Source organism: Tamandua tetradactyla, chromosome 13 (genome assembly GCF_023851605.1).
Source record: "Tamandua tetradactyla isolate mTamTet1 chromosome 13, mTamTet1.pri, whole genome shotgun sequence".
NCBI classification, from domain to species: domain Eukaryota; kingdom Metazoa; phylum Chordata; class Mammalia; order Pilosa; family Myrmecophagidae; genus Tamandua; species Tamandua tetradactyla.
The window spans coordinates 71024126-71168304 of record NC_135339.1 but is presented as its reverse complement, the minus strand read 5'-3'; the positions used below and the strand labels follow the sequence as shown (position 1 = coordinate 71168304).

Here is a 144179-nt window from a genome sequence, read left to right as displayed (position 1 = left end):
AAAAAAAATTCAGAAAACAACAACAACAACAACAACAAAGAATGTGTTGTTTAACTTCCATGTATTTTTGAATGTTCCAGTTCACAAATTTGTGATTGATTTCCAGCCTCATTTCATTATAGCCAGAGAAGGTGCTTTGTATACACTAAATCTTTTTAAAATTTTTGAGACTTGTTTTTTGACCCAGCATGTGGTCTGCTCTGGAGTATGATCCATGAGCATTTGAGAAGACTGTAAGTCCTGCTGTTTGGGGGTACAATGTTCTGTATGTGTTAGGTCTAGATCGTTTATTACATTATTCCAGTTCTCTGTTGCCTTATCGATCCTCTGTCTAGATGATCTTTCTATTGATGAGAGTGGCATATTAAAGTCTTCAGCTATCAGTGTAGGGATGTATATTTCTACCTTCAGTTTTGCCAATGTTTGCTTCACATTTTTGGGGGCACCCTGGTTAAGTGCATAAATATTTAATATTGTTATTTCTTGGTGGATTGCCTCTTTTATTAATATAGAGCGTCCTTCTTTATCTCTTATAACAGCTTTGACTTAAAGTCTATTGTGTCCAGTGTTAGTATAGCTTCCCCAGCTGTTTTTGGTTACAGTTTATGGGGAATATCTTTTTCCTGTCTTTCACTTTCAACCTATTCATGTCTTTGGCTTTAATAGGAGTCTCTTGTAGACAGCAAACAGTTGGATCATACTTTCTAAATATGTTCTAAAAATCTTTGTGTTTTGATGTGGGAGTTTAATCCATTAATATTCAATGTTATTACTATAGAGGCAGTACTTACTTCAACCATTTTATCCTGTGGTTTTTATCAGTCATGTGTTATTTTTGCCTCTTTTTTTTACCCTTACTGATAATCTTAATTTCTACCCTCTACTCCATGTCTCTGTCTCTCCTATCTTTTCCTTTCAGCCTGCAGAACTTTCTTTAGCATTTCTTGTAGGTTTCTTATTTATGAACTCTCTTAGTTTCTTCTTAATCTGTGAATATTTTAAACCCTCCCTCATTTTTGAAGGACGGTTTTGCCAGATAAAGAATTCTTGGCAGGCAGTTTTTCTCTTTCAGTACCTTAAATATATCATACTGTTGCTTTCTCACCTCCATTGTTTCTGATGAGAAATCAGCACTTAGTCTTACGAATGTCCTTTCTATGTGGCAAGCTGCTTTTCTCTTCCTGCTATCACAATGCTCTCTTTGTCTTTGTCTTTTGATATTCTGATTAGTTGCAGAGTAGGTCTATTAGGATCTATTCTGTTAGGAGTATGCGTGCATCTTGGACATGTATATTTAGTCTTTCCTAAGAGTTGCGTAATTTTCAGTCATTATTTCTCAAATATTCTTTCTCCCCCTTTTCCCTTCTCTGCTCCTTCTGGGACACCCATAATGTGTATATTTGTACACTTTGTGTTGTCATTCAAATCCCTAAGATCCTGCTTGATTTTTTTCCATTCTTTCCATTATCTGTTCTTCTGTCTGTAAGATTTTGGTTGTCCTGTCTTCTAGTTTGCTGATTCTTTCTTCTGCTTCTTCAAATTTGCTCTTATGTACCTCAGTTTATTTTCATCTCTACTATTGTATCTTTCATTCTTATAATTTCTGTTATATTTCTTTATATACTTTCAAAGTCTTATGCTCACCTAGTATCCTCTTAATATACTTTATCTCTTTAGACATATTTTCCTTCATTTTCTTGAATTGATTTAGGAGAACTGTTTGGACATATTTGTGTAGTTTTCCAAATTCTGTGTCTCCTCCAAAGTTTTAATTTGTTCCTTTGACTGGGCCATGTCTTTCTGTTTCTTAGTATGGCTTGTAATTTTTTTTTTTTTACTTATGTTTAAGCATCTGATTATCTTAATGAACTTACTCTTCTTGCCTGTGGTTTTATTGTTGACTGGCTTTGTGTTAAGGGTCTTCTTTGACACTTGATTCAACTTATCCTAGACCTTTAGAATTGCTGGTGTTTGATAAGATTTTTCAGCTCTTCTTCATCTTATTCTTGTTCTTGGTGTGTGGTACAGGTTTTAAGATTGTGCTATTTCTGAAATTGTTTCACCCCCAAGAGAAAGCTCCCTTTACTTAGTTCCTTCTCTGGGAATCTTGATCTCTTCTGTTTGTTTTTGCCTATAGGTTTTTATTTTTTTATTAATTTTTTAAATACTTCTTTTGTTGCCTCTAGCTGTTTTTTCCTGGAGGGAAATTCTGGGAAGAGCGTGATCCTGAAGAGGGTTTTCCCAAGTTGGTATTTCCCAGCCAAAACAGGGCCAGGGATCCATGAGAGGGACACAGACCATCTCCAAAGAGCCCTCCAAAGAGGGTCAGGAAAGATGCCAGAGGCCTTTTTGATTAGTCCCTAAACTGTGCTTTCATGGCCTGCCAAGTAGATGGTACCCTTCAGCAAAGTATTCCTCATAGCCACTGCTTATGTCCCTGTTAGGGGCAGGGTTAAAATAATGGTTATAACCATCCCTGTCCAGAGTGAAACAGCAGCCTCAGAGTTGGGATGCTGCAATCTGAACTGACCAGGCAAAGCTGGGACCAGCGCTTGGGTGTGTTCCCTGCCCTTTATCGGAGAAGAGGACTTCCATGTCACTTCCTATCAGCAGCAGCCAGCCAGGGACTGGACTTTAGGGCAGCCTGCCTTGAGAGTAGGGGATGGGCACCAGCAGCCTCCATGGAGTGAGCTGCTCATAGTTCTTTACTGAAGTTTCTCAGCTTCTTCTTCCCCCTCTTTACTGGATGCTGTGCAGTGCTCCCCTGGCCTCCAGAGCCCCAGAACAGTTGTTTCAGACAGTTTCTGCCTGCCCATTACCTGTTTTGGAGAAGGAGTGAGTCCTGGACCTCTCTACTCTGCCATCTTCCCTAGAAGTTCCAGCATCACTGAATTTTATTGGTTTTCAGTAACAGTATTTTTTTGGTTGCAGATGAGAAAAAGAGGGAAGGAGAGAGCAAAATTGGGAAGGAAAAGAGAGAGGTTGGGAGTAAGAAAAGAAAGAAGAGATCTCACATAACTTAATCTGTAGGGAGAAATAAATGATATCAATTTCAATAACTGAAAAATGATGTAAGATGGGCTTCAGGAGAGGTCCCAAGAGGACATCAAGATTTCAGTTCCGTTTGTCCTTTTTTCCCAGGTGAACTCCTCTCTATGTGTTCACTTGCTCTCAGACTGATTTTTCTCCTGTTTGCAAAATCGTTGTTGGCAGAAATTGGGGCTATATTCTTCCTGTCACATAAAAGGGAGGAAAAGTATTCCTTTTAACCATTGTAAGGAAATAAAAGTAACCTCGAGATTTTAATGAATTAAAACAACCAAAACCCATTTTTGCATTAGAGTAATACAATTGTGATTAACTGAACTCTGGGTTACTATCCATCCCTGAATTTACTGTTTTGATAATATGGATGAGATTATGCTTGTTGACTTTAAAGCCAACTCCATAAATGGAAATCTGTCACCACTCCTACAAATGAAGTTTCCACACAATGCTGGACGGATTGCTCTTCAATAGAAAGTCAGAACTGTTAAGCTGAAGATAGAAAATCGATGCCGAATACTGGGTAGCAAAAAATGAATTTTTGCTATTTTCCCTTTCTTTCTTTCTTTTTTTTGTGCTTTCTATCATGTTCTCCCTCCTTTCCATTTATTTCCCTTTGCATCTCTTCTTTCTCTTTCCCTTTTCTCTATCTCTCCTCTTCACTCCTTCTTCTGATCTCCCCCTTCATAAAGTCAGCATTTATTATTTATCCACTATTATTTCCCCATGTAGTTTGGGACAGGGCTTAGCCCCAGTCATTTTCCCCTGACTGTCAGTTCTTGGTCCATCACAGGTGATTCTCTCCATTCCAGGCTAACACAACACATATGAGATTTGAGGAAGATGGATGCTCTCTGCCACTCTCTATATAGCTTCTTCCCAAGATTCATGTGCATTCAAAGATCTGAATGTAAGAGAATGGCTGGTCACAAAGGCCAAACCACAATTAAATTTTGTCCTTGCTCTACTTGAGTCTAATTGGGCCTTGTTTTTAACTTCTTTTTTGAAGATAGGCAATGAATTCCCACATATCTGAAATGTGAATCTTACTATTTATGAACTTGGTTATTTCTGCCTTAGCAAATTAAGTAAGAAGAGGAGAGGATGCTCTGTCTTTTGCCATGGGATATGATCATAATCTCCACCTGGAGGAAAGAGACATTAGAATCAATTTCTTTTAAACAGATTTATTGTAGACTTTCTGGAGAATTAGATAATTTCATTTTTTGCTGTCATGAACAGATAGGGGTAAAATTCTTCTCACCTCTTCTGAGAAACTGAATGTGAATTTATCTTTCTGATGTGATAAGAATATGTCTTCATTTACTCAGACCCTGCGTGACATAATTGAATGCACTATGGTGCGTGTGGCTGCATGCACTTGATCTGTCCTCTCATTCACCAGGATATGTTCTGTCCATGGCCTGGGGGAAACTCTGGGATAAGCAAAGAGATCTGGTTTCCTACTGTTCAGTAGGCCACACTCTTTCCTTGCTCTGAAACAGCTCCTGGGTATTGTCCTTGGCGTGGGCCCAGAGCAGTGACTTGTAAAATTGAAGCAGCTCAGTTTTCTGCGGATGTCCAATGATCACTTCTTCCTCGACATCTTTTCCTCAGGGAGGCAGCCACAGCCATGGCCAAGCATCCAGATCAGATACCAGCCAGCGGGCCTGGGGTGGGGGGACATAAGCATTTCTGCATGTAACAGCTGGGTTTTTTTTTGTTGTTGTTGTTGTTTGTTTTTTGTTTTCTTTTTATGAGCACTTGCTTTTATTGCACAGAAGCAATTGAAAGTGAACTCCAGTGGGAAAGTGCACCCTGTTGTGATTTGTTGGCCAGTACCCAGTGCCCAGCCCTATCTGCTGTAGCTCTGCCAGGATAGAGCACTCTGGAAAGGGCCTGACCACACCTTTGGAAAACAAAAGTCATTCAGGAATAGGTTAAGACATCTCATTTCTTGTGTTGTGTTTTTTTTTTTTTTTTTTCCTTTCTTGTGTTGCCTTTCCCAGGGTTGGGGGGGAAACTGTCTCACAGTCCTAGAGGTAGCCTTCCTCGGGGTTTTGAGGTGTTCACAGACAGGGAGACCCTGCAGGTGTTGACATGGTGACATCTGGTGTAGTTCACATTAGCATCCAATTCCTGGACCTTTTTTTTTTCATAATGCTCTTGACCTCCTCTATCTGCTTTACCTAGTACATTTTCCTCCATATCTGGCTGCTGGATTAGATACACTTTTTTGATGGGCTGTTTAGGAGGATCTCCCCTAACTCCCCTGCCTTTTTTGTTTATCCCCTTGTACAGGCACTGCACTTTGTCTTTCAATTCTCAAAAATGTGTAGCGCATCTGTGCCTCCATTGTAGTGGTTCATGGCTTAGTGGTGAGTCTTTCTGAGGACCATTTGTTTGTTCTCTTGCTTTTTTTTCCCCCATTAAATTAGGCTTTTCATTTAAATGATGTTGTCTTTCTGTGCGGATTTTCTTCCTTTAAGGTCTACAGATAGTGATGATCCTTTAGTCAGACGTGGAAGTATTAGTTTTGCTTGGTTCTCAGTGTGCTCTAAGGGGAATGCAAAATTAATGTCCAAGTAGACTTAATTCTCATACACTCATTTGATCCCTCTCAGCTATTGAAAATTACAGTTATAGCACTAAGATATTTATTTTTCACAAGAATTCTTTCACTACATATGTAATCTTAGAAAAAAAATCTCAAAAATATCATATCTGTTGCCTCCATAAACTCTTCTCCCTTCGTCACTACCTTTTGCATGATCATGGACAGATTTTGCCTTCCTGAGCTTTGGTTTTGCTGCCCATCACAGGGGCTAATAATGTCTCTTTTAACATGTGAGTCTAAAATACTTAGAAATCATAACATGATCTTCATTAGACATGTAGCATATGATGATGAGGAGGAGGAGGAGGATGAGTGTTTAACATTTTTCAAAGCCTTCTATGCACCAGGCAGTACAAGGGAACTTAACCATGTTATCTCAGTTGCCATGTCTTGTAAGTTTTAGAGAAGTTCAATAACTCACCCAAGGCAGATGAAAGCCATTTTAGATCTGTTTCTGTTTGGCTCAGAACTCAGTCTCCTAATCCCTATGCTCGTTGAGTACCTACTACCTGCCAAACACTGTTCCAAGTATTGGGAAGAGTTCATCCTGCTTTCATAGAATTCGCTTTCTAGAAAAGAGAAAGAAATAAAGGTGCCTATGACTTTGGAGGGTGACCTTACTCTCTTAATTGTATAATTCAGACTGAGAAATATCAAGCAGGCTGACAGATTTCCCCAGGAAAATCAAACAAGCAAACAAAATACAAAAAGCCCAGACAGATGCAGACAGATGATTAATTAAGTAGATAGCAAAATCAAGACCAGCAATTCATGTCAGTTCGCCATTGTCCTTTGCCCCATATGCTGGAGCAGAGTCTAGGCAACTTGAGTGGTTGGTCACCCTTTTGCTGAGGAAACCTTCCACCCTGCAGCCAAGCAGCTGTATAGCCTACCCTAAGGGGGAGGGGCGAGTAGCGAGCCCTGTATTTCACCAGAAAGAGGGAGGCTTTGAGAAACTGCTTCATGACAGCCTCCATCAAGAAAGAGAGGCAAGTAAGAAATGGTGTTGTAATAGCTCCTCAGAAGAGGAATTGTCTTGTCTTTCCCTGAACTGCAAGGCTCATAGGGTACTCCACCAAGGTCACTAGCAATCCAGCTTTGTTTCTGTGGCCTAAGAGGAAATATGCACGGTCATTAGGTTTGGCCCAGAGCAGTACTATGAGAAATGGACAGATATCAGCCCATATCTGCTAACGCTTTCTTCAAAAAAGAAGCAAGAGTTTGTACTCTGTTACTTTCAAAGCTCCAACTTTCTTTATCCAGGAAACTCCAGCATTCTTTATGTCTTTTCTCAGTTTCTGATCTCAACTGAACAACTTGATGTCTTTTGCTTATTTACCTTTATCTCCTGCCATCGAGTGGTTTTTCTTTCCCAGTTTATATTAGTCCCTGACTGTTAATAGCCATAAATGGAAGGAAGGAGGTGTGGGATCGACAGGGTCAGATACCAATATGGAATAACTTGGCCTGGCAGCCTTTAGCAGCAGATTCTGCCAGCTTTGCTCCTGTATCCCTTCTCTTCCTGCCTGTGAAAATTACTGATGATCTTTCCATCTTGCTTGTGGGCTCCTTGCCATTTTCACAGATGGGCCCAATATGCTGGAGTGAGAAAATCATGTATGAGAATTAAATGTGGTCATTGGAAATTATTGCAGTTGTTGCCATGAAATAAATTGGTCCATCTATCTGGGTCCGAGGAGACTATGTGGAACAATTTATATGAGTCTTTATGCAGCATGCTATAATTTAGGCAATTTATATCTAGATTTTCCTTGCTATTTAAAAGGAACATGGATTGAACTAAGACTAAAATGAGAGGAATCAGTTGGCTCTTGCTATGTGATATTCTTGCAGAAAACATGTGGCAGTTCAAGTCTCTTTCAATTTGCTAGTGCCACTCTTAATCATTAATTCATTAATCCCTGCAATAATAATGCATGTAGATTGTTTTTCAATGGTGACTCACCTTGCTAGGTGCTGGGAATATAGATTATGTAGATGATATAATGAAAATCTTGACCTTAAGGACCTCACATTCATTTTAGACAAACAGGATTATGGAACTTGATGGTGCTAACCATTTCAGATCATATTTGACATGGATATGTCATACTGGGAATTATAGTATTTCTGGAAATGCACACAACAAGGTAAATGCCACTAATGGGATGAACTATATGCATGTGTTGGTTAATAAAATTTAAATCATATAAAAGAAGTACGTGGCTTGGAGGAAAAGGACATAATCTTCCCCACACATAGGCAGGTGGTGGTAGGGAAGGAGGATGTGAGTGTGTTTTATATTTAGAAAATGACTTTAAACCTTGACAGTTGAGAAGAGGTAATAAGTGGAGAAAATATTTTACCATCTATGTAGGTTTTAAAGAACTTATGTCATCTGCAGTAGACATTTATTTTTCTATTCAAATAATACACAGTCTCCTGGGGTCGATTTTGTTCCAAATTTAAAGCTAAGCATCATCTTCTTTTGAGCAAACCAGTGTTTCCCTGGGCTGCAAATAAATCTTGCCCAGGAGAGATCTAAAACTTTTCATCTGGCCGAAAACTCTTCATCCATCTTTGGAAGTGAGCTGAAAAATAACCAGCGTGACCACAATTTCCGACGTACCCAGGAAATTCTCAGTTTTGCCTTTTTGCCTTGACATTCCATTCAGTTGGAACCCCCTTTCTCTCTCGGAAGGGTTCCGGTTAGAATTAATTACCCCACACATAACCAAAAGGCCTTCTTTTCACTTTCTCCAACAATTTAAAAAAGCCCTAAACCATTATGATTCTCCAACACATTCTAGGAAGAGATTTGGCATCATAAAAGGAAGTATCTCTTTGCCTGCTCACTGTGGTTAGATTCTCCTGCCAACACAGACATTTTCATATACTCTGAAGCCTACTCAATATGATATTTGCCTCTGTTCTTTAGAATGATGGGTGTGTGAATGGGCTAGACAGAAATAAAACAAAAATAAAGCTCATTGCATGTTTAAATGGATTCCCTCTTCTGGCACAGAAAGACTTTAATAGGCCATGATGGCTAAATATTATGTGACTGAAAGCGGCAAAGTGGCTGAAAAGAACAGACTGGACCATCCATTGCTTTCCAAGTTCTCCCTGGAATGGGAGCCCACATTTCTCCTCATGAAAGCAGAGGGATTGAATAGTAATTGCAGCAAGAAAGCTGGGGTTGCCAAGGTTTTCTTAAGAGGACTACAAGGTGGTTAGGAGAAAGAACTTTGAAATTATTGTAGATTGGGGTTTGAATCTTGTGGCTAGAAATAATTTCTAGGTAATCGTTTAATCCTTTATTTCCTAACCTCCATTAAATGGATACATAATTCCTCTCTATTTCTAAGATTGTTTTGAGATAATGAACACAGTATGTCTGACAGTACCTGATACCAGTAAGAGCTTGAGCTTAGTGAATTGTGGTTTTAAGGCCATTCTTTGGTTTGAGACTGCAACCCTCTGTCACCCCTTGTCCTTCCTCTTCATTCTTCCCTTTTGTAATTGTTTTTGTTTGTTTGTTTGTTTTTGCATGGACAGGCACCAGGAACCGAACCTGCATCTCTGACATGGCAGGTGAGAACTCTGCCTGCTGAGCCACCATGGCCCACCCTTGGTTTTGGTTTTAACAGAGTCTGAGTTCTATGTAGAAGAATTTCTTTGCACTGTGGAGCTTCAGAGACTATACAGACTCCCTTGAAAAGCTTGTGTTTATACTGTATACCAGAGTAACTGCTCTGCTTTCTTCCTTATCTAGTATCTCGTTTTGCTGCTCAGCAGAATTTCTTGTGTAGTTTCAACTTTTTAAAATTTATGTGCATATGTGCACACACATGTGGATGTGTATACTTTTCCATCCAGGAATCGTTATTCAAATATTTGCCCTGTGCAGACCAGCAGAACAGTATTTTTTCAGTTATCTGTGACTTTCTTGGTTTGTGTGTTCTTTTGCTTCTTATCTGAAAAATGCCTCAGGCCCTCTCTTTATCCACCTTTGGGATACATGCAAGTCTACATCTGTTTAAACACCAAACTGAGTTTTAAAAACATTTTGTTTTGACTGTGCGATGGTGGCTCAGTGGCAGAATTCTCACCTGCCATGCTGGAGACCCAGGTTCAATTCCTGGTGCCTGCCCATGCAAAACAAACAAACAAACATTTTGTTTGTTGTTTTTGGGAGTATAAGGTGGCTGAAATTAGAAATAAGAAGGGTCACTCCTCTTTGGAATTGAAGGCTCTGGAGCCTCTTCAGAACACTGCCTTATGTCAGAGCAGTTCTTTACCTGGAAATTGGGGGAGTATCTGGGGAAGGAGGAAGCAAAATGATGAAATAGACTAGAGGAGTGATCTTCTTGGGTAAAATAGGTAAATATCAATGACTTAGGAAAAGGACAATAAAAGAAAATTGAGGAGAGACAGTCTTTTCTGAGTATTAAAAAGTATATTAATTAAAAAGAATTACTATGAGATGGAGAGGAATGTTTAGAGAAAATAATCAAGAGAAAACTGAAAATGTTGGGGCAGGTTGGGGGATGGGAAGTGTATTGGAGCCTTTCTATAGGGCAGTCTATTTTAGAGCAGAATTGAAGACTGTAAAGTTTTTCTTGGATCTAAGGGAGAGGGAATAGCAGTATGTGGTACACGATATAGGATTTTGGTTACATTTTCTCCTTCTAGGGTCAGGAAGTCTACAGCTCATATTCCCTTTATGACCTGTGGGCAAGTTACTTAATCCCAGTTGGGATGGTTCGAAGCTGTATGAACCCCAGAAAAGTAGGTTCTTAAAGTTAATCCATTCTGTGGATGTGGACCCATTTTAGGTAGGATCTTTTGGTGAGTAGGATCTTAAGTTAAAATGTGAGCCACCTGATTCAGCGTGGGTCATAATCCTTTTACTGGAGTCCCTTATATACTGAATGAATTCAGACAAAGAGAGAGAAACCCACAGATGGAAGAAGCAGAAAGTAACGAAACTCGGAAGAGAATGGCGAGACCAGCGTATGCTGCCATGTACCTTGTGATGTGACAGAGGAGTCCAAGGTCACTGGCAGCTGGTCTTTAGGGGGAAAACATTGTCTGATGATGCCTTAATTTGGACATTTTTCTCAGCCTAGAAACTCTAAACTCATAAACGAATGCATTCCCATTGTTAAAAGTAAACACAGTTCATGGTGTCTGCTTTCGGCAGCAAAGCAGACCAAAACATGAGTGAGACCTGATTTCCTTACCTGTGAAATGGCGCTCACAGTGGTTTTCATCTCACGGATTGTGGTAGGAGATAATGTGGGGAGGGTACACTGCACTCACCTGCTTGGACTATGGAGAATCCTAGTTGTCTTTAGTGTCATTGATATTTGAATGGCATTCTGTCCCAAATACTTGGACAATGCTTTACTCGCATTAATTTACTTAATTCCCACAACACAAGAGTAGTTGTTATTACCCACCTCCCTCCATTGTATAGAAAGAGAAACAGAAGAGTCAGAAAAGTTCCCTTGTTTGCTCAGGGTTGGTACCCAGAAAAGAGCAGAGCTGAAGCTGCTTTCTATCACTTATCTGCTTGCCTCAAAAATATGGGTTATTTTGTTTTTCACCTTATGTCATGTTGTCCTTAATGTAAAATAAGTAAGCTTTTATTATACTGATAACATCAACCATGTCTGTTTTTAAACATAGAAATAGTTCATTAATATAGGTAGAGAATTTAAATAATACAAGCGAAATATATCACTTGAGGTTTGGGTACATTTAAATGGGACAATCTCTAATGGCATCCCTTTACATAATGCCTTACTACTGCAGGAAGATGCCCTATTCCCCAGGTGTGGTCACTGAAGCACCCAGTGGCTCATTCTTTTCTAATTGTTCTTCCTCTTAAGGCATGGGAGAAATGAAAAGATTCTATGAAATTCTCTTGTTCTGTGTTTACCTTTAGACAGATGGTTTTCTACACCATTCAGAGCAGTGCGTTTTCTTTTCTCTCTGAAGATTTTTAAAGGAAGAAGAAACTCTTTAAAATAGTATTTACTTGGTGTAGAAGCCTATAATTGTTTTATTAACATGAGACACGCTGTTTTAGTTTGCCATACCTCACAGTAGGTGACATACCTCACAGTAGGTGCCATACCTCACAGTAGGTGCCATACCTCACAGTAGGTGACATACCTCACAGTAGGTTGGTTGAGAATGGGGATTTACTGGCTCATAGTTTTGGAAGACAGAAATCCAAAATCAAGGCATTGGCAAGGACTTGCTTTTTCTCCCAAGTCTACAGCAATCTGAGGCTGGCTTGCTGAAATCCTTGGGGCTCTTTGGCTTGCACCTCTGCCTCTCGTCACATGATGATTTCTCCCTCCTCATGTCTGCTCTTCTCATTTCCATGGTCTTTTGGCTTCTTCTTGTGGCCTCCTTAGACTGACCACATCTGAATTTCTTGTATTTATAAAGGACTCCAGTAATACCAATTAGTAGCCACCCTCATTCTGTTGGGCCTAAATAGATCTTAGAAGATCCTATGTGCAAATGGGAAGACCTCTTAACTAACTGATAATTCATCTTCAAAGGAGCCTATTTACAAATGGGTTCAAATCCACAGGAATATGGGTTAAGATTAAAAACATGTCCTTTATGATGTATGTAGTTTAATCTATCCCACACCCCAAAAGCAGTGTTCATACATATCTATTCCTTTAAAATTAATTCATTATTTCAACAAATTATTAAATGCTGAACCTGGTCCAGCATCTCTTTTAAGAGTGGCAGATAGAGCAGTGCACAGGAAACAAAACAAAACAAAAATCTCTGCTCTCATGTGGCTAACCTTCCGGTGACAGGAGACAGATAATGGAGAGTCAGAACACAATAGAATGTGCACAAGGTGATATGTTAGAATATACATGGAATAAGCAAGAAGATTAGGAGGGATCAGAAATGCTGGGCTGCACTTACAGTGGGCTTGCCAGGAAATGACATGTGGGCATGTAGCATTTAAACCAAGCAGAGCCTGGGCCATCTAGCATGGCTGTGGCTGAACGAGCAAGGTGGGGTGGGGGTGGGGGTGGGGTGGGGCAGTTGGAGCTGCTTCGGAGAGATAGGAGGGTCGGACTGTGTAGACCCTTGCTGCCTGTTTTAAGGACTTTAAGGACACTTTACTCCAAGAGCAATGGAGAGCCTGTGGGGATTTTGGAGCAGGGAAGTGATTTGGCTTATTGGTTGGTCAAGAGCTGGGAAGGAGAGAGAGTTGCCTGGTTTCAGAGTAGTCAATTAAGTCAAGAAGCGAAAATGAAAGCAACAATTAAGACTTTATTTGTTGTGATCATATAAATGAAAGGCCAGAAAGAGGGTGTTGGCTCCCCCAATGCTCATCTTGCCCCACAGAATGGGACCAGGCACGGGTCAGATGTGTTATTGCAGACAGGGTGGGGTGGGGGGTGGTGTTTTCTCACTGCCATGATAGCTGTTATCTGGCTCTGGTGGCAGGTTAGGAGTGGAAAAGTACTAAGAACTAGGAGTGGAGAAACATGTTTTCAAGTTCTCTCCCCTCCCCCAAAAAGGAGGTTTCACTGAGGCACCTGGGAAAGTGCTCCCTGACCAGGTGACCTCTGAATGCAGAACCTGGACTGGGATTGTAGCTATAGTAAGAGCCTGGTCAGCCAGAGTCCCCATGTCCTTGATTGCACTCCCTTCAGAGACTGCAGGGTGCTGGCTGTGCACCAAATCCAGTGACGGGGAGGGCAGCTTTCCCCAGTGGGCCCTTCCAAACTGAGCCTTTTTTGCTCCTGCTGGGGCTTGGAAAATCACATAGAGGACTTGGGCCTGGAGCCAGACTCCTCACCCTCTGCAGAATCTGTCTGGCGACTTCCTCAAATTGGACTCCATTTTGTAGTATTTTCCTCATCCCCTTGTCTCCCTATGTATTTTCCGTATTTGGCAGAGTTTTCTAGAAACAGGTGTTACTTTTCCTGAATCACATGACTTGGAATTTGGCCCAGAAGCTGTTGATAGCAGGGACTGTGCATTTCATTCTTTGAGTGTCCATGCCTTTCACAGTGCCTGTCACATAGAAAGTCTTCACTAATTACAAATGAATGTCTGGGCATTTCTGCTCTTCCTGGAGCCTTGATGCTGAAGAAGATGATTCCTTCTTGCTTTTCTCCTTAATTTTCAAGAGGCTCATCAAATACTAGGTGATATCAAATCTTTCCCACTCTCTCTTTTTCCCTAAGGTTTGCTAATTAACTCAGAGAACTGTAAAGTATCTCTAGGGTGTTATTTCCAACACTTGTTCCCTCTTGATGTCATGGAGTTCTCCCTCATCTCGGGTTTATCTAACCTCTCTGCCTGACCCTCTCTTGCTTTCATTCTAACATACTTTCATTTAATTAATGTGTATTTTATGAAAATATAATTTATTTTAAAACTTTGGGTCTTCCTTTTTTGATGACATCTTAAGACTGGGGGCTTATAGTGTCTGTTCTAGTTTGCTAGCTGCCAGAATGCAGTATATCAGAAAGGGAATGGCTTTTATAAAAGGGAATTTAATAAGTTGCTAGTTCACAGTTCTAAGGCCAAGAAAATGTCCCAATTAAAACAAGTCTATAAAAATGTCCAGTCTAAGGCATCCAGGAAAAGATACCTTGGTTCAAGAAGGCCCATGAAGTTCAGGGTTTCTCTTTCAAGTGAGAAGGCATGTGATGAACATGGCGTCATCTGCTAGCTCTCTCTCATGGCTTCCTTTCATGAAGCTCCCCGGGAGGCATTTTTCTTCTTCATTTCCAGAGGTCACTGGCTGGTGGACTCTGCTTCTCGTGGCTATGTCATTCTCTGCTTTCTCAGAATCTCCTTTTCTCCAAAAATTTCCTCTTTTATAGGATTCCAGTAAACTAATCAAGACCCACCTAGAATGGGTGGAGGCACATCTCCACCTAGTCCAGTTTAACAACCATTCCTGATTGAGCCACATTTCTAGGAAGATGATCTAATTAAAGTTTCATACATACAGTACTGAATAGAGATTAGAAGAAACCATTGCTCCCACAGGCTGATTAGGATGAAAACATGGGTACATAACCTTTTCACACCAGCACAGTGCCCTCTCTCCTCCCCTTCTCTCCCTCCCTCCATTACTCCCTTCTTTCCTTCCATAGAATAGATCTGATTATTATTGGGGTTACATCAGTGAGGTGTGAAACTCCAAACCCTGACAACACAATCTGAATCATTCATTATATTATATGTGGTTTCTTTGGCTTTTGTCAGACTAATGAAATAACTTGCTATGCAAAGTGCCTACTCTTTCCTTCAAAATGAGGTCCTCTCTTACTTCCCACTCTGGAGAAGTATTTCATATGGGTGAAATAATATTAGAGAAATAAAAGAAAAGTCATGGTTACTTTGCAATCATTCTTCCCTTTCCTTGTGCTAAGTTCTCTATAATTTTATCTTAAAATGTGACTTTCAACATAACGCTATCCTCCCTCCGCATTCATTTCCATCTCCACTGCAATGCTCTAACAAAAATTATTTTCCAAATGTTTTCTGACTCTGCCCTCCAAGATGCATATGGTATGAATGATAAGATTTACATGTTATGGAAATGACTTTGAGACAATGTTTTGGCACAAAGAGTATTTTACTATTTCATCTCAAATAAACAGATTTACTAAAGGTCTTCAGAGACTCTGCTATGGTTTCTAGTATAATAAAAATTGTTATAGAATAGAATAAGCTGAATAAAATGCTATATATTTTATAATGATCTTGGAAGGCCATTAAGGTGAACAGTTTTTAAGGAAAAACAACAAAGTTGTTTAAATTATTTTGAAGCTTTGGGATCAGGGCCAAAAGTTTCAATACTGTCTATGTGTAAAGATAATTCTTAATTGGGGTAGAATGCAAAAAATTTAGGCCACCATTATAATGAATGTTCATTGATAGGAAGATCAGAATTAATAGGTATGCTGGTTTGAAATGATGTATGGACCCTAGAAAAGCCATATTTTAATCCTAATCCTATTTTGTAAAAGTAGCCGTTTCTTCTAATCCCTATTCAGCATTGTATGTTTGAAACTGTAATTAGATCCTCTCCCTGGAGATGTGATGTAATCAAGAGTGGTTGTTAAATTGGATTAGGTGATGATATGTCTCCACCCATTCGAGTGGGTCTTGACTAGTTTCTGAAGTCCTACAAAAGAGGAAACATTTTGGAGAAGGAGAAATTCAGAGTGAGCAGAACAGAACAACATAACCACGAAGCAGAGATTCCACCAGCAGTGGCCTTTGGAGATAAAGAAGGAAATGCCTCCCAGGGAGCGTCATGAAACAGGAAGCCAGGAGAAGAAGCTAGCAGATGATACCGTGTTCACCATGTGCCCTTCCAGATGAGAGAGGAACCCTGACTGTGTTCACCATGTGTCTTCTCAGCTGAGAGGGAAGCCCTGAACGTCATTGGCCTTCTTGAAGCAAGGTATCTTTCCCTGGATGCCTTTGATTGGACATTTCTATAGACTTATTGTAATTGGGACATTTCCTTGGCCTTAGAACTGTAAACTAGCAACTTATTAAATTCCCCTTTTTAAAAGCCATTCTGTTTCTAGTATATTGCATTCTAGTAGCCAGCAAACTGGAACAATAGGTTATTGAACTATTTGATGATTAGAGGAAATGTAATGCTCTTTCATTAGCTCTGCTCTTGAGCATCTATCTGTTTTGGTAAATGCAAACAGTTATTTGACATTAAGTTTTGTGTATCCTTAACATATACTTTAGTTGGACTGAACCCTGACTATTGCTGCACCCTCTGTAGGGCACTGATATCCGAGCTGTTGTAAGCATTCTCTTTCCTGAGACTTTTTTCTTTGTCCCTTCTGAGACTGGGAAATCCTTTCCAGCATAAAATGGCTGTGTTGGCAGGCACTGATGGAATGGGAGAATCTGATTTTGCCATCACTGTTTAATACCTACTTAAGCAGTGCTTGGCTAAGTATCCAATTACATGACTCCATTCAATATTGTGATGAGAGACTTGAACATTGTGTTGGTGGCCTTATCTGCTTTTAAGAAGAAGATAGGAGTTTTGAATGAAAAAATAAAGATATCTTCTGGTTAGCACTTCAGTGCCTCAGAATTTCAGAGAATTATCGTGGAGTTTTAGAAGAACAGACGCCAATATCCCAATATTATGTGTTGACTCATTAAAGCCTACTGTCCTTTTTTGTGGTTTAGTCTTCAAGCTTTTGGTAGAAATGAGACCATGAATTTGCTTCTGATCAGTTCTGATTTTGCTAGAAGTGCAAAATCAAGGTATTGGCAAGCCTTACCTCTCTGGAGTCTCCAGTGTTCTGGGGCTAGCTTGCTGGCATCAGTCTCTGTCACCGTCACATGGCCATCTGTCTCTTTCTCTCGTCTTCTGTGGCTTATACTTCCTGCCCATATTTCCTGTGTTTATTAGGACTATTGGATTAAGGCCAAACCTTATTCTGCTTGACCTTGTCTTAATAACATCTTCAAAAATCTTATTTACAATGAGTTCACACCCCTAGGACCAAGGGTTAGGACTTAATGTCAGGTGACCTGGGTTCAAATTCCAGCTCCATTCTTTGCTCTTTAACCTTGAGTGAGACATTTACTTCTCTGAGCCTTCTTTTATTTAGCTGCAAAAGATCAATAGCAGTATTATCTCCTTCATAATGTTTCTTTGAAGGTTGTGTGAGTTAATATATGAAAACTGCCTAGATGTGTCTGGTCCAGAATGAGCACTCTATAAATATTAGCTCTCATTAAAGCGATGTTAGCCATTATAACTATAACACCATAACCATTTACAGTTTATGTCTTTCAAGTATTGCTTTCTCTTTGCTTTGAAATGATGTCTCGAATTTCCCTTGGAGAATAATGTCACCTAAATAGTGTCTGGTCTTGTTTCAAACAGCATTTGTATAAGCCTTAGACTCGGGCATATGAGAACTCAGAGCCAGGGCATGTGTCTCAGGAATGCCCATGCTTTGGAGTGACTTCCTTAACACTTCCTAAATCCCCTGAGACCTGGGGCCAGCCAAGCTAATAGTGTCATTCAGGCACAGTGTCCAGCCTGGACAGAGATCCATGTGGGCTCTGGTTCTTCTGTGCTGTGGGTACTCTCCAACCCTCTATTCCACATGTGCCTCAAGAAGCTGTGGGACTGATGATTATGGAATTGTCCCAGGACTCTGAAGTCAGGCTCTGATTCCAGGAAAGCAACCTAACAAGTGGAATACTCCTGAGGGCCAGCGCAATATATATATATTTTTACACCATCATAGGAGATTGGACATTGTTCTAGTTTGCTAGCTTCTGGAATGCAATATACCAGAAATGGAATGGCTTTTAAAAAGAAGGATTTGTGGTTTACACTTCTAAGACCATGGAAATTTCCAAATTAAAGCAAGTCTATAAAAGTGTCCAAATTAAGGCACCAAAAGAGGTTACCTTTGCTCAAGAAAGGCCGATGATGTTCAGGGTTTCTGTCTTGACTGGAAAGGCACATGGCAATGTCTGATGTCTATCAGCTTTCTCTCGTGGCTTTTTGTTTCATGAAACTCCCCTGGGGGTGTTTTCCTTCTTCATCTCCAAAGGTCTCTGGCTGCATGGGCTCTCATATTCCATCTCATGGCTCTCTTTCCAAAATGTTTCCTCTTTTACAGGAGTCCAGTAAATTAATCAAGACCCACCTGGAATGGGTGGAGTCATATTTCCCTCTATTCCAAAGTTCATATCCACAATTGGAGGAGTCACATCTCTGTGGAGATAACCTAATCAAGTTCCTAACCTACAGTACTGAATAGGGTTTAAAAGAAATGGTTGCTTCCACAAGATTGGATTAGAATTAACTTGTGGCTTTTGAAGCTGGCACAGGACTCCAGAATGGTGCAAGAACACTGACTTTGGTGATACTCACTCCAACCACAAGAAGAGTTTATGAATCTGGGCTACAGATAATTTACCACTGACTTCTGGGTTTGAGCTAGTTGTGTTGGCTCATACATCTTCTTTTGCTTGTCTATGTTTTGAATATAGTGCCATCTCTGTCCAGCAGTATTAGAGAGTGGTAGTGGTGACAACAGGACTCCTTTACCCTGAGTGCCTCCATCATTGGCATCCAGTGGAAAGATCCCATAATACTCGCTTCTGCTTCCATAGCATATATCATGCCATTCTCTGGGGGTAGCCACACTATGGTTTCTGAGTGCTGAATAAAAGAAGCTAGTCACAATATGTTATGTATACTATGATACAGCTTATGTAAAATGCATTAGTCTATACCCTAAGGAATTAGGCATTTTCTGTATGTATATGCTATACGTCAATAAAAAGTTAAAATAATTTAAAAAAATAAATAGCATAAAAATAATGCTATTTTAAACAGGGTAATAAATATAAATCGCTATGTAAATGACCACAGATTTCAGTTTTTATAGTTTAATATAATAAAGTTTTATTTTTACTCATACACATTAAGTGAGAGTGTTACTGGTCAGGGAGTATTCCTGGGTGGCTGTTTCCATTTTGGGACACAGCTTTTCTCAACGTATAGTTTTCTGTGGAAAAGGGAGGATGAATGGACAACTTTACAGGGATCAGCCTTGAGGGTACGGAACATCAATTTCTCTCACATTCTGTTGTACAAAAGTAGTCAAATGACTTCACCTGAATGCAAGAAAATGTAGTATTCCCTTTTCCCCATTATTATATGGTTTGACAAACGTAATATTATTTTGTCTTGCGTTGATTCTGCTTTGCAAAGTAATGCAATCCAATTGGAGGTGGCCAAATTGGTATTTTAAAGATTAATGAACTAGAAAGACTGAATTGCTTGAGAAAGCTTCATAAAGGAAGCAGAACTTAAATGGCTCCCTGAAGGAAGGAGGTGATTTGGACAGGTGGAGGGACAAAGGGAAGAATGGATCCTGGTGACCCGTGACTCATAAAAATAGACTGAACAGAAAGATCAGCACATGGTTATCACTGCCATATAGCACTTGGTGCATGTATCCGCCATTTTCCAGATGACCCTTTGGAATTAAAATTAAATTAAAAATTGGGTGTTGAATGTTGGGGTTGCTTCTACTATGCCTAGGTTCCAGCTTAATCAAATTTTTTCCATCAAGGATGTAATCATCTTTTACATGACATCACTCTAGATGAAAGGGTTTACTAATGTGGCTTACAGGCAGTGAGATATTTTCTGACCATTTCAGCATTTTCTGCCTTCTTTCAATGTATTTTTAATTCTTTTTCGTTTTGTTTTTCTTGTGGAATAGTCTGGTCTCTATATGAACTATAGTCTTTGAAAACAGATTATTGTATTCCTCAATGTTGACTACAGTGTGGGAGGCTTAATAATTGTGAAAAATAAGGCATTTTGGTTCTTTGATGCATTGGGCCTTGGAAATATCTTGCTTTTTCCCCCTAGTTCTTAGACTTTTACGCAAAGTAGCAGAACACCAGAACCATGAATTCATATCCCTTATCCTTTTCATCTTTGCTACTAGTCAGTGAAGGAGAGAGGGGATAGGTTGCAATGTTTAGCATGATGTATCTACTCTGGTTCCTGAATCCCATCTTGTGAGGTGAGATGCAGACCTGAATGTTGTGAAATGATACCTACTCCCCACACTGCCTTTTTCATTCTGCCATCGGCAATCCACAGTGTGCTGAATACTTTTTTCTCATTAATACATTATTCATTCACTGGTCTTCCACATTTGCAGGTTGGGGCCAATGTATGCATTCAAGATTGGATTCAAGTTCTAGTGCTATCTCTCTTTTAAGACTTGAGATATTTTTGGAAAAATGTGATTCTTTCCTGGATTCTTCTTTGACAAGTTGGAATCTTACATGAGGAAAAAGAAATAGTAATAACATATCATGTAAAGCCAATATATATCCAATTGGTGTGCCTCCAAGAAGTATCTTTCAGCAAAGAATTTTTCATTTATGTTGAATTGATATCTTAATAAAATGATGATCAGGTTAAATAGATCAACTGAATAAGGGAAAATAGACTAAACTAAATTTTACTTTCTGATATGAGGTATGATATAAGGATATGCAAAATTTTGTTGGCTTTCCCCTCATCTTCAAATAATTGCATCCTTAGGCACTGTGGCAAAAACAGCAAATGCCAAAGGACAATGTTATCCCTGCTGAGTTACCAAGGTGCCTCATTGGAGACTTTTCCTTGAGTGCAGGGACTCAGTTCTGTGAATCTGTTGTACCTGGAGGTCAGTTCCTTCCTTAATTAAGGGCAAAGACAGAATACTCAAGGAGGGGGTTAAATACTTAAATGGGAAACATTTTTGACTTTCCAAACAACAAAAAACATGAGTGCAACCCAAGTAAGTGGGACTAATGGCAAGCCTATGGAGGCAGGTCTTGTGGGAGCCTTAAAAGTTCAAGCTCTCTCAGTTTATGTTTTGTTCAGTCTTGGAAATGCTCAAGGCAAGGTTGCCCTGGAAACACACTGCTTATTCTCTCATTATTTCTTATAATGATCAGATATTAATTTACCAGCAAAGTCACTTGAAATAATACCTCCAAAGGTTCTGCAGCTACCCAAAGCCATTTCCTCTGTTACCCAAACCTCAACACTTCTGCTTTGCAGTCTCTCCATTGTTTCCCTTTAACAAAAGCCTGGTCACCCCAACACTGTTGCTGCCAAAGTCTTGCCACCGTTTCTTCTTGCCCGGCTGTGCTGGAAGCTGATAATGGTCCCATGAATTTCAGAATGCATATAAAATAGATTTTGACAAAATCTACCTGTTTTGGATTGACACCCCTTTTTTGGATCTGTTCAATATTGCTGAGCAATGAATTGGCTGCCTCTAACATCAAAGTCAGGAGGAACATGGACATATGGAGATTAGAGAGATATAGAAGGGGGAGTCGGAAGAGAAGGAAAACTAGAATATTTCTTGAAGTTGAAAAAAATGGGTTGGAGAGTTGAACATTTTAGGACCATAGAAAATCCTGACACCTTGGAAACAAGCATAAAGAAATGATGAATATAGAAGTTCACCATAAAATATTAGGTCTTAGAGAATGGTGATGAGGATGACAGCGATGATGATGATAAAAATAATGCCAATTAACATTTATTGAGTGGTTATTACAGAGAAGGCACAGTTTTCCATTGCTTTGTTTATATTTGTTTATTCACTCCTCATAACAAATGTATGGGGTAGGTCTTATTACCGTATTCATTTTACATATGAGGAAACCGAGCATGAGGGATACATGGTCACTCACCCAAGGTGCACATAGGTAATAAGTTCACAGATAAGACTTAAACTTAGTTCCATATTATAATATAGTAAGTGATTTCATTTTTTCCCAATTATTTTTAATACGTTTAATAGCAAATGTTGTTGTTATCCTCCAGATCTCCTTTATCAGTTCTGTGGGTAGATCTGCATTTCTATATGCTTTCCCATATGATTTACCTCCTCCAATCTGTTTAGCGGACTATCCATGGGCTACTGGAACTATTTTTCGTGTGTGTGGCTTGATATATACATATATTGCTGTTGTTGTTAAAGCAGTTGTAGCTTTACAGAAAAATCATGATGAAAGCACAATTTTCATATGCTTTCCCCATACCTGCCCTGATACATTTTGTATCAGCATGGTCATTTTGTTACAGTTAATGAAACAATATTATTATAATTATACTATGAACTATATTCCATACTTTACATTAGGGTTCACTCTTTTGTGTTGTGCAGTTTTATGGGTCTTTAAAAATTATTCTGGTAATATATATAAACCTTAAATTTCCCATAATCACTACAATTCACTGGTATTAGTTACCTTCATGATGTGGTACCATCAGCACCATCCACTACCATAACTTTTCCATCACCCCAAATTGAACCTCTGTACCAATTAAGCATTAACACTCCCCACCACTACCCCAGCTTCTGGTAACCTTACTTTAGTTTCTGACTCTGTGAGCTTTCATATTCTAATTATTTCATACAAATGATATCATTCAATATTTGTCCTTTTCTGTCTGGCTTATTTCACTCAGCATGATACCTTCAAGGTTTATCCATATTGTAGCATTTATCAATTTCATTGCTTTTTATGGTTGTGTAATATTCCATTATATGTGTATGCATGTGTGCGCATCACATTTGTTTATCCATTTATCAGTCAATGAACATTTGGTTACTTCTACCTTTTGGCAATTGTGAATAATGCCACCATGAACATTTGATGTGCATTCTTGATTAATTGATTGTAGAAACCATGGAGCCATTTTGACGCACACCAGGAACTGGACATGCCTGGAAGTGTAATTCCCACTGGGAGAGTATTGACCAAGGATTGACTTGGCTATGAAAGTCCAGTTCACTTTCCCCAAGATGGAACAAATTGTACTGTAACTTGTACTCCAGAACCCCATACAGCATCTGGTTGAATGCTAGTATGATGCAAGGGTACTTTTCCCCTTCCTTTTCCTGCTTCTCCAACTCTCTGTCTGGTTTCTCTTGGGAGAGCCTCCCTAATAAATCACAACAAATCCTTGTCTTTATGCCTGCTTCCAGGAAAATCTGAACTAAGACAATTAATTATGCTTTGGTCTCATTTTACCTTTACCGTAGGTAAGTCTACATTAATGAAAAGCATCATGAAATAATAACTGAACACACCTAATAAGGAGGCATTAAAGATAGTCTCTGCATGCTGATATGGCCTCCAAGCTACCCTAATTTCATTTATAAAGTCATTAATTCAGCAAAAATACACTTTTTATGAAATTCTTAGGTTCAATCTTGATGTATACGTACACTGCTTCATGTGGATGGGAAAACAATAAAACTTTCAGTGCATACTCTCAGGGTCCACTGAAGGAATAGAGAACAAAGTCTCAGTAAAATTTAATCTTTTAAGACCTTATGCATAATTTCAATTTTCACAATCTGATTTTTTCTATGGGTTAGATGTACTTTTTTATTTATTTTATTTTTTACACCTGAGTGGTATATAGAGCAGAGAAGCCTAGAAGGGGCTTGGCTTCAGGCTAGAAAGCTTCATTCCTAATAGAATAAATATCTTACATGCAATGATAAACCATCTAGTGGCTCCTGAAGTTTTGGAGATTGGTCTTGGGGAAAAAAGGAGCGTCATAGAAGCAAAAGGGTTCATCAGTGCACATGCAGTTATTGATGCAATTAGTGACAGACAGAAGATATTGCCCAAGTTATCCCCCAGCTCCAAATTAATTTTGTGTCTTGATGTGGGAGGTGGAAATTAGATTAAAATTCTAGAAGGGAGGTGGATAAGCTCAGGATTTTGAACCTAGGTTCCTCCATCTTAGAAGTTGCTCTGATTTGGTGGTCTATGGATGTTGCTCCCAAGTAGTTCTGTCTCTCACTTACTATCTTCTATTTCCCTCATTTTATTTATATGTGAGAGCTCATGCAATTTACAGATCATTCCATGAGTAGTGCTTTCTCTTGTTTGCTGACAAAGTTCAAAGTTATAACTGTCATCCCCACTAGCCCCTATTTTAGCTGCTTTCCCCCTTATTTCTTAGAGAGTTTATTCTTTCTATCTTAGTCACACATTTCTATGTATTTATCCTTTCAGAAATTAACACTGCCATATCAGGTTGCATTACCCTTAGTCAGAGGATATTGCAGAATATACAAGGAAAATATTGAGGGTGGGGAGTTGGGGAGGAGAGGGGAGGAGAAAGAATAAGTATAGGGTCATTTCCAGACTAAGTATCAAAGAGGGTGTTCTTTTGTCTGAATATATGTTTTGATACCAAAAAATCAAGGAAGGAATCCCGCAATCAGCACTAGCTCATTTAAATGTAGCATTCTTTAAAAGAACCAATAACATATATCCTGGGGCAAGAGGGAAGCATGGGAAGGTGTGGGATTTAGTTTATCCTCTAGGACAGCTAGTAAACAGCCCAGAATTGTCTGGAATAACTGTTTGGGGGTCTCCCATGACCAGAGACATTGTACATCAGCTTGGAACCAGTGGAAGAGATGAGATCACAGACAGAACTGTAAGTAAATTCTGTTATGTTGTAGAGGCTGGTGCCCCTCCTCCACTGGCATAGCAGGCTGTCTTATAGTCTCCCCCTGGTGGGACACAGAAGTTATCTCTATTAGGAACAAGGAAAGGAGAGCTCAACCAAGCTCCAATTGTGGATTTAATGAACAAATTTGGACTTCTGAACACAAGATCTTTGCACAGATAAAACTATAAGGCAAAAATGAAAGAAACTAAGAGGTCTCTCCCCAGCAGTGAGGAGGCAGGGCTGACAAAAACAAGAAGCAAAAACAAAAAAAAACAGAGGCTTTTGGGGTTGGCTGAGCTCAGAATACTGGACAAAGAGCTGTGCTCCAAGAAAATTGGCACATAGAGCCAGGTACCAACACTGGCATTTGTTTGGCAAACCCTTGAGATCTGGAAACTAGCTCTGAAAAAGATTTCTTTTCTTTTATTTCCATTTTTTCTTTTAATTAAAGAAAGCAACAGGCATTCTCAATTTCCAGCACTGCCCTAGGCAAGGTTGGAACTGAAGAGTGACTGAGAGATGAAGAAGCTAATCAGGTAAAGCAGATAGTTCCCTAAAGTGTGTATCTTCCTCCAAGAAAAGGGAGAGGACAAGGCCCCAGACAAGTGGTAGCTCTCATTCAAAGAATTTATACCCCTGGGTGACAATACAGAGCAACTCAAAAGCTTACAGTAACAAATGGCAGTACTTATGGAATGAAAGGCACAACAGAAGAGCTGATAAACACGATGGAGACATAGACCAGCAGATTTGAAGAGACAGCAGAAAGGATTAGTGAACTAGAATACAGGACATCTTAAATTCTACATGCAAAAGTTCAGATAGGAAAAAGAATGGAAAAATATGAGCAGGGTCTCAGGGAATTGAATGACAATATGAAGTGCATGACTATATGGATGTCACAGAAAAGGAACAGGGGCAGAAATAATAACAGAAAAAATAATCACTGAAGATTTCCCAACTTTTACAAAAAATATAAAATTATAGGTCTAAGAAGTACAGGGCACATCAAACAGAATGGATCCAAATATACCTACTCCAAGACACTTACTAATCAGATTGTCAAGTGTCAAAGAGAGAGAGAATTCTGAAAGCAGCAAGAGAAAAGTGATCCTTCATATACTAGGGAAGCTCAATAAGACTGTGGATTTTGTAGCAGAACCACAGAGATGAGGAGGCAGTGGTATGATATATTTAAGATTCTGAAAGAGAAAAACGGCCAACCAAGAATTCTACATCCAGCAAAACTGTCCTTCAAAACTGAGGGAGACTTTAAAATATGTACAGATAAACAGACACTGAGAGAGTTTGTGAACAAGAGACATGTTCCACAAGAAATACTAAAGGGAGTGCTGCAGGCAGGTAGGAAAAGATAGGAGACAGAGATTTGAAGAAGAGTATAGAAATGAAGATTATCAGTATGGTAACTGATAAGGAATAGAAAAATATATAATGTATGACATATAAAATCCAAAAGACAGAATGGATGAAGAAAATATTGGCTTAACAGTAATAATATTAAATGTTAATGGATTAAACTCCCCAGTCAAAAGACATAGACTGGAAGAATGGATAAAGAAAAAGGATCCATCTATATGTTGTCTACAAGAAATTCACCTTAGACCCAAAGACAAACACAGGTTGATGATGAAAGGTTAGGGAAAGATATTTCACACAAATGATAACCAAAAAAAAAAAGCAGGGAAAGCATAAAGCATACTAATATCCAACATATTAGAGTTCAAATGTGAAACAATTAAAGGAGACAAAGAAGGATACTATGTATTAATAAAAATGACAATTCATCAAGACATAACAATCATAAATGTGTATGCCCCCAAATACATGAGGCAAACACTGACAACACTGAAGGGAGAAATAAAGAACTCTACAATATGATTGGAGACTTTAATATACCACTCTCATCAATGGGTAGAACAACTAGGCTGAGGATCAGTAAGGAACAGAGACCTTGAATAATATGATAAATGAACTGAATTTAACATACATTTACAGAATATTGCACACAGAACGATATACATGTTTCTCAAGTGCTCATGGATCATGCTCCAGAATAGAGCACATGGTGGGTCACAAAGAGGTCTCAATAAATTTTAAAAGATCAAAATTATACAAAACACTTTCTTGGATCATAATGGAATGAAGTTGGAAATCAATAATGATTAGAAGCCTGGAAAATTCACAAGTATATGGAGGTTAAGCAATACACTCTTAAACAACCAGTGGGTCAAGGAAGAAATTACAAGAGAAATCAGTAAATATATCAAGGCAAATGAAAATGAGAATACAATATATCAAAATTTATGGAATGCAGAAAAGGCAGTGCTGAGAGGGAATTTTGTTGCCCTAAATGCCCATATTAAAAAAAGAAGAAAGCAAAAATTGAGATATTAACTGTTCACTTGGAGGAACTAGAGAAAGAACTACAAACTAACACCAAAGCAAAAAGAAGAAAGGAAATAAAGATTAGAGCATAAATAAATAAAATTGAGAACATGAAAACAATAGAGAGAATCAGCAAAACCAAAAGTTGGTTCTTTGAGAAAATCAATAAAATCAATGAACCTTTAGCTAGACTGACAAAAGACAAGAGAGGATGCAAATGAATAAAATCAGAAATGGGAGCAGGGACATAACTACTGATCCTGCAGAAATAAGGGAGCTAATGAGAGAGTACTTTGAGCAACTATATACTAACAAACCAGAAAAGTTACACAAAATGGACACTTCTTAGAAAAGTGCAAACAACCAACACAACATTGATGCTAGAAGAAATAAAATACCTCAACCAACCAATCACAAGTAAAGAGATTGAACCAATCATCCAAAAACTCCCCAAAAAGAAAAGTCCAGGACCAGATGGCTTCACATGTTAATTCTGCTATGTCTTCAGGAAAGTATTAGTACCAAATCTGCAAAACATTGATGAGATAAACTCATTCTGTGAAGTCAACATCACCCTAATACCAAAGCCAGACAAAAATACTATAAGAAAATTACCAACCAATCTCTTTAATGAATATAAATATAAAAATCCTCAACAAAATACTTGCAAATTGAATCCAGCAGCACATTAGAAGCATTATACACCATACAAAGTAGGTCTTATTCCAAGTATGCAAGGCTGATTTTCTTGAAAATCAATTAATGTAATATATCACATCAATAAAAGGAAAAAACCACATGATTATCTCAATTGATACAGAAAAGTCATTTGACAAAATATGGCATCATTAATTGATGAAACATTTTCAAAGGATAGGAATAGAAGGAAAATCCCTCAACATGATAAAGGGCATATATAAAAAACCCATAGCTAGCATCATACTCAATGGGGAAAGACTGAAAGCTTTCCCTCTAAGATCAGGAGCAAGACAAGGATGCCCACTGTCACTATTGTTATCAACATTGTGCTAGAAATTCTAGCTAGAGCAATTAGGCAAGGAAAAGTAATAAAAGGCGTTTGAATTGGAAAGGGAAAAGTAAAACGCTCAGTGTTTACAGATGACATGATCCTATATATAGAAAATCTCCCCCCAAAAATCTACAGCAAAGCTATTATGGGTAATAAATGAGTACAGCTAAGTGGCTGTATACAAGATCAGCATGCAAAAATCAGTAGCCTTTGTATACACTAGTAATGAGCAATGTGAGAAGGAATTCAAGAAAAAAATCCCATTTACAATAGCAACCAAAGGAATAAAATATTTAAGAATAAATTTAATATCTTTCAGTACCACAAAACAGTACTGAAAGAAATCAGGGAAGACATAAATAAGTGGAAGGACATATTGTGCTCATGGATTAGAAAAGTAAATATAGTTAAGATATCAATTCTACCCAAGTTGATTTATAGATTCAATGCAATACCAAATAAAATCACAACAACTTACTTTGCAGAAATAGTAAAACCAATAATAAAATTTATTTGGAAGGATAGGCATCCCCAGATAGCTAAAAATATCTTGAGAAAGAAAAATGAATTGGGAGGTCTCACACTACCTGATGATAAAGCATCTGACAAAACTGCAGTGATCAAAACAGCATGGTACTGGCATAAAGATCTACTAACCAATGGAATCAAATGAGTATTCTGAAATAGACCCTCTCATTTACAGACAATTGATTTCTGATGAGGCAGTCAAGTTGACTTAACTGGAACAGAGCAGCCTCTTCAAAAAGTGGTGCTTGGAGAATTGGATATCCATATCCAAAATGAAAGAGGAGCCCTATCTAACACCTTATACAAAAATTAACTCAAAATGGATCTAAGACCTATATATTACAGCTAAAACCAGAAAACTTTTATAGGAAAATATAGTGAAATATCTTAAAGATCTTATGGTAGGAGGCAGTTTCCTAGACTTTACACCCAAAGTGTGAAAATGAAAGAAAAAATAGATACATTGGATCTCAAAATTGATGTCTGGAAAGTAAAAAGGAAGCCCATGTAAAGGGAGACACAATTTGGAAGTCACATATCAGGTACAGGGTTAATATCCAGAATATGCAAAGAGATCCTACAACTCAACACCAAAAAAGACAATCAACCAAATTAAAAAGTGGGCAAAAGACATGGATACACACTTTTCTAAGGAAGAGAAAATGGCTCAAAAACATGAAAAGACCCTCAACTTCACTAGGTATTAGGGAAATGCAAATCAACCACAATGAGATATCATCCCACATCTACTAGAATGACCATTATCAAAAAGACGAGAACTGTAAGTGCTGGGGAGAATGTGGAGAAATAGGTACACACATTCACTGTTGATAGAAATATAAAATGGTGCAGCTGCTGTGGAAGGCAATTTGGCGGTTCCTCAGGAAGCTAAATATGGAATTGCCGTATGATCCATCCATCCCGTTACTAGGTATATACTTGGAAAAACTGAAAGCATACACATGAATGGACATGTGTCCAAATCAATGCTGTTAGCAGCATCATTCCATTTGCAATGGATATAAGGGAGGGGTATGGTTCTTGTTGTTATGGTTGTTGTTTCTTCCTTTATTTCCTCTTTTTTCTTTGTGGAATAAATGGAATTGTTTTCATATAGATTGTGTTGGTAAGTGCATAATTATGTGATTTTACCAGGAGCCATTGATTGTGCACTTAAGATGGATTGTATGGTGCTTTAATAAAGCTGCTTAAAAAATAAATAGAAAGATGCAAGTGCTGGAGAAGATGTGGAGACAGAGATATACCTATTCACTGTTGGTAGGAAAGTAGAATGGTGTAGCCCCTCTGGAGGACAGGGTGGTGGTTTCAAAGAGGCTAATTTTAGGGTTGTCATGTGATCCTACAACCCTGTTATTAGGTACATATAAGAAGAATCAAAAGCAGGAACATTAATAGACATTTGCACACTGGTGTTTGACATTATACTTGATTTGCAATGGATGGAGGCGGCCAAAGGGTACATCGACTGATGAACAGAAGGGCTAACTGAGGTATACATTGGAATATTGTGCAGCTGCACAAACAAATGAATTCTTGAGGCATCCAATAAGGTGAATGAACCTTGAGGACATTATGTTGAATAAAATAAGTCAGAAAAAAAGGACAAATATTATATGGTTTTACTGATATAAACTGGCTATAATGAGCAAACTCTGAGAGTTTAATTTGAGAGCCTAGGTTACCAGGGGATGCAGAATGGGGAGAGATTGGGCAATTGATGACTAAAAAGTACAGAATTTTCAATAAATCTCATTGTAAAGTTTCCTAAATTGTAACCTCTTACAGAAGTCACATCTATTCCTGACTTTTAACTTTTATTTCCATATTTTGAGATGCTGCACTTTATTTGTATAATCTGGCAGTTTACTGGAATTTTAGTTACCTGTGTGACACCTGAGTCTCAGAGTTGGAGTTCTGCATCTCTGAAAATCAGCATTATTCCATACAGCAATTGTTAAAGGAGATGAAAAAGAGATCAGACTTCCATTAACGATATGAATGAAATGGACCTGGTTAGCACTAAGATGAATCAGAATACAGGATAAAAGATCATATTGTCTATATTTTAAAACCTCAACTTCTGTGTGAGAACAAAGGAAGATATATTATTTAAAAGAGATGTTTTAAATTTATAGAAATTTCAGTTTTCTATAGTACAGTATCTCATATAACCTTTCTGGTCAGTTTACTTAAGCAAAATAATTACATGGAACCTAGAATAGGGAATGAGATCTTGTTATTCTGTGCAGGTATTGTAATATTCTGATAGATTCTAGGCTATTTTGGGTAGAAAATAAAAAAGTATTTACAAAGTCTCCATTCTCCTGGGGAAAAATGTGGAACTATTAAATTTCCCCACCTGGATAATTTCTGATATTCTCTCAAGCATCAGGGACTCCTAATTTAATAAGCCAACCTGTCTATCTTGAATCTTGCCCTTAGGAAACTTATTTCTGCAATGGCGATACTAAGCCTAATTATAATTATGCCTAAGAGTCACCCAGAAGAGCCTCTTTTGTTTCTCAGATGTGGCCTTTCATTCTCTAAACCTACTCTGCAAATAAACTCACAACAATCCCCACTATGTAGGGCATGACCAGGGGTGTAGGTCTCCCTGGCAATGTAGGACATGACTCCCAGCCTGGTCCTGGCATCATGGGATTGATAATGCCTTCTTGATCAAGAGAGGGAAAAGAAATGAAACAAAATAAATGCTCAGTGGCTAAGAGATTTCAAATAGAGTTGAGTAGTCATTCTGGAGGTTACCCTTAAGCAAGCTTCGGCTAGATATTCCAAATTGCCACAGTATACCAAGCCCCAATCAACAATATTCCTGAAAACCCTAAAGAATACCCTGAGCTCTATCTAAGAATTTATAAAAGTTTTTCCTAGTAAGTTTGTTTTTTCAGAAACTTAAAGCCTCCAGATTTTTCCTGTGTCAGATAAGCCCTGACCAGAAACCCAGAGTTACCAGTCTCTCTTACATCAACCCATTTCATTCCTTTATCTTATAAAGCCAACACATCTGTCCAGCATGAGGAAGTTAAAATGGTCTTTGTCCAGATCCCTGAAGATTGAGATAATGATCAAATGAAAGGAAACCATATAACTTAGATATTAGCCTCTAACAAATGGTTATGACTACCTACTCATTATATAGATACCTGTTTTTACCTTCTAGTGTATTCGAATAACTAGAAGGAAATACCTAAAACCACTGAACTGTAATTTGGTATCCTTGATCTTTAATAGTGATTGTATAAATATATAGCTTTTATTGTGTGACCATGTGATTGGAAAAACCTTGTGACTGACACCCCCTTTATCCATTGTATGGGTAGATGAGTAATAAAATAAAGACAAAAAATAATAATAGGGGAAGGTATGTGGTATGGGATGTTTTGGGTTTTCTTTTTATTTCCTTTTTTGGAGTAATGAAAATGTTCTAAAATTGATTGTGTTGATGAATGCATAACTATATGGTGATACTTTGAGCCATTTATTGTATACTTTGGATGGATTTTATGGTGTGTGAATTTATCTCAACAGAATTGCATTAAAAACAAGAACCAATGAAAAAGTCAAAATTTTATGCATGTGTGTGAGTTAAAAATGACTCACCTTTTACAGAACTCATCTTGACTGGACATATTTAGTAATAATATAGAAACTGTCTAGCTTTAACTCAGGGACATAAGACAATGTAATAGGTGGTATGGAAGAACCCCAGCTCAAAAGGTCATAGACTCAGATTCCCTGGGCTAGAGAAGTTAAATGGGTTGCTTAACCTTTAGTTAGCAGAAGAGTTCATTTAAGGGGAAATTTTAGTCGGGAATGAAGTCAGAGGGTCAGAATCTATGTCATAGTTTTGCAATGAGTACATTATATAATGACTTTATAAAAATTATATGGGTGTTTTAAAAGAAAAAAAAAACTTAGTTTTAGGGCCCATCCCCTGACCCACTAAATCACACTCTTTGGCAGGGGATTCAAGAATAGCTAGTTATAAAGACTTAAAAACTATCTTCAGAATCTGGTTCCTTTCTCTGTTTTCTTGCTCATAGTAAATTCTATTAACACCGTTTTTGTGTTAGCTCCATTATAAGTCATGTTTATCCTCTTGGTTAAAAATTGGCTGCCAGCCATTCCAGGAGTTACATTTTCTCTGGTTCCTTTGCAGCCTGAAGTATGTGCCTGCTCCTTTCCCAGCTCAGTGAACAGTCCATGAATTGAAAATTATCATCACTGAAATATTCTCACTGGGGGTCATGTGCTCATCCCTGTGCTAATTATTATTATCAGGGTGATATGGGGCTTTAATTGTCCAGGTCCATATCACATTACATCCAGTTTGCTGAAGTGTATTTAACACCATTGGAGCTATTTGGATTGAGAGTAGGGGAGTGGGTAGATTTCAAAATGAAAATCCATGAAGTTGGGTATAGAAGATGGTAGTTGGGGAATGATAAGGACTCAAGGCAGGTAGCGGTTAGAATTGTCCAGTCAAGGGTTAATGAGAGGCTGAACTGACATGGAGAAGAAAAAATAATAGAGTCAAGAAGTGTTTCAGAGGTAGAATTGAAATACCCAATTAATTAGTTTTAGAAGTAGTAAAATATAAAAAGACTATAATTTATAGCTTTAACTCTCATACCTGGGATGTACAATTTTTGATTTTGGCATAACTAGATTCCATTTGTCCTATGATGTTATAGAAGTTTTTCCTTCATGTCTTGTTTCTGATTTCCTCTCAGGTAGACTCCTTCTCTGATGGACTCCCAATTAGGTAGCAAAATGGCTCCAAGCAGATCTAGGCTTACCAGATCTTTGGAATGCACCACTCCTATCAAAGAATCCAAATATTTCTTCCTAGTATCCCTCTCAATGCTAACAAAGGACTCTGATTGGCCCGTGTTTGGAAATGTACCCAACCATGGGCCATTCACTGTGTAAGAAGTATGGGACACTCTATTTGGCCAGGGTGAGTTGAGTTCTCACCCCTATCATTGAAAACATGGCTGTTATGTGATACAATCACAGCAGAATCACAATGATTAGAAGAGGAGCAGTTTCCTTTAAAGGCTATAAAAAGTGATCGTTTCTGATACAATGACTCACACTGGAATAATACTCTTCATTTGGACTTGACCTAAAGTTACAGTAATGAGGTAAGTCAGTGTGCCAGGAAAAATGGAAAGAGAAGGGCAAAGATGAAATCAAGAAATGCACATGCCAGGAGAAGATGCTGAAGTTGTGTGCTAAGATAAGAAATAAGAGAAATACATATTTAAGTGGTGCATACCACCATTCAGGCTTCCAAAGGAAGAGACTTATATAAAGGTTTCTTACTAATGGGGGTTATTCCAAATATATATATAAAATTATATTATATAATATATATAATATTCCAAGTATATATATAAATTACAAATATATGTATAATATATAATATTCTAAATTTATATACATATATATATAAATTCAAAATATAGTTATATTCCAAATATATATTTTGACCTAACATAGGACAACGAAAAATAATTTCTTCAAAAAACTGTCTATTAGTGCTATTACTGTAATTTCCAAGAGCTTAAGCAGAACAGTATAAATAGCATAGCTTAATTTGGGTCTACTTAAGGTTAAGCGACCACCCTGCTTATTGTCACCTCCTCTGTGTTCATGTTCTGAAAGAGAGGCTCTCATTAGGACACTTGCTACCATCTCCTGTTGAGAAGAATTTCTCAAATGTCACCTCAGAGGTGGTTTGTTTGCTTCATATCTGGCCAATATGTGGTTGCTTTAAGCCCATGACTAGGTCATAATCCAACCTGTGTAATCAAATAGGTACTTTTATTTACTTAAACATGAAGCATTTTCAATAGCAAAGTATTCAGCAAAGAATTAGAGAGTCACCGCCACTTTCATGAGTCACCAATGCTTCTTCCACCATGGAATTAATCCTAAGTAGCTCAGAAGCCATGACTGATGGTGAGTGGTTATCACAATGATGATGATGATGTAGTAGTGGTGGTGATTTTATCACTAAAATTTCTCTTTCTGCCAGATTCTGTTTTAGGTGTTTTATTATTTTATAATTTAATCTTCAAAACAACCCTACCAAGTTAGTTTTACTAGCCTTTTTAATGGACATGGAAAATAAGCCCAGAGGGGTTAAATATGTTCTTCAATTCTACAAAATTGGTAAATACCAAAGAAGGTAGAATGATAATGCCATCAAAAGCCTAGTTCTAAAAGCACCTTAGCTTTGATGATGGGCTTTGGTATTCTCATTAGTTGTTTTCCCAAGTACTTCAGACCTTCCTCAGGGATCCTTTTTAGGAAGCACAGCATCCAGAATCCAAAAAAAGGATTACATCCTCCAGACAGATGGATTTCCATAAATCCCATAGGGAAAGCTATGATTCTAAATCTATTCTGCTTCTGATATGTGGATGAGTGGCTTTTGCCATTTGTTCATACGAAATATTTCAACACAGACTATATACCCACTAGACTATACCCACTATAAGGATATTGGGTTTGGGGTTCTTTTCTTTAATGAAAGTAATATCTATTTATCACTTTTGCTAGAAGAATGCATAACTGCTCCCTACCTTCCTTGCTCAGAATTTTAAACTTTCTATTTAATTAAAATGATTACTTCTCTCTGGGAAGCTTAGTTTTTATGGCTTTTGTCTAGGATTTTATTCCCCTGAAATCACAGACAGGAGACTTTTGAGAATTACCTCCTATCAGGGCCAGTTTTCTCCAACATGTGTTTCTAGAACTATTGAAATCACTATCTCTATCACTTCTTGTGTCTTAGTGAGACTTCATCTCCCAACAATAAATGTAATATTTAATATAATATTAAAGATGATATAATCTTTAATATTGTAGATTGTATGCCAGAGTGAGATCTGGCAATAATGGTGCCATCCAAAAAATCCAAAAAATCTGAAGAGAAGTATTAGACTTATCTCACTGTACCAGTAATGGAAGTTTTTGCTGATTGAAAAATGACTTATGCTCACAGGTACCATATTATATATTTTATTAAATAATCATAAATTTTATTATGCAACAGACCTACAGTTCCTTGTGTACTATAGCTAAATAAATCACTAATTTGACTATTTATTTATTGTTTTACTCAGGAAAGTGGTACCTGAAAAAGATGTAAGCTATTAATTGTCACAAAATTCATACCTTTAGTAGTAGGATTATTTATAGACATTTATGTCATTGCAAAGATTCCAAAGCAGAAGGGAATTCTAGGAGTAATAAGTTGTGTTTAGAGAGGAGGGAACTCTCTAAAGAAATTAGACAGAGATTTGACATTGCTTTACTCCTTGAGGGCATTATAAGTTCCCCAAACTACAAAACTGAGAATCTGAATTTAGATCCTTGCCAGTGTTCAATTCTGGTAGACAAAGATTGATTTTATAGGAGAAAGAGTCCTGGTAAACACTTCTGAGTTTTATTTGTAAGTACAAAAGTCTGAGCTCTAGAAGCCAGGCTGAACAAGAAATGGACCAATCATCTTAGGTACTGAAACTGAGTTTTGAATCACTTAATTCCTAATTGGATTGAGGTAATCTGCTAACAGCAGTCAACAAATTCTATTTAGAGAAAGATGCATTTATACAGGAATGTAAAACTATTCTATGTTTTTTTTAAAAATATAATTATGGCCTAGAAGTCTATTAAAAGTTATTAGGCATATGATGAGACAAACCATGAATAAAACTGAGAGATTCTCAGGAAATGTAGATAATGGAGTTATCACACACAGACTTTAAGATAAAAATACCAATGTATTAAATGTATTAAGACATAATATTGAGAATTTTAACATTGGCATCCAAAGCATAATCAAATGGAAATTATAAAACTAAAAAACACTGTTGGTTAAATTCAAAGCTTATGGATGTGTTGGCAAGTTGTTTAAATAGAGCTGAAGAGAAAATTAGTAAGCTGGAGGAAAGATTAGAAGAAAATATCTAGATGGATGTACTGAGAGACAAAAGGAGAGGAAATACAAACAAGTAGCATAGGAGATATATGGAATATGGTGAGAGAATTTGATATATGTGAAATTGGGGTCTCAAAAATAGAGGGGAGAGAAAATAGGACTGAGAAAATAAAAAACAATTCATTTCACACTGACAATTGTTAAGGTATAGAATCAATAAGTGTAACAACCCAGGCAGGAAAATTGTCAATAAAACTACAAGATAGAATGTCATAGTAAAATGATAAAAAGCAAAGCAAATTAAAGCAACTAGCAAAACAAAGAAAAACAAAGAGAATATCTTAGAAGCAAGCAACCTTAATACTAAAAGCAGTCTTCTCAATAGAAAGAAAAAAAGTTAGACAAAGACAAAGGAATGACCTCTTTAATGGGCTGAAAAATTAACTACTAACACAATTGTCTATCCAGGAGAAGTTCAAAAACAAAGAAATAAAAGAAAAAGATGAGAAAACAAACACTACAAAACAGACATTGATGAATTTCTATCATCTTCCAACTTGTACTATGTGTAATACAAAAACATATTTTTCAGGTAGAATGAAAAATAACTTAGGTAGAACTTTGAAGATGCAGGAAAGAATAAAGGGCAATGTAAGGGGAAAGATTTTGCATAATAAAACAATAAACAATAAAATAATGTTTTCTCGCACTTGAAAAGAACACATTTAAAATATTGCAACAATAGCATATATATAGAGGAAAAGTGTTCTCCAGTCCTTGCATTGGCTTTACAAAATATCTCTAGAGCATGACTCAAATGATAATGAAAAAGTATATAAAAAATAAGCTAAAAAGTGTAAAAGTAGAATGACTAATATTAAAAATCAACCCAAGGTAGTGAAGAAAGGACAGAACAAATAGAAAACAAATAAAAGAATGAGGAGTTTTAGCTTGTATGTTCATTATTTGTAATAAAGGAAAATACAGTGAACATTTCAATTAAATAAACAAAGATTACAAGCCATATGTAAAAGGGGAAAATATAAAGCCCACTCATATTCTGCTTAAGAGACACACCTGAAATATAAGTCTGAGAGTGAAGAGATAGAAGAAGATATACCATACAAACACTAACCAAAAGAAAACAGGCATAGTAAGTTCATCAACATTAACAGTAAATTGATGTAGGAGAAATAAGACTTTAAGACACAGGGCTTTACTAGAGACGTAGAAGGATATTTCATGATAAGAAAAAAAATCAATTCATTGTAAATATATGACAATTATAAACCTGTAGTGATGAATAATGTAATCCCTCACTATGTGAAATATAGAAAATTAAAAGCAGAAATAGCCAAATCTACAGAGTAGGAAATATAGCAAAGTTCTGCCAGTATCTATATAAATAGAAGTAAAAATAATCAAAAAACATTTAGAAGATCTGAATAATACAGTTGTCAAATTTGATCTAATTGAAATACATAGAACTCTGTATCCAAGAATTAGAAAATTATGTTCTTTGCAACAGTAAATGGAATATTTACCAAAACTATCAAATTCTGAGCCAAAGTCCAAGTCTCATCAAATGTCAAAGAACTGATATCATAGAGTATATTGTCTGACCACAGTGGAATTGTGCTACAAATAAATAAGTGCCCAAATTAGGGGCATTAAGCAGTATATTTCTAAATATCATGGGTCAAGGAATAAATCCCAATAAAAGAAATACTTTTGAACTGAATGATAACAGCACAGCTTATCAAAATTTGTGTGTCTAAGCTTGAACTGTGATTAGAGAAAATAAAAACTAAAACTCCTAAACTAAAGAAATAAATGTAAGCTTGAGAATTTTTCACCTGAGTATTCATCCACCTCAAGAATTTTAGAAAATGACAATAAATTAAATATATATTAGATAGGCACTAGATCAAAATGGAGAAGAATAATTTTTATAAAACCAAAATTATAACAGGAAGAATCACAAATTCAAATGTTTATTTCTTGAAAATAGTAAGAAAATTGATAAACCAATGTTGATATGAGACAGTTGAGGAAGAGAGAGAGAGAGAGGATATAACTGCATATCTGATGACTATAAAAACAGCATTATTAACCTCCTAGGTGTTACAGAAAATCTTTGGATAAAATTGACAAACTCCAGAATAGACAACATTTACCAAAAATGGCATAAAAACCTGAAATGCTGAATAGTCTTACATTTAGTGAAGAAATTGAATTGCTATTTAAATTGTCCCCAATGCAAACTCCAATTCATATAGCTTAACTTTCGAATTTTTGAAATATTTAAAATATGAATAATACTAATATTGCAACAAATATTTACATTTTCAGAAAGGAATTTTCATGACTTATTCTAAAAAGTCAATATAACTTTTATAAACTACCAAAAAGGATTTTGCAAGACAGTAAATGTCAGCTGTACTCATAAACATAGATGCAATAAAATACAATGTTTTAACAAAACAAATCTCAAAATGTATCAGATAATGGATCAAGAAAAAATAGGGCTTATTTAAGGAATTCCAGGTTGTTTTAACATTCAAAAATTCATCATTGCAATTCACCAAATTGAGAGTAAAAGAGAAAAATTATGTAATATTTTAATAAATTCTAAAAAGGTCATTTGATATTATTTAACACTATGATTTTTTTTTAAATTACCAAAATAAAAAGATGAAAATTTACTTTAGTTAAAAATATTTTCCTTCAAATCCTACAGAAATATAATGATTAAAAGTAGTCTATACAGTGGACTACTGAGTGGCCACAAGAAGAGACAAAGTTGTGAGGCATGCAACTAGATTAATAAACCTTAAGAGCTGTATGTTGAATGGTATGTCAGGAACAAAAAGACAAATATTATCATGCCTCAATCATATGGACTAACTATAATATACAAATTTGGTGAACTAAAGTTGCGAGCATGGTTTATCAGGTTGGGGCTAGTAAAAGAGTCCTAGATTATAAGATCTTACAGCAGTCACATATATGCAGGGGGTGTGACTGCTAATTCTAAATTCTGAGATACTGAGTTGTTTGTATATAACTTGATCTTTCCCGGAAACTTCGAGTATTTATGTGACACCTCAGACTCTGAGTTAGAGCTCTGAAGCTATGAAAGTCAGCACTACCCCAAACAGAACTGTTTAAAAAGTTGAAAAAGTGATCAGACACTGAATAGACATGAATGAAGCTGATGTGGATGGGACTAAGGTATATCAGAAGACTGGGTAAAGGATGATATCATACCATGTTTCAAAACTTCAACTTCCGTGTGAAACTAAAAGGAGAGATGTTTATTTGGTGCAAAATTTATATTTTGTGTAATGCATTTCCTAATTTGTATGGTCAGTTTAGTTAACTCCATGAGTACATGGACTCTTGAATAGGGCATGAGATTTTGTTGGTTTGTTCAGGTTAGTGTGATACCCTGCTAAATCCCAGAGTGATTTGGACAATGAATAGAGAAGTATTTGCAAATTCCCCTTGGGGGAATGGGGAGAAAGGAGGCAATATTAAACTTCCCCATTTGGAGAATTTCTGATATTCTAGCAAGTACAGGGGACAACCAATTCAACAGGCCGAGCCCTTGATCTTGGGGGTTGCCCCTATGAAACTTATTCCTGCGAAAGATAGACTAAGCCTACTTAAAATTAGGCCTATGAGTCACACCCCAGAGAACCCCTTTTGTTGCTCAGATGTGGCCTCTCTCTCTAAGCTGACCAGAAAGTGAACTCACTGCCCTTCCTCTCTATGTGGGACATGACTCCCAGGGGTGTAAAGCTGCCTGGCAACGTGGGACAGAGATCTTTCTTGAGAAAACTTTCTTGAACAAAACGGGGAAGAGAGAAATGAGACAAAATAAAGTATCAGTGGCTGAGAGATTTCAAACAGAGTTGAGAAGTTATCCTGGAGGTTATTCTTATGCATTATATAGATATCCCCTTTTTAGTTTATGGTGTATTGGAGGGAAGTGCCTGAACTATAGAGTTGTGTTCCAATAGCCTTGTTTCTTGAAGATGACTGTATTAATGATATAGCTTTTACAGTGTGACTGTGATTGTGAAAACCTTGTGTCTGATGTACCTTTTAATTAGGGTATGGACAGATGAATAAAAAATATGGATAAAAAATTAACAAATAGGGGTAACAAAGGTGAAAATAAATTGGATAGATGGAAATAATAGTGGTCAGTGAAAGGGAGGGGTAAGGGGTATGGCATGTATGGATTTTTTCTTTTTTCTTGATTTTTCTGAAGTGATGCAAATGTTCAAAAAAATGATCATGGTGATGAATACAAAACTATGTGATGATATTGTGAGCCATTGATTGTATACCATGTATGGAATGTTTGTATATTATTTTATTAATACAAATTTTTTTTAAGTTAAAAGATAAGCAAATATATCTATTATCATCCTTCTAGTAACTTGAACTGAAGGGAGTGCAATAAACCAACAATACATAACGAAAACATATAAACAAACAATAATATAAGGCTTAGAAAGGAAAAGATAATGTGATTGAGTTTACAGGAAATATGAAGGAATTTAGAGTAAGTTATTAGAAATAATGAGATTTTTAGAAATATATCTCTATAAATGTGGATATCCAAAAATTAATGATATGTTATATACTAGCAATAAAATAGAAATTAAATTAACAAAATTTTTTTTACAATGTGTCAAAATCAGCAATTATATAATTATAAATCTATTGGAAAATGTGAAAAACCTGTAAGTGGAAAAATTATAAATATATATCAACCATTATAACATTATATATACATAGATAGATATATATATGTACATGAATCTATATTTGCAACAGATCACCAATAGCTGAGGGTTTCTGTCCTGATATATAAAGAGTGACAACCCTTAGCAAAATGGTGAGAAACCTGAACAAGGAGTGACTTTGGAGAAATATCTAATTGACCAAAAATCATGAAAAATTACTCAATCTGAAGATTATTTATAAAATGTTTTGGCAAGAATTTGTAGAAACTGGAAGACTCATAGTCTGTTTATATGAGTATCTATTGGTAAAACCATTTTGTAAAGTATTTGGCATTAGCTACTGAAGTTAAACTCCTTTATTATTCAGAACTTTTACTACTAAGTAAATACTTGATATATACCTGCTAGAAATGTGTATACATTTGCACAAAAATTGCACAAAGATGCCACAACAGCATTATCTGTAATTGACCAAAGCTGGAATAATATAAATGTTAATTAGCAATGGAATAGATGAAATAATATACATAAATGGAATTCTACACTGCAATGAAAACAAATGAACATATGCCATACACAGAACAAGTTAATCTATCTCTACTTAATATTGAGTGAAAGGAGCAACACACTATGCACAAACATATGCACATATGCAGATAATATTAGATAGATAGTATATAGATAGATGGAAACATGGATACAGATTTAAAGTGCAAAAATCCACATAGATGAGGTTCAAAACACTATACTATTCTATAGTTCTAGAAATCAGGCCACTAGTTATTTTTGGAATGGAGGAAGAGAAAAGTATTAAAAGGGGACATGAGGAGGCTTTTTGGCATGCTGGGCCTTTTTTATTTAGTGACCTGGAATGTGGTTAAACATGCTTTCGTATGTAATAAATCATACAGCTGAATGATAAATGCACTTAACCACTCTTGCAATCTCTGTCTTTTAATTGGTGTATTTAGACCATCCACAACTAACGTGAATATTGATATAGTTAAATTAATATCTACCATGTTTATAACTGTTTTCTATCCATAGAATTTATTTCTTTTTCTCCTCTTTTTTTTTTTTTTGCCTTTAAGAAGGAAGCACATTGACATTGGGCAGGCAGCTAGTAAGATCTTCCTTAGTCATTATACCACTATTCAGAAAAAAATATTTGTGGCAAAATGACTTCCAAGTTCCTTTCCATGATAATAGTAAGGTCTCTTCTCCTCTTCCCTCTTCCTCAGCTTCTCTCACTTTCCAAGGCAGGAAAATAGTGACTCAGGAAATCCAGAGGGTGAAGGCTGGGGTTTAGAGAAGTGGTTGGTAGGGTCTTTCCTACATACTATCTGAATGCAGTGTCACTTCTAGCTCTTGAGATTGCTTTGTTTTCTTTCATTTTTATTATAATTGCCTGGTAATATATCTATCAATTCTTTTCTATCCATCTGTTCTAGTTCGCTAGCTGCCAGAATGCAATATACCAGAAACAGAGTGGCTTTTAAAAAGGGGAATTTAATACGTTGCTAGTTTATAGTTCTAAGGCAATGAAATTGTCCAAATTAAACAAGTCTATAGAAATGTCCAGTCTTAGGCATCCAGGGAAAGATGTCTTGGTTTAAGAAGGCTGATGACATTCAGTGCTACTCTCTCAGCTGGAAGGGCACATGCGAACATGGCGGCATCTGCTGGCTTTCTTTCCAGGCCTCACACTTCATGAAGCTCCCTGGGAAGCATTCTTCATCTTCATCTCCAAAGGTCGCTGGCTAATGGACTCTGTGGTTCTCTCATCCTTCTGTCGTGGTTCTGCAGCTCTCTCCTCATTCCCAAAAGGAACTCTCTCTAAAATGTCTCCTCTTTATAGGATTCCAGTAAAATAATCAAGACCCACATAGAATGGGTGGAGATGTATCTCCATCTAATCAAGTTTAAGACCCACAATTGATTGAATCACATCTGTGTGGAGATAACCTAATCAAGCTTCCAACCTATAGTGCTTAACAGAGATTAGAAGAAACCGTTGCTCCTATGATATTGAATAGGATTAAAACATGGCTTTTCTAGGGTACATAAATCCTTTCAAACCAGCACACCATCCATTTATCCATTATTCTCCCCCTCTTGCTTACTTCTGTATCTTTAGCTCGTAACAGTGCCTGACATATATCCTTAATATTTACTGAATAAATGAATAAAGGAGGAAGCTTCCAAAGAGCTCTGGGAGGCTCTTAGAGATCAGTGTTCTTAGTCATTGCACTTCATCCTTGCTTTTTTTCCCCTTTTTTGTGCAGAATCTGAGTGGCTCCAACTACTCCAGTTCATTCCCAACATCTGTTGTTTTTAACCTAGATCATCTCTTCCTTCCTGTGGAATGCAAGGGGTTATCTGGTGTTATCCTAGATTCTAAATGAAGCAACATGATTGGAAGCTTTCTAAGGATTTTGCATTGTTAGTTAATGCAGAAATTGTATGGGGAATAAAATGACTGTATAAGATATCTCTACTTTTCTTGTTTTCACTTATGTACTGTTTGTATTTTTCAGAATCCAACTACTGAATTGGATTCAGATGCTGGGGAAAAAATTTATGTGCAACTGATTTATCTGGGAAGCGATCCCAGAACACACCTACAGGGAGTGGGGGAAGGAAGATTGAGAAAGGAAGTCAGTCAGTAAGGGAGAAGTAATTTAACAATCAGTTACCAATGAGGGGAAACTAGAGCTTCCTTCCCCAAGTGGGTTCTGGGTGAGTCATGGTGTTTTCCCTCTTGTGGTTTTATTTTCCCAATATCTTTAATTGATCATTGTCTGATGGTTACTGGGGTGGTAATTCACTGGCACTTCTATCCCTTCCCTGTGACATTGGCAGAGTAGTTTCTGGCCACCAGAAGAAGTCTCAGTGGAAGTTGAAATCGGCTTTTATACAGCAGTGAGGCATGAGGGATATGGGCAAGTTTCTGACAGTTTTTGCTACAGATCCAGTAATAGGGTTGCAATATTCAGCAAAGAGAAATACATTATGCCTCATTAAAATTGAACTTCAGATATGCATCACATATGCAACTATGTTATGATATTGTGAATTACTGATTATATATGTAGAACGGAATGATCATATGTTAATAATGTTTGTGTTTGTTATATTTTTTTAAAAATTAAAAATTAATAAAAAATTTTATAAAAAATTGAATTTCAGATAAAAAACAATTGTTAGAATGAATGTACCCCAGATATTGCATATTTTAGTATAGATATGTCCATGTAATATTTGGGACAAATGTATGCTAACAATTATTGCTTGATTTTCTGAAGTTCATTTTAAATGGGGCATATGTAATTTTTATTTGCCAAATATGGCAATCCTATTAGAGGGTCTGAAGAAAAAAAGTTTTTTTTTTCTTCTAAATCTGAAATTTAGGTTGATATTTAGAGGTTGATATTTTTCTCCTAAATCTGAAATTTAGGTTGATATTTAGAGGCTTGTATATTTCATATATATATAGAGAGAGGCTTATATATGTTTTTCTGGCACTTCTACTGTATAAAGATGAAGGGTTTTACACAGAAACGCGTATGGTAGGATCTGGATACAGAAAGGACTGTAAATAAATTCCTTTTTTCAACTGCATTTTTTAACCTTTTTTATTGAATAATATAACATATATACAAAGCAAAGAAGGAAAAAAAAGGAATAATCTTCAAAGTACACTTCAAAAAGTAGTTACAAAATAGATCCCAGAGTTTGTCATGGATTACCATTCCACTCTCTCAGATCTTTCCTTCTAGCTGCTCCACTGGAGTCAAGAAGGAACATGAATATAGTGATTCAGCAGCCATATTGTTAGATTCAGGCACTCTTGGACATCTCCCTAGGGGGACTGGGGCGGTGAGTGCTGATGCTTCCAAGCAGAAGACCATGATCTGGACTGAGCTGGCTGTGAAGGGAAGGAGGGTTGAAACCTCATGTAGGGTCTGGTGGAGAGAGGGCAGTGGCTTCAGGGTTTCCTTAGTCTTTCAACAACTTGCCGAAATAGATCTTCCCTGGACAGAGAAAAGAAATGGAATTTGTGGGAGTGGTACAGCAGCTGATGAAAGTGGTCAGGAGAAAGGCAGGGAAACTGTAATAGGTGTCTTGTAGTTGATGGTGGTGTTAGGGATTTCCCATGCTGACCTTCGAGAAGGTTTCTTCCTATTTAGGGATTTAGGGTCTGATAGAGGTCAGGGTCTGTGTACATAAAGCTTTCACTTCTTCACAGTGCTTTCTCATAAATGAGTGCTGATGTGAATGGTACAGGTGAGATGGTGTAGGGCTTTGTTTTGGAGAGGATAAAACCAGAGTTGTTTAACTTTACTGATGCATTTCACAATCTTACAACAGATGGGGCATTTGCTACTATCTTGTCAAGTGGTTCCAAATCTTGACTGTATATGAAATTCCTGTGGTACTTGTTTTTAACATAGAGATGCCCAGGCCACACCCTGGACCTACTGACTCAAAATTTAGGGGACTGGAGTCTGAGTATCTGCATTTCTTAAAAAAAAACCCTTGTAAGTGATTCTTAGGCTCAGACCAAATCAGTTATCTTATCTGATTCCTTTATTCTGCATGTGAGCAGAGAGTCCCTAAATTACAGCAGCCCGAAAGTATGGATAGAATTACAAATTTAAATTTTATTGGCACTTGTCCCTCTTCTCACTTGAGATCTCTTTTTGTTGAGAATTTCCCTGAAGTCTTCATTTGTTGTCCCCACAGGGTATCTCACAGGAATGCACAGACATGTCAAGGCACATGTCATGTAGTGTTCCTTGGACACTGTGACTCCCAGGACACCCTGCCTGCTCTGGCTGCCTGCCTTCCAGGATCCCAGTCTCCCCCAACAGTGAAGTCTCCCGCCACCTCCTGGCTCTGAGAACCAGAGTCTTCCAAGGTTTGAGATGGGCTTGAAAATGTAGGAACGATGCCCTTCTTTTGTAAATTTTATTGAAGGTGAGCCTCCGTAGTGGAAAGAGATGCAGATGAAAAAAAAAACTAAGGGCGAGAGAGTATGTGGGGCTGGCAGCAAATGGGCTACTCCCTCTATTCCAAGTTGATTATTGATGTATATAAAAGAGCCTTCTTTTACCTCCTACTATGTACCTCAAATGGGCCAGGCTGGTTTAGCATGTTTGCCTACCCTGTCAATTTTTGATACTAAATTAAAACCCATGAAAGTGTCAACTGCAAGGATCATCAGCATGAAAATTGTACTTTTCCTAAAAGTCCCAGATCTAAGTTCTGACTCAGTCCCACAGTCTTTGCTCCCAGTCCAGTGCCAAAGACAAGTTTAGCAAATAAAGAAACAAAATAGTCCTACACAAGCTCTAAAAATAGTCCTATACTGGAGCAGAAAGAGGACACGTTCTTTTGGAGATGTGAGAGGTAGTGCTTGGAAGCCTTTGGTATTTGGGAGGCAGGTAGCATGTTCACCCACCTTCAAGTGATCTTTTTCAAATCTTTATCTTGGTTGAAAAGCTGGAGCCTGTTCTTAGAGTACTACTAAGACTATGATGTGAGCTTTTGGTTTCATTTTAAGAGTCAAGGGGATAAAAAAAAGAGGCGAAGGATGTCACAAGAGTGGGTTAAGTGCAGTGACAATGTCTGATTTATTTTTAATAACTTCACTCTGGCTGTGGACAGTAGATTGAAGAAGGCCAAGAGGGAAAGCAGGGAGGTGACCAGTGGTCTCGGTGAGCCCCTCGCCACCGGGTGGAAAGGTGATTTAGATGAGCTTAGGGATCCACATACTCTTTCTGTCCTAGCGTGCAAGCCAGGCTGTGTCAGATTTGAGAAGGTCCCCAGGCTGCAGGAATAGAACACTCCCTTAGCTGATCAGCTTTCAGGCAATCACTTGCCTCTGAAAATGTGTTTTTTTTTGTTTGTTTTTTTTTTTGAGAAATTTCTATTTATATTTTTTAAACAGGGAAAACAATTGAAGAACAAAAGTTGATATGCCTATGGGCAAAGTAATAGGAAAGACAGTAAAAGTTCTTCAAATAATTACCCCAAATCAAAGACATCAATGGCTGCTCTTGTAAATATGTTTTATATTGTATAAATTATGTTAAAAGTTGAAATTTGAGAAAACATCTTTCATTGGGAAGGCCATATGTAATTTTCAGCCACATTAATGTATTGTCTCTCTGAAGCTCTAGGCAAGTATGACTGCAACCTTTAGTCTAATATGAGAGGCATTAGCCAGGTCAACTTATCAAGGAAATACATTGTATCGAGGAGCTGTCTCCTATGCTTGATATGCGTCTTCTTAGTAATATTAGACTGACATTGTTTAATAGCAGATATTATGGATTGAGTTCTGCATCTTCTTTCTGATTGCTAGAAAATTGGTAACTGCTGTCCAAGGAAAATGGATTCTAACCTTGAGTTTCTTCCAACCCTTCTGTGGAGATTTAAAAACTATTATAGAAAGCATTGTGCTGCAATACTCATCATGGGCTGTAATAGGACTAATTTCCATTTTACATCTGATCACGTGAATGCATCTATCTATGGATGACAAAATGGAAGTAAGGGCTCAACTGCCTACTCAGTGACAGACATACCCAGTTAGAGTACATGGTCCTAAGTGGATGCTTTCCCACTCAGGAGGCTTTCTGACTTTCACTTCGACCTTCTGCTGGTCTAGCCTTGTAGGGTCCTGGGATGCTTTTCTATGAGTTCACTTGCCACTAAGCACCTCGAAAGCTCAGGGTTCCAAATGCAAATGCCTGTTGTATTGGAGGTCAGTCAGGGGAGGGCTGATGTCTCATGGCCCTAGCAGAGATTTGTATTAGCACCTAATTGGCTCCATAATTTGCCAGTCTACACCTATCGAAGATTTTATTCCTTGCTGTATCCATTGATAACACCCTTATTAAGGTATCTCAGTTGTCTGTCACCACATTTCCCAGTAATTAGTTCCATTAATTGATTTCAGACTTAATGATCATGCACAATAAGTACTGACAATTTAAAACATTATGATTCTCTCACAATGCCCTGAGAAAGCCATTTCATCTCTCTGCACTTCAAACTCCTCCTCTGTAAAATGTGGATAATACCTACTTTTCAAAATTGTTGTGGAAATGAAATAAGTCAATATAGGGAAAGCACTTAGGACAGTGCCTGCCACCTAGTAACTTACTCAACAAATGGAAGCAAATGATATTGCTGTTGTTTAAATCGGGCTCCTGTGTTATAATTATCTTTCTTCCAAAGAGGATTTTGTGGCCAGAACGGTGCTCTCTGGGATGAAAATCAAATTCTGCCACCAGAAAGGCACTGGGCAACATTTCCAGGGTGGCAGCAAAGAGTGTCTTGTCTCTGCCCCGTTTGCCAGATAGTACATCTGTATCCCAGGTGGAGGGGCCTCCAGGACCTCATCTGTATCCCAGATGGAGAGGTCTCTATCTCATCTGTATCCCAGATGGAGGGACCTCCAGGACCTCCTCTGTATCCCAGGTGGATGGGTCTCCACCTCATCCGTGTCCCAGGTGGAGGGGTCTCCAGGACCTCATCTGTACCCCAGGTGGAGGGGCCTCCAGGACCTTATCTGTATCCCAGGTGGAGGGGCCTCCAGGACCTCATCTGTATCCCAGATGGAGGGACCCTCCAGGACCTTATCTGTATCCCAGGTGGAGTGACCTCCAGAACCTCATCTGTTACTGCTCCCACACCTTTACTTGTGGGCCAGAGTCTGAGTCTAGGGCATGTTCTCTTTCTTGCTTTGCATATTTAAGAGAATGTTGACATTTTCCCCATAGGCATCCATTTGTTCTGATCAACACATTCCCTACCACACTATGCTGTCACCTTCCCCAAGGGATGGAGTAGGTGTGAATAACCAACCAGGAGAGGAACTTTGAATAAACAAGATGAAACATCCGAAAAAGGCATGATTTAATAAAGCAAAACTTTCTCCTCCTTTCTTTTCTCTGAATAATTTGTGAAAGTTCAAGAATAATTGAGAATAATGTTAATATTACTCCTAGGACAATGGATAAATCTTTGGATTATTTGTGATTAAGTAAACATAGTATATGTTGGTCAAAAAGAAAAGATTTTAACAAAGTTATACTAGAGTAATTTTTTGGCTTCAAAATGGAAAACACGGTTTGAGAAATGTCTTTAGTTACATCCTATCAGGAAATACAGAATAAATTTTAATGAGAAGCAGCCAGACTAGAGTTTATTCCTGGTGATGCTTTTCAAATGTAAATGTGCATAAGAAGATCCCATGTTTCTTATTAAAATGCAGGCTCTAACTCAGTAGGTGGGGGGTGGGGAACTGGGAGTGTAATGTGGGAAGAAACAAATTCTACCAGGGAAAATTAGGGACATCTTTCCAAAGAAGGCAATGTTTGAATGGACTCTTAAGAAGGGGAATGAATGTTCCACGTGGATGGATGCAGGAGTGTTTGGGTGGGAAAACTGGCAGTTTTGGTGAAATTGGGTGTCATTCATGTGGCAGAACATGGCACTGGGAAGAATTTGTTTTTCCATGAAAAAAATCAAAGGAAATCACTTGTGAAACAGAATCATAAGTTTTCCCATATTATTGGGAGGATCAGTACTCTTCTTCATCAAAGGGCAGACACAACTGTGCCCATCTTCTCCACCAGCTCTGGCCAGTCTTCAAGGGTTGCCTTCATGAAGTTTTGTTTTTTTACTAAGCATCTAAGCCAGAAGGTTCATTTTTCCTCCTCTCAACTCCAGGGCACTCACATTTAGTGAATATGTACTTTTTGCTTATAGGTTCCTGATTTGAAACATCTTTGTAGCATCTAAACTCTTAGCAGATTTCATTATACCCTAACCATTACATTCTAGCCAACACCCGTGGGCCAGGGACTGTGCAATTTTTGCTTCTCAAATTCCTTTATGTAATTCTCATCCATCATCCTTTTGAGGTGAACAGCATTATCACCAACCTCATTTTACAGAACAGGAATCTAAGGCTCTGAGAGGTTGCTTGTTCAGATAATAAGTGTTAACCCAAATCACTAAAACATAGAGTAGTGGAGCTGGGACTCATACTTGGGCCATCTGTGAAGCCAATGCAGTTAAATACCTCCTTATATTGAATGGAAGCATTGTTGGTTAGCAAATGTTGCCAATTCAAGGATGCTTCAAATTCTTTGAATTTCCTCCATCAGGCGTAGGGGTTTTATGTTACCTCCCCTTGAACTTTCATAGACTCTGTGACTACTTGGACCAATAGCACACAATGGGAATGATTGCCAGTTCCTGGGTCCAAGTCTTAAGAAATCAGAACATTCCTCTTGTATCTTAAAACATTCTATTTTGAAGCCTGAAGCCACCATGTTAGAAGTCTGATATCCTGTTATAGAGAACCTCTAGGGAGACCCTAAAACTACATGGGAAAGTTTCCTTACCCTAGCATTATAAGGAACAAAGTTGCCAGACATGTGAGTAAATGAGTAAAACTGATATAAGCCTCCAGGCCAGCTCAATACCTCACTGAATACCACTGAGTGACCTTAGTCAGTGCCATGGAGAGAAAAATCAGCTAGCTGAACTCTACCCAAATCCCTTTTCCAATGAAGTACTAACATGAGATAGTATGAAATCTTTGCTGCCTTAAGCCTGAGTTTTGGGATGGTTTCTTATGCAGTAGCAGATAACTGCAATAACCTATCATATTTGGAAACTTAGCTTAGGGCCCTGAAGGTGTTCTACCTTAGCAGGCACTCATGGCATCTTACAGGAGATATTATGGAAAGATGAAAACATAGATAGAAGTCAATTTCTGACTTTTCGATACTTTTTGTTTTTAGGCCAGTGGTCGGCCTTTGGTAGTGGTGGTGGCGGCAAGGTCGGTATAGTATATCATGATCTACGGGGTTATAGCTAAGTGGCATTATACGCAACTCCCCAGATGAATCTGATAGGTCCATGCCGTCTACCATGGAAATTAACCACCGTCTTTTGTTAGAGTTTTAGAGCTAGAGGGCTCTCATAATCATCTAGACTGACCATTTATTTTATAAAGAAAGAAACTGAAGCCATAGATGTTAGATCACTTGTTAATAAGTAGAATGCTGGAAACAGAATCCATAGAGGAATTAATTATAATGCTCTATCAGTGTATGCATACATACACAAATCAGTTACCAGAAATTGATACTGCTGCATTACTTATTAATGTTGCAGACTGAATGAATAAATTGTGATTCTCAATCAAGGGATATCTGAACTAATAGTGTTTTTTGAGTTTGGCTGAACATTAAATTCAGTTGCACTTATAAAAAAGTAAAAAGAAAAGTCACTGTTCAGGGTGCAAGCCTATAGATGATGATTTAATTGATTTGTGGGTGGTCCAAGCAATTGGACATTTTTCTTTTCTGTAAAGAATCTTAAAGAACCTTTTTTTTTTTTTTCTTGAAAGAACCTTTCTTTACTGTACAGTCAGGTTTGAGAACCACCTGGCTGATGGCTGTCATCCCTGACAAAAGTCCATTTGATACCTGAGGCAGCTCTATGATCTGTTAGAAAGCAGAAGGTAAAAGTTGAAAGATTCTACATATTCATTTCTCTGGTTCCAACCATAATTTATCCTCAGGCCTAGCATCACTCATCCATCTTCCTTCTCCAAAGGCAGAAAGAAGCAAAAGGCTCCTCTTCTGGCAGAGAGAATGGGAGGCCCAGGAAACCAATCAGACAGGTTCAGATATGAGCTCTTTATTTTTGATTCTTAGCCTCCTTACTATAAGGTAAGGTTGCTCAAAACCACTGAACTTCTCTGAAATTATTCTTATGTAAAATGAGTGTGGAAAGTGCTGGGGGAAGAAAGATAGGACATTGGTCCTCATATTTTAAATGGGCATAATAATCACCTAGGGCATTTTTTAAATGCAGATGTCCCAACCCCATGCCCAGGGATTATAGTACTGTATTAGGTTGATGTGTCTGTGTGTGGGGTGGGGTGGGGTGGGGGAGCTAGGAAAGTAGAGGTTTAATATGTTTCCTGGGCAGGAGGACATCCATCCTTCTTTAAGACATCATTCTTTGATAAACTCCACACTGGGGGGATATAATAGACTCAGATGAGCCAGGCAGAGTCTGCAGGAGACACATTATAAATTGGGATGTTAAAGACAATAAGTAGCAGTGTGACAGTAAAAGAGAATGGGGTGGAGGCCTGACGTGGCAAGCTATATACTGGTTTTTGAAGGTCATTTGCCTTGATCTTGGCCTTAAAATCAGAACTTAAGGCTTGCAAACCACCTCAAAGACCTCTAGCTATAGCAATTCCTTCCCTTCCAAATTCATGGGATCTCTGTTAACCCTTCATCACCCTGGTTGGTGTTGTGCTCTCTCAACCTAAGCTGACTGTGGCCCTTTGGAACATATGTGAGAAGTAATTTGGGGTTTTATGGTTTAATAAGGCTAAATAGTAACAATGGTGTTTGTCTCTCTTCAGTAACCATGCATAATTTTTATGATTTTTGATTCAAATAAAGTTTTACTTCAAAAAATTCTATTGTTTGAGACACATGTTCTTAACATGTACATGTCTTAACATGAACTTAACATACACTTAACCCTCAACACAAACTTTTTTGCTTAATTTCTTGGATAATAATTATACTTTGTCATCTTTCTCTTAGGCTTCAATGGAAGGTTCGAAATGCCAAACAGGACTAATACCTGGCTGTTGTAAGACTGTTCCACATAAAGTTGATAAATCATCCAGGCAGGAGTTATTTGTCATACATACATATATACTTGAATCAAATTGGTTTTGTGTGAAGAGTGTCCTGGATTTATTAGCTAACTGTTACTAAATAATTTACTATGCCCTCATTTGTTTGAAATATAATTCAAAAGGAACCCATAATAAGATTAATAATTGTATCTAGGACTAATGCATTGCAGGAAATGTAATTATAGCTCATTGCCATATCATAAAAGCTATTATGATGATTTCAATAGCCATATAGCTGCTGGTGTATTTCAAAATGGGTATAATAAACACCATTTAATAAAGTTTTTATTTCAAATATTTTAAAAATGGTTGAACTGGAGGCAGATAATGGGTAATGGCCTTATGGGATTCTCTATATTATTTCTTACAACTGCATGTTAAACAAAAATTATCTCAAAAATTTTTTAAAAATTAAAATGTTGATATCCTCCATTGCTACATACATCACTAGCCTCTCCTAGACCTCTCAGCTTCTGTGGGATAAAGAGCAAATAATAATAACCTTATGTGTGTATTAGCAAAGCTTTTGATTTTTCCTGAGGCCCTGACTGAATTCTGATACTTTAGGAACCAATATATCTACACAGGACATCTCTGGAATGCTTTAGTAGTCAAAGAAAAATATGTCACTTGGTGTTATAAAACCCAGGGGCAAAGATATGTGCTGATTTGAAATAGTGGATGATTTCAGTGGTTTCTCTGTATTAAGGCCAATGAGTTAGTTTTTGCTCAGAAGTTCCAGAAATAAGAGGAGTGCCAGTATTTAAGTGTACAAGCTCTGGAGTCAGCTGTTTGCCTCCCCATCTTGACCCTGCAACTTCCTATTTATGTGACCATGGACATAATTCTTAACTTTCCTTTGCCTCAGTTTTCTCATTTTAAAATAGAGTTAATCATAGTACCTATTGTTTAAGATTCCTGGGGGAGGGAGGGGGGAATTAAATCAGAGAATATACATACCTGACATTTAATTTGCTCTTGGAAATGAATATTTTGGGGTGGAGGCATCTTAGGATCATAGGATTGATATGATCAATCATAGGATTGATAAGATCCTATTACTCCAAAATATTCTGTTAAGAGAGAAAGATGGTATTACTGGGCCTTTCTATCTTTAGGCTCTGCCTTACCTAATTCCTGGATCAGTCCTGACCACAGCATGGAGCTCATCAGCACACTCAGCCCTTTGGATAATGGAATCAGGAATGAGTCTTCCTGTCATAGATCCAATATTAGCTGTGCCTGTTTTGTGGTCTGGGATGCCTGAGTATAACCTTCACAATTCTAGCTTGCTGCTATGTTGACTTTGCCTTTGTTTCTCCCCCTTGTACCTGGTGGTGCTTTGCTCTGTACTTGGTCTGTTGTTGGGAACAAAGCATGTCCTTGGAACCCTGACCTTCTACCCTGCCCTTGCCATCACCCTCTTATATGGAAGTGAATTCTGTCCCTTCATTGCCAGCTACAGGTTGGCGTCTTTTTGTAAATGGGCTGATTACCCAGAGCCATGGCACATCTGCCCAGCTGGGCTAAAGCATGCCCTAACATTTCTGGAATAGATCTTTACAAATAACAGATTCTGCCTGCAACTCTTCTGAGTTCACCATGCGTTTACACACACTGTTATGGAATGCTAGCTGTGTGCACAGGTCAGTCCTTCATCCTTTCTCTAGGCCCAATCAAGACATTCTCCTCATGTGGTGGCTTATATCCCAGCAGGCACTATAAATTAGGTTGTTGAATTCTCTTGTATCTATCAAAAGGGTTTTGGATGATGAGATCATGGAGAAGTTGTAATATGTCCCCCACCCCCACCCCAAGCCCTCTTTGCTCTGTGCCCAAGAATCTCACTAGCAAAGAGGGTCTTAAGAAACATAGTTTGATTGTATTATATTTGAAAATTGTCAGAATTAATTCTAACAAAAACGACAAAAAAACTTGGTCACCATGTCTACCTTATCTTACTTGCCTGCAACATACATAAGGGTTGTGTAGCATTTGTTGGCAAATTAGTCATCAAAACAAGCTCGATGCATTCTTTCTGTTTTATTTTCCTTATTTTTTCTGAAAGTATTAATTTTATCCATCATGTAGATCTCTTCCATATTGTTCCATTAAGCCGCTTTCCTTGGGAATTGATTGTTCTATGTCTTGAGCTTTCTTTAAACGATTTTTGCCTTCTTTGGGACTTGGTAATTTGAGTTCCTTTGGTCACCCCCAGAGCAAATTCATTTGCATATTTTCTGCAATTGATCTTTGTAGATCTTATTTCTTTAGCTGTCTTTCCATCAGAAATTTCTTATAATAACTTTTCCTGTAATGATAGCTTTTGATATTGTGCTTTATTTTTACTCAGCATGTTACTGACCCAAATAAGGGGCTAGAATATTTGTAAAGCACACATTTGACAAAAGACCAGTATTTAGAATAAAGAACCCTCAAATTCAACAATGAAACAACACACCCATACACACACACATATACAAAACAAGCAACAAGCAATCCACTTAGAAAATGGGTCAAAATAGGCATGACCATTTCAATGAAGAGGATATAATGATAGCAAATAATCACATATAAAGATGTTCAAAATCATTCACCATCAGGCAAATACAAATTAAATCCACAATGTAATATCACTATGTACCTGCCAGAATGGTTAAAATGAAAAATAGTGATATTACCCAATTCTGGCAAGGATGCAGAGAAATTGTACCACTTGTGCATTGCTGGTGGGAATGTAGAACAATCACTCTGAAAAGCCATTTGGCAGTTTCTTATCAAACTAAATATGTAATAATCACAGTGCCCTGCAATTGCATTCCTGGGCATTTATCATAGGACATGAAAACTTAAGTTCACACAGAAACCTATACACAAATGTTTACAGCAGCTTTATCTTAAATAGTCAAAACTTTGAAGCAGTCTAGTAGTCCTTCAACAGGTGAATGATTAAACATACTGTGGAGTACTACTCAGCAAGAATGAGGGGTAAACTATCGATACACGCAGCCTCTTAGTGAAATCTCCAGAGGTTTAAGCTGAACAACAGCAATAGAACACACACACACACACACACACACACACACACACAAACACACAAACATGTAGAGCTACCATCATACCAATTTCAATTAAAAATAAAAAGCAGGGGGTGCGAGTGTAGTTCAGTGGTAGAATTCTTGCCTGCCATGCTGGAGACCCGGGTTTGATTACCAGCCCATGCACTTTCCAAAACATTATATACTGAGTGATTCCATTTATATAACATTTTTGAAATGACATTTTAGAAATAGATTGTTAATTGAAAATAGTTAAGTATAGGGAATAGGTGGTGGGTGGGAGGTTGATGCAATTATAAGAAGCAACAAAAAGGGATTCTTGTGATGATGGAAGTTTAGTATCTTGACTTGGCAGATACACACACCTGCACATCTGATAAAATTGTATAGAACCAATCACATACACACCACATACACACAAATGAGTACAAGTTAAACTGGAGAAATCTATATAAGATAGGTAGATTGTATCAAAAGTCAATATCCTGGCTATGATAATATACTATAATTTTGAAATATGCTACCATTGGGGAACTGGGTAAATGGCTTAAGAGATCTCTCTGTGTTATTTCTTACAATTGCATGTGAATCTACCATCATACCAATTTCAATTAAAAATAAAAAGCAGGGGGTGCGAGAGTAGTTCAGTGGTAGAATTCTTGCCTGCCATGCTGGAGACCTGGGTTTGATTACCAGCCCATGCACTTTCCAAACAAACAAAGATACAAAAAATTCAACAAATGGTGCTGCAATAAAGGGATACCCACATGGAAAAAGAATAAAAGTGACCCCACTATACAGCATACAAAAATAAAATAAAATAAATTAAGAGAGGTCACAGCCAGAGCAATCAATGTGGTTGGCAAACAGCATAGTGGTCAGTATAAGAAGTCGGTTTTGTGGTCTGTGAGATGTGTGGTGCAGTAGGAGGGGCTCCATGTTTGTATGGGGCCATGGCTCAGATAGATTATAGTAAATTCATCCAGCTGTTCTCTCTGTGAGTATGCAGGAAACCTCAGAGTTCTGATCCTTGCTCTGCTGCCCTAGAATGAAGTGGTTCTCTAATCAGATATGCCCTACACTGCTGATCTAAAGGCATAGCGGGAGAAAATTGATGTTTCTGCAGATTGGGGAAGGTAAACACAACGTCTGATATTGCTTGGATTTGTCTGGGGTCCTCCCCATGTAGAATTTTTTGTGGTTTTGGTAGGGTTCATCTGAAGAGAGGACCTAGGGGGTTTGCAAGCCTTGGGACTAGCAAAAGTAAAGATTTTATATGAGATAAAATTAATACATACTCATAGGACAGATGAGATGTTCGAATAGATCTATCTAAAACCCAAGGTATAGAACCTGATACATAGAGGTGGTCAGTAAATATAAGCTAGTATCACTTTTATTATTTGTAATTTGTTAGCTGATTTGAACATTGCCACAGCTAACTTTTATCCCTCCCAAATGATTGGGGTCTTTTGAGGTTAAAATAAAGCCAGACATAATTCCAAGGTGAAGATTTTGGGAAAATGTAGAGAATAAAATAGCCCTGCTCTTTCCTATAAGAATATTAGTGTGAACATACAGTTTGCCTTTCAAAACATACTCTGGCTTCAAACTCACTCGGGCAAATAAGAGAGAATTTGAAATTCTATGCAAAGTCACCCAAATGTTAATATGATGTTGCTACAAGCCCTTTGCAACTTCTAGGGCTTCAATAGTAAATCAATTCCTTCCTGCTAAAAGGAAACTGAAGAGCTTGTAAACATCTCCCAACTGGAATCCAGCAGAGCATCTTCCATCTGTTTAAGACCTCAGAATAGTGTCAATCAATTGACACAATTGAGGAAGACAAACATTTAATTTGTACTTTTAAAGCTGCAATACACAGTTTTTTTTCCCTGCTAACACCTCTATTTTTGTCTTCTTTTTATCCACAAAGATCAAGTCCTTATTTAGATTAAAATAAAAAGATGTCTTTTCAAATGAAAGCCATTTATGAAGCACATTTATGGGAATGTACTTAAACAAGGATATACTTTCTAATTAGTTCTTTTCAGTTGCTCCCATTGCATAATTAAAGCTCATTTAGGTGAATTCAAATGAAGAACTGTCTTCTTTATTTTTTAAATTATCATTTAAAGTGGTTTTAAAATGGACATTATCTTAATTATCCTTTCTTAGAAATGAGCTTGCGTGATTAAATGGAGAAGGGAAAATCTCCCTGGTTGATGCAGATTTGTTGTCATTTTGTTCATTTATTATTTTTTGGTTTTAGTATGTTTTTGGCCCTGGGACTTATTATCTGATCTTTAATTTGTAACAAATCCTGTTAATTTACACTTCTTCACATCGAATCTTCAGGGATAATCAGAGGAGGTTCCCTGGCAGGAAAGCATGGAAGAGTATTTCCCCAAACCCACACCCCATCTTCTAGACTGAATAATGCCCAGTACAAAGACATGTTTAAGCATTATTCCCCAGTCCTTTGGATGTGAACCTACTTGTAATAAGATCTTTGCAGAGGTTATTAGTTAAGGTTAGGCCAACCTGAATCAGAGTGGGCCTTGATTCTGTAAGACTGGAATCCCTATAAACAGGAACTTTGTACACAATAGTAGAAGACAGGCGGGGAGAGGGACCGCCATGAGACAGAGCCAGAGATTTAAAATTGCTGGCACCAGAACACTGCAGACTTCACAGAAAAAGCATGATCATGCCAACACCTTGATTTTGTACTTCTAGCCCCCAAAACTATGAGACGATAATTTACTGGGACTTCAAGCAACCAGTATATGATATTTGTTATAAAAGCTCTGGCAAACTAGGATACCAAGCCAAAGACAAGACATTCCCACCAGCTCTAAGCTCTCAAATCCCACAATCCATTTATTCTATTTATTCACAATAAAAACCAAGCAATGGGTGACCTTGAAAATTAGGATAAGTTCTGACCATCCCTGGCTGAGGCAGCAGCATGGTGATAAGAAACTGAGGAACCCAGGATAACTTTGAGATGTAAGCTCCCTTTTTGATGCTTTCATCTGAAAGTTCTCACTCAAGGTGACTAAAGAGAAATTTTGAATGACTTAAAAATGTAAATGAGGATCATGCCCACAATGAATGTGACAAGTATAAGCCCCCTTCATTCTCCCTCCCATAATATTCTCTCTTCTTTCTGGCCCAGCTGTGGGTCTCACCAGCAAACTCTTTCCTTTGCATTTTGGGGCTTTGCACCTTGGGCATCCTTGTGGGTACCACTGAGAGAAGCATTGTTCTAAAAGGGGATTCAAAAAGTGAGGGATTCATACTCAATTTATTTAAATATTAACTAATTGCAGTTTTATTTATTTTTGAACAGGTAATGCAGTTTCATAGTTTAAGATCCAAGACATCAAAGGATATAAAGGAAAAACTCTCTCTTCCACTCCTGTGCTCCAGCTACCCAGTGTTCCCCCCAGAGGTAACCACTATTATTAATTTCTTGTCTATTTTTTCAGATGTATTTTATGTATGAACAAATAAGAATATGCATATTATTGTTTTTACTTCTTTCATAAAATATAGATTTGAATCTATATTTTGTTTGTTTTTATTAGTGATGCATCTCAAAGATCATTATTCTTTTCTTTTTAAAAGCTGTATAGTATTTAATCCTGTGGATGTGATATAATATTTACTACAGTCCTTATTATGGACATTTACATTGATTCTAACCTTTGCTTCAATGAAAATAGCCTTGCATTTACATATTTTCAAACATGTAGCAGTATAACTGTAGGCGGAATACCTAAAAAGGAATTGCTACATCAAAGGGTATGTGCATTTACCATTTTGACAGATATGTCAAATTGCTTCACCTAAAAAATATTCCAGTTTATACTTCTACCAGTAATGTTTGATAATTGTTTTCGTGGAGTCCTATTAAACAGTATGTAATCATTTTTTGTCTTTGTCAAAAAGTAGATAAAAAAGTATTTCATTGTAGTTTTAAAATTTGTACCTAGAATGGAGTGTGACCACTTATTGTTATTTTTAATTGCACACTATTTATTTGCATGCATATGCTACATATCTGCAATGCATAGTGCACACAGTCTACCACTGCTGGGCAAACATTATTTATGTCATAATTGTAATCCCTCCTATAAGGTCATTGCAGTGCAGCATGGGGCTAAAGCAATGGATTGTAACATCCACAGTAACAGCCACAGTACTGTGTAGCTGTAACATGCACAGTACTGTGGGGCCTCTATGGAGAAAAAGATCACACATATTCCAATGAGAGTTCATCAGGAAAGAATTCATGGAGAAAGTGACTGTGGAAATGGGCCCTAAAAGATGGGATTGGAAATGTATTAGACATTCCAGGAATGCTGTGTGAAAATGTACAGAAGTCAACAGATTGTTGAGGAGTAGTAATGATTAAGTGCAGAATTCCTAGGAAAAAGGAAGGAGAAATATGTTTACAGTGGGGATGTGAGGCAGATTATGAATGGTCTTGACTGAGAAATGTGCAGAAGGTGGAAGCCTTAGCAGAATCTTGGAATCTGGGAGGTGTTACATACAATAATTAAAATAATGCTTTGTGAAAATCAGCCAACCCTCCAAATTGAGGATATTCATGGAAATTAAAGTCTATTCATCAACTTCTCATAAAGCAGTCAATTTTGCACTAGGATACAAGGAAGAAAAGTTAGATATGCCCTCCAAGAGCTTCTTGCTTTATGTATGTGTGTGTGCGTGTATGCGTATGTGTAAAGAGGAGGTGGGAAATTAATGAAATTGATTTTAAGTCCTCTCCCTGGAAACTGGAATCTGTTAGTATTGTGATATTAAAAAAACAATAATTGGTGGCTTTGGTTATTTCATCTTGATTTTTTTACTCATAAACATCATGCCAAATACCATGATGTTTCCATCTGACTGTAGTGCAGTGTTGGAGGGAGATTCTTGAATGTTCCCAAGCATCTACATTGTCCTCTTAAGCCCACATTGGGGTTTGGGTGGGAAGAGATGTTGTGAGAATTTCAGGGGTGGGACAGGAAGTGCATGCTCAGTTACCTGGATCCTTGCCTATATTTTTCTCCTTCTGAAACCTCCTGGATGACATCTGATCACAAATGCACTTTAAAATATATCTATCATGTAAATTAATGTGGTCAAAAGTTATGAATAAATGATCAAACTACATTCTAATTGGCTTTTTAAACTGGCATAATTAAGTAATATACAAAAGCACCGATCTTGAATGCTTTTCACATCTTGTCGAGTAATCACACACCCACTATTCTTCATCTTGCTGGTTGTAGCTTATAAATGTGACTCCTTACTCACAGAAACTGAGGAGAAGGTCATTAATCATGGCTGTCTTTGACTGCTCTGATCTTCAAAGGTCAGAGTTGACATTTTAATATAGAATCTGGGCATATCTATTCATTCGTTTTATTTTATTTCCCTGGAATAGCAATCCTGGGAGAACAGGGGCATGCATGTTGGCAAAACCCTCTAAGTAACAGATGGCATCAGTATTTCCTTTAGAATAATGTAGCTGAGGCTCCCAACCTACCTAGCTAGTCAGAGAGGGAGAAGCATTTCACCAATAAGGACGGATAAACAAAAGGAGGGCTACAGCCATCCTTATAATCCTTTTATCCTGATAAAAGAAGCAGGTGATTTAAAATAGATCTGACTTGAAAGCTTTCATGAGGGTTGTCATTTTCAAGATGTAGTGAACTAAATTTCCAAAAACGTTTTAGTAGGAGAAAATCGCAGCAATTTCCTGTGGTTGGATTAAAAAGTAATGAGAAATGGCTTCAGGTGTGGAGAAGGGTCTATATGGAGAAAAGACTTCGGCTTCAGTGATGCTGAGTGCATTGTATATGCAGGAAGGTGATGGTTATGTTTATATGAGCGATAAAGAATGTAGATCAGAATTGAGTCAGAAGCACAGAATCTCTTGATGCAGGTGATTGAAGGCCAGGTTATTTTTAGCATAGCCTTCTAGAAGTCCTGATTACTCTTTCTAACACACTGTGATTTGGTTATAAGGAAGGTATGCTTGTTTGAAACTGTTATGTACCCCAGAAAAGCCATGTTCTTTTAATCCAATTACAATTGTGTGGGGGCAGACCTATTGTTGGGTGGGATTTTTTTGAATAAGTTGTTTCCAAGGAGATGTAACCCACCCAATTGTGGGTAGGAACTTTTGATTAGTTTGTGTCCATGGAGATATGTCTCCTTTGGTTCAAGGTGTATCACTTCCTGAACTCTTTTAAGAGGGAATCATTTTGGAAAACCTTCAGGGCCAAAACAGACAGAGATGTTTGGAGAAACAGAAAGAAAATGCCCCCAACAAAGCTGTTTGAGACCAGAAGCCAAAGAACGAGCAGATGCCAGCCACATGCCTTCCCAGCTGACACAGGGGGGATGCCATTGGCCTTTCTTGAGTCAAAGTATTTCTCTCCAGATGCCTTAGTTTGGACATTTTTATGGCCTTAGAACTATAAACTTGTAACTTAATAAATTCCCTTTATAAAAGCCAACCTATTTCTGATATGTTGCATTCAGGTGGCATTAACAAACTAAAACAGGAGGCTGTTATTGGATTAGTTTGGTGGTTGTCATGTGTGAAATCAGGACTGGATCCATTGACCTCTCAAGTTCTTTTTCTATGACTTTGAGATTTGTTAAATTATTTTGTACCATATTTATCAGATGCTATATATACTTGGTGTTCTAAAGAACAAATACAATCTTCTCCCAAAAGAATCAAAGATTTTCTTTAGAAGTAAGGGATCATAAATCCTGGTAGGGTTTACCAGTAGGGTTGGGAAAATGTATGTATTTTTATGGAAACAGTAAATGGTATGCATATAATGATTTTTATAATTTCTAATAATTTTTCATTTCTCTATCAAAAAATGAAAATGTTTAAATCTTTATGTAAGCCTTATGTGTTTCGTTTGATACCTTGGACTTGTGAAAAGAGTTTATCGTGTTTTTTCTCTAGTCCACCTCTGCTGTTAACTAAAATTATGCAACAAAAACTTTAAATTTGATATTTCAAAAGCATTTTTCTTCCTGGATCATGAGGGCTAGTTCTTAATTTTGGCTCTTGAAATGATGCAATGTCTGCTTTTTGGGAAATGATTCTCTTACATTTTAAGATAAGATAAATGTAAAAGATAAGATAAGAGATCTCTTATCTCTAGCATAAGTCTCTAACATTAAGTGGCAAAAAAAAATCAAATTTTAGTGATGCTGAGTTTCATTTTGCAGCTTGGTCTTCGTAGTTTTGGTGTGGTAGGGATTTTAAAATCTATTTTTAAAACGTATTGACTAAGATTCAGGAAAATATCCAAAGTTGATGGATAGAGGCTGTATTTGATTGTATCATGAACAAAAAGGATAGGAAATGCAAGAAAGTCATCATATAACAAAAATGGAGGAAGGGGAGTTAGAAATCAAATGTCATACCCTGTTGGCTAGAAGTGTGAGAATAGATTCCAGTAATGCAGGTAGATGTCTGATAAGTGAGAGAGATTACAAGGAGAGTCCCAAATGGTTGGCTGGTCAGACATATCATAAATAGTGGAATTCCCTCCATCTTTGATAGGATCATTTTTAGAATCAAAGGTATCCCCTTGATTTCACAATGAGCAAAGGCAAATATAAAGAGGAAAACAAGAACACAAACAACTATGCCATATTTTATTGGAACATGGTATATACCAATCCCATTGTTAGGTGTCCTGCATGTACTTGTAAAACTTTTATGGACTCTATCTTTTACAGCCCTTAAGATATGACTCAAAAAATCGTCACCACGTCCCTATGAGATTCATGTGATAGTTAAGTTTATGCATCAACTTGGCCAGGTTATGGTGTCCAGTTGTCTGGTCAAGCAAGCATTGGCCTGATTGCTACTCTGAGGAAAATGTATTTTGTGGATTTAAATCTTTAACCTGTTGATTGCATCTATAGTTGATTATATCACAGTCAGCAAAGGTGATTGCCTTTTGCAATGAGAGAAGTCTCCTGCAATAAACTGAAGGCCTTAAAGGGAAAACTGATCATTTCAGGAGTCAGAAAGAAGAATTTCTATCTTTACTTTTCCCAGCTAACTTCTCCCAGAGAATTCATTGAAAACCTTTACCTTAGCTCCCACTTGCAGCCTGCCCTATGGAATTCGGACTTGCTAATCCCCATGGTTACATGATCCAATTTCTAGAATAAATATTATATATTTATACTATATATTTAATTATACAGATATAGATATGGCCTGTCAGTTCTATTTCTCTGGAGAACGTTGAATAATATATAATTAAATTTAATTTCACTGTTGATTTTTAATTTCTCATTATTGATTGCTAGAAAATTTAAAGCTATATGTATGACTAGGATTTAATTTTTATTTAACCCTGTTAGTTTAATGGAAAGAGAGCCATTGAAAAAGTGATTACAAGTAGAAAGACTGTTATGAAAGGGAAATTTTAAGGGGACGTCTGATGTTATTATTTCTGGTTTTTGTGCAAACAGATGATGAAAGTGAAATTCCTAAGAGTTTGTTAGGCAGAGGCGAGAGCAAGAATCTGAGACTTCAGACTCCTGGTTTAGAGCTTTGCCATCTTATAACTACCCTCACTGGATGTAAAGGACTATGGCTTCTATCATTTCTTAGCTACTTCAAAGGTTTTTTGGCAACTTTGAGAGTCTAAACAAAGCCATGGACACTCTTTTCAGAGGAAAAAAATAACACTTATGAGCTATGGTAAATCTATTGTTTTGTCTGTAAAATTTCCATCTACACTTCTGGTTAGAGCAGATGGTCTCTCCTTTTGGGAAAATACCTGTCCCCTACTCACAGTTCTTGTCATTGAGGGGAAGGGTTACTTATCTTTCTAATCAGAGTGATTGGTTCAGGCATGGGTGTTTTACTCTAGTTGGTCCAATCTGAAGATTCTGGAAAGAAGCCCCTCTTTCTCCTGAACTCAAGGCAGGAAAAGTCTAAGACAGGGGATTTGGAGGCTGTGACACGGAAATAGCTGGCCTAGTGTAAGAGATGGAGAAGAAGAGAAACGCTTTGGTATCACTTCAGCCTCTGGATCTAGCCCTGCCTGAAATTAATTTATAAGTTGGGGTATTCAATACATTCATTTGAGATGAATTTTCTGACATTTTCAACAGAAAGAGCCCTGACTGTTATCCAAGCTACACACAAAGGGGGGTTTATAGTCATGATTTGGCACATCCAAAGATTCCAGTTTAAGGATCCCTGGCTTACATCAGTGATGTGCTGGGAGAGTGGGTTTTCAGCATTTGAACAGTGTAGTTCATTAATGTGAATATCTTCTTCAGCAATCATCATGTGCACTTGTTTGGAAAGGGTGGGATTTATGAATCAGAGGTTCTAGTTCTTCTCTTTTTCCTGGAAGATTACCAATAACTTGTAACAATTAGTCCAGTGGTTCTAAATTTAGACATTGTTAAATCACCCATGTATTTACAATGTGATGGTCTTTTAACCATACTTAGAGAATACTGAAATAGGATTGTATTATTTTGACTTTTCTCCACTCCCAGTACCCCCTTCCTCTACCCCACCACTGCCGGCATAACCTCAGAACCACTATTAGAATTTATTTCGTGTATAAAATTAAATTATAGACACAATAAAGTAGCTTCTGGGATTTGATCACATAGGTCCCACTATGAATAATATTTGGGAATATTGAAGCAGACTGAGTCTGTGGTTACATCTGAAATCTGAGTTTGGAAACTATGAAAATAAGCACAGAGTTCACCCAACTTGTGTGTGAGGGAAAGAGCTTTTTGTGGCTTGAGAGCTCATCAAAACCAAGGTGGATTTGTGGGCATCTCTCTGCCTTAGAAGGCAGCTGAGGGGATGCAAGACAGATGACCAGAGATGTGACAGACTACTTGCAGCATTACATCTATTACTAGTGGGTTTGTACTAGGTGTATGCTTGAGCTTCTTTCTAGAAGCAAGTACACCAGAGATGTCCAGGTTCAGAGGGGCCTAATAGTTTCTAGCTGTCAAAGCTGGAGAGAAGCATTTAGGAATTTACAGAAGAGTCACTGAATATGACCATTAAAGGAAGGGGCTACTCCAGATGCTTGGAGTAACAGCTAGGAAGTCAAAGTTGCAGTCTTATGAGGGCAATTGCTGAGCATCAATCACCACAGGTACTATTGTGCACAAACTTTGGGCCAGCCTTCCACTAGCTCCAAGAGGGAAGCTGGAAGAGTTCTCCTGCTCTAGAAGATCTTGCAGTCTAGAAGCAGAAAGAAGATGTGTGCCTGGAACACAATACCACAAAACAAGAGGAACACGTCAAGTGTCATGCGACTTGAGAGGAACTACGTGTAACTAGGAAACCCAGGAATACTTCATGAGAGAGCGGTTCATTGAGTAGGGCCTTGAAGAATGAGAACAATTTTAGTGGTCTGAGATCTTAAAAGGGTATTTGAGTAGAAAAGAGCAGAAGTAAAAGTCTAGAAACTGGAAAGCACAGGTTTGTTTGTGTCCTGATCCAGTATGTGGATTTGTGCAGGAAGCTGAGAAAACTTCAGTGATCAGTGTCTGATGGTGAATGGCCTTCATTTCCAAATTTTGGCCAGTGGGGAGTCCTTGAAGATGTCTGAGCAGAGAGGTGTGATGGGCAGAGCCAGCTGTAGGAACATTGGTCCAGTCACAGGAGTCCTTAATATGTAAGAAGAGATTGAACCCATAACTGAGGCTTGAAAAGGATCTTGAGAGGAAGAGATTTTTGTTTGTTTGTCTGCTAATGGGATGAAGAGAACACATATGACCTAGTGTGCTCCATTCAGCTCACTTATCATGGATGAATTTTCTCCATTTTAGTTCTTCTTGTTCTCAGTATGCCAGGGACTGGACATATTTGCTCTTTCTGAGAATGACAGTTTTTGTGTTTACTTTTTTAGTTTCATGTTTATAGAGAAAAGAATATCATAGTTATTTTAAAGGATTGGGATATGAGGTTCATAACATAGTTTCAAATCCCAGTTTACAATTAACTGGTCCTGTGGCCTAGGGAAAGGCACTTGAACTCTCTCAGCCTTAAATAACTCACCTTTCCAACAGGGATAACACAATCTGGCTCTGAGGGATTTTTGTGAAAATTTAAATACTCTAATCTCTTATTTAAAACCTTTAGTCCAGGAACATGGTACAAGTCTCAAAAAGTGTGTGATTGATGATGACTCTCATCTCCTCATTGTGAATTAAGTGATAAAGACTCATCTGCATGCTTTTAATATGAATATAGTTGGGTGGCCTTAATCAATATGTTTGGTTCAGTTTCAGTAAGGGAGGCAGTGATACCACCCTGAGTTCATTGGAAGTGTCTTTGATTTTCCTGGATTAGCCCACTTGGAACCAAGGGATAATGGTTCCTACATTAATTTCCAGATATTATCTCAATTCAGATGAATATGTATATGTGTTTAACACTCATTGAAGAAATTATAATCGCTTACTAGGCAAATTCCCCACATGACTGAAAACCAAATACTTGACTTACAAGATGCACTTTTTTATGTGGCTAACATTTATTGAGTCTTTACTCTGTGACAGGCACTGCATTAATACTTCTTTTCATGTAGTGTTTACATATACTCTATAACATAGTTAGGATTTTAATCCCTATTTTATAGACACGGCAGGCTAATTTGCCTAGTCACACATCTAATAATTGTTGGAGCTGTGGTTCTGTCCCGGCCATTGCCATTTCAGAACCCTGTACTCACTGTAATTTTGAATGCCTTGATGGGATGTTTTTTGGATCTCAGAGCATTAGCAGTGTTGATTTCAGTACAAGTGTCACCTTTTACCTCACGGGCCACTTCTGGTTCTATAGGTATGGAGTAACGGATATGCTTTTATCAAGCTAAATTTGTGGCACCCTGCTTAACCTTAACCTGTTTTAGTTTCCTGAGCTTCTCAAGCAAATACCATGAAATAGGTCAGATAAGACAATGGAAATTTATTTGCTTAAGGTTGTGAGGCTAAAAGAAAGTTCAAATCAAGGCATCATCAAAAGGCAATGCTTTCTTTCCAAAGACTGTTGTTCTGGGGCTGGCTGCCAGTAGTCCTTGGTCCTTAGCTTGACATATGGCAAGGCACATGGCAGCATCTTCAGATCTCTCCTTCCTCTTGTGGGTTCCATTGATGTTCATCTTCTTGCTTCCTGTGGCTTTCTCTTTCTCTCTCTCAACTTCATTTCCCTTATAAAGCACTCTAGTAAGACCCATCCTGATTAAGGTGGGTCACACCTTCACTAAAGTAACCCCATCAAAAGGTCCTACTTGAAATTGGTTCATACCCACAGAAATGGTTTAGATTGAAGAACTTGTTTTTCTGGAGTTCAGATAGTTTCAAAACCAATACAAGTCCCATTCCTTGAGACACATGGATATGCCACCCTCCCTTGCAATACCTACTCATGATGGTTGGGCTTGCTCAGTTAAGCCCAGGAATGGGAGGATATTTTGTTGTTAACCTTGTCCATCAAAAAGTGTTCAACTGGTAGAGGGGAGAAGGTGCCAATATGGTGGCTTAGTGAGGTATGAGATTTAGTTTGTTCTCCAGAACAGCTACTAAATAACCAGGAACAGTACAGAACAACTTCTGGGGCCATGTCAGTGACCAGACACACAGCGTAATCCAGTCTGGACCAGTTGCGAGCCCCCCAGCACTGTGAGTTCCCCAAGCCATGGCGGCTGGCACCCCTCCCCCACAGGCTGCTTCCCAGAGGGGAAAGGAAAGAGACTTTACCAGCAGCAGGGGCTGAGAGCAACTAAGCTTCAAGTGTGGGATTAATTCACAAATTCTGACTACTAAATATAGGCCCCCTGCTCAGGTGAACCTGGTCAAAGTGGAGGTTGCTATTTTTTGCTCCAGTGCCAGGGTGGGGGCTAGTGCAGGGCTGATGGAAAAGGAAAAAAAAAGAAACAGAGGTTTTTGTGGCTGTGTTTCTACAAAAGCTTGACTGCCTTTGGATACAGCAGCAGGGCTTCTCAGGCTGCAACAGCCCCAGGCATAGGCAGAAACAAGCTTATTTGAGAGCTTGTCTGGAGCTTATGCCTTCCCCAGGGGAGGGGTGAGGCCCAACTCAGGTGGAATCCCTCCCTCAAGGAATTCAGACTTCAGGGCTTGGAAATTTGAAGCCATTAAAGCCAGCCTACAACCTCTCCTCTGTCTCCACCATACCCCTAGCAGGGAGAGTCTGCCAAAGTTAAAGGTACCACATCATCTTATGCTGGTGGGACCTGTAGGCAGACAAGTGCCATATACTGGCCAGGATAAGAAAAACAGAGTCCAGAGACTTCATAGGAAAGTCTTTGAACCTGCTGGGTCTCACCCTCAGGGAAAACTGACACAGGTGACTCTTTCCTCCTGAGAGCAGGCCAGTTTGGTCTGGGAAAATCTGGTTGGGGTCTATAATACCTAAGTAGACCCTTCTAAGGGGGTGGGGGTGGGGATGGCACCATACAGGCAGGGTAAGAAATAAGAAAATAAGAACTGAAGAAATAAGAAAATAAGAAAATTCTGCTCTGTTAAGCAAAATCTAAGCTAGTGGTCCAGAATAAGCTGAACTGAATGTTAAAGAATAGACAGACAACAAATTCATCCAGCAAGATAATCCTAGGTAAAAGAAGTAAAAACAATCTCCAGAATAAACTGAAGGTAATTAAATGCCTAGACGCCAGCAAAAAATAATAAATCACACTAGGAAAATTGAAGATACCGCCCAGTCAAAGGAACAAACCAACAATGCAAATGAAATACAGTAGTTGAAACAATTAATTCAGAATATTCAAAAAAACATGGAAAACCTCATAAAAAATCAAATCAACGAATTGAGGGAGGATATAAAGAAGGCAAGGAATGAACAAAAAGAAGAAATTGAAAGTCTGATAAAACAAATCACAGAACTTATGGGAATGAAAGGCACAGTAGAAGAGATGAAAAAAAAAACAATGGAAACCTGCAATGTTAGATTTCAAGAGGCAGAAGATAGGATTAGTGAACTGGAGGATGGAACATCTGAAATCTGACAAACAAAAGAAACTATAGGGAAAAGAATGGGAAAATATGAGCAGAGACTCAGGGAATTGAATGACAATATGAAGCACACAAATATACATGTTGTGGGTGTCCCAGAAGGAAAAGAGAAGGGAAAAGAAGGAGAAAAACTAATGGAGGAAATTATCACTGAAAATTTCCCAACTCTTATGGAAGATTTAAAATTACAGATCCAAGAAGTGCTGTGTACCCCAAAGAGAATACCTCCAAATAGACATACTCCAAGACACTTACTAATCAGAATGGCAGAAGTCAAAGAGAAAGAGAGGATCTTGAAAGCAGCAAGAGAAAAGCAATCCATCACATACAAGGCAAGCCCAATAAGACTATGTGTAGATTTCTCAGCAGAAACCATGGAGGCAAGAAGACAGTGGGATGATATATTTAAATTACTAAAAGAAGAAAACTGCCAACCAAGAATTCTATATCAAGCAAAATTGTCCTTCAAAAATGAGGGGGAAATTAAAACTTTTCAGACAAAAAATCACTGAGAGAATTTGTGACCAAGCGACAGGCTCTGCAAGAACTGCTAAAGGGAGCACTAGAGGCAGATATGAAAAGACAGGGGAGAGAGAGAGGGGTGGAGAAGAGTGTAGAAAGGAAGACTATCAGTAAAGGTAAAAAGAAGAAAAATTAGATATGATGTATAGAATCCAAAAGGCAAAATGGTAGAAGAAAGTACTACCCATATAGTAATAACACTAAAGGTTAATGGATTAAACTCCCCAATCTAAAGACATGGACTGGCAGAATGGATTTAAAAACTGGGCCCACCTATATGCTGTCTACAGGAAACACATCTTAGACCCAAGTATAAACATAAGTTGAAAGTGGACATCAATAGACAGAATATCTAGACAGAGGATCAATAAAGAAACAGAATTTGAATAATACAATAAATGAGCTTGACTTTACAGACATTTATAGAACATTTCACCCTGCAACAGCAGGATACACCTTTTTCTCAAGTGCTTATGGATCATTCTCAAGGATAGGCCATATGCTGGGTCACAAAGCAAAATACAAAACACTTTCTCAGATCATAAAAGAATGAAGTTGGAAATCAATAATAAGCAGAGGGCCAGAAAATTCACAAACATGTGGAGACTCAACAACACACTCTGAAACAACCAGTGGGTCAAGGAAGAAATTACAAGAGAAATCAGTAAATATCTAGAGGCAAATGAAAATGAAAACACAACATATCAAATCTTAAGGGATGCAGCAAAAGCAGTGCTAAGAGGAAAATTTATTGCCCTAAATGTCTATATCAAAAAAGAAGAAAGGGCAAAAATCGAGGAATCAACTGTCCACTCGGAAGAACTAGAGAAAGAACAGCAAACTAACCGCAAAGCAAGCAAAGGAAAGAAATAATGAAGATTAGAGCAGAAATAAATGAAATTGAGAACATGAAAACAATTGAGAAAATCAACCAAAGCAGAAGGTGATTCTGAGAAAATCAACAAAATTGATGGACCCCTAGCAAGACTGACAAAAAGAAGAAGAGAGAGGATGCAAATAAATTAGATCAGAAAGGGAAGAGGAAACATAACCACTGACCCCACAGAAATAAAGGAAGTAATGACAAGATACTATGAACAACTTTAGGCTAATAATTATGACAATGTAGATGAAATGGATAGCTTTCTAGAAAGGCATGAACAACCAACATTGACTATAGAAGAAATAGACGACCTCAACAAACCAATCACAAGTAAAGAAATTGAATCAGTCATTAAGAAGCTCCCCCAAAAGAAAAGTCCAGGACCAGATGGCTTCACATGTGAATTCTACCAAACATTCCAGAAAGAATTAGTACCAATCCTGCTCAAACTCTTCAAAAAAATTAAAGAGGAGAGAAAGCTACCTAACTCATTCTACGAAGCCAACATCACCTTCATACCAAAGCCAGACAAAGATATTACAAAAAAAGAAAACTACAGACCAATCTCTCTAATGAATATAGATGCAAAAATCCTCAACAAAAGTCTAGCAAATCGAATCTGGCAGCACATTAAAAGAATTATACACCATGACCAAGTAGGATTCATCCCAGGTATGCAAGGATGGTTAACATAAGAAAATCAATTAATGTAATACACCATATCAACAAATCAAAGCAGAAAAACCACATGATCACCTCGACTGATGCATAAAAGGCATTTGACAAAATTCAACGTCCTTTTCTGTTGAAAACATTTCACAAGGATAGGAATAGAAAGGTACTTCCTCAAAATGATAAAGGAAATACATGAAAAACCCACAGCTAACATCATCCTCAATGGAGAAAAACTGGAAACTTTCCCCCTAAGATCAGGATCAAGACAAGGATGTCCATTATCACTACTGTTATTCAACATTTTGGTGCAAATTCTAGCCAGAGCAATTAGACAAGAAAAAGAAATACAAGGCATGAAAATTGAAAAGGAGGAAGTAAAACTCTCACTGTCTGCAGATGATATGATACTGTATGTGGAAAACCCCAAAAAATCCACAGCAAAACTACTAGATCTAATAAATAAGTCCAGCAAAGTGGAGGGTTATAAGATCAACACTCAAAAATCTGTAGTGTTTCTATACACTAGTAATGCACAATCTGAGGAAGAAATCAAGAAAATTCCATTTACAATTGCAACCAAAAGAATAAAACATTTAGGAATAAATTTAACTAAAGAGACAAAAGATCTATACAAAGAAAAGTACAAGAAATTGTTAAAAGAAACCAGAGAAGACTTAAATAGATGCAAGGGCATACCGTGTTCATGGATTGGAAGACTAAATATAGTTAAGATGTCAATTCTACCTAAATTGATTTACAGATTCAATGCAATACCAATTAAAATCCCAAAAACTTCCTTTTCAGAAATAGAAAAACCCATAACCAAATTTTCTGGAAGGGCAGGGTGCCCCAAATAGCTAAAAGTATCTTGAAAAAAAAAAATGAAGTTGGAGGTCTCACACTACCTGACTTTAAGGCATATTACGAAGCTACAGTGGTCAAAACAGTGATACTGGCATAAAGATAGATATACTGACCAATGGAGTTGAATAGAGCATTCAGATATAGACCCTCTCATCTATGGACAATTGATCTTTGATAAGGCAGTCAAGCAAACTCACCTGGGACAGAACAGTCTCTTCAATAAATGGTGCCTAGAGAACTGGATATCCACATGCAAAAGAATGAAAAAGGATCCATATCTCACATCCTATACAAAAATTAACTCAAAATGGATCAAAGACCTAAACATTAGATCTAAGACCATAAAACTTTTAGAAGAAAATGTAGGGAAATACCTTATAAATCTTATACTAGGAGGTGGTTTCCTAGATCTTACACCCAAAGCAAGAGCATTGAAGAAATAAATAAATAAATAAATGGGAATTCCTCAAAATTAAGCACTTCTGTGCATCAAAGAACTTTGTCAAGAAAGTAAAAAGACAGCCTATACAATGGGAGACAATATTTGGAAACAATATATCAGATAAAGGTCTAATATCCAGAATTTATAAAGAGGTTGTTCAACTCACCAACAAAAAGACAGACAACCCAATTACAAATGGGCAAAGGACTTGAACAGGCACTTCTCAGAAGAGGAAATACAAATGGTCAAAAGGCGCATGAAAAGATGTTCAACTTCCCTGGCTATTACAGAAATGCAAATCAAAACCACAATGAGATATCATCTCACACCCACCAGAATAGCCATTATCAATAAAACAGAAAATGACAAGTGCTGGAGAGGATGTAGAGAAAGAGGCACACTTATCCACTGTTGGTGGGAATGTCAAATGGTACAACTGCTGTGGAAGGCAGTTTGGTGGTTCCTCAAAAAGCTAAATATAGAATTGCCATATGACCCGGCAATACCATTCTTAGGTATCTACTCAGAGGACATGAGGGCAAGGATACAAACGGACATTTGCTTGCCAGTGTTTACAGCAACCTTATTTGCAATTGCGAAGAGATGGAAACAGCCAAAATGTCCATCAACAGACGAGTGGCTAAACAAACTGTAGTATATACATATGATGGAATATTATGCACCTGTAAGACAGAATAAAGTTATAAAGTATGTACCAACATGGATGGACCTTAAGGACATTATGCTGAGTGAGGTTAGCCAGAAACAAAAGGACAAATACTGTATGGTCTCACTGATATGAACTGACATTAGTGAATAAACTTAGAGAATTTCATTGGTAACAGAGACCATCAGGAGATAGAAATAGGGTAAGATATTGGGTAATTGGAGCTGAAGGGATACAAATTGTGCAACAGGACTGATTGTAAAAACTCAGAAATGGATAGCACAATACTATCTAACTGTAATACAATTATGTTAAAATACTGAATGAAGCTGAATGTGAGAATGATAGAGGGAGGAGGGCTGGGAGCACAAATGAAAAGAGAAAGAAAGATAGATGATACAGACTGAGATGGTATAATCTAGGAATGCCTAGAGTGAATAATGATAGTGACTAAATGTACAGATTTAAAGAATATTTTTGCCTGAAGAATAACAAAGGAATGTCATTACTGCAGGGTGTTGAAAATAGATGGTAATTTTAATATTTTACAATTTCAACTTATGTGTGAGACTAAAGCAAAAAATGTTATTTGGTGCAAAATTTATATTTTGACTAGTGCATTTCCTAATATAACTTATGTAGACAGCTTAATTAACACCATAAGTACATGGAACTTTGAGTAGGGCACGAGATTTTGTTGGTTTGTCCAGAGTAATGCCCCAATAAATCCCAGAATGATTTGAACAGTGAATAAAAAAGTATTTGGAAAGTCCCCTTCAGGGAATGATGAGAAAGGGGGAAAATTCAACTTCCCCAAGTTGAATTCTTGATATTCTGACAAGCAGTGTGGACAATCAAAGCTATAGGCTGAGCCCCCAATCTTGGGGTTTGTTCATATGAAAATTAACCCCACAAAGGATAGGTCAAGCCTACTTAAAATTACGCCTAAGAGTCACCCCCAAGAGAACCTCTTTTGCTCAGATGTGGCCTCTCTCTCTCCAGCCAACACAACAAGCAAACTCACTGCCCTCCCCCTGTCTACTTGGGACATGACTCCCAGGGGTGTGGACCTTCCTAGTAATGTGGGACAGAAATCCTAGAGTGAGCTGAGACTCAGCATCAAGGTTTGAGAAAACCTTCTCGACCAAAATGGGGAAGAGCAAAATGAGACAAAAAAAAGTGTCAATGGCTGAGAGATTCCAAACAGAGTCAAGAGGTTATCCTGGAGGTTATTCTTACGCATTAAATAGATATCACCTTGTTAACCAAGATGTAATGGAGAGGCTGGAGGGAACTGCCTGAAAATGTAGAGCTGTATTCCAGTAGCCGTGTTTCTTGAAGATGATTGTATAATGATAAAGCTTTCACAATGTGACTGTGTGGTTGTGCAAACCTTGTGTCACCCCCTTTTAACTACCTTATCAACAGATGAATAAAAATATGGAATAAAAATAAATAATAAAGGGAACAAACGTTAAAATAAATTTAGATTGAAATGCTAGTGATCAATGAAAGGGAAGGGTAAGGGGTATGGAATGTATGATTTTTTTTCTGTTGTCTTTTTATTTCTTTTTCTGAATTGATGCAAATGTTTTAAGGAATGATCATGATGATGAATTTGCAACTATGTGATGATATTGTGAATTACTGATTATATATGTAGAACGGAATGATCAAAAGTTAAGAATGTTTGTGTTTGTTGTTATATATTTTTAAAAAATTAAAAATTAATTTAAAAACAAACAGAAAAAGTATTCAACTTACTTTTCCCCCCACACCCTGGAAGAAGTGGGAAAGGACATTTTATTTGTAGGAAGACTGATATGGCATCAGAAACGCCAGCAATACAGCAATGTTTGCTATTGATTCAGTAATAGAGGTGCTCATGCTTCTTCCTACATGTAGATATGTGGGGCCATTCTCTTACTCCTAACCAGATGTTTTCTAGACACTGCTTCAGTGTTTCTCAAAGTGACGTCTGTGGATCACCTAATGTGAGTCAGTTGGGGATTGCAATAATTAGTTAAAATGTAGTTCTCTTGATCCCACTGCTGGAAATTAGGAAGCAATCAGGCTCCTTGGAGTTAAGACCATCTGCTTTTATAAATACATTTCCTAGGTGTTTCTGACATCTGTTTGTGGATTGTGCTGAGGTATATTGGTGCATATAGATAAATTTTCCAAAATATGTGGTCTCTTTATTAAAAATTAGAGTTGTATGAGAATATTAGTAGGAGAACATATAAATTATCAAAGAAAATGAAATTGATATATATTCTTTTTATGATCTTGGCCATATATTCTCTTCTAGTTAAATATCTTGGCTGCTAAGACTACCTGATCATTTTCAAAGTATTTCTACATCTCAGTTTTATCATTTGAAATTCAAGAGATACAAATGAGGAGAATGGTGTTAAGCCCATTTTATAGTGGTAGAAACTGAGGCTGAGCAAGTTTAGATGACTTTTCCAAGTTAATCAGGGTTAGAGCTACTGAACTTGGCTTGACTTGTGCCACAGGCCAGTGCTTTAAAAGGAAGCAAGAATTATCTCAAGTTGATAGGACTTCCTGGGCCATTCTCTTACTCCCAGGTCAGATGTTATCTAAAATGTCTTGGAAAAAGTAGGATGCCATCTCAAAGGTAACATGGGTGTCAGACTCACAGTGAGACTATCCCTAGAGAAACACTTTTGCAAGTTTTCATAAATTAAGTACTTGCTATCCTTGCCAAGTGCAAGCTGGAAGGAGAGTATACAGAGAGCTCAGAGATTCTCTAATCTAAAGCACTCATCTATTTACAGAACACAGAGTCCAAGATGCAAAAGATGGCTTGTCCAATATCATGGTAATAATGAGTTAGTGACAGAGCCAGTGGCAAGATATCTCTTTCCCAAAGCTCCTTGACAGGGATGAGTATCAAGCAGACCAAGTTTTGGATGTAGCTTCTACCCCTTACTGGTTTCGTGGCCTTGAAGAAGTCACTTAACATCTCTGAGCCTCAGAATCTTCATCTGTGAAATAAGGATAATAGCATAATCCCCATGGGCATAGCACCTGGCCTGACTCAGATATATTCTTGATAAATTATGGTTTTCTTCCTTGTCCATTTCTCCTTTTGTTCAGGATACAGGTCTAGACTGACACCAAATAACCTCCTTTTCAAATATTGTCATATTTGTAAGGTAACATTCTACTACATATTCATGAATGTAAATCAGCCTACAGGGCTACATCCGTTGACTCTGCAGTTTTAGATCTGCATATTAATAGGGGTTTTTGCAAGTTTTATGGATTATATTAGCCAAAAGCAGGAGGGAAAACAGCTGGTGAATACTCAGAGAAACCTTTCTTCCTATTTATTCTTTGGTCTGGGGAGTAGTGGAAGGAAGTGAGTACCCCCGTGCCATGGACTCCTGCAGAGTCAGCAACACCCCTGTACTGTAAGTGCCATAAGATAGGGACTGTCACTATTTTATTCACTAAGGTTTCACTCTTTCTGCAGTAACACAGTACCTGGCACATAGTAATACACAATTATTAGTGTACTACATAATTAGTATGTATTGATAAGGGAATTCTTAATTTTAGCTCTAAATCATTCCCATGTTGTTTTTTCCATTTGCATTAGTCTTGTTCCTTCAGCTATGCTGTAACCTCCTCAAAGTTGGGTTTAGCCACGATTTCTAAAATATCAACTTCTGATAACAGGCCCTGCGAGAGTCACATCACAAACATAATCCTCCCACTTTTGTATGAAACTGAAAATTATTTCCATTTGACAATGAAGAAACAGGGCAGTTGAGTAACTTGCTCAAGGATATGCAGTCCATTCATGGCAGAACAAATGGTTGACTCCCAAGCCCTGTTCTTTAGCACCACAATTCTTCTCTGTCCCTTATAGTGTTTTGCAGAGAGTTTGCACATTATGGGTATTAATATGAACCATGATTGGCAGAACAAGTAAAGGTAAAATTCTGACATGGGAAAAATTACTTTTTCAGTCTGTTTCCATTCTGAATCACCATTATGCCATTCTAGATGGTGATCCATGGGCCAAGTCCCTGGATCCCCATTGCCATATTCAATGGGCCCTGGCTTCCTATAGGGCTGCTACTCCTTCCAGGTTCACAGCCTTCTTGCTCATGATTTATCAGAGAATTCAGAGAACAAGAACATACTCTGGTGGAAAACCATCCTATTACAGTTACTCTGTGTAAATAGTTGACTTCAGGGTGTTTTCTTTGGTTTCTTCTCCCTCCTTCTCTCCCTGTCTCCCTTCCCTCCTTCTGCTAAATACTTTTTCCAATAACCCTAACAATAAGTACTATTATTATTCCCTCTTTGTAGCTAGGGGATCAAAGATGTTACGTAAATTACCCAAAAGTTCCTTAGCTACTGGCAGAGCTGAGATTCAAACATGTGCTACGAGCCCACACTTTTTACCATTCTGTTCTACAGCCTAGTTCTCTAAGAGGGTAACAGTTTTAAAATGAACAGCCTTATAGAGTTTGACGTGGGGACCACTGGACACTCTTCCTCCCTGCCCTATTTTGCTGAAACACTGAAAGAGTTTACTCAGCTTAACTATACTTATTGGAATACAAATGCATTAGCAGGCACTGATTTGGAGCAGGGTTCTTGCCTAGTCCCAGCAATGTGCAGGATATCTAGCAGGAAACCTTTGAGGAACTAGCGGTATCAATGTCTCTTAAAGATATATTCTTCCATCCCCAAGGTAGGGGTCTCAGGCGTAAATCTCTTTTGTCTTTCATTCTTATATGTATCTTCTGGTCCATAATTTGGACTCAATTTCCCCATTAAACATATAAGTGAGATTCATGATTTGATAACAGCAGAGAACATCAACTACTTAAGGAATGGCCTCAGCCAGAAAACATATTATTATTGGTAGTAAATAGTGAAGTATTTAGCATAATGTAGTGCTTCATTTGGATTGTGTATTATGATTACTCATTCACATACACACATTATAGTCACAATGGTTATTTTTTGTTCTATTTGATATGCTTGTATGTAGTTGCAGCATTTAAATATTTTCAATATTGAGCAAAGTTATCACTCATAGAAACCTGTGGATGCCTTCCTTGAATAGTCTGATAATCATTTATTCATAGAATACTTGTTTCCACTTCTGAGACTCCAAAATGCAAGCCTCCTCCACCCCCAAAAGCCTGAGTTGGCTGTTTGTGTCATCAACCCTAGAATCATTTGCCCTCAGTTGAGAATTGAATGATGCCCTGTTCTTTGGCTCGTTGAGAGGACTCTCTACTTGGAGGAGCTTTATCACTGAAATGTCTCTTTTTTTTTTACTGCAAAATCATTTTCAGTCCCATAATTTTTCAATGGCTTTAAATAGTGTATCAGTTTTCTAAACTGCCAGAATGCAATATACCAGAAATGAAACAGCTTTTAAAAAGAGAATTTAAAAAGTTACAAGTTTACAGTTCAAAGGCCATAAATACATCCTAACTAAGGCATCCAGAGAAAGATACCTTGGCTCAAGGAAGGGTGATCTGGGAGGGCATGTGGCTAGCATCTGTTGGTTCTTGTTCCCAGTTCCATTGTCTCCAGTTTCTGATGCCTGTGGTTTCCTCTCTAAGCATCTGTGGGCATTCACCTGGCTGCTCTGGGACAAAATACTGGGTTTCATCTCTTAGCTTAGCATCTGCTGGGACTGGAAGTTTCTTCTCTCCAGGTTCTGGCTATTTTTATATCAGCTCTCTCTGTTGCTCTAAGATTTCTTCAAAATGTTTCCCCTTTTAAAGGATGCCAAGAAAATTAATCACAACCCAGAGGTTTAATTCAAACCTCTGCCTTGAATGGGCAGAGTCACATCTTCCTCTAATCAAAAGGTCACACCCACAACTGGGCATGTCGCATCTCCATGGATATAATCTAATCAAAACTTTCTGTCCTACAGTATTAATTAGGATTAAAAGAAATGGCTGCCCCCACAAGATTGAATCAGGGTTAAAATATGACTTTTCTGGGGTACATAATACTTTAAAGCTGGCACAAATAGGCTTAGATTTTTTTTTTCACCATGAAATTGCAGATTTTCTTTGTTAATTCTTGGCTATGTTTATCTGGATCACATCAAGGGAGGGTTGAGTAGGTCTGGATTCTGAGGATGCTTGGTCAAAGAGGCATGCACATAGATTGGGTATGGGAGAAATTATTGATTTGGGAGTGCTCTCCCTAATACAGAACATAACAGCCTAGCAAGGACCCTGGGAGGTTGTGCAAATGCATTATTAGGATGGGTCTTAGAAGCTTTTAAAAAGCAATGACCCACACTAAATGAAGCTAAAATGCCAACATTGACATGGTGGGTGGTAGAGGGAGCTACTAAAAGTCTTAAGGAAATGGATGTACTGGACTGTATATAATTTGTAAGGCCAGAAGACCCAAAATATGGCCATGTGACTTAGGTGGACCTGGAGGATTTGCTGATTACCAAAATCATAATGGATAAGAGAAGACACCTGTGTCCTTAACTGTGCCAGTTTGAAAGTATTATGTACCCCAGAAAAGCCATGTTTTAATCCTGATTCAATCTTGTGAGAGCAGCATTTCTTTTAATCTTGATTCAATACTGTAGGTTGAAATCTTTTGATTAGATTATCTCCACAAAGATATGGCACACCCAATTGTGGTTGTGACCTTTTGATTAGATAGAGATGTGACTCTACCCATTCCAGGCAGATCTTGATTAGTTTACTAGAATCTTTTAAAAGAAGAAACATTTTGGAGAGGCCAGAAAAAATGACAGAAGCCTCAACAATTACAAAGAGCAGATGTAGATGCTTGGAGAACAGTTGCTTCAGAGAACAAAGACATGGATGCTTGGAGATGCTTGGAGCCCAGCAGACATCATTAGATGTAAGCAAGCCAGAACCTGAGGCCAATGAAACCTAGAATAAGAAGAAGACACTGCCATGTGCATTGCCAAGTGACAGATATGCTAAGGAACCCCGAAAGATTGCCAGTCAGCCAGAAGATACCAACTTCAGGAGGAAGCCAGCCTTCTACTCTCTGAAACTGTGAGTCAATAAATTCCCATTGTAAACCAACTCATCGTATAGTATTTGTTTTAGCAGCCAGGAAACTAAATCAGAAGGAGAGAGCATCTTAGATAAGACAGAGGTGAGGATATGTTTATTAATCACCTATTCCATATCTGCTACCACACCTTGACCTGCTATCCAGAAAAATTGTTTTTCTTTTCCTCAATTAGGTTTGGTGCCTAAACACTTCTGTTTGGAAGCAGAGAGAGATGAAATATGAGCTTTTGAGAACTTGGTTTGCCAAAGCATTATCATTCTTGAATTTGTAACAGCCTTACAGCACAAGGGAGTGTGTTAGATCAAAATATTCCCGAATCTGACAGCTCCAGAATATTTTAATCCCAGGTCTGGGAGTTTCCAAATCTGGAAATAAAAATATCAGCACTTCCCAGTCTTAGGCATTATTTTTTAACCAGTTCTTAGTACTCCCCTGAGGTTCTTCCTGCCCCCACATTCAGGAGATGTGAGAATTACATGATTCTGAGTTCTTTCATCCTCCTATCCCTGACCCTGAAATAGTGAAAATGAAGCATAGTCCAGTGGGGCATTTGCCACTGTAGCCTGGAATTTGTGTCACTTGGCTGCTTTACAAGGTAGACCCCTCAAAGATGGGCACGGATCTCAAATGCTGTCTCGGTCCTGTTTTTTTCTCAGAGGGTGGTGACCATAGCAGCCTTGCTGTCCTCCACTGTAAAATGCCACATGGGGAGGTGTGTGTCATCTTTAGAGCTGCTAGAATTTAGGGCCTCAGGCTGATACCGTTTATAGCATAGAGTCAGATTTAATAGGTTTCTATTTGACAGATTTAAAGTCCATCAACTCCTGGGGAAAATTTATCCAGAAGGCCTGAAGATGAAAGAATTTGCCTGTCTGCAAAGAGAAGTGAGTGAAACATTTTAGCAGAGGGTCTTCAGCAGGTTATAACCTATAAATCTGTCAGCTATCTTTGCTCTCCATGTGCATGAAATTATGCAAGCTTCTTTTCTCTTTATTGTCATATTGAATTATGCCCCCTGCATTATAGATAGATCCACTGTTCCCAGGCAGCTAACTGAACTTGTAGAAGGCAGGGATGTGTTTCATGGCAACCTAGTCTGATTCAGTGTTCAGGGTGACATTTAATCAGGCATCAAGTGAAAAAAAATCTGTATTCAGTAAGTGCAAACCAATTTCCATCATGACCAATGAGATGTAATTGGTGCATTGACAGCACTCTGGGCTGTGTGCTGCCTTGCTTTTCCTATCAGACTGAAACCTTGAAGACCCTTTTTTTTCTTTACTTCAACTTCTCGACGAGTTATGAAATCATCTCCAAGGAAACATTCTGTTAAATAACAACTCCTTATATATAGCTATGCTATTTTCCTAAAAGATGTGAACTTGGACATGAGTTATCTGTAACCACAGTATAATAATTGACACTTAATAACTACTAAGCAGGATTGCCATCCACTGCTTTTTGGGTTCTGTATGGAGCAAAGACACACACATAAGAAGAAAGTGAGGGGCTGAAATCAAACCCCCACTCCCTTATCACTTGTTCCCCCAGAAGAAAAAGCACATTTTTCTTATTCACCTAAAAGCAGTATGACCTGGTGGTAGCCCTGCCGCTATGTGCCTGGATACTGAAGGTTTAATGCATTATTATATTTAACTTGTGCAGTGCTCATGCAAGGTAGAGATTATTACTCCCAATTTATAGAATCAGAAGGAGAGGCTTATAGAGTTGATATAACTCACCCAAGGTCAGACAGCCAGTAAATGGAGGAATCAGATTTCAAACCCTGGCGGGTGTGGCTGTAGAATCTTGCCTTATTTCCTGTCGGCTGTGGGGTTTTCAGTACACGCAGATGTACCTTTCTGTGGAAAGGCGATATGTCTTTTAGTAGCTGGATTAGATACCAGGTGGCTTCCTGCTACTCTCCCAGGCTATTGTGGTTTGCTTGAATAATTCTGTAACACCAGACAGTGTGAAGTGAACATTTAGGAAAAGAAATCTTTGTTTAGTTGGCTCCTTTACATTTCTGCTTTTAAAATTAACCTAGCATTTCTGTTCTGTTTGGGTAGAATTGCTCTTTGGGCAAAGGAGGAAAATAAGCACAGATGAAAGAGAGGAGGCATGGAAACTGAGGCCTCAGCTGGATCTAAGAAGAGCTAAATAACAAGCCCCAGGAATGCGGAGAACTGAAACTCGAGGAGGATGGCTTTGAGATGTGGTCTTTCCCTCAACTTACATTCTTTTTTTGTGTGACCTCTCTGGGTTTCTCCGCACATTTGCTTCATTAATTTTCTCCCGATCTATTTCTCGAAGGATTCTGTTTCTTCAAAACAATGCTGTGAGCGTAGGTGGGGAATGGTGACCCTGATTTTTATGATCTCTCAATTCTACCATCTGGAATTGTGATATCACACCATTTAAATTCCCAATAGAAGGGTTCTGGATTTTGAGCCAGAAACTGGCTGGTCCACCTGTACTCAGATGTTGTCCATGGTCCAGTCAGCTGGGGCAAGGTCAGCGAGGGTAGATAGCAATGTGGTCTCATGGTGGATCAACCATTCTGCAGGGGACAATGGCCAGAGACATAGTGATAGATGGGCCTTAGCTCCTGCACTTCAGCTCTGAATTTACTCCAAGCTTTGGTTTTCACTTCCTACTTCAAAGCCCTCCCTGTTCCCCTGGGTAGTAGCTCCCTTGGGCTGCTTCACTCCTCTTTCAATGAGCCTGGTGGATTGGCAATAATATGTCAAGTGATTCTCTTACCTCCAACATGGCGCTCCCTTGAAATAGTTTTCCATAAACATCCTTGAGCCCCATCTGATCATAGTTTCACCTTTTTTCTATAAAGTTTTGCTCCTTATTAATGATAAAATGGCTAATAAATTTACTGTATGTCAGGCATTGTTAAGCTTTCTTCCTGCATTTCTTCTCATTCAATCCTCAAGAAAATTTTATGTGGGAGCTAATATTTTGTCCCTATTTTTATCAGTACTAAAATGAAATTTCAGTGAAAGTAGATATTTTACCAAGACATCCCAGGGTCAAGGATGAATTCCAGGTGTAACCAGATTCTGAGCTTATACTCTTAAGCTGGTAAGTAACTAAAGATTGGTCTTGTAAGTGACTAAAGATTGGCCAATTAATAGCTGATACTGATTGACTGTCCTGTTCATAAAAACCACCTTTTTGTTTCTTCACATGTAATATATATCTAAACCTGCTATCTTCACCTAGACTTTGAACCTGTTGTGGGATGAAATCATAGACTGTGTCTTTGGTGTCTTCCAGAACACAATCCCAGAATCCCATCAAAAATAAGCTCTAGCTATATTTTTCTCTTCTGTTCATCTCCACTATTATTTTTACAAAGATGGGAAGATTTAGGGTTACTCTACTGAGCTTTAGACCCCTGAAGATGGAAGTCTCTGAATGACAGGCTCTGATCATTTTCCTAGCGCATCCTGCACTGGTAATGATAGAAGCAGGAGATCTGATTATATTATCTAATGGGTTGTTCTGGTTATCAGTTTGCTTAAGGATATTTGGCAAGAATTACAAGTAAAAGCCAAATCAAAGCATACCAAAATAAAGAAAACATACATTTGGCCCTGTTGCACTGGAAGTGAGAAAACTGGTACTCTCCTGCTTCCCACATATAAAACCTGCCCTGTTGAGCTTGTTCAACTAGAGGAAGACTCAAAAACATCTTTTTCTCTTTATTGGCTGGTTAAAACAATAAAATATCCTTCTCCTGTTCCCAACTCTGCTACCTTCCCATTACGGTGGGCTGGAATATGCTTGGATCTCTCTATTCCATGCCCGTGGAAGATAATAACATGGGAAACCCAAGTAGGACTTTTACCATAAAATTGGGTGTCCCCAATTTCCAGTAGCCATGCCCTGTGTCTGGAAATCAGCTTTTAGATCTATATGGGTTTCTCATATTCTAAAGCCAAAGTTCCAGGGAGGACTAGGAAATGGCTCATGCAGAAAAGGATCAATGTTCCACCTTTCTCCAACATCTTGCTTTCGGAGCTCCTTCCTCTTTATTTGAACCAATTCCCTGAGCTGCAACAGAAGGGACGTTTGAAGTTGAAGAACAGGAGTTGATGCTAGCTCTGCTGATTGCCAACCATGTGATTTTAGGCAAATTGTTTAAAATTTCTCAATTAAAAAAAAAAATTTCCTTACCAGCAGAATGGGGTTAATGATCTCCACCCCATCTTTCCCCCATGGCTGTTGTGAGGATATAATAGGGTAAAAAAAATATTAAAGCACTTTATGAAATCATAAAGCCTAGGTAAGCATCATCATTATCTATGTTGGTTACTAAGAATGACTTAATTATGCAGGAATACTTTTTGTTTTGGTCTAGTAGGCCAGACCCTCATTTTTTCCTTCAGGAACTTATTTTCACCCCTGGAAAACAAATGAGAAAAAAACAAAACAAAACAGATAGATTTCCCTAATCTAATTTTGGCATCTCCTTAAATATCTTGGAATTTGGATTTTCTCTCCCTTTATGTTTCTCTTTATCCTATTTCCATCTCCTCCAGTCCTATAAGATGCCTGAAAATAGTTCAAGAAAACCTTTGTTTCTATGGTAGTTTTCTTTTCTTACTTCAATTTCCCAGTATACAAAATAATTTGAATTTAAAAAGAAGGCTTTTCTGATAACTGAAGGGACTCTTTGACCCATGACAAATATGTGGGTAAGACTTTGAACCAGTGAAATTTTGCTGCTTGCCAAATCTTACCAAGAAGTAGGGGATGATTTAAAGAACTCAAATCAGGTCCTTGGACTCCATTAACTCGAGCTGGTTGAGTATTGGTGAGCTATAGCATGGTGGGTAAGGCCATGGGGCTTCGGTAACCAAAAACCTGAAAATTAATCCTAATGTTGCCAATCACTAACCTTATTGCTTTCAGAAAATCACTTTAACATCTAGAGCCTGTTTCCCTCATTCTTCTTAAAATTGGGGTTAGTAATTGTTTTAGTTTGTAAGCTGTGGGAATGAGATATACCAGAAACAGAACAGCCTTTTAAAAGGGGAGTTCATCAAGTTGCAAATCCACAGTTTTAAGGCCATGGAAATGTCCAAATTAAGGCAAGGCTATAAAAAATGTTCAAATTAAGACATCCAGGGAAAGACACCCTTTTTCAGGAAGGCCTGTGGTGTTCGGAATATCTCTTTCAGCTAGAAAGGCACGTGGCAATGTCTGTCAGCCTTCTCTCCAGGCCTCTTCAATGGCTTCCCCAGGGCTCCATCCATTCTGTTGGCTCTGTCAGTTCTGGTGGCTCTCAAGCTTTTTCCAAAATGTTTTCTTCTTAAAAGGCTCCAGTAAGCAACCCTAACTTGAAGGAGTAGGGACACATCTCCATAGAAACCATCTAATCAAAGGTTACCACCCACAATTGGGTGGGTCACATCTCCATGGAAACAATAAAAAAGCTCCCACCCAGAAATACTGAATGAGGATTAAAGGACCTGGCTTTTCTGGGGGTACACAATAGCCTCAAACCCGCACAGTAATAAAATCCACCTCACAACGTTTCTATAAGGATTGCATAGGGTAACAGTGCTTAGCACAATGCCTAGCACATAGTATGACCCCACAGATTGTAACCTTTAATAATATATTACTGTTATTTTTGGGTGAATTAGTAAAAATAATGTCAATCTAAAATGTTTAAAATCTTTGTCTGATGGGGACACCCAGGTAGTTCCCATCATAAGTCAATTTCAATTAGTTTCGTCCCAAGATTTGGGGCTTAAGGGGGGGCCACCAAACTACAGGGAATTTCTCCAGAGGCTTCCTGAAGGTCAGGACCTGCCCTGAGAGGAGCTATCCTCCACTAAGAGTCAAGATGAACAGAGGGGATTGTGAATGAATTAGATGGGAGCCTGGATCAGCAAGGCCAAATCTGACTTGTATAACTTAGAAAACATGGTTCCTGCAAAGAGGGCAGCCTGGCTGATCTCTGCAAGGGCCATACACCCCCAATAGTTTTCATTCAATAGCTCTTTTATAATTAATAAGGTCCAAGAACATATTTATCATCTACCACCCTACTTTAATGAAATATCTTAAGTAAAACTGATGCCTGAAATAGGTATTGATTCTAAAGCCTTTCATCAGGAACCAAATGTAGTACCACAACTAGTCAAATAAGATAGATACTGCATTTTAAGTACAAACAAACCAAGAAAATGGTCTCTGCAAAACCTCTTGAAGAGTAAAATGGGCAGCTACCAAGGTCTGTGGCTTCTTGCTTGAACCCACATCCTCCAACCCTGTGAAGATTTAATGTCTGTGGCCTAGCATGGAAAAGGAAGGCTGGAGTTTAATCACCTGTTGTGGGTCATTTATTTGAAAGAGTACTTGAAGCACTGGGGAATAGCCAGTTGTAGCTATTTCAGTCAGCACTTAGGAGAACTAGAATGAATTGGGTTTGGCTGTCAAGTCCTTGTATGTCATTTCTGCAGGGGTGGCAAACTCTTGGCAAAAGATTCTTAGCATATTTGGTGGATATTTCTCACAACTGCAGTTCAGAGATCTGTTTAACAGTGTTCTTCTGTGTGCTTGAGAAGTCATTAAGTAGTACTTCAATGAAGATGATCTTTAGACTTTCCTTAGACAAGATAGAGCCAAGAGAATTTCTTCCAATAATATGTGTTTGCTTTGGGAAATAAAGGAAATCAGAATGGCAGTTCAGTGAATAATTACACAGGCCTAATACTGGTAAAGAACCATCTAAAATTTTACATAGTTCAATTCCTGTAGCTGACTAGGCCATCGCGATAAAACCTTGGAAACAGGCACTATTTAGAAGGTGGTTCAATGCTTCTCAAAGAGCCCTCCACAGAGAAATAGCAAGAAAATCACTTGGGTGTGGGGAGCCTGGGGTATAGCAGGATGTGGTTGGGGGGAATTGGGTGGAGAGATGGGGGAAATGGGGTGGGGGTGGTGATTGCTGGTTAAAAATGTAGATTTGTGAGTCCCACCAGGTACTGCCATCTGATTTCCCTGATTGGTAAGTTTGCAAACAATACATTGGGCTGCCTGGCTTTTCTTCTTTGGAAGTAAGGGCCTGCAAGGAGGTGGTTTTCCCTGCTGTTCTCTCTGTGGAGTATTCTTTTCCCTAGCCTCCTCCTCTAAAATATGCAGTTTGGGGAGACAGATTTTGGGGCCAATAGGCCATCTGAACTTCTGCTTCGCACCTAGCAATAAACTCTTTCTCTCTTTGAAATTCCAGTGTCTCAGGAATTGTTCATTGAGTTCATCAAGGAGAAGACTCATCACCTTTGTTTGATGTCATTACTCTTTTGTTCAGAAGCAAAAATGGGTTTGAGGGCTGTTATTTATTGCACTGTATTTGTATCTCCTGACAGCTCCCCCATTTAAATGATCCTTTCTGCCCTGATTTTGTCTATTGTTTACTCATTAGAACAGAGCACAACATTGACATCTACATGTTTCCTTTGATCTGTCTACCCACAATCCATTCATTCTGATTGGAGAAAGCTATTTTTATTGACAGTGACATTCTTCTAGGCACACTACACCACTGATATTGAATCCTCTTTTCTTTGTCAGTGCTCCCTCTTACAAACAACTCCTCTCCCATATCCTTTCTCTCTCCAGGGTTTATTTATGTTTTCATTTTTAATTTTTCCCTGACAGAGATAAGGTTGTTGGTTCTTCAATCATAGATAGGTTTTCTTTCTTTCTTGAATATCGCTTTGAAATGGAAGTCCCTTAATTTATGTCAAAAGATACATTCAGGGGAACTCACTAGTGGAAGGAGTCTTTTCCTTTAAGGCCCTGGACAAAGAAAAAGTACCTCATGACTTCTCCTATTGTTTTGCCAAGCAATTAGTTGCTCCTTCCAATTATCTCCTGGAAACAGTTTGGTTGGACATTATTAAAAGCTGATAGTCACTGTGCCTCATGTAAGAAGTTTGTATATTATTGTTTCTTTTGCTAAATTAGACCTCCTGAGAGGCAGAGATTGTGGGTTTATCTTTTTTCTTTATCTTTATATATTGTGTATATATATATAATATATATATTACAGATTATGTGACCTGAGATGCCAAGGATTCATGCTTCTCTACTCAGAAACCAACACAAAGAGGTCCATGAATGGATGTTTAGAAGGTGGCGTGTTCAGCCCTATGTTAGAACTACACACAGCAAGAAGGACGTCAGACCCAGACTGAAGGGAAGTTAGAGGGTGGGAGGGTGGGGAACGGTGGAACTGGAGTGGGGGAAGATGGCAGTTACATGTTAGTGGAGCCAAGTTCATAGTTGCTGTGACATTTCAAACTGGAGTGGCTTCTATCCAGTAGTAATAAATAGATGAAAGGTGGAATTGGAGGGTTAAGAGGCTTAAAAACAATCCTCTGAGGGGAGTAGCAAGTCAGAATGAACAATTTCTTACAATGGAACATGGCTCAGGTTTATCCACCTTCTTGGACCAATCAGTTTTGGTTTATGGATTTTCATTAAAAAAAAAATTGCCCATTCAAAAAGTTTGGGTTTTCATTTACAACTACTATAGCTGAGGAAAATATTTTTTTTTTTGGTGCCAGATCAGGCAAGAACCAGGCAGCAATCCATTCATATCTTAATTACAAAATCATATTAAAACAAGGCAGTTTAATTGCAATCAGTGTTAAAATAATTTATGTATAAACAGCTATCATATGCATTCATATCCTGTAATGGATTTTATTCCAGCCTGGTACTCTGTGCCTCATTATATTGTAAAGTACAAGGTTATTAACCTGCAATTTCATTTGCCATATTGTTATTATATGGCATTCTGTTTCTCAAAGAGAAACAATTCTCAAAGAGAAGCAGAATTGTTAAACTCTCTTAGGTTATTTACCTATTGCTACTTAATTTCTCTGAGAGTCTTTAATAGCTCTGATTGCAGTTATGTAAGCAGATGTGACCTGTGCTAAAAAGAGTTGACTTTTGTTGCACATCTGGAGTGAGTCCAGAATAGGTTCATGATCATTTAACTTTCTCTCCTTTTTGGTATTTGCCTCTGGATTTTAGGCATTCCAGTAGCCCAATACATATTTCCAAGTTCTGGGCTATTAGAGCTCTTGGTGCCTTTACAGAGAGTACTCTAAAGGCAAAAAGTTTGTGCTATTTCTGAAGCCAGAGCATCACTCAGTTTTGGGTGGTCTGGTCCAGTGAGCTGAGTGTGGTTAAGATGTGTAATGAGTCTGGAGTTGTGGAGTGGAAATCCTCATGTTGGTAGCTTCTTCCAGTTAAAACCTGTTTAATTAATATAGTACATATGCAAATTTAGTCACGGTGGCCATCATATTTGGGCTCAAATATGTGGGTGGATCAGCACAAACTTTTCTTCATTGCTGTCAGAAGACTGGACATTCATAGGAATAGAAGGGAACTACTATTTCTTGAGTTTCTCCCATCAGTGTGCCAGGAAGTGTTGAGCTAGGCGTTTTCTTATATGATATCTCAACCCGATTTCCCTACTCTACAGAACCAAGTGTTATTAAAAACTTCATTTTATAGCTAAAGGAATGAGATTAAGAGAGAGAAAGTTAAATCCATTCTTCTGGACACCAAAGCCACAAGGCAGTTCTAGTGAAAATGCAACTGTTAGTCACTCCTGGGAATGAATATTTCTGAATAAACAAATCTTTCTTCTTGGAGCAGTATGCCACATTTATTTCCTCAAAATTAAAAAAAAAAGTCTGTTTTGACGTACTTTATTTCTAAGACAAATTTTACTTTCTGTATTCTTGAAAATAATCACTTAAAATATGTATTTATTTCCCTTTTTATTACCTGCCTTCACCACAGGTCTGTAACTCTGTAATGGCAGGAACTTTGACAGCAGTATTAACTATTGCACCCTCTCTGCATCTAGAACAATGCAAATGACATACTAACCTGCTCAATAATGTTGAATTAATGACTATTACGGTGATTGTTTATTATACTGTGACTTAATATATCCTGCCTTTAAGGTTATTGAAAGGTAGAAGACTATTTACTCCTTACCCTAAAGATATATGTTCTTTGCTTTCTTGTGTATGTGTTTTTTATAGTTTTGCAGTCTCCTTTTTTATTGTAAACCATTACCACTGCACTGGCATTTATTTGGTTTTCAGAATATGTTTGCCCATAGCAGGCATTCTGCTGCTTCTAATATGAAAGCCTTAGTCAATTAGGGAACCAGATGCCCAACCAATTCGAATTGTGTGAAGGTTTGAGGCCTCTCCCAGGAGTCAGCAGATATGTTTAAGTAGGAGTTTGTGGCATCTCCCATGAGGAAAGGAATTTTGAGTATTCAAGAATACCTTTCTTAGTTAGCTTTTTGGTCCGAGTATTTCCTAGAAAGTGAATAGATAAGAGACTAGAAAAAAGACGCTGTTGGTGTCCTATCTCCCTTAGCTCTCCCTGGCCCAACTTCCACCTGCCTCTGCTTTTGCTTTCCCTGTCTACCAGAACTCACTCTGCCTGTGCGTACTGCAGGCCATATGTTCTTGGGAACTGTCACACCTAAGAAGGCAGGGAACCTCAACCAATGACTGAAAGGACTGATGTATAAGCACCCCAGTTCCTTCCCCTCACTTATGTGAGGTAACTCTGAAGTGTACATTCCTCACTGACTCCCCAAACTTGCCTAGTATGATTAAACTCCAGTCAGCCAAATGCTGACTTGGTCAATAAATCGCTACTATTTCTTTGTTTTTGTATTGGGGATGATAACAATTTAGAAGTGTTGTTACAAGAATTAGCTATTATCGTTACTGAATCAGGACCTAACTGCAGCTTCTAACAGCTGGTAAAAAGCCAGTGATGGGAGACGAGCTGTGGTTTCTTGTGTGGTCTTTGGGCTCAGAAACATTCACCTGGTTTTTGGTACCTGGCTTTATGTTCTTAAAAGGCCTCCTCTACTTCTGTTATTCGATCCCATCATGGAGGCTCTTTGTTTTACTAATATAAGTACTTGGATTTTTCAATGGCTTTGTTAAAAATAACATTTTCTGTGCTCTTATGAATGGTTATAAGTATACCACACCACTGCAAGGTGTTAAAAATAGAATGGTGTGTGGAATCCTGTATTTTATGTGTAACTGTTCTGTAAACCTATATAATTTTTCTAATTAAAAATGTGATTTGCACTTGCAAAATATTTATTTCAGTGAACTAAAAGGGCTGCTTATTTATCTTCAGTGTAATTCAAATGAAGCTTGGTTCTCATATGTTCTTTTTTTTTTTAAATACTTCCTTGGGAATACCTCTAAAATATAAAGTGCAATTTGCTTGTACTTGAGTTTAAAGAAAATTTGAAGAAACACTTATTACTCCAACTATATTTTTTTTTTTTTTTTTTTTTTTTTTTTTAAAGGAAAGACAGAGAGAAGGAAGGAAGGATAGAAGGAAGGAAGGAAGGAAGAAAGGGAAACATCTTTAAACATTTTCTTGTTTTTATTGTATTCTGTTTCTCCGTTTTTGTTACATGGGCTGGGGCCGGGAATCGAACCGAGGTCCTCCGGCATAGCAGGCAAGCACTTTGCCCGCTGAGCCACCGCGGCCCGCCCTCCAACTATATTTTTTAATTTATACTTTTCAAAGCATGTCATGTGTATTGTCTCATTTAATCCTGATGTTTTCAGAATTATTATTTCTACTTTCCAAATGAGAGAAATTGTGACACAGAGCAGCAAAAATCAAACTCAGACTTGAGTTTATTGGTTTCCTAGCCCAATGTTCCATCTATTTTACCCTATTGTCTCCCAACAATAATGTTAATTTTTATAATATGGTAGTAAATAATATCGGTTATAATTGTTGCGCGAAACAAGGATAAAGCTGTAAGCCCCCAAGAATGTCATGTGGAAACAGAACAAACTGGGGCGGAGGCTCCAAAGTTTCAGGAAGTAGGTTTTTTATTCATCCATGGCCTTAAGGCTCAGACGAGTGGCCTTTGAAAGCCTGAGCCCCAAACAAAAGGTTAACATCCATTTTTACAGACAGGATGCCACATTAAAGACAAGGGAAATAATTGGCTGGTTTAAATCGGGAAGGGGGTGAAGCTGGGTTTACAGTAGTGGATGAGTGGTTAGGGGAGGGGTTTCTTTACAGGAATTTGTCCTATCTTGCCTACGTGCAGTTTTACCTGTTCTCGGGGCAAGCATCCTGTTTACGTGTAGTTCTGACCGCTCAGAGGAATTTGGGGAATTTTTAAAGAGGAGGTAGTTTAATGTGCAAACAGGGGTGAGGGGCCCACCTGCTGCAAGGGGCCTACTTGCTACGTAATAGTAAGTAGATGCCTTTCTAGTGCTTTATGCCCCACACGTTTCTGATTCCTACCTCTAAAACCCTCGCTTTACTCCTCAACAAGTAAAGGAGTTTATTACTTTTTATATCATGATGTAAAAAAAAAAAATTGTCCTTTACTTTCCCCTAGACTTTTTCTCTTAGTCTATGAACTATTTTTTCAGTGCTAGGATTTTATAATTTTAAATAATGCTACAAGAATGAGTATTCAACCATGGCATTTCTAATTGGCTACAAACATAATGCAATATCCGTGTTGTCAGAGGAGTTAATTGGCCCTGCATTGCAACCATTAAAATTTATTAGTTTATTCCAACAGTGAATTTAATTTCCTCTGAAAGATTCTTGTATAGGAGTCATGCAGCCAGAAAACCAAGGAGGGAGGGTTCTCAGTGTAACTTTAAAAGATCAATTTGCTTCCAGTTTTCTGTTCTTGATAGATAGACATAGAAGAAAATAGCGTTAATATATTTAAATATATAGTATTCTTTTCCGGTTTGAACAGGCCAGCAAAAAAATGATAAATTCTACAGTGGAATCAGCTTAACCAAAATTAGGAGAGATGGGCTCCTCTGCCTAGCTTCCCAACACTTCAATTGCCAAGTCCATGAGAGTTTTAAGAATTTACAGAGAGAGAGGACTTTTTTCTTTATGATCAGTCTGTATCTATTTTTAAAATTTTACTTATTTAGATCTACTTGGTGGATTTAGAGGTATTAGGAGGAACTTGATTCAGCTGATTTCTAGGCCCAGCCTCCTTAGGCAAGTCACAAAATGTTTTTAAGCCTCACTCTTTTGTTCACGAAGATGGCTGTAATCTTGCTTTGCTCACCTAATGAGGCCATGCAGTTATTAAATAGGAAAGTCCTTCTAAATTCTAATTTACTGCACATACTCAAGAAAAAAAATATTTTAAGATTAAACTCAACAAACAATCATGTAGACAAATGTAAGGGATAATTAAACTTACTTCAAAGAATCAGTTGTTTTCAGTCACAGGGGATTCACTGTTTACATACTAACAATGAATGTGCTAATGAAAAATCTTCATGGTTAGTTTACTAAGGAAGGTTTGTTCTGTGAAACATTTTCTGGTTGCATTTTGTTAATCACATTCTAGTTATTTTACCTTTTAAATAGAGCTCCTAATTTTTTACAAATTCAAATCTATTGTTACTTTAATTAATCTAAATTAGACAACTGTTATGCTAGTCATTTTCAATGCCTGACTTGACAAACCTAGCATTTAAGAACAAATCAGTGTTGAAAAATATACTTCCTTTGCCTTCTGGGGGAAAAAAAAAGAATATTCATTTGAATTTCCTCTTCTGGGAAAAGTTCTACTTAGAGAAGAGGTTGAGAAATTGTCTTCTTCCTCCACAATCATATTTAGTTCATCGCTTGAAGGTAGACAAAGCCTTGTCTTGTATATAACAAACACCATGAGTTGGATTGGTCAGCTTGAGATAGTGCCATAGGATATTATTCACAGTCAGGGGGGGCCCATTTAGGCCTCAGCAAAGAGGCGGTTACCCCTGAGCTCATCTATTCTGCTTGCTGTGGTGCTATGCAATGTATTTCAAATAAGCAATGCTCAACCTCTTCTTCCCAAAATCTATTCCCAAACAAGTTTTCTAAGTGTGTAATCAATCCTATGGTACGAATTGCTGAAGATATAGCAATTATCTCTTTTTTTCTTTAGCTTCTTACATGTGCTATTAATGATAATTCTTACAGGATTTTTATGGAGCTTATAGTCTATACCAGATGAACTGTATATCAAAAACAATTAGTGGATAATAAAGCACCTTATATCATCAAGGGATGCAATGTGTATATCATGTTTTGGTACTGTGGAAATGGGAGGAATATATTGGCAGCTCTGGATATGGTACTTTGTGAAAGCTTCTTGGAGGAGAAGAGAAATATGTTGAGAATTGAAGGTAACAAAATCTAAATAGAATAAAATATCAAAGAAGGGCTGTTCAAATTAGAGTTAGGCTACAGAGACAAATTTATTGATGATTTTGACTGATGATGTATATTCTGCTATTTGCTTTTCTGGTTTACAAGAACCTTCCCTTGTATATGTACTTCTAATGGCCACTTAATTATTTTATCTGATCTTTAGTCCTCAATCTTCTGGGAAAAGGAATGCACTCTTTCCTAAAATGTTGCTCTCCCTCCCTGCCTTCCACTTCCCCAGCAGCATTTTGTTTTTAAAGATACTTCTTCTAAATAGATAGCATTTATTATATGACCCACCATCTGGCATTGTTTGCTTGATTCAAGGATGGGGTAACCAGCACAAGCTGAGCTCATGAGCTAACTGATACTTAGTACAACAAAGACTATTATGCTAGTCACTCTCTGGGTAAAAGCAGGGGGTATGGCAGTTGTGTTTTTAGCCAGGTGGAAAAAGCTGTCCTTCAGTTGGAGAAAAGGTAGCTGAGGATACAGAGAGAAGTAGATGAGAGAAAAAAAGAGGGGAGAAGATGATTGTGTTGTTTCATGAGTCCCAACCACAAACTGGTTCTCTAAATCTGTGAAATGCCCAATGTTCTTTTAAGGCATTCATATTTAAAATATATGATCTGTAATTTCTGGGTAGCTTTAGTCAATGGTGGCAGTTTAGTAAATAACCTTCTAAAATTTCATCTCCAAATAATACAAAATGATTTTACAATTAGGAAACCTCCTTGCAAAATCACAACCTCATTACTTGAAGATGGAGAATGCTGAAACCACAAAATAACATTGAGTAGAAAATTAAAAAAAAAAATCACTGACTTCCAGTGCCAGGATTTCACATGCTACTGCCCCAGTCCTGCTGTGGGCAAGACTCCATGTATGCAAAATAGACCTGGACAAACTGTGGGAAAATACTAGCAAAGGGCCAGAGGGTGATTTGGAGCAACCACAAGAAAAATAAAATGCCATAAAAGCAGCAAGCAGATCCGAGCACAACTGCACAGAAGAGATTTTATAATATTTGTAATTAAAAGGGTCAGATATTGAATAAAGGCCCAGATAATTAAAAAGTCAGGTAACATATAAAGGCCAAGTGAGATTTAAAGAGATCAATGTCATGTAAAGACATAAGCTTTAATTTAAAGGACAGGCACAATTTAAGGGGACAGTCTTCTAAAGGTATGTATTTGGGGGGCTGGGAGGAGACCAAAAAGAGGAAGCACCAGTTGGCAATTGGGTGGTGATGGGCACAAGATGAAGACAAGACAAAGAGAACCACAAATTAGAGGGTTTACAATTCTTTCTCTACAACTAAAACAGACAAACAGATAAAAATATCGCTAAAGTATCTGGAAATTTGCTAGACAAAGAAAAGCACATTGTTCGACTTGTAATCTTGTGAAACACTTGATATCATAAAGTAGTAAAAGGAACACAAAATCCACCGAGAACTATTACATAAAATCAGGGCACAAAATTTCGTAGAAATCAATGGAGGAAAATTCTCCTAATCTCAGGCAACCACTAAAAAATATGATAAAATAAATGATAGGAGATTAAAATGGTATGGCTAGAAAATATCTATGAACACAAAAGAAGGCTGGTATGAAGGAATAGAGGAACACAAGAGGCATAAGATGTATAGAAAACAAATAGCAAAATTGCAGGTGGAAATCTCAATTTACACATAACTCATTTAACTTAAATCTATTAAACACTAAATAAAAAGGCAGACATTGGAAAGATGGAGAAAAAGTATATAATCTGACAAAGAAAAAGCCTCAGGCCAGATAACTTCCTGGTGAATTGTACTCAATATTAAAACAATAATGAACACCAATTCTACCCAATATTTTGAGAAAATAGAAGAGGACAGCATAATTCCTAACTTATGCTATGAGAACAACATTACCCTGATACCAAAACTATATAAAAATGACAACGTAAGTAAACTACAGCCAAATATCCCTTATAAATACAGATGTAAACATTCTCAAGAAAATCTCAAACAACTTAATCCAACACCATAAAAATGGACCAAGTGGGTTTACCCCAGGAATGCAAGATTGTTCTAATATCTGAAAAATCAATTTATATAATTCACTATATTAACAGAATTAGGGACAAAATCCGCATGATCATCTTCTTAATAGAAGAAGAATAAGCATTTGCCAAAATCCAATACCCTTTCACCCTTTCACAATAAAAGCATTCAACAAAGTAGGAATAGATGGATCTTCCTCAGCCATATAAAGGACATCTTTAAAATCCAACAACTAACATGATATTTAATGGGTAATGACTGAATTTGTTTTTCCTAAGGAAGGAACAAGACAAAGATGTCAATTCTCACCACATCCATTCAATGTTGTAATGGACGTTCTACCCAGTGCATTTAGATAAGAAAAGGAAATGGTACCCAGACTGTAAAGAAGATGAAAAGCTCCATTTGCAAATAACATACTCTTGTATATAGAAAATCCTAAGAATTCCATCAAAAAAAGAAACAGAACTATTAGAACTAACAAATGAATTCAGCAGAGATGCAGGATATAAGATTGATATACAAAATCAGATGTATTTCTATACACTATTAATGAACAATCTGAAAATGAAAGTAAGAAAATTCCATTTTCAACAGCAGCAAAAGAATAAAATACCTAGGAACAAATTTAACCTATATATAAGAAATGTACAGTGAGAACTACAAGACATTGTTGAAAGGAATTAAAGAAAATTTAAGTGGAAGTATATCCCATGTTCATTGATGGGAAAACTTGATATTGTTAATATGGAAATACTCTCCAAACTGATCTACAGATTCAATAAAATATAATGTCTCTTAAAATTCCATCAGCTGGGAGTGCAAGAATAGTTCAGTGGTAGAATGCTTGCCTGCCATGCGGGAAATCCAGGTTTGAGTCCCTATCCATGCACTTCCCCCACAAACAAACAAATATACATTCAACAAATTGTGCTGCAATAATGGGATATTCACATGGAAAAATAATGAAATGTGATCCCACCTGTGCTGGTTTGAAAGGATGTATATCCCCTAGGAAAGTCATGTTTCAATCTAAATCCCATTTCATAAAGGCAGAATAATCGCTATTCAATGCTGTATGCTTGAATTCATAATTAGATCATCTCCCTGGAGATGTAACCCAATCAAGAGTGGTTGTTGAACTGGATTAGGTGACGACATGTCTCCACCCATTTGGGTGGGTCTTGATAAGTTTCTGGAGTCCTATAAAAAAGGAAACATTTTGGAAAATGAAGAAGTTTTGGAGAGAGCAGAGAATGCTGCAGCACCACGAAGCAGAGCGTACATGAGCTAGCGACCTTTGGAGATGAAGAAGGAAAACACCTCCCAGGGTGCTTCATGAAACCTGAAAGTAGGAGAGAAAGCTAGCAGATGATGCTGTGTTTGCCATGCGCCCTTCCAGCTGAGAGAGAAACCCTGACTGTGTTCACATGTGCCTTCTCACTTGACAGAGAGACCCTGAACTTCACTGGCCTTGCTGAAACAAGATATCTTTCCCTGGACGGATGCCTTTGATTGAACATTTCTATAGACTTGTTTTAATTGGGACATTTTCTCAGCCTTAGAACTGTAAACTAGCAACTTATTAAATTCCCCTTTTAAAAAGCCATTCCGTTTCTGGTATATTGCATTCAGGCAGCTAGCAAACTAGAACACCACCACATAGCACACACACACACAAATTCCATCAACCTTCTCTTTCTAGGAGTATTAACTAGCTGATCCTAAAATTCGTATTGAAATGCAAGTTACCTGGAATACCCAAAAAAATTTTTAAAAAGAGCAAAGTTGGAGTATTCATACTTCTCAATCTCAAACTTAGTACACAGCTACATTAATAAAGACAATATAGTAATGACATAAGGATAGACATGTAGACTAATGGAATAGAATTGAGAATCCAGAAATAAATTCTTAACATTTGTGGTCTGTTGGCATTTGACATTGGAGCCAAGACAGCTCAATAAGAAATGAAGTATTTTCAATAAATTATGCTATTGACAACAGGCTATCCATAAGCAAAAGAATTAATGTATACCCCACCATATCCAATGTTAAAATTTTAACTCAAAATGAGTCACATTCCTAAATATACAAGGTGAAACTATAAAACTCTTAGAAAACCCCTATGATAATAGGGGTCAATCTTCCTTATCTTGGATTACACAGTGGTTTCTTAGATATGATACCAGGAATATTATAAAAGACAAAATGAAAAAATGGAGAATCTGGGTTTCATCAAAATTAGCAACTTTTGTATGTCAATCGAATATCATCAACAATGTGAAGAGACAACTAACGAAGTGGGATAAAATATTTACAAATCATATAACTGATAAAGCACTTGTATCAGAATATATAAATAACTCTTAGAGCTCAGAAATAAACTAATTCAAAAAAGGGCAAAGAATTTCATAGACACTTGCAAAGAATATATTCAAATTGCCACAGTGCCTAAATTGTACCACAAATTATTTTTTTCTCTCTTGTAGTTGTCTTGGAATAATGTGATCTTTTATGAGATAAAAACATTAATTTAAAAAGCACAAACATTCAGAACATGCTACAATTTTTAACTGTATTATTGTTTTTTGCGGGGGAGTGCATGGTCCGAGAATCAAACCCCAGTCTCCCACATGGAAAGCAAGCACTCTACATCTTTTAGCTGTGTTTTGCAATTATTTATTTGCTCTCCTGTTATATTCTGGTATCTAAAAATATGGAGTTTGGCTAACTTCTATCAATCTCTGAAGCTCTGGTTCTAACCTGATAAGGAGGATCTAGGACATATATTGGGGTTTGGGGTGGTTTTGTGAATGGTTATCAGTAGATTGATGAATTAGCTGTATGTTATTTGTGTGCCTTGAAAATGGTGCAGCTGGATGATTATCCTCGAACTGAAATTTACTTATAAGCTGGGGCACAGAGTGCCCTCACCATGTCCCCAGAGGATCTGGACTCTGAGAGCAGCAGACTCTGCTCAGGCTTCATAAGCTCTATGGCTTAATGGAGGGAAGAGATAGGAGATTAAAGGTGAACACTTAAAAGCTCTAGTGTGCATCTGAAGTTGATGTTTATCTATTTTCATAACTGACCTGGCTTGCAAATCTCCCCTGTGCATGCTCTGAAGATTAATTGTTTTAAAAAGAGCCACTGCAAAAATTCATCTCCTTTGTCCTTTGTACTGTCATTTCCCTTGGTATTCATTTTGGTTAGAGTCTCAGGGGTCACAAGGATCTATTTGAAGTTATAAATGACTAACTTTATGCTGAGTCTATTATCATTTGCAAACCACAGAAAAATGCCAAAGAAATGCAGGAGGGATTTCTCTCAGTGATTTACCCCTAATGACCTTGCAAAATATTTAACTAATGTTGTAATTAACAGTTGACAGATCAAGTTATCTTTTAGTAGAGAAATAAAGTCACTATATATCAATATCAGTAATCTGATTAACTGTCTGTAGCTATGGCAAAAGTAAGCTTCCTGATTAAGTTAAGGTTGTAGTATTCCATGAAAATGTGCTTTATCCAAGCCTTCTTGATACCTTGATATTTCTTAACATCATCTCATCATCATCATCTTCTTCATCACCATAAATTTCGTAGAAAAAACTGAGGATCTAATATACATTTTTAAGCACTTTGCATGTTTTTTTTTTAATTCTCACAAAAAGCCTATGAAGTAGAGGTTCTCCTATTATTCCTATGTTAGAAATGAGACTTAGAAGTTAAGTAACTCGCCCAAGGCCTTGGGTTATAAGTGCCAGAGTCCTATTGCCTTTCTTTTCTAGAGCAAGAGTCTGACACATTAACCACTTTGCACTCTTTTTTTTCTGTCTTTTTTTTTTGTGAAAAATAACATATATACAATTTGCACTCCTTTTTCCTGTCTTTTTTGTGAAAAATAATATAAATACAAAAAAGCAATACATTTCAAAGCACAGTATCATGATTAGTTATAGAACATATTTCAGAGTTTGACATGGGTTACAATTTTAGGTTTTTACTTCTAAATACTCTAAGAAACTGGAAACTAAAAGAGATATCAATTTAATGTTTCAGCAATCATATTCATTTGTTAAATCCTATCTTCTCTGTATAACTCCATCATCACCTTTGATCTTTCTATCCTTCTCTTTAGGGGTGTTTGGGCTGTGGCCATTCTAACTTTTTCATGTTGGAAGGGGCTGTCAGTAATATGGGGTAGGGAGATGCAACTAGCTGGTGTTCTGGAGAGGCTGGGCCCTCTAGGTTTCAGGATTTATCTGGTCCAGGGACCCACCTGGAGGTTGCAGGTTTCTGGAAAGTTGCACTAGTGCTAGAACCCTTGTAAAATCCTATATATTGCCCTAGGTGTTCTTTAGGATTGGCTGAAATGGTCCTGGTTCAGGTTGGCAGGTTATGATAGGTAGCAATGTCTAACTGAAGCTTCCTAAGAACAACTACCAGTGTAGCCTCTTGACTTTGTTTGAACTCTCTCCTGCCACTGATACTTTTTACATTTTGCACTCTTAATACCCATCTAAAAGTATCTTTAAAGCAAAGGTCTTGGTGCCTAGAATAGTCATTAATTAATTTTTCCCTCTGCCTTTGAGACACAGTAACATTACCTAAAATAAGACTAAAAATCATTAGACAGAAAAAAAATTTCTCAATGAAGCCTAACAAATCAATGTAAAAGTTGAAACAGAGACCTAATGTACTTATTCTAGTTTGCTAGCTGCTGGAATGCAATATACCAGAAACAGAATGGCTTTTAAAAAGGGGAATTTAATAAATTGCTAGTTTACAGTTCTAAGGCCGAGAAAATGTCCCAATTACAACAAGTCTATAGAAATGTCCAATCAAAGGCATCCAGGGAAAGATACCTTGGTTCAAGAAGGCCTATGAAGTTCAGGGTTTCTCTCTCAAGTGACAAGGTACATGGTGAAGACAGTCAGGGCTTCTCGCTCAGCTGGAAGGGCACTTGGCAAACACGATGTCATCTGCTAGCTTTCTCTACTGGCTTCTGGTTTCATGAAGCTCCCCAGGAGGCATTTTCTTTCTTCAACTACAAAGATCATTGGCTCATGGACTCTCTACTTTGTGGTGCTGCAGCATTCTCTGCTCTCTCCGAATCCCCTTCATTCTCCAAAATATTTCCTCTTTTATAGGACTCCAGAAACTTATCAAGACCCACCCAAATAGGTGGAGACATGTCGTCTTCTAATCCAGCTTAACAACCACTCTTGATTGGGTTACATCTCCAGGGAGATGATCTAATTACAGATTCAAACATGCAGTATTGAATATGGATTATTCTGTCTTTACAAAATGGGATTTTGGTTAAAACATGGCTTTTCTAGGGGACGTATAACCTTTCAAACCAGCACAGTACTCAATGGCCAAAATTTCTGCCATAATAATCAGAATTTATTGCAATCTTTCAATGACTAAATACTGTTTTGTTTCTTTTCAGAAAGTGTTTTACTGTATAAAACCTAAAATATTTATTCCATACATTATGTTTTCTCCCAGCAATTCTGAAAGGTAGGCAATATTATCATTTTAATGGTTGTATAACTTGAAGCTCATGACTTTGCTCAGGTAATCCTCAAGGTAGAATCGGATTCCCACCTTAACTGTGGATTCCAGAGCCCATGTGCTTAAATACTATGCCACATTGCTTTTCTAATGCAGTTGGTATTGTTCACTGAAGCTTTTTAAATGAGGATTAAGAAGGACAGAAGAAGAAAAGCACAGAGAAAGGAAGTGACTTATAAAAGTATTCAGAGGAAGTTTGGGTCAGTGTGGGGATACAAAGTAGAGGTGGATCAGAGATTTCAGTAGGGAAGGGATTATAAGTATATGATTTCTTCATTACATTTTTGTTTTCTTTCCTCTAATGACAGCTTTAGACATGACTCCAGAGAAAGAAAATAAAAACATGATGCAAGATTGTTTGTTCCAGAACTGTCAACTTTTATCCTCCCCTTTCAGTAGCTTATGTTAGAGCTGAGAATTAAAGGGAAGGGTATCAAAGACAAATTCAACTTTAAATAATGTTGAATGTTTAAATATGTGAACAAACAACTAAAAAAAAGATAAAAGTGGTTATTTCTGGGAGCTGGATTTGGGGAACTGAAGGTGTTCCTGCAAAGGACAGTGAGCTGTCTTGTGCTATTGATTATAAAATTGAAGAATTGTAGAATTTCTTTTCTTTTTTTTTTTTTTGCATGGGCAGACACCAGGAATCAAACCTGAGTGTCCGACATGGCAGGAGAGAACTCTGCCTGCTAAGCCACTGTGGCCAGCCCAGAATTGTAGATTTTAACTATGATTTTCACTACTACGTGCAGTTCTGTTATGAAATTAAAAATAAAAGTTCTTCCAAGGAGTTTGGAGTTACGTGCTCTGAAAAACATGTTCTTAAACTTATCCATTCCTTTTGGTATGAACCCATTGTATGAGATTGGGTTTGAGATTTTGATGTATGAGATTTTGATGAGATTACTTCAGTTAAGGTGAGGCCCAGCTCAATCAGGATGGGTTTTAGTCTTATCAATGGAGTCCTTTATAAGCAAAATGAAATTCAGGCAAAGAGAAGGCCTCAGAGGAGCAGCCAGAAGCTGAAATCAATGGAACATGGAAGAGAGCAGAGAGTTCAGGAGAGGCTGCCATGTGTGCTGCCACATGACAGTAAAGCCAAGGACTGAGGAGCCAGCCCCAGAATGCCACTGTTTTGGGATAGAAAGCATCACTTTGATGACGGTCTCGACTCTTCCTAGCCTCAAAACTGTGAGCCAATAAATTCTCATTGTTTAAGCCAACCCATTGCATTATACTTACTTTAGCAGTCAAGGAAACTAAAACAAATTATGGTACTAGGAGAGTTGGGTGCTGCCATTGCAATACCAAAAAATGTGGAAATGGCTTCTGAATTGTGTAATGAGTAGAGGCTGGAAGAACTGAGGTGCTTGATAGAAAAAGCCTAGGTTACTGTAAAGTTGGTAGAAATAACAACTATATGTTATTTACAAGAGACTCACCTTAAATTCAAAGCCATAAGTAGGTTAAAAGTGAAAGGATGGAAATGAGTAGTAGCCAAAAGAGAGCTGATGTACCTGTAGTAATATCAGATAAAATAGACTTTAAGACGAAAGCAGGTAACAGGATCAAAGATGATCCTTACATTCTAATTAAGGGTTCATTTCAGTAAGAAGATGAATAATTCATACCAATTATATGTAAAATAAATACTCCTAACAGAAGAGTCCCAACATATATGAAATAAATACTGACAAATTTAAAGTGAGAAATAGAGTTTCTACCATAACAGTAGAGAACTTTAATAAGCCACTTTCCATAATATGACACCCAGACAGAAAGTCAATAGACTTGAATCTAGAAATCACTAACAGAGAGAAAATGGAAAATTCATAAACATGTGGAAATTAAATGACATAGTCTTAACCAGTGGGTTAAAGAGTTTAATTACAAGGGAAATTTGGAAACTCTTGAGGCAGAAAATGAAAATACAACATGCCAAAACTTATGGGATGCAGCAAAGGCACTGCTAAAAGGGAAATTTATAATTCCAAATGCTTACATTAAGTAAGAAGAAATCAGAGACCTTTCTTCAAAATTGAAAGACCTGGAAAAAGAATAAACTAAACCCAAAGCAAGCAGGAGGAAGGAAATAAAGATCAAAGGCAATATAAATGAAACAGAGGAAAAGAAACAATAGAGAGAATTAACAAAACCAAAAGCTGGTTCTCTGAAAACATCAATAAAATTGAAAAAACTTTAGCTAGACTGTTCTAGTTTGCTAGCTGCTGGAATGCAATACGCCAGAAACAGAATGGCTTTTAAAAGGGGGAATTTAATAAGTTGCTAGTTTACAGTTCTAAGGCTGAGAAAATGTCCCAATTAAAACAAGTCTGTAGAAATGTCCAATCTAAGGCATCCAGGGAAACATACTTTAGTTCAAGAAGGCCAATGAAGTTCAGGGTTTCTCTCTCAAGTGGAAGGGCACATGGCAAACACAGTCCAAGTTTCTCTCTCATCTGGAAAGACACCTGGTGAACATAGTCAGGGTTCCTCTCTCATCTGAAAGGGCAGATGGCAAACATGGCATCATCTGCTAGCTTCTTCCCCTGGCTTCCTGTTTCATGAAGCTCCCTGGGAGGCATTTTCCTTCTTCATCTCCAAAGGTCACTGGCTGGTGGACTCTGCTTCTCATGGCTATGTCATTATGTTCTGCTCTCTCTGAATCTCTCTCATTCTCCAAATGTTTCCTTTTTTATAGGACTCCAGAAACTAATCAAGACCCACCCAAATGGGTGGAGACACATCTTCCCTAATCCATCTTAACAACCACTCTTGATTGGGTTACAGTATTGAATAAGGATCATTCTGCCTTTATGAAATGGGAGTTAGACTAAAACATGGCTTTTCTAGGGGACATACATCCTTTCAAACCAGCACATAGACTGATGAGGAAAAAGGAGAGAGGATACAAATTACTAAAATCTGAAATGAAATGGGGAGATTTCCACCAACCCACTGAAATAAAAAAGCATTATAACAAGATATTTTGAACAACTGTATGCCAACAAATTAGATGACCCAGACAAAATGGGATAATTCCTAGAAGCCCACAAACTGCTTATATTGACTCAAGAAGAAATAGAAGATCTCAACTAACGATTAACTAGTAAAGTGGTTGAATCAATAATCAGAACCTTCCTACAAAGAAAAGCTCAGGACCCAGATGGTTTCACAGGGGAATTTTACCAAGCATTCCAAGATGATTAACATGAATCCTTGGAAGCTGAGGCTGACATCTATTAGGGATAGTGCTGTCCATCTTAGATGTATACTAATCAGAAGCAAATGTTGAAATGTTTATGAAGGGGGATAGAAGTAGGGAAGCAGAGTTACAACCTGCAGCTCTAGTTTTTTTTTTTTTTTGATGGTTAAAAAATTTGGGTTTTATTGTTTTTGCTAAACAATACTAAAAAAAAATTCATTTTGAAGGCAGGGCTTGAATTATTTAATTTTGATCCATTTATTTAATTAAAAAAAAAAAGGAGAAAGAGACCATGGCCAAAAAAATAATTAACCCCCCAGCCCCACCCCATGCCCAGAGCTCTAGCCAGTCATATGAGCATCACCCATATCCCATTCAGTGCTTGATATTCAGCTGGTGGCACACAGTACTCCATGTGACCACCTGAAGGCACAGGGGCAATGGGTGCCAGTTTTAGCTTTCAGTAGCTTAGTCAAAGCCAGACAAACTGATGGGCTAAAGTCCAGAAACTCTTTCCAGGTTTTCTGCCCATTGGCTGAGAGTACATACAAACTGTCATGAGCTTGTAAAATTTAAGGGGGGGGGGGGAATGTCGGCGCACAGGAGCAGGAGGTTGACTGGAGAAGAGAAACTATAGGTCACCCTAGCTTTTTCCTAGGCTAGTGGCTTAATATAAAGAGAGGTCAGATGGGTGAACTCCAGGTTTCTTATAAGAGAAAGTCATCCCTCACGGAGGAGCTGAGATGTGCCATGTAAAACAGTTCTTCCTGCAGAGGGCACAGGAAAAAGGGCAGCTGACTCTCTCATCTAGGAGAGTGGTGAGGAGGTTCTTCTAGTACCATGAAATAAGATAAAAGGCAGAGGGAGAATCCTGAGGTTTTAGCCAAATGTGAGACTGGTACACACACACAGTTAAAGACTAAAAAGCCATCAAGAACCCTCAAACCCCAAATCTTATCTGTACACACTGGCTCTACAAAGTGCTGCAGGAGATTCTTGCTGTGAACTAAGTCAAATTAGTTGCCTGGCTATGAATGGTGAGAGGGCAATACGTTTTAATTTTTGGAGGGATGAGGTGGGAAAAATGGCCATGATCTAGTAAAAAGAGGCCTGCAAGAAGCAGAAAATATTTAGAGAACATTTTAATATATATTTTCATATATATATTTAAAGTTAAGAAAAATAAAACTAATTCAAGCCATGCCCTGTGCAAAAAAAAAGGAAAAAAAAAATTTTGATTGAGACCATCTCCTACTCTGGTCTCAATTAAGTATCACAGTCAGCTTGTTACTTTTATTTTAGAAGAGAAGTTTCTTTCAATCACTCAGAAGGCAAGTGTAACCACTTATAAAAACAGAATGGCAGGGAACAGGGAAGAAAAGGAAAGATAGAGGTTAAAAGAAAGAACAGGGAAGGAAGAGAATTTTCAAAAATAAAATTAACAAGGTGACTGCTCCAGAAGAGGGCTTTGAAAAGGACAGGGGTGGACCGAAGTCTGTTAGTCAAGTAATGATTCAACTTTTAAATTATTCTCTTGTTCTTTTTTGTTGGGTGTTTTGTTTGTTCAAGTCTAAGATCTGGAAATGCTGACCCTTTGTTAACAAGAGTCAACAAGAAATAAAGGATCCCTTCCCTCCCCCGGTCTGCCTCCGCTGAAGCCATCGTCGCCTCCTTGGCTGGATGCTGGAAGAATCCTCCATGTATATGATGGACTCAGGATGACAGGGCAGCCTCCTTCTGTGGTTGCTGGGCTTGTGAACGCTGCAGTATCTTTTGGCTTTCCACGTCTCTAAAATGTTTTTCAACTATTTTGCGTACATGGCTCAGTGCACTTCCCTCTTTGCCTTTACAGTTTTCCACTTGATATGGGGGTGTAATAACAACTTCTTCCATGACTACAATGTTTTTTTCTTGCCATTTACAGTCTTTAATGGTCTTGTGAATGGTCTGGAAGAGTTGCTGGCCCTCTAGGGAGACACCAGCGCTGATTGCATAGGCCTGGCTCAGCTTCTCCTCCTTCTCTGTCCGTGCTTTGCTGGCAAGCTTACTAACATTGAGTGAAGCTAGGGGAGGAGGGGTTTCTGTTCGGTCATTAATTATTTCCACTTCTGAAACATATTGTAAGTTTATGAGCAAGATGTCTGCATGGTTGGGCTTTCCACTGGAAGAGGGACATTTTAAAGCGAGCATTTTGGACTGGTAGTCGAAGGCTACCACCTCGCCCTGCAGCCGCTGCTCCTGGCACGTCCGGCACGACACCTGGCTCCCAACGCTGAAGTACTCGCCCGGAGGAGCCGCCATCTTGGGAGAGCAGCCATGGCCGGCGGCGGCGGCAGCAGCGGGCGAAAGCCGAGCCCCCAGTCTGCAGCTCTAGTTTTATGTATACTATGCTGACAGGACAAAGGGAGAGGAAGAAAATGGTAGGAAGAAGGACAAATCTCCATCTTCATTTATTTTCCTTTTCTCTCTTACCATGTTTCTATATTTTTGCTTAAGCTATGTAAATGTTAGAAAAAAAATAAATATATATGTATTCAGCAGGAAAATTTTTATGGATCTTTCTGGAAGCTCTGCCTTCTAGGAATATTTAGATACAATATTTAAGTGAAAAGAAATGGGGGTCCTGGGATATAGCTTCATTGGTGGTGGAATTAGTGAGTGATGGAGTAGAGTTACCTCAAGGCTGATGGTTGACTTTGACCCATGTCACAACCATACTGCCTGATGGCTCTTCTTGTCTGTAAACTGGAGAATCCAATTAGTCTCCAATAAATTGAGACAGAATTGCCACAGTGGTACAGAAGGGAGAGGAGATTTTCACTTTCCAGAGTCATACAAGCAGTGCTACTGAGGAAGCATTGTCTGGTGAAGACGAAGTATAAGGGGGTACTGGAAAAGGGTGATCTTGGTTTACCAAGATCACAGTGAGCCTATGCACTTTTCCTACTGCTATGATTAAACTGAAGATGTGTACTTTTCTCTTCCTTTTCCTTAAATAAGCAAATGCACACACAGAGAGAAAGAAACAGAGAGAGACAAAGAGAGCTCACTGAGGTGCTAGAGTCTATATAGAAGATAGTGAATATATCCCAGAGAGAAACCACCAGCAGTATTGTTGGATGTTCAGCTTCTGAACATATCTGAAAAAAGACAAGAAGTTTTGTTTGGTTTTATAGGTTGCCTGGAATGCTTAAAGTGTTAAACACTTAATGATATAGAAGAGCTGTGGGTGCAAATCACATCCATATGATGTACTTTGTTTTACATTCTAGTATTGGGTGCCTGCATTTATTTCAATAACCTTTAACTCAAGGACAGATATTCAGTACTTTATTAACTCAGGGCACACAAGATATTTTTGTTAAAGATGTGGATAAGATCTATGTGCAGGAGAACATTCAGTAACTTTACGATTTAAGGGAAAGAGGAACATTTCACAAGTGAATGAATTAGGAATCTGTTTAGATTCTGTTGCAAAATAAAATTCACTTATTTTAAATTTGGGGTTAAAAATAAAAATATTACGTAAGTGGATTGCTGATGTGAAATGGAACAAAATATGTGAAATAAAAACAGAAGTGTCAAACACAAATGCATTTTAATTTACTTATGGGACACTTTACTGGCTTTGATAAAGCAGATCATTTAACTAAACATAAATGATTGACCTTGACCAATTGAAGTATGATTAATTTATTTGATCATTATTCTTTTCTACTCTAGACATTAGATAATTATTAGTCTCTGGCTTTAACAAACTTGCTATGCATTTGTTACTAGCCTCTGTTGTCTAAGGATGATTCTTGTATCAGTCAGAGTTCTCCAGAGAACAGAACTAACTGTGTGTGTGTGTGTGTGTGTGTGTGTGTGTGTGTGTGTGTGTGTGTTGAGATTTGTTATGAGGGATTAGTCATGATTGTAGGAATGGAAATTCTGAATTTGTAGGACAGGTCAGACATTGGAAATTCTTATAAGAGTGTTGTTGAATTCTTGAGTTATATTCCTTAGACTGAAAACTTAGGAAGGATTTTGGGACGCAGTCTTGAGGGAAAATCTTTGATTCTTGGAACCCTCAGTTCTTGCTGTTAAGACTTCTATTTGATTAGGTTTCCAAATTCTAGATTTTCAAAGAGAAAATAGCGTATGTTTAGTGATTTAGCAGTTAAATCTATTATTTCAATTGGAAGAAAAATGTTTATCTCAATAGTTATTGTCAAGGGGAAAATAGAGAGGAGTGGATGCGACTGTGTGAAGTACAAGTAAACTCTGAGAACAAACACTTGGCCCAGAATAATTGATAGTTTTTTTCTGAGATGAATTACTATGAAAGACATGTCTCCTGTTTCAACCATTTATGTGACATTTCTACCTGCGCATTATGTACCAGCTGGGAATATAATGGTACCAATTAGGGGTGGAGTGAAGGTAGAGAAAGTACGGTAGAAATAGATGGATAAAGTAATTTCAGATTGTGTAAAGTACTAGGAAGTAAACAAAATGAGGCAATGTGACAGAGAGTGCTGTTTGTTCCTTTAGACTGGGAGGCCTAGGAAGGCCTCTGAGGAGAGAGGTGCCTGTGTTTTGTCAGCTAGATGAGCTGGATGATTCTGATCTGTATTTTATCACTAAACCCCACCTGGGGGATGAGGATTAGCAATGGGTATGTGGTGGGGAGACTCAGGGGTGAAGAAAGGTTGTATTTAAAATTCATTACTTGCTAATAAAAAAGAGCTGAATCTTAAGTTGATCCTGTATTAGTCTATATTAATATATCTTCATAAGAAATTGGTCATGTCAAAGTAATCCATTAAAGAAAGAGGGCAAAGTTTAGTGTACTAAGTGGATTATCAGATAGAGAGTTCCTTGGAAGTTTCAATGGTGGAAGGTAGAGCCTCAGGCCAAGAGACTGGAAAAAGCAAAATCCTCTCCAACACTCTAGAAATATTGGAGAAGAATTCTTTGGTTTGTGGTGCCTATGGTGGAAAAGAGACAGGCAATGATTATATAATGTTCCTTAGATATTTAAGCCAGAATAATTTAAGATGCAGCAACAAAGAGAGGAAAGAGAGCAGCTTGACCTAAGGCATTTGCTGAGATGGTTTTCTGGCAAACTCCAAGCTTAGTGTTTGCAGTAGTGTCTCAAAATATTGGGTAGCTTCACATAGAACAAATTTCACCCCAAGATCTCAGAAAATAGTACAGGGAAGGGAACACCACGTAAATTGTCATGAGTTAGAACAATGGACTTTGGAAATTAAACAATCTCCAATGACTACATGTAGCTCCAATATTAAAAGCTCAATGTTTGACATTTGTTTACATTGTTTTTGATAAATATAAACCTCATCATGATGTACTTGTCTTCTATATTTACATACCCTCAGTAGTGTTAGGAAAGTGGCATATGCCAACCGGATATGCTCCATAATTATCTTTGAAAGTGGATGGAGTAGCTGAACTTTACTCTACAACCAGTACATATGATGCTTGATGGTAGGGACTGTGTCACTTAGTTCTGTACATAAATGAATCTCTAGCAAATATGGATTGGATTATTTGTTTTAAAAGGGGCGAATGGTTAGATATCTTGTTGAGAGGACTTTTGTAATAAAAAATAGTAGATGTATGGATGGATGACTACCTGCTACTTCTTGTTTGTATTCAGTCTACTTTATCTGCGTAACCCGGCACACAGGAAATGCTAAAGAAAAGTGTTGAATGAGTGGATTAGGGATGTTTAACTTGCAAATAATTGTCTTTGAAGGTCTGATGGATTTCTTTATGTGATATAAATTTGACTTTTTTTGTGTGTGTTACTACAGGCTTGATCTAGAACAATTGGCAGAATTTATATACTGGGATGTGCAGTTAAAGATAAGAAGAAATCCTATAATGTAATTTATAGTTTAGTTGTATCTTCCTCTAGATTTCACGTTCCTTGTGGTAGAGATCTCTTGTCCACTGTGCTCCTATTCCCTAGCATGTGCCTGCCAAATAATAGAGATTTCATAAACTTTGAATGAGTGTATATATGAATGATGATTAGAGATTTCCAACACAGAAACTGTGCTTCCCATCATTAGAGTTGCCAAAGCATTGCCTAAGTGACTATCCATTTTTTGAGACTGAAAGCAGAGATTCAAGAATCAAGTAGGGGCTTGACTAGATGATACCATAATGTTCATTCTAACCACGGAATCCTTAAAGAATCTTTCTAGAATTAAAAAAAAAATTAAAGTGGGACATGCATTTTTCCCGTATATGGCAGTCCTTCCACACCATTTGTAGACAACTATTCTTCCTCCAACTGTAAAACATTCTATAAGAAATAAATTATAATTCCTTTCTCTGTGTTGAGGAAAGAGAGCTGAATATCCTTTTTTGGAGTATGGCTAAAACATTTTATTATGCTTTGAAAAAACAAAGTGGCTCTCTCCCTTTTCCTATCTCCAAAACATTCCAGAATGATACTTTTCCTGTAATCTGGATTTTAGAAGGTGCATCCTGCCAAGGCCAGTGTTAGAAGCAATCCCCTCCCCTAGTAGTATAACACAGTAAGACTTTGTTTCTAAGTGTTGGATGATTATGGGGCTTCTGCAGGGAATCACCATGAGGTGAGACCATAACCCCCAGAACTCACATCAGATGTTCTGTAAGCCTCGTCTCTACAGCCATCTGAAAGCTAACTAATGCTTTGATGCATATGCAGACCCTCGACAGTAATTCTGGCAGTATCTTTGGTATCTGCTACAGCCTTTGTCCTTTCGGGTAAAATCCTATCTACTAGAATTTGTTTTTATAGCAGAAATACCATGTTATTGGAAAATAGTCCCGGAGCAACAGCATAGCATTGCCTGTTTCCTTAGAAAAGCTGCTCTGCTCTTAAAAATACCACCTGCTGAAGTTTTGTAATCAGCCTGGAATGATGATGTGTCATTTTGGTGTTTATCTGTTCATTTTATCTGCCATCCCTAGGTTGACAGGCAGAAATGCATATTTACTCTTTCCCTTTATTCTTAATTTAAAAATTTTCTTGGCTATTGGGACAATTTGGAAAGCAGTGAGTACAGAATATTTAAACATCTTCAAAAAGGAAAAAAAAAAAAAAAAGCAAAGCACTATGCAGGGGTGAAATGGGACTTGCCCAAAAGAATCTTTGTGACTAAATTTCATTAAAGCTCTCAGAAGGGAAAACAGGGAGGGTAAGAAAATAATAATATCTAATGTATATGTAGCACTGTGTATCATTCAATCTTCACCCTTTCAAGGGTTTGTCAGAGGGATATTATTGTGGTTTGATAGCAGAGAACACAGTATGGTTAGGTGACTTGCATAAGGTCTCATGGTAAAGGTGGTATTCAAGCCCAGGATAGTAGGTTTTGACTCTTTTGGCTTGTAGGAACTTTCACAGGGGATTCCTGTGAAAACTGTGAGCCTTCTCTCCAGAAAGACTGTGTGCGGGAGTAGACAGGGGAATGGCAATTACCTGCATTCAGTCAAATGCTTTGATTGACTTCAGGGGATTCCTAGACCCTTTGAATCCAGTCATGGACTCTGTGAGAATGACTCTTCATTATGAGAGTCATTTCCCAGTTTCCCGATGATTGGTTCAGGCTAATAGTTTCCTGGACCTGCTAATGCATTATTAAAAGGACTGGGCAGGGAGGGTATTCAGTAATTTTATGAAATAGAAACTTTAGTACATTGCTAATGGAAATTTAAAATGGTACAACCACTGTGGCAAGATTTTGGAGGTTCCTTAGAAAGTAAAAAATAGAATCAGCACATGACCTCGCAATCCTTCTTGTAGATATATACCTCCAAAAATTGAATGCAGGGACTTGAACAGTTATTTTCATATTGATGATCATAGCAGCATTATTTACAATTGCCAAAAGGTGGAAGCATCCCAAATGTCCATATGATGGAATATTATTTAGCCATCAAAAGGAATGAAATTCTGATACATGCTACAACATGGGCATACCTTGAAGACATTATGTTGAGTGAAGTAAGCTAGATCCCAAAAGACAGATATTGTATGATCTTCCTTATAAGAAATAATTAGAATATGTAAGTTATTAGTTAGAAATTAGAATATAGGTTACAGATGTGGGGTCGGGAATACTAAATAGATAAAGGTTTTGTTTGGGAATGACAGAAAAGCTTTGGTAGTGAGTAGTGGTGATGGTAGATATTGTGAATGTATAATACCACTGAATTATATACTTGAAAGTGACTAAAATGTCTAATTCTAGCTTGTATATATGTTTGGTAGTTTGAAGCTGAATGGACCCTAGAAAAGATCATGTTCTTAAAGCTAATCCATCCCTGTGCATAGAGACATATTGTAGGGGGAACCTTTGATTAGAATACTTCAGTTGAGACTTGTCCCAGGTGGGTTTTAATCCTTTTACTGGAGTCCTTTGTAAGAAGCTGAGAAAGGACTCACATAGAAGCTAAGAGAGACAGAAGACAGAGAAAAGACATGAAAAAGCTGAGAGAGGACACCCAGAAAACAGAGAGGAAGCCGCTGAAACCAAAAGCTGGGAGTAACAAAACCTGGGAGAGAAGGGAGAGGCCAGCAGAGGTCACCATGTGCCTTGCCATGTGATAGAGGAGCCCCAGATTGCAAGCAGCCTTTCTTCAGAGAAGGTATCGTCCCCCTGATGCCTTAATTTCGACATTTACATGGCCTTAGAATTGTAACTTGTAAGCTAATAAATCCCCATTGTTAAAAGCTAGTCCATTTCTAGTATATTACATTCTGGCAGCTCTACCAAACCAAAAATACAGGTATCTTGTATACCTGTAACTGCATAGCTATTTTGAACAGTTTTTAGAGTCAATAGCAAAAATTAATTGCAAATAGCATTCTACAAATGACTAGCATAGTTATGTTCATGTTCTGTGTCTTTAACTTAACATAAACTGTGATGAGAATTAAAATCTTCCATGAGGCTGATGCACTGGGGACAGGGTCCCCAGATAAAGTTTGGTGAGCAACAGCAGGACTTTGGCAAAGTTTTCACTACTCTATAGGGAAATTAAAAAAGAAAAGGACAGGTGGGTTTTTCACCCAGTTAGCATTAGAACCCACCAACTCTTGGTGCTCAGGAGTACCATCTCTGGTGCCAGGCTCCCTGGCTCCATAGCCTGGCTCTGCCACTGGGTTAGACTGGACAATGTAGCTAACTTCTTTGAGTTTCAGTTTCCTTATTTGTGAAATGGGACTAATAATAGTACCTAATTCATAGGGTCCTTGTGCTATAACTAAATAACGTAATAGACATAAAGCACTTTTTATTTATTTATTTATTTGTTTGTTTGTTTATTTATATTTTGCATGGGCATACCCCGGGAATTGAATCTGTGTCTCCAGCATGACAGGCGAGAACTCTGCCTGCTGATCCACCATGGCCCACCCTAGACATAAAATGCTTTAAAAAGTAAGCTGTCAGTACACGTTAGCTGATGTTAAGAATGAATAATAATGAAAATATACATATACTTACATGGCACAATAGTTTGAAATGCTGTTATTACTATAATAACAATGATGATGATTATTCTGGTGTGCTAGCTGCTGGAATGCAATATACCAGAAACGGAATGGCTTTTAAAAAGGTGAATTTAAGAAGTTGCTAGTTTACATTTCTAAGGCCATGAAAAATGTTCCGTTAAAGCAAGGATATAGAAGTGTCCACTGTAAGGCATCTAGGGAAAAATATCTTGGTTCCAGAAGGCTGGTGAAGTTCAGAGTTTCTCTCTCAACTGGAAAGGCACATGGTGAACATGGCGATGTCTAATAGCTTTCACTCCAGGCTTCTTGTTTCATGATGCTCCCCCGGGGATGTATTCCTTTTTCATCTGCAAAGGTCTCTGGCAGCTCTCTGTTTTGTGGTTCTGCTGTTTTTTCCAAAATGACTCCTCTTTTAAAGTGTCCCAGTAAACAAATAAAGACCCATTCCAGGTGGAGTCACATCTCCCTCTATTCAAAAGTTAATGCCTATAAATAAGTCAGTCACATCTTGTGGAGCTAATCTAATAAAATTTCCAACATGCATAATTGAATAGGGATTAAAAGAAAGGGTTGCTCCCAAAAGATTAAATCAGGATTAAAACACAGTTTTTCTAGGGTACATAATCCTTTCAAACCAGCACAATGATGATGACTTTTATCATTATTATTATCATATTAAAGTCTTACTAGTTGTGAAAATCCAAACACTTAGTGTATGTGAGGGATAAAAAGAAAGGGAGACTAGTAGAGAGAGGGAAATAAACAGTTATAAGGAGGAAATACCTTCTTTGCCTAGTGGAGTGTGAGAGAAATAGGGCCAGGTAATTTGGACTACATTAGAATTCCTTGTATTTGAGATCCTCATTTTAAATATGTTCTCTCTTTTTGTATTTCCCTTTCCAGAATGTTAGTTTTTGAGATCAGCAGTCTTGTCTGTTTTGCTCATTTGTTGCTTTCTCAACACCAAGAAGATTTCATGAAACTCAATAATTATTTGTCGAATAAGAATAAAAATTTGATGAATCTGTTAGTGCCAAACATGAACATGAATGGTGCCAAACGATTTCTGAATTTAATTTTCTTAATATTGCAAGCACTCTGTTTTCCCTTGGTCTGTGGATCCCGCAATAAATTCCATTACTGGAGCCATGACTGATGGGGCTGTTTGAATCTTACCCTCAGCCTGTGCTACAACACAGGGCACAAAACAGTGTCAGACATCCTCTGTGTAAGATATAGATACATCTGCTATTTATATACTAAAAATACTGGGGCCACAGTGGCTCAGCAGGCAGAGTTCTCACCTGCCATGCTGGAGACCCAGCTTCACTTCCCAGTGCCTGCCCATACCAAAAAGAAAAACAAACAACAACAACAACAACAACAAAAACCCTGTATATTTAATTTTTTATTTCCTTTTTAGCATTTTTATTGTGAAATATACACACACAAAAAACAATAAATTTCAAAGTACATTGTAACAAATAGTTATAGTACAGATTTCAAAGTTTAGTATGGGTTATAGTTCCACAATTCAGGTTTTTCTTTCTAGGTGCTCCAAGACATTGGAGACCAAAAAAATATCAATATGGTGATTTAGCAGTCAAACTCATTTGTTAAATTCTATCTTCTCTTTTATAACTCCTTCTTTTCCTTTGGTCCTTCTCTCAATCTTTAGGCATATTTGGGCTATGCCCATTCTAACTTTTTCATGCTGAAAAGGGGTGTCAAAGATATGGTATAGGGCGATGGAGCTAGTTAATGTTCTTGGAGAAGCTGTCTCTTCTGGGTTTCAGAAATTATCTGGCCCAAGAACCATCTGGAGTTTATGGGTTTCTGGAAACTAAACTTAGCATGTGAAACTTTTGTAGAGTCTCAGATAGAGCCCTAGATGTTCTTTAGGGTTCACAGGAATGATGTTGTTTGGGGTTTGGAAAACCGTGGCAACTAACAATATCTAGCTGAAGCTTGCATAAGAGTAGCCTCCAGAATAGCCTCTCTCTCAACTCCATTTAAACTCTCTTAGCCACTGATAACCTATTTTGTTACGCTTCTTTTCCCCTTTTGGTCAGGAGATAATGGTTGGTCCCGTGGTGCCAGGGCCAGGCCCATCCCTGTGTATTAAATTTTTTTATTTGTTTGTTTGCATTGGCAGGTACCAGGAAATGAACCCAGGTCTCTGGCATGGCAGGCGAGAACGTTGCCTGCTGAGCCACTGTGGCCGGCCTTGTGCATTAAATTTTCAAAATGAAGAGTTTCAGTGCCTAGCAAACTTTGTCTCACTGGAAAAAGAAAAAAAAAAGGCAATTATTTAATTGATTTTTTAAATGTCAGAGTATTTCCACCCAAAGATTTAAGTGGAGAGAAAGACTTTATCAAGGATAAAAATAGGTTGGTGGTGGGAGAGATACAGGTAACAGTGTGGTGGAAAGCAGCTGTGGATGGATATGAATAGGAGTAATTAATGTTTCTCTCCCCAGGAAGTAAACTTCCCTTTTCTTTTATAAGGCATAAGGGAAAATAAATCAGTGTATTTACTGATAACGGGAGGAAACCACCTGTACCCAGTAAACACAGACTGGCATATATTCAGGTGTTGTCAGATGGGGGACCTCGGTGCTGAGCCTTTGTGTCACACTCCTTCACCGTGGAGGCCTCATCCAAGGCACTCTTCAGAATCAGGGAGTCTAGGCCCATTAAATGCCACCTGGTTCAAGCCAACATATGATAGTTAACATAGATTTCAACTCAAACAAATAAACGTCAGCAATAGGGAAAAACATAGATACCTGGTCCTTAAACCCAAACCAGCAAAATCTGGAGCTTCTTAAAGTTTATAGTTTTTGATCTCAGTCCCAACAAATTTGCCAGTATCTGCACTGTTTATACTTAAATTGAAGAAAAAGTAAGCTTTTGCTTCATTCATTTGTGAAGTTTATTGGAAGGAATAGATTTGGGAATGCCAAATCTGTTATTTTACAGAATGAAGAAACGTCAAATTATTGCTGTTTGTAAGTACTCATAATTAATGGCTCAATTTTCACACCACCTTTCTAAAAGAATATCTTAAGATAGAGAGAAGTGATTTTAGAGCTAAAATTCATATATTACTACTACATTACTACTACTTGTTTACAGTATAGTAAACAAGTTTAGAGAAAAATGCTGATTCTTCTTTGGGTGCCTACTATATGTCTATTTTATGGGTGATGCATTGTGTTCATATATAGACAAAATGGGGAAGGCAGCTAAGTTAAGGAATTGGGTAGAGTGAGCAAAACAACTTCCTCTTTTCACCTTAAGTATCATTTTTCTAATATCAAACCCTAACGCTATTAAACCATTTATCACAACCAAGCCCAGACACATTTTGTTTTATCCAAGGTTTTAAATATATATATATATATATATATATATATATATATATATGTATGTATAGTACAGATATAGTACAGATAAGAATTCCCAAATGTTTTCGGCTAATGTTAATTTTTTAGGACATAAAGGGATGATAATGGAAAGAAAAAGGCTTTATTTATAGCATTAAGTAATGGACTTTATCCAGATTCTCCCGAAGATAAGCAGATGGAGTCCGAAGAGAGGTCTTCACGTGCATTGTGAATCCTTAAATGGGGACTAGTTCATATGAGACTTCCCAAAGTTATTTGACCCCACCCCACCCCTGTAGAGATTTTCATGAGGTTAAATGATCCATAGAAGACATTTTGGGAAATGCTGGTATTGATTTTGGCTCTTCTCACTAGAAGTTTCAAGTTTTGTTCACCTAGAGTCATCAGCCAACAATGCCTAAATTCCCTACACTGTCCTCCGAAAAGGCACCTTGCACCTGCACAGAAGACATGCATTTGCTAAAGGAGGGGACTGTTTTCTCAACTCTCTCCCTCTGGGTTTTTGGGTTGTTACACATCAAACTTTGCGGTGATAGGAAAGTTTTCTCCAATGGCCCCAACTAATTACAGGAAGAGTGAATCAATCACTAAGCATAACTAGCACTGCTAATAAATCACAAAATCATTTAAACAGGGTTTTAAATCCCAGAAAGGATAGAGAGAGTGATGAACATTCAAATGAGTGTCTCCGGTGCCAGAGGCATAGCAGGACGTGATGTACAGGGCACTTCTTCTGCCCTCTGATTCAGGTTATTGCTTACTGAACATCTGCTGTAAGGTGGGCAGCATGCCAGCCACCCCTGGGAGCTGTCTGCCAGTCAGCCCCCCTGACACTCCTCCCAGCCTTGGTGGTCTCTCTTTACAAGGCGGTGAGATTCAGGGAAGATAATGATTACCCAGGTTCTAGGGTTTATAGATGGAGGAGCTGAGATGGCAATAAGGGTTTCTGGGTCTAAAGCAAACTCCTTAGCCTTCCCAGCAAAATCACAGGCCCTTGTTGGCAGCTGGGGGAAAGGACATCAGTGTGGAATGCAGAATGATAGTTCTTTTCTAAAAGAAAAATAAGCTTCTTTAAGTGCTATGAAGCATCAGGTGGGAGGAAAACATGGGGTAACTAATAACAATGATAGTAATAGCAAAATAGCCAGTAATCTGTGTTTTACCAGGAGGAAGACACTCATTAAACACTTTTACAATTATGCTGTTTAATCCTCATGACGATTTTATGAGGAAGGTACCATTCCCTTTATTCTCATGAGTCCTTTGAACCCACTGAGGCTCATAGGTTTTAAATATCATGTCTAAAGTCACACACTTAAGGATTCGAAGCCATGCAACCTGATTCAAAGGCCATAATCCTTCCTCTCTGTCATCCTCAGTAGGAGTCAAGAAGTCCAACTGCTTGTACCAGAGCCTCCAGGGACTCATTTTGAGAACTTAGTCAAATCACTGAAATCACTAGATTTTTTTTAAAAAACAAAATTGTGAATTCAAAACCTATGAGTAGAGTAGATGATGTCTATACTCTACTCCCATGAATGCATGTTTATTTTGTTACTTTTTCCTTAAAAATACCAGATATAGGGCCTTGCATGGTACTGGCCTGGTGTCTAAATGATTGCCATATAATTGCAGACACATTAGAAAGACCCTCTCTGGGGTACACCTTGACTCTCTAACCACTGTTTCTTAAGTCTCATCCTTCTTGATCCAAGGCTGTTTTTCTTAAAGAAAAAAATATAGTTAAACAGAAGGAGAAAAGAAATTAACCAATCTGAGGGAGTGGAGACAATTTTACATCCTTCATCTTTCTTTTTCCTATACTGTCCAAATTTTCTGAAAAGCATATTAAATGTATTATTAAAAATAGATAGGGGGTGGGCCACAGTGGCTCAGCAGGCAGAGTTCTTGCCTGCCATGCCAGAGAACCAGGTTCGAGTCCTGGTGCCTGCCCATGCCCCCCAAAAATAGATAGTGGTAGGGCAGTGCAACTGTGTCTTGGTGGCAGATTTCTCACCTGCCATGCTGGAGACCCGCATTTGATTCCTCCCCATGCAAAAAAAGAAAAAAAAAAAAGGTAGTGGTAGAATGCTCACCTTCCAGTGGTAGAATGCTCACCTTCCATGCGGGAGATGTGGGTTCAATTCCCGGACCATGCACCTAAAAAAAAAAAATAGATGCAAATAGGAAAGATTCACAGACTAGTCCCATTATTTTGCTTTACCTCTTGGCAGCCCCCAAGATTTTCTTATTACATTATTCTACATTTTTTCCCAGTGTGTACTTTGTTCCCTTGAATTAGATTGGAAGCTTCTTGAAGACAGGAACCATAGAAAAATTTTTGCTATTCTACCTCATATCTTTGCCTTGTGTTTAATCATTGTCTTAATATTAAAAATTTCTCCATGCTGAATAAAGAAAATGTAAATCCCTCATTTAAATATTTGGGTTGAAAATAACGTATTTATACATAAAACTTACTCTGTACTTCAGACTATTTTTAGAGAATAGACAGTCACAATTCATATAATAGCAAGTCAGTTTTTGAACATTTTAAAATCTTGGATTAAAACTTTCTAATAGCTTCCTTGTAGCATAGAACACTCCTAATACGAATTTATGAGTGCTAACTGAATTTTTCCAGTCATCTAGTTATCTCATAGCCCACATGAGAAGGCTATGTGTTTGTCCTTTGGTCCTTTGTTGGTTGATATAAGCTCCCATTGTGTAACAAAATGAAAATAAAAGTCTTATCAAGCTGCATTTTTCTTTAGTCACTTTTGTCTTACCTACAGTACTCAAAAGCTAGATGATCAGTTGTAAAAATTGATTTCTCTGTTACTTTAGAACAAGAGGCTATTTTATCTAATTTTTACATCAAAGTAAGGTGTTATAGTCTCTCAGGCCTGCTCCAGCAAAGACAATGAAAAGCTTCGGCTTAAATGATGGGTTTGTATTGACTTACAGTTTTGAGGTCAGAAAATGTTCAAATCAAGGCATCATCAAAGCAATGCTTTATTCCCAGAGACTGGCTGGCAGCAATCTTTGGCTTCTCTGCCACATGGAAAGGCACATGGCAGCATCTACTGGTCTCTCTTCTCTCTTCTGGATTTCATTGATTTAACTTCTTGCTCCTATGGCTTTCTCTCTCTCTCTCAGTATCATTTTGTTAATAAAGGACTACAGTAATAGGATTAAGAGCCATCCTAATAAGGCGGTTCACACCTTAATTGAAAGAGCCTCATCAAGAAGTCTTACTTAAAATGGATCCAAACCTATAGAATGGATTAGCCTTAAGAGCATTTTTTTTTCTGATGTGTATGTGATTGTAAACTATCACATAGGGTCCCTAACAAAAGCAATTACACTAACAAACCAAATATCTATAACGTATTTTTAAATAAACTTTGTATGACCATTAATAGATTTATTTCCAATTTTTCTGTGTGATCTATATCTATTCACCCACCCATCCATCCATCCATCTATCCATCTCTCTCTCTCTTTCTCATCTATCATCTCTTTATTTATTGTTTTGTGCTTTGCCCTGCCACCTTCTTTCTCATATAAAGGAAGTGAGTGTGGTCTAATAATTGAAAGTTAGGCATAAAAGAAATATAATTCCTACTCTAAAAATGATTAATTTGGTGATTTGGGGGATATTATATAGTTTCTCTGAAACTTCCTTTCTTATTTGATAAAACAGAATAATGAAATCAAACACAATATGGGTACATGCACTACCATTTAATTAAGAGGGATAAAGCCTATGAAAACAGCCTGTGGCTGGTTTTTAACCAATGCTAGTTTATTTCCTTCATTGAGACACAACTTCCTGCCTTTTTAGTATATTGTTGCCTTAGGAAAATTCAATGATGAAAACTGGTGGCTTGACAGCAGGAGAGTCAAGCCCTTTAAGCTAACCTCAGCTCCAGGCCCTTAGTTAGATGCAGATTTAATCTCTGAAGCAAGGATCTATTTTGACTGTCAGTCTAGGATGGACAGTTCTCATCCTGACTCAGTCCAGTTCTCAGAGTAGCTCACTTCTCTGGGCCTAATCCTTCTCATCTATTTTTGCTTGTGTGTGTGTGCCATATGGTGGGATCACAATTCATTATTTTTCCGTGTGAGTATACCATTATTGCAGCACCCCATTTGTTGAATTTTTGTGCGTGTTTGTTTGCTTTTTGGAAGGTGCATGGACCAAGACTCGAACTCATCTCCTGCATGGCAGGCGAGAATTCTACCACTGAACTACCCTTGCATCCCCTCTCATCTGTTTTGTTTTTGCTTTTGCAATGGTAGTCAACAGGAATAGCAAACTTCAGGGTAATAATTTATTTGTGAATCTAACTGTACAGAGAAACCTCTGTCACATGATAGACTTTTTCTCCCAAGAACCTGGACTTTGCTGGGCATCTACTTAGTTACCTTAGATTTTGCACAAAACTTTGTGTTTGCTTCCATACAAATAAAAGCAAGTGGGCAAGCTCTCCATTGACCCAACCAACAAGCTCTTATTCAGCCCTTACTGCATCTAGTACACTGTATTTACAGATTATTGCTAACATGAGGTGTGGGAGTGGGCAAAGCCTATTAAAATTGGGGCTTGGAATAAGATAGATGTTATTTGATTTGGGAAATTGAACAAGTTAATTAACATCTCTGAGTCCCTGTTTCCTCATTGGTAAAATAGTGAAATGATTTATATCTTACAGTAATTTTATGGGAGTGTGAGGAAATTATACATATAGCAGTCTTAGTCCAGTGCCTAGAGTACAGGAAGCCATTAAAAATGGTAGCCATTACACCATCATGAAATCTCACCCTCCGTATTAAAGGCTCCACTCTGAACAGCAGAAGGAGAGAGCACAGAAAGGAAATAAGACATCAATGAAATTTCCTGTGCCAGTTAACTCAGGTGTTGGATGGAAAGGCAAATTGGGGATGGAGTGGGTTGGGGTTGGTGGACAAAGGAAACATGACATTCATAGTACAAGACCTTATATCATGGTGTCCCAAATTCATTTCATAGACTTGTACATGGTGAGATCTGACACTGAATGCAAATGTCAATTCTGGACTGTGCTGGTGGATGTTGATGGTACTGATAATGCCTTATATGCAAAATCTTTTTATATTTCCAGAGCAATATTATTTCTCCTACACATATTTTCCCAAATCTATACTTGGATTTGCTAAATCAATTTGGATTTTTAATTTAGAAACAACAGAAAACCTATCTCAAATTGTCTTGGGCAGAGATGGATATTGGCATGGTCAAGTTCATATGTCAACCTGGCTGTGATGCCCGGTCATCTGGTCAGGCAAGTGGTAGAATGTCTGTTTCTATGAGGACATTTCATGAACTTAAATCATGATTACTCTGGCTGCATTCACAGATGACTGCATTTGTAATCAGCTAAGGGGAGTGTCTTCTATAATGAGTGATGCTTAATCTAATCACTGAAAGGCTTTTAAGGAGGATTCAGAAGAGGCAGTCAGTTTTCCCACTTCAGCCGGTGAGCCTCTTTTGTAGAGTTCATCCAGACCCTTCATTGGAGATGCCAGCCTCACAGCCTGCCCTATGGATTTTGGACTCTTCCATTCCCACAGCTGCCCAGCCAACCTCTACTGAGAGTTTGTTGAGGGACTTCATCGGAGATACCAGTTTGCAGCCTGCCCTACAGACCTTGGACTCTCCAGTTCCACAGTTACATGAAACATTTTTATTAATTTTATATCTATGAATATCTCCTGCTGATTCTGTTTCTCTAGAGAACCCTAGCTAATACAGGTATCAATGGCCCAAATAATTGAAAAGTCTGGAAGTGACTAATCCCATTTGGGGCTTGATATTTGGGTTCAATTAATATCATCAGCATCTATTCCTCTCCATCCCCTTGTTCTAACCTCTATGCTGACTTTACCATGGTCCAGGTAGAAGGAAGATGGTTAACAGCCATCTTAATCTTATATATCCCCATGCTCAAAGCCACTGGCAAAGAGGATGTTTCCTAACAGCCAATAAAACAGAAGTCCTGAATAGGTTCTAATTGAAACTGTCTGACTAATTACCATGGACACTGAGATATGAAGACAGACCTGTGTTATATTCTGCCAGCAACAGCAAATCCATTTAAAGAGCTTGTATTTAGAGTGGTACTTCCTCAGAGGAAAATAAAAGCCATTTTTATCAGTTAAAGAGTGACTATATGCTAGCAAAAGTAATATCACACTCACGTCCTTCATTCTCTGTGGAGACCCTTCCTTCTCTACCTATTGAATCTAAATCTTCCTTCCAGTCCTGCTCAAAGTATCACTTCCTTGAAAATGTATATTTTGACTCAAGTCCCCATTATCATGAATGAATTAGCTCTCTTCTTCATTTTAACCCAGATGGTGCTTTCTGTAGTCATGTAGCTTTTATTATAATGTGTCTTGCTTTAGAGTTATTTGTGCCCTTGCATCAACTTCCAAAATGTTCCTGAAGAGCAGGTGCTCTGTCTCATCATCATGAAATCCGTACAGCAACCAACACATGTCCAACACACTCTGGGAATGCATTGTACATACTTTCTAAAATTAGATTTCCATGTCACGCTCATGTTTCTAAAAGAATTAGATTCTGACTCTAAAATTTAATGTACAATTAAATATCTTCCCTCCTTCTTCTCACCCTTCCCCAAAGAAAAACATGATCTCCTACTCTATTTATTTGGTAAAAAAAATTGTCCTGCACTTTGCTTTGAAATATTGTGAGGCCTGATCTCAGAAACTGGCAGGGATATGCATCTAAAGATTGGAGTGCATATGGTAGGCAAGTGTGGAGTATGTCTCCAATTATAGAGCAGAAGCTATTCCATGTAATTGCCCTCCAAATCACCATCCTCAAATGTTGATTGTTTGTTTATGTGTGCTGAACAGATTCTTAAGTCAGAAAGCAGATGAAGAGCTGAGGCCAGACATGTGTTTAGATGAAAACTCTCTCTTTGTGACAGTTTGATCTCCTTAGAGATTCTATGTGATTCATAAACAGGCAAAATTGGAAATGTTACTCTGGCCTAAGTGTTTGTGGTAGCATAAATAGAAACAAAAAACCAAAAAACTATAAAACCATGTCTAGTCTAGTCTTCCCATGTGTCATATATTTTTATTAGGCTATGAATGAAGCTCCATAGTTGAATCAATCTCGATTCCTAATCAAGGTGGGTGGATGAGGCTGAACTACTATTTAAATTCCACATTTTTTAAAAATTAAAAAAATTTTTTTTAAACATAATAACATACAAACATGAACATTCTTACCATATGATCGTTCCATTCTTGGTATATAAACAATAACTCACAATATCATTACATAGTTGTATATTCATCACCATGATCACCACTCAGAACATTTGCATCAATCCAGAAAAATAAATAAAAAGAAAAAAGAAAAAAATTCATAATACCATACCCCCTCCCCCTCCCTCTCACTGATCACCAGCATTTCAATCTACTAAATTTATTTTAACATTTGTTCCCCCTATTATTTATTTATTTTTAACCCATATGTTTTACTTATCTGTTAAGGTAGATAAAAGCAGCAACAGACACAAGGTTTTCACAATCACACAGTCACTGTTCTAGTTTGCTAGCTGCCGAAATGCAACACACCAGAGACGGATTGGCTTTTAATAAAAGGGGATTTATTTTGTTGGTTCTTCAGAGGAAAGGCAGCTAACTTTCCACTGAGGTTCTTTCTTACGTGGAAGGCACAGGATGGTCTCTGCTGGTCTTCTCTCCAGGCCCCTGGGTTCCAACAACTTTCCCCGGGGTGATTTCTTTCTCCATCTCCAAGGGCCTGGGCTGAGCTGCAAGTGCTGAGATGAGGAATGCCAAGCTGCTAGCAGTGCTACGTTGCAATCTCTCATTTAAGCACAAGCCAATTAAGTTAAACGTCACTCATTGCAGCAGACATGCCTCCTAGCCGACTGCGGATGTAATTAGCAACAAATGAGATTCACCTACAATTGGCTCATGTCCACAGCAACAGAACTAGGTGCTTTCACCTGGCCAAGTTGACAACTGAATCTAACTACCACAGTCATATTGCAAAAGCTATATCATGCAGTCATCTTCAAGAAACATGGCTACTGGAACACAGCTCTACATTTTCAGGCAATTCCCTCCAGCCTCTCCATTACACTTTAACTAAAAGGGTAATATCTATATAATGCGTAAGAATAACCTCCAGGATAACCTCTCAACTCTATTTGCAATCTCTCAGCCATTGACACTTTATTGTGTCTTATTTTGCTCTTCCCCCTTTTGGTTGAGGTTTTTTCAATCCCTTGATGCTGAGTCCAAACTCATTCTAGGATTCCTGTTCCACATTGCTAGGAAGGCCCACACTCTTGGGAGTCATGTCCCTCATAGAGAGCGGAAGGGCAGTGAGTTTGCTAGTTGTGTTGGCTGAGAGAGAGAGAGGCTACATCTGAGCAACAAAAGAGATTCTCTTGGGGGTGACTCTTAGGCCTAATTTTAAGTAGGCTTAGCCCATCCTTTGCAGAGTTAAGTTTCAATTGAACAAATCCCAAGATTGAGGGCTCAGCCTATTGCTTTGGTTGTCTCCACTACTTGTGAGAATATCAGGTAAATTTCACGTTTTTAATCTTATTTTATTTTATTTTCTAGGAGTAAAATATAGCTCTAACTTTGGGATTTTCTGTTGCTACTTTGAGTTAAACTGATTAAGGTCTTTTAAATTGGCAAGCATTAGATGTGCTGATCTTTTAAATTTTTATGTTGCAGCAAAAGTGGTATCATTCATTAAATATTTATTTAGTATGTACTACATGCTAAGGATTGAATTGTGTGTAAAGAAGGAGATATATTTTCCTTCTTAATGAGCATAGTGCTTATTAGGGAAATTAAATTTATTTCTCGTAATATATTTGATAGAAAATGAATGCCTAGAGAGAGACTTCAAAAGAGGTAATGCTCATGTACAGCTGAAAGTTCAAGAAAAGGCTTCCTTGAGGGAGAAGATTGAGCTGGACTTTGAAGAACGGTAAGATTTGGAGCTGGGATAATAATGGCTGGATTTTTAAAAAAATATTTTTTAGCATAAAATATAACATATATATAAAGCAAAGAAGGTAAAAGCAATAATTTTCAAAGCATACTTTAATTAAAGAACAGATCCTAGAGTTTTTCATGTGTTACCATTCCAGCAATCACAGATTTTTCTTTCTAACTTCTCCAAAACACTGGAGGCTAGAAGGAATATCAATATAGTGATTCAGCAGTCATAGTCATTTGTTAAATCCTGTTTTTTCTGTTGTACCTCCTCCTCCGCTGATCCCTCTCCCAAACTATAGGGATCTTTAGGCAATGTTGAGACCATTTCGTATTGAAAAGGGGTGTACACACGAAAGAATAGGGGGATGAAATTAATTGATAATTTTGGAGAGGTTGGTCCCTCTGGGTTTCAGGATTTATCTGGCATAGGAACCCTCTGGGAATTATAGGTTCCAGGAAAGAAAACTTAGTGCATGAAATCTTTATAGAGTCTTAGTTTGACAGCTAAGTGTTTTATTTAAGAGTCAATAAGAGTGATGTTGGTTGGGGTTTACCAAACCATGGCAATCAGCACTATCTTACTGAAGCTTATATAAGAATAGCTTCCAGAATAGCTTCTTGACTCTATTTCATCTTTCTGGGCCACTCATGCCTTATTTTATCATACTTCTTTTCACCCTTTTGGTCCGGAAGGTGTTGTTGAATAATGAATAATGGCTGGCTTTTATAGAATATTTATCAGGAAATGACACACTTCTAAGGGCTTACTCGTTTCTTTACTTGTCGTATTCACTTCATGAGTTTGGTATTATTATTATCCCATGGAGTAGATAAAGAAATGGAGACACAAAGAGACTATGTAACTCGATGAAGGGCACACAACTAGTAAATATCAGAACCAGAATATGAATGCAAGCAGTCTGGGCTTCAGAGTTTTTGTGTGGACATGTTTTCATTTTTCTTGGATATATACCTAGATATGGAATTGCTGGGTCATATGGAAACTCTATGTTTAATCATTTGAGGAACTGCCAGACTGTTTTTCAAAGTGGCTGCACCATTTCACATTACTGCTAGCAGTTTGTGAGTGTTTAATTCTTTCCACATCCTCACCAATGCTTGTTATTGCCTATCTTTTTTTGCTATAGCCATCCTAGTAGAAATAAAATATAATCTCAAAAAAAAAAAAAAAAGATGGACCATGGTGGCTCAGCAGGCAGAGTTCTCACCTGCCATGCCAGAGACCCAGATTTGATTCCTGGTGCCTGTACAAGCAAAAAGAAAAATGTATATATATATAGAATCTCATTGTAATTTTGATTTGCATTTTCTCAATGACTGATATTCTTAGAATGTTTACATGTGTTTATTGCCATTTGTATATCTTCTGTGGAGATCAGTCTATTCAAATCCGTTGCTGTTTTTTTTTTTATTTGTTATATACCTTATATATTCTGGATACAGATCCTTTCAATTAAGTTATTTGTAATATTTTTCTCACATTCTTTGGGTTTTTTAAATACTTTCTTGATTGTGCCATTTAAAGTACAAAAATTTTTAATGTTAATGATACCCAGTTTATCTATATTTCTTTTCTTACTAGTGCTTTTGGTGTTAAGTCTAAGAAAACATTGCCTGATCCAAAGTCATGAAGATTTATACCTGTGTTTTTTTCTAAAAGTTTTGTGATTTTTCAGCTCTCCCATTTAAATATTTGGTCAATTTTGAGTTAATTTTTGTATATGGAGTGAGGTAGAAGTCCAAATTCATTGTTTTGCACATGGCTATCCAGTTATCCCAGATTTTTATATAGCCTGTGAGCTAAGAATTACTTTTGCATTTTTAATGATTTTTAAAAAAAGCACCAAAAATAAAATATGATAGAAACCATAGTCGCCCATACAACTTCATGGTTGTAAATCAATGTATGTTGATAAATTGACCAATTACATGCAATTACTATCATTTTATTCATGTTGCAGGTTTGAAATTATGGCTCTGAGAAGTTACATAGCTTCATTATGGTCTCATACACACACACACATACGCACACACAATGATGGGTATGAATATTAAGAAATTTGTTATAGGAATTGACTCATGTGACTGCAGGAATTGGCAAGTCTGAATTCTGTAGGAAAGCTACAAGTTGGGAATTCCGATGAAGGTTTCATTGAATTCCTCAGGAGAAGCTGGCTGATGCAGAGATAGAGATTTTTCTTTCTGGCTGCAGAAATAATCAATTCTCCCTTTAAGGCCTTCAACTAATTGGATGAGACCTCTCTCATTGTTGAAGGCCAGCTCCTTTGTTGACTGTAGATGTAATCAGTCATAGGTGCAATCAACTAAGGTTTTTAATCCATCAGTACTCTCATAGTAACAGTCAGGCCAGTGCTTGCTTGACCAAATAATTGGATATGCTAACCAGCCAAGGTGATACATGAACTTAACTATCACATTTGTGAATTTCTTACAGAGGAGTGGATTTGCATGAATGTGAAAAATCAGTCTTAGGGGTCCTCCATGATTTTGTGACTTTTCTCTTCAGGAAGCCCACCAAGGTTCCACTGTCAGAATCCAAGAAAGAAAACTTCATGATTAAGGGAAGTGGAGGGGAGAAGTAAATATTGAGAACCTTCTACAGAACAAAATCCTGTTCCCCAGAACTTTGACAGAACCCTATCTCACTGGGGGAAGGAAAGGGAATTTCTTCATATTCATCTTCCTTCTGAGCTTCTTATCAATGGGGGAAAACATAATTAATATGTCTGTGTATTCAAGGAAATAGATTGGAAGCACAGGCAGTAAGAGAAGGAGATGGGGGCAAGGAGAAAAAGCTGTACTACTTTAGAAACACTTGAGGAGGTAAAAGCATGAAATACAGGTGCAATAAAAGACCGAAATGTAATTGGAAGAGTGTAGAATGCTCCGTCTACTCCACAATCTTAATAGTACACGAGTCTACCTCCAGAATAAAGGCACATAGTGTTGAAAAAGTTGCAAGACACAGACTCTCTGAGGTGGAATATTTATGGAAGCCCAAAGTCAAGAGGAAGATAACAATAAAGACACTGGAGGAATCTGAAGTCTTTGGCATCTATAGCTACAGCAGACTTTAAACACAGTCCAGCTTCTAGTCAAATTAATGTAAGTACTCATGCTAAATATCTATTTATTTCAGTCCTATTGATCGAGACCATATAGGTGGCTTTAAAGAAAAAAAAAAACAAGACATGGCAAAAGGCAAGGAACATCATGTCTGAAAGATACAAAACAGTTATCATAAATAGACTCAGATATGCCAGATATTAGAATTACCAGACAGGGAATGAAAAGTAGCTATGATTAATATGTTGGGGCTCTAATAGAAAAAATAAACAAGTTGCAAGAACAGATGAATAGTAAAAGGGAGATATTGAAACTGTGAAAAAATGATCAAAAGGAAATGCTAGAAATCAAAAGCATTGTAACAGGAATGAAGGATTCCTCTCATGGGCTCATCAGAAGGCTCTACACTGGCAAGGAATGAATCAGCTTGAAGGTAGATTAATAGATACTTCTCAAACAATAATGCTAAGAGAAAAAAGAATGAAGAAAAAAAACAGCATCCAAGACTGGTGGGACAATGAATGACAAAAGTGTAATATATGTGTAATTGGAATACCAGAAGGAGAAGAAAGAATAGAGCAGAAGAAATATCTGAAGTAATAATGGATTATACCTTTCCAAAATTAATGACCGGCATGAGAATACAGATCCAGGAAGCTCAGAGAATCCCAAGGTGGATAAATCTATCTTTGTCTCTGTCTCTATCTCTATCTCATCTATCCATCATCTCTCTATGTAAAAGATGAAAAAAAAAAAAAAAAACCCACACATGTAGGCATATCATCCTCAAGCAGCAGGAAAACAAAGAGAAAGAGAACATCTTAAAAGAAGCCAGGGGTAGGGAGACCCTTATCTTTAGAGGAAAAAGGATTGGAAACCATAAAAGAAAGAAGAGAAAAGAATAAAATATTTAAAAAGTTGAAAGAAAAGAAACACCAATCTAGAATTCCATACCCAGCAAAATTATCCTTTAAAAGTAAAGGAGAAAAAAAAAAGCAAAAAAAAATGTAAAGGAGAAATACTTTTTCAAACAAACAAAAATAGAGGCGATTCATCCCCAGCAGAACACGTGAAGGAACATTAAGAGATCAGTCAGAAGGAAAATGATATGTCACAAACTTGGATCTATATAAAAAAACCAAAGAATGTCAGAGAAGTAATAAACACAGGTGCAGGATTTCTTAAAATTTTTCTTATTGTTGATCTAAAAGATAACTCTGTTTTAAGTGATAATAGTAACAAATCCTGGAAAACTATTTTTTAGTTAGTAGCAAAACGATTCTAAAATACTATGGAAAAAAACAAAGGACCTAGAATACCCAATACAATACTGAAGAAGAAGAATCATCTTGAAGGATTCACACTACCATATTTCAAGACTTACCATAAAGTTACAGTAATCAGGAAAGCATGTTGATAAAAGATGTACACAGAAATAAATGGCGTAGAGCATCCAGAAATAGAACAATATAAATATAATCGACTGTATTTTAACAAGGCTCAAAGGAAACTTAATGGAGAAAAGATAGTCTTTTCACATATGGTATTGGAAAAATTGCATGTACATATGCAAAGAAAAAACATATTTAGACATAACCTTGTATATTATACAAAAATTAGCTAAAAATAGATCATAGAACTAAATATAAATGCAAGACTAAAAAAATTGAGAATGAAATAGAGGAGCAAATCCACTAGGCCCTGCATTTTGTGAGGAGATTTTAAATACAAACCAAGAGGTCAGTCTATGAAAGAATAAATAATAAGTTTGTGAAAATTAAACCTTCTTCTTTAGAAAAAAATCCTTGGTAAAATAACTAAGAGATAACAAAATTGTAGAAAATGTTTGCAAATTGAGCATCTGATTACTTATTTATTTGCAAATTACATAAGGAAAATCTAAAACTCAAGAAGAAAATGAACAACTAAATTTAAAAATGGGCAAAAGATCTGAAGAGACAGGTCACCCAAGAAAATATACAGATGACAAATACAAATAAGCACATAAAAAGATGTTCAACATCATTTGTGATTAGGGAAATGCAAATTAAAACACTGAGATATAACCACACACCCATTAGAATGGCTAAAATCCCTCCAAATGAAAATCTCAATTGCTGATGAGGATGTGGAGCAACAGGAACTCTCATTCATGTTGATGTAAATGCAGAATAGTACAGCCACTTTGTAAGAAAATTTGACAGTTTCTTACAAAGCTAAATATTGTGTTATTATGATTCATCAATCATGCATCTGGGTATTTGTCTAACTGATTTGAAGACATATTTCCACATAAATGTTTCTAGCAGCTTTATTATTAATTTCCCAAAATTGGTAGAGACCAAGATGCCCTTAAATAGGTGAATGTATAAGCAAACTATATCATAGCAGTGCAATGGTATGTTAATCAACAATAGAAAAGCATGAGCTATGAAGCCAGGCAAACACACGGGTGAATCTTAATGCATAGTTTTAAGTGAGAGAAGCCATTCTGAAAAGGCTACATACTATAGAATTCCATTTATATGACATTCTGAAAAAGAAAAACTGTAGAGGGAGTGCACAGATCAGTAGTTTTCAAGGTTTGGGAGGACTGAGTTGAGGGTTTGAATAGATAAAGCACAGGGGATTTTTTAGGGTAATTAATTATTATTAATACCCTAAGCAATTAATTATTGTGCACCATACTATAATGGTGACTATATTACCAAAATTCATAGAGCTTTACAGCACAAAGATCGAACCTTAATGTATGCAAATTTTAAAATCCTTTAAGAGTTTGGTGCTGGAATCTGAGAATGGACTGAAGAATGTGACAAAAGAATCTAAATGTATTACAATTAGATTGTACTGAAGGGCATAGGGGAAAAGAGTTTGACTTAAATGACTTTGGAAGTCAGTGGGGTTTTAAGATTAAAGGAAAATCTTAAATTTTCCTTAAACTGTTATATATGCATAGTTAAAACTTTTCCCAAAGTGTATTGATTAACAATTTTGAAACCATTAGACATGGATACCAGAACTGAACAATTTAAGTAAATGTATGGTGGATTGGGGAGCTAAGTTTCTCACTGTTAGCGTGGGAAAGAAGAGCTAAGCCTGAATAGTAGGCTAGAATGATGCATGTGGTGATGAATTAGATTTGGTGATATCAGTATGAACTCATGCATAATTTATTTATAGATATGTGTGTGTATGGATATTATGCATACATATATTTACTTGCTCTATTAGCCAAGTGGGCCTATAAGTAAAGACACCCTCATAGAAATATACCCAGCACCCAGATTTTGGTTTCTAATACCATTCTTCAGTTGAAGAAAGCAAGGATCCTTGGATAAATAGCTGATTCTCAGACTGGAGCTGGGAGTAGATAAGATGACCCTGTAATGCCAGACTGTAAGAAAGTGCTAAAAAGGAAAAAAAGACAATGGTGAAAGTATGTCAAAGGAACACAGAAGCCAACCGAAAGAGCTTCCATTAGTCAAAGTTGGAAGAATTAGAGCAAGAAAAAGTAATAATTGGATTGTAAGCCAAATATCCATTATTCTATACTGATATAACAAATGATGGAATAGATAATAAATGGATGAGAATAGACAAACTCCTGTTCAGAAGAATTTCATGTAATTTATGTAGATATTCTGCCTTTAAGACTCTCCACTCCTTAAGTGTGGTCTGCATATAGTGACTTCCTTCTGAGGGTTACAGTATGAAATTTAGGGCAAAAAGAGTAATTTTACATGGAGGATTCTGGCAAATGCTACCTCAAAACCAAGTGATAATTCATTTTAATAATATGTATCCACCGTACCATGTGATGGAAATGAAACTTAACCTTGTGGTCTCCCCCCCACCGCCCTGCTTCAAAAGAAAAAAAAAAAGAATGCCCATAACCCCAGTGTAATCATGAGAAAAGCATCAGATAAATTCTAATTCAGGAACATTTTACTAAACTTATATGTTCAGTTTGTGATAATTCATCAAACTGCACTCTTTGATAGTTGCCCTTTTCGGATATGTAAAAAAATTAAAATATATACAGAGGACAAATCATGACAAAAATAAAAAGAAAATCCAAAGCAATCTAAAGGCAGTACAACAAAACAAAACATAAAATCCAGAGGGAAGGGCTGGCCACGATGGCTCAGCAGACAGAGTTCTCACCTGCTGTGCGGGAGACCTGGGTTTGATTCCCCGTGCCTGCGCATGCAAAAAACAAACAAACAAACAAAAAACCAGAGGGCGAAAAGCAAGAATAAAGAAATAACTTAAACAGGAAAATCAAGGAAGAATCACTGTATCAGAATATCCATGCTTAGGGAATGTACTATAATGGACAATGGAACTAAGCAGTGAGATTTCTGAGCCCCAAGGCCAAATGTGAGGTTGTCTCTATGTAATTAAGGAAGTCAAGACAAATTTTAATGTTTTATGTTTGGAACCAGTTTTGAATTCATAGAAATATGATGTTTAAATTTTTATGTAAGGGACATGGGGCAGCTAATTTGAAGATTGTTATATCACAAAATTAAAAACAATATTGATGTCTTACATTTTGTTCTTTCTAAGAATGTTGTGGACATAGACCACATTTCTTTAGATACACACATTCAGGAGGACCCATAACTAGGAAAATAGAACACTGAAAAAGTAAGTAAGCTGACAGCTGCAGTAGCAGAAGGGCAGATAGAGCTCTGAAGTAAACAAATGCCCCTTCCCTCATGGACTCTATCGTATATCAAGGAAGATGTTGAACAATTAAGCAAACCTGCAAGAGGGAGCTACTGAGTATCTGTGGATTTGCATATTGGTGGGTGAAATTTTCTGTGATATGTCAAAGAGGACCTAAAAATGAATAGGAACATGGTAAGAGTTTTATTTACTAAAGTTGACAAAATGCAATGTATCAGAAATGGGCTGGCTTTTATAGTGGGGATTATTAATTTATAATCTTACATTTCTGAGGCCATGAAAACGTCCAGATCAAGGCATCAATAGGTAATCCAGCAAGCCTTCTGTCAGATGGCAAGGCACATGACATTTGCTGGTCTCTTCCTTTTCTTCTGGATTTCACTGCTTCCAGCTTCTGGCTTCAGTGGTTTCCTCTCTGAGCTCTCTTTCTATTTCCTGCTCTTATAAAGGACAAGTAAAAAGGATTAAGACCTACCTACCTGGGTCATGCTTCAAATGAAGTAGCATAATCAAAAGGTCATACCCATAATAGGTCTACACCCACAGGAATGGATTAGAAAATGATTTTTTCTGGGGTCCACAACACTTCCAAGCCATCACACTAGACAAGGAGGGATTGTGGGGATGGGAGCTCAAGGAATGGTAAAAGGTATATTTAAGGATCTTGTGGTGGGAGAGAACATAATACATCGGATGAAGTTAAGGAAATCTAAAGCATTTGGAGTAGAAGGACTGAGTGGGGAAACAAGCCTGGAAAATTGGCAAGGACAGTTTTGCTGACAAAATAAGATAATACACAGAGAGGGCTTAGTAGGAGATATAGCTAATTATGAATTCTCAATTTTGTTGGCTATTATTTAGGGTTCATTATAATTTCTAACTTGAGCGTAAAACATCCTTTTATTTGCAGTGGTGTGGTAAATTAGGATATTTCTGGTCTACTAAAACTGAATTGCTTCAAAGAAAATGCAGCAATGTGAGATGATGCTAAGATAAAAGATTGGCCATGGGAGAGAGACCTCATGGTGGGCCATTTTGCCATGTGACTTCTGGTACAATTTTGGCCCCATGATTTATTAATTCCTTCACACCATGAAGACACTAGCATCAGTTGTGACTTTCTAATCTGCTCTGTTAGAGAAGAAACAAATTGAGAAAGATGCACCAGTTGGCCTTTTCTTTAAATGACAAAACGATTTTTTCTGAACATTGTTATACAACTTCCCTGGTACTTTGAGAACAAAGCTCATCTTATGCTGATTTAATTGAACTGAGTAAAAAAAAAAAAAAAAAGCAATATAAAAATATGTGATAGAAGATCAGAACTGCTTCCAAATAGTGCTTTAGTTCACAGTTTTTCTTTTGGTCATTTCTTTCTCTTTAAAGCCCATATTTATTCATTACAGTCAGGCCTCTGGCATGGTGATTGCCAAGTTCTCTGCAGGAAGGAACATTATTTTGAGTGGAAGAAAAACCAGAAAGTATTAGATGCTTTTGTCATGTATACAGATAATATATTTTCTAAATGAGGTATTGGGATGTCACATCAAATGGCAGCAAAAAAGGAACTTTCATATCTGTAATTGAAGAGTAAGGAACTGGAGGGCTTAGGGAAGGGGAGTTAAAGGACCACCCTTTCAGTAAAACCTCACGCAGCTCATGATGATGAAACATATCTCAGAGCTCTGTCATAATTTTGCTGCTTTGGGGAGAACGTAGTCAACACTGACTGTCCCATCATAGCAGTTTTGACTTGCCCTATGCATGCAAATTCCTGGCTAAATTGTTCAGAAAATCCATCACTATTCAGATCTGGTAGGAGCACTCCTGAGGAAACAGAGAGCAGAGAGCAGAATCACTGACTTCACCTGTCAAGTTGATATAATTGAGAGTCAGAAACTGCCTTTAAGTCAAATTCGACCAGAGAGGAGACTTGGAGGTGGATGTGGAGGTTATTTAAAAGCAATTTGCAAACTTGGATCCAATTCAGCTTTCCATTTATTGAGCTACCCACCTCATGGGTTCTTCCTGTCCTTACCCAAACTGCTTTCTAAATGCATTTCAGGTTTCATGGTAACGTTGCTCAAATGATAATTTTCTGAGGAAGTGAACTCTTGTTATTGCACAATTGCAGTGGTCCTTCTCTTCCTATCACTGTGCATAAATTGGATGAGTGGGCCCACACTGAAATGTGTACTGGGTGCTCTGTAAATTCAATTGTGCTGCCGTGCCTGGAGTCCCACAAGCAAGCACAGGCAGCCTCCTGTCGCTCGTTTGAATCCTACCTTTTCTTCAAGTGGCACCTCCTCCATGCTGATGCCCTTTCCCACCTCAACTCACAGGGATTGTTCCTGTCATATTTGTTATAGAGTAAAAAAACTGCATGTCACAAGTATCTTAGATTGCCTTGAATTTTGATTTTATGGATATTACAGAATTTTTAAGAGTGTTTTCTCTGTCTTGAGTTCTGTGCATTGTTTTTCTTTTGCATATATTTTTATGTATATTCTAATGTGTACTTTTTAGATACAGTTTTCTATTTGACTTTTTCTATGAGTTTTATAGTATCGCAATTAAATTATACCTTTCATTAAGATATAGGATCATGGGTCAAAAACAATTTATCTGTATCAAGTGTTAAAGTTCCAAAACAGAAATCTCATTTCATTTGTATGCCTGAAAAATCTGATGAGATAGAACTTATTAATGCCTGCATTTTAAAGATGAAAACCTGAGACTCAAAGAGGCAATTTCTCTGTGATAATAAAGCCAATAAGAATTCAGTGCTTCTGGGTCTAAATGGTTTAACTCCACTCCAGTCAGTATCTTTTATATTTTTAAATCTCAACTTTGGATCAAGCCCAAGGGCTGTCTTATACAGATACTCAAAAATGTTTCTGACTGTATAAGTAAACATAAAAGTACATTAGGCTTTGTAGATATGTGCCAGTGGGTAGAAATTACCAAAGGTGGTAGTGGTAGGGGGAGACAGGGGGCTCTGCTTTCTTGCCTTCAAAATGTTTTGTAGGCTAATGAAATAAGGTAAATAGAAAGAATATAAGATGACTTGTTAAGAAAAATTATGAGTTATTAACAAAGTACTGTAGGGGAACAGACCAGAGAAGTGACCCTTTCTTTAAGAGAATTCAGGAAGCTTTCATTGAAAAGGGTAAATATCTCCGGGTCCTAAAACATGAGTAGGAGTTTTCCAAGTGAATAAACAGGTATGGATGTTACATGGAGAGAGACAATATGTGCAAAAGACATGAATTCATAATGAAGTAGGAGGAGAGTGAGAATGTTATTGTGCCTGGAATTTAGTGACAGTATGGCAAGGAACGGCACTAGCAGGATAAGTCATAGAGGTGTCTGTGGCCAATTTATGAAATAATCTGGCTCAAGTCAGAAAATTGACCCCCTACAATCCTATTTATCAGAGAAGCCATGGAGCCCCTTTTTAAAAGGAGTTACAAAATAAGCTGTAAGAGCCACTGCTTATTATGTTCCTCTTATATGTCCAAGTCCTACAGTAAATGCTTCAGTGATGTAATAAAGTTAAGGTACTAGAATAATTCCACAAATTAGATAAAATTATTCTTACTTTATTGATGATGGCTGTGAGACCAAGAGTGATAAATAACTTGCCCACAGCCATAAATCTGGCAGAAAGTGCAGCCAGGATTTATCCTGGATCTAAAAACAAAACTTCCTATGGGTTTGTTGGAAATAAAAGGAAAACATACACCACACAGATTACAGGATAAAAGACCAGTTTGAGAGATTACAGACCAGTACATTAGACCAGTAAAGATATCATGAGTGACTGAAGTGAGGTAGAAATAGTGGCTCTGGTGAGAAAGATGGAATTTGAGAGATGTTTCTAAGGTTGGCTGGTGGCAATAACTTTTTAACTCATCTCCTCATTTCACCTCTTGCCTTTTTCCAGTCTGGTCACCAAAAAGTTAATAGATATTCTTAAAAAAAATCCACATCAGATCACATCATTTTCTTCCTGTCTCTCTTATGTAAAATTAGGTAAATCTTTCGTAATATGTGAACTGAATATCGGTGAATTTTCTAGCCTCCTTTCTTCCATTCCAGGAATATCATTTTCCCCAAATTCTTCCAAGTGTGATGAGTTCTTTCCTACCTCAGGACCTTTGCATGTGTTCATCTTTGTCTGGAATTGATGCCCACCTCCCCCTGATTTTAACTAGTTACCTTATCCTTCACACACAGTTTATATATCATTCCCTCAGGGAATCCTTTTATTATCAAGAATCACTTTGTAATAGAATGTAGTCAAGGAGGATCTATCAAAGAGATCTGTTGGGAATTGTGCAGACTATACAGAAAAGAATAACAAAGGTATTAGGATATATTGAAACATGAGGAAATAGTGTCTGAAGAAGATCAATTTTGGAAAAGGGTGAGAAAGAGTGAGTTTTATAAAGTGGGGAGGGCTTGGTGGTGAAGTGAGGGGAGTGAAAGGAAGAGCATTTAGGTAAGACAGAGTGTGAAAAGGACCCCAGAGTGAAATGAAATACATTCAAGAAACAGAATATCAATGTGGCTGGATTATCGGGGGAGGAATGGACCTGGAGGCTTGATGCCTATGCTGGACAGGCCACTTAGTGCCATGAAGTGTAGAAGTTCAAGCCACACCTCATCAATGCTTTCTCTTGAGGTATCCCCGAGTTCAGCCATAGGCCATGGTCCCCGCAAATTTCACCTCCAACTAGTTATCATTCCCCTGTCCTGATGGAAAATTCAAAGACATCTCTTTTAGTGTCAGAATATGAAACAGGTTTAGATCAGAAAGTGTCTGAGGGAAAGGTCAGGAACGTGCTGGTAAATCTTCCAGCGCCTCCCACGTGAAAGACCATTTCAAATCCTGTCCTGTCAAATGCTCGTGTTCACTGCAATACTGTTCTTGGCTGAAGGAAAAGCCTGCAGGGTTTGTGAATTTGGCAATTTCAGTCTAGAATTTTCCACGCTCCTTATAAAAATGTCACTGAGTTAATTCAAACATACTTTGATTGGCACCTGAATTGGTGACTCTGCAAAGGACTATACACGAGCTGATTCTCTAGAGCTCACCAGGTCCCCTGCAGGGAAGACCAAAGAAAATCCTCAGATCTGGACCTCGAGAAATTTCCTCTCAGAGCTCTTTGCAAACATTTTCTTACAGCAAACTCGAAACAACTATAATTGCCCCGGTCTACCAGGAAACCTTCTTTTCTTCCAACTTTTAAAATATCAATTTTAAATACACTTTGCATAATTTGCATCGGAACCATTTTTGCATTGTGGTGACAAAGGCATCCCCAACCTGTACCTCTGAAACAATCTGCCTTTTTTTTTTTAAATTAAAGAAGTGCCTTCAGAAAATAGCAAGGAACAGGATTACTCTTCTTCACAAGTGCGTGCTTCTAGTTTAGAGGTAAATAAATGGCTGATCTGTTAACTTAGTAGCACTTTGTGAAGGTGCCATTTATCAGGCCCCCCCAATCACTTCACTGGAATCACCCCTAAAAGGTCCAGCTTTCACCAGAATTACAGATGGAGTTACTGCAAGGCTGAATGAAGTTTGCTTTGTGGAGGAAAGGATGAGGACATGCTGGGCTGTGCCAGTGAAACAAGGAGAGGAGCCAAGGGGCCAGAGGATGGGGTCAGAGGTCAATGTCTGAGATCAGGGCCAGGGGTCAGTTCACAGTCATCGCAGAAGACCCGGCTGTGGTTGGAGCACCTGTATGGTTAAGTCAGCTGGTTCTCAGAGATACGCAGTGCTCTCTGAGCCTCACCCACCCAGTATTCCCGTCATTCCTTTCCCAGGCAAAGTCACAGAGTAAATTCCAGTCAGCACAGAATAATTTACTTTGGAGTTTTCAAATTACCTCTCCCCCCTTTTTTTAAAATAAAACTACTATTTATTGAATGTCTACTATGTGTCAGTCTTCCTGCTAAGCATGTTACATGAAACCTTTTATTTAATATTTTAAACAACTCTAAAATGTGTGTTATTGCTTCCATTTTGCAGGTGTGGAAATTAAGATTTAAAGATAGTGTGGGCTAAAGCCAGTACTGGAAATCCATTTGGTCTGCGCACAGAGCCTAAGCTTTCAACAGTGTCCTGGAGAGATTGCTGGTGAAAATAGAAGGAGGAGTGATTTCCAGTTGGGAGGACAGTGTGTGAACTCCATTTCTCTCCCTTACTCACGTGCCCAAGGGCAAGCTCTCTGAGGTGTGGTCTCTCCTTATCCATTAAACAAAAATGATGATAAAACCTTCGTAAAAATGGACTAAACTAAAGTCAATGAACATGGCTGGCATGTTGTCTGGCATAAGGGAGGTGACCTTTCCTTGACTTTAACATTAGATTTAGCTTAAAGGCATACAAGAAGTCACTGTTTTAGCTATTTGAAGGAATTTCATTTCACTAGAAAGCAAGTGATTGGCTATTTATACCAGTGAAGTAATCAAATAATACCATTTTTGAATACAATGGAAAAATACTGTAACCCATTGGGGAGGTATCAGAGCTATACATCTATAATAATCATACCTACCAAAAAGGAATTTACAGAAGGCTTGAAATGATAAATGATGGCGTATATCTTAAACTGCATGGTATATGTACAGATGTTCATCTCCTGTGTTGATTCCCCAGCATTTCTTAACTATTCCATAATTATAAATGAAAAATTACTGTTATCAGAGAGCCCTCTCAATGCCGCTAGTTTTCAGTTGAACACTGTTTTATTTAGTGCTTCTTGGCTCGGTCTCTTCCAGGGAACCTACCCAGAGGCAGATGCCCTCTCTGCCTTGAGCTAGGATTGGTCTCAGACTACTGTGCTAAAAAGTCAGTATTATGTGGTTTCTCACTCAGTCACTCTCTAATTGTGTTATGTGAGATTCTTATGTCTCCAGCTAGAATGCATGCCACAAAAGAGGTGCCATATCTCAACCTTTGTTTGGTTACTTATGGCATAAAGCACACTTAAGAACACTGACATGGAAAGGAAAGAGGGAATGTAATTATCTTTCTCTATTGGATCTTCAATGCCTAGAGCAGCATATGGCACACAGGAAGTGTTCAGTGCATATTTGCGCATAGCTGGCTTAATTGATTCTGTGCTAGGATTTCATAATCCCTCATATTAAATTAAGGGTGAGTTGCTCTTGTCAATATTGTCAATCCTCAATTTTCCATTTTTGACACTGATGTTGATTAAGCTTACAACCAGCAGATGTACAGCATGGCTGGGAGCTAAAAATGACATCATGTTCAGTGACAATAATAGCAATAAAATTGATTACATTTATTGAGTATTTACCGTATGCCAGGTACTACAGTCAGTGCTTTAAGTACTATTTCATATAGTCCTTACAAGCAGATATTTATTATTCTCATTTATGATGAGAGAAATGAGTCACAGAGAAGTTAAATGACTTGCTCAAGGCCCTAAGAAAATTGCCAAATTAGGCTTTGAGCTTGGCAGTCTCCTGCCCTGGACTTGCTTTAAACACTGTGCACTTTTCTGCTTACAGGTCACTAGATCTTAACTCAGGGGTGGAAAGCATCTTTCCTTTCTCTGTCACTTTCTCCTGTTATCATAAAATATTTGTGAATTCCGCATCTTCCTTGTGCAGTCTGGTGAGGTAGTGTGGGATAGTGATTATAGCAGGGGCGCCG

At 37.6% G+C, this 144179-nt stretch overlaps 1 protein-coding gene and 2 long non-coding RNA genes across 7 annotated transcripts; 1 reads left to right on the top strand and 2 right to left on the bottom strand.

Annotated features, from left to right (window-relative positions):
* Positions 1–34579: 34579 nt before the first annotated feature.
* Positions 34580–142826, top strand: LOC143653224 (uncharacterized). Of its 3 annotated transcripts, XR_013161174.1 has the most exons (5): positions 34580–34728; positions 46222–46455; positions 59648–59749; positions 82343–82421; positions 83607–83878. It is a non-coding gene; the product is annotated as an uncharacterized LOC143653224 (long non-coding RNA). The 3 variants fall into 3 exon arrangements; XR_013161173.1 differs by lacking the exons at positions 82343–82421; positions 83607–83878 and adding an exon at positions 142524–142826 and having other exon boundaries at positions 34583–34728; XR_013161172.1 differs by lacking the exons at positions 82343–82421; positions 83607–83878 and adding an exon at positions 128561–128671 and having other exon boundaries at positions 34583–34728.
* On the bottom strand, positions 82107–85776 carry LOC143653225 (uncharacterized). 2 transcript variants are annotated; one of them, XR_013161175.1, is made up of 3 exons: positions 85729–85776; positions 83280–83399; positions 82107–82409 (listed from the first exon to the last, which is right to left on the bottom strand). It is a non-coding gene; the product is annotated as an uncharacterized LOC143653225 (long non-coding RNA). The 2 variants fall into 2 exon arrangements; XR_013161176.1 differs by having other exon boundaries at positions 83280–83492; positions 85729–85769.
* Positions 108201–109027, bottom strand: LOC143653223 (protein LSM12). Of its 2 annotated transcripts, XM_077124420.1 has the most exons (2): positions 108899–109027; positions 108201–108724 (listed from the first exon to the last, which is right to left on the bottom strand). In XM_077124420.1, the coding sequence occupies exons 1-2, from the start codon at positions 108980–108982 to the stop codon at positions 108395–108397; spliced, it is 414 nt and encodes a 137-aa protein (XP_076980535.1). In that variant the 5' UTR covers positions 108983–109027; the 3' UTR covers positions 108201–108394. The 2 variants fall into 2 exon arrangements, with proteins under 2 accessions (XP_076980535.1, XP_076980534.1); XM_077124419.1 differs by having other exon boundaries at positions 108201–109027.
* Positions 142827–144179: the final 1353 nt, after the last annotated feature.

Coding starts and splice junctions, on each gene's coding strand:
- LOC143653223 (XM_077124419.1), bottom strand. CDS start 108,982: ATGGCGGCTCCTCCGGGCGAGTACTTCAGCGTTGGGAGCCAGGTGTCG.